This window comes from Zosterops lateralis (assembly GCF_965231275.1).
Source record: "Zosterops lateralis genome assembly, chromosome: Z".
Classification (NCBI taxonomy): Eukaryota; Metazoa; Chordata; class Aves; order Passeriformes; family Zosteropidae; genus Zosterops; species Zosterops lateralis.
The window spans coordinates 41530959-41675137 of record NC_139800.1 but is presented as its reverse complement, the minus strand read 5'-3'; the positions used below and the strand labels follow the sequence as shown (position 1 = coordinate 41675137).

The following is a 144179-nucleotide window of genomic DNA, read 5'->3' as shown; positions in this document are numbered from 1 at the left end:
GTGAGCTATTAGTACACAAAACTTACATTTAGGACTGCCAACGATTCTTGAAAGTCACTACAGTTTGCATGGGTTTAATCATGACTTTTATTTTTCTCAGAATTACTTGAATTTTCAAGGACTAAGACTTTCAGCCACTTAATCTCAGTATTAACATCTCTTCCTAACTGCTGAACCACGAAGGTTTTGAGACTTGAGATTCTTTCAGAGCACCATAATCTGGCCATTTAACAAAGGTATGTCCAGCCCAGTACCTCTTGCCTTACTGACATTTGTCATCTAAAGAATCACAGTTTGAAGAAAATGATTGAATCATACTTTATGTGGTAGAGGCAGAGTTATGGAGATATAAATGATTCACGAGTTCTTCAAATTCTTTCAAATAGCAGCTGCCATTTTGTGTGCTATTTCACACCCAGAACATAAGGGAAAAATTTACTACTCTAGTGTTCTTTGCAATAGTTCATTCTTATCCTTGAAGCCATATTGAGGTAAAACACATTGCAAATGAAAAGACTGACACCTAATCTCTTGATCCTGATTGTGCCACAAGCCTAGAGCATCCCTTTAGGCAGTTGTTCAATATATGTTCCACATTTCTTTTAGTCAGACTACAATCCTTGAAAGTATGGTCCACATCTTGCCATTGGGTTGGAAAAGAAAACACGCCATATCAATATATGATAATAATACACTTACAAGAAAAAAATGGTTGCAATACGAAGCATCACAATTGAAATAATTCTTTCATTCTCCCTTAAAAAAAGGTAAGAAATAATGTTTTACCCACTTTTTCTCCTAGAACAATGCCATATGGTGCCTAGCCTGGAGCAAGGAAGAAAAATTCCTTTGCTTTCTTCATGTCAGTAGCAGTTGGTCTCCTGTGGAGATATGGAGATGGTCTGAAATCATACCTTCCATTAAAGCTGCTAGCTTTTCAATTCTCTGAGGGTTTCTAGGCAAGATTGTCTGTATGTGCTGCTCTATACTATCTCTCACAATACAGACCAGGCTGCCATTACCAGAGAGGGAGTGGCTGCAGAAAACTGTGGCCTGGATGAGGGAAGGGAGGAGATGACTGTGGAGCAAAATAGCTCCTCCAACAGACTGGCCAGCAAAGGAAGAAAGCTCTGCAACCTCTGGTCAGGTAGAAAGAAAAAACAGGAGTGTATTACTTCAGACTCTGTACTTTAATGAGGCACAAATTTCTCTTTCACAGTGTATTCACTTTGCTGGAATTCAGAAAAGAACAAAATGAAATTACTTAGAAGTCAGGTAAGTAGAAGTGAAAAGGTTGGCCCTCTGAGCATGGTGCAAGCTTCTTTACAGCTGCCCAGAGGATACTTAAGCCTGCTTGAACAGTATTGGAGGGAGTTTGTCTCTATTCATTCTGTGTGTGTAAGATCTGACAGACCCTAAGGCATCAGAGACCCTCTGAGAACTTTTAACACAACACAGATATTTACCAGCAGCTGTCAAAGTTCAAATCAGCTGCAGTGGAGGGGCTGATCCCTTGTCACTTCTCCATGGAGCAGATAAATCATTGACTGGACAAGTCTGTTCTTGCTGTGGCTGGCAGACCAGGGGGCTTCCACCAGCAACTCACCATCTAAACCAATGAAAGCAGAAGGGGAGGCCTGGTGTCAGTGTCACTCCTGCCATATGCAGCTATCAGGAAAATCCTCTTGCCATAGAGAATAACTTCTACAGGAACCAAGGAACAAGAATAGAGCACAGAGCCCTCTCTTTCTACTTTGCAGCAAGAAAATAATTTATAAGTGTTGGGTTCACACAGCATGGCTATGGCTGACTAGAAAATCCATCTCTAAGAAAATATTTACTACCCATACTCATCCTCATTAGTTTCCAGTTATAGAGAAGGCAATGGGGTCCAGATATTATTGTGTGCATTTTGAAACTGGGGTGGGTTTTTGTAGTTTTTTTGTTTGAAACAGTAGTACTATGCCACATCTATGCCAAAAGCTTCAAAATAGGTCTGGAGGAGTGAGAAAGACTTAAAAGGGGTCAAAATCTGGGAAACAAAAAGAAGGAAACTCCTCACAACAGTATTGTAGTCTTAGTCAAAACTACAGAGAATGATAAGGCCTACATCTACAGTACTCTATCTGAGTACTACAGGTCACCTTTGATTTCTAAGATGGTGTCCATGGATTTTGGTATGCTCTCATTTCAAAGCATTTTTCAATTTAAAAAAAAAATTGCCTGTTTTTAATTAATGGTAAATAGCAGCTGTAAGATTTGTTCAAGGTCACAGAGCAAATGAATTTCGGAAGCTGGAAATAAAATAAACTAGTATGACCTTGAGTATCCTTCCCTCATCACTGGTTCACGCAGCTTTCCCTTAGGAGACAATGACTCTCACTGTCTCTTCAGCCAGGGGAGAGACTCTACATATGAAGGAATTCTATACATATTTATTATATGTATCTATCTGTAATATCTATATGCATATACATATACATATATATATATATATATATATATATATATTTACACAAACATAATGGAAACAGTCTTCTGTTTTCATTCCACTTCAGCCATGGCTTTTAAACCTGAGAGTGTCATACATAATGCAGAACATACAGCGTGATGAGCTTACTGCTTTCTGTAAAAACTCCCCAAGAAAGAAAAACAACAATTTATTGCTATAAGTAAGGGTCATGACACAGCTTTTTTTTTATATTCACACTATATTTTTTAAGAGCTTGCAGAGCATAGATCACAAAAATAACAAATCTCCTTGAAAAATGTGGAGGCTTCATCTTGCAGGCCATTTATCTTGTTAAGGTACTCTAATTAATCACACTAATCACAATCAACTGTTGATTTTAACTGTTATGTGTAATCCATCTGATCCATATTTCACAGGCTAGCAATGAAATTTGGATGGCTCATCATATTGCATTTACTGCTGCAAGCTCTAAGCAGAGAAGTGATCCTTGGTACACAAAACACATCAAAGAATTGTCCTCTTCCAAATTTTTAATTTTTTAAGGAATTCTCCTGCACTTTCCATGATCAGGCATTCTGGAGTGCACTCCTGGATGCTAACCCTACTGAATGGATGTTCTCATCAAAAAAGCCCTAAAAAGCACCTTTACCATGGTTAGTATTGCTGGGCTTTCTTTTCCCCAGGAGCCTGATGCCAGCTCCCACCCTTCATTAGTCAAGTCCTGATTTCTCTGTAGAGGAATTGCTATGTTACAGTTCACCAGATAAGGCATTCACTAGCTAGAGAACAGAAGCAGACTATACTCATGGTTCAAGTAATGCCCCAACAAATGGTAGAAACTCATAGTGGCCAAGCCACCAAAATGAAACACCTGGCACCATGTTGCAGAAGACTATTCCTCTGATGACCAAGCATTTCCTTTTTTGCTGTCAATACAACAAGCCATTGAAAATTGCTTTCTAATTTGATCTAATAGGCACTGTCTGTTGTGCTCTACCCACTTTTGCCTAGTGGTGTGCTCTGGCTTACCATTTAAATGTTGCAGTTGCCACCTTTTTCATCCGACACCCAGTAGAAAGGGAATATGCTAACTTGTAGAATTCCAGCTCCCAGACACTGACATGTCTTCTGCACTATTCCAGAGGTAACCACTTATCAGTTACGAATGGCAAAGAGCATCACAAATACATCTTGTAGCACAGACAAACCCACCTGCTGTAGGGAGAGGAAGTGGAAACTGGGGAAAAGAAATGGGAAGGAAGCATCAGTGATGCTTTAGGAGCTGTCATAGTAAATAAGAAACAGGCAGGACTGGGGTTTGGTAAGAAACACACTTGTCTCCCTTGTCATGATAGGAAAACTGTGAGTTATGACACTAGCACAAGGCTTTAATCTTTTGGTATGTTGCTTTTGAAGGATAATGGCACAATTTGTAGGGATCATTGCACAAGCAACAATCAGCAGCTTATCACTGCAGGCTGAATGATCTGTTGTACAGATCTTTGGGGTTTTTTGCTGCAAATGTGCCGAAGAAACAAAACTCCTATCATGTTCTCTCATTCTGTACATTTTCCCTTTTAAACCCTCAGAGAAATACTGATATAATTAAAATGAACAAAAATAAAATTCAGAGACTTCAGAAATGTAGAACTATAACAATGTACAGCATTTGCAGACCTATCAAATGCATTTGTCTTTTTGATACATATATCTGTTTTTAAATCATAATTTTCAGACTACTTCCCAGGTTTTCTGTTTAAAGAAAAGAAGAAAGTGCATATTTAGATTCCTCTGCTGAAATCCATGAAAGATAAAATGAAAATGTCCATTTCTATCAGCTGAATGCAAGTAAGAGTGACTTCTGACACTTTTATCTGGATTTCTTTCCCAGCAACCAAGAGGTTAATAATCACAGGATCCAATTTTTTTTAAAAAATCACTTGACTCCAACTGCCTTGTTTTCAAAGTGCATTTTGGGTTAATTTCAAAAAGTTCTCTTTCAAAGCATACCCATAATTTCTAGAAAAAAAGACAGTGGTTTAAAAAATCATTCAACAAAACCACAGTGTCACTATTTGGACTGCCCAGTTGCCTTGTTTAAATATTTTTACAGTAGTATGACTTGCCAAATCTAGCTGAGAGGCTCTCATAATCATGTACGTCATGGTCCATATTTTTATGACACAGGCAATACAATCTAGATTTATTAAAACAGAGTCCTCCATGTGCAAAACAAAATCTATTCCTAATATATCACGCATCACAAATCTGTGAACCAGGGTCCCAAAAACTAGAGTACATGCTCTTGTGGAAACAATATGCTTTAATCCCCAAACATGCCCTTTACAGTTAAAGTTTCAAGTCTAAAGTTGCAGTACAAGTTTCAAGAATGCAAGGACATTTAGTTGTTTTAGAGACATGGATGACTTCATGTGGACAAAGAAAGCTTTGAAATGTACTTCTTATTCCTTCCCATCAAGCTTATTCCAAATGCAAGATGTGAGAGTCAGGATGGCACTTGTGCCAAAGCTGGCCTGCTGCTGCACAGCTGTGTGCCATGCAACACAGTTAAGCTCAGCCCAGTTGCCAGGCCTCTGCCTGCTTCAATTTGGCTGTATCCCATCGGTTTAACTGCTGAGAGATTGTTTAGCTTGTTCAGTTAGATTTAACTGCTATGTTTTTAAGGCTGTACCTAGACAAAACATGAAACTAATAAGCAGCTGAGGAGCTGCACTTCAGTGGCAAAAAATAACCCTTGCATTTTTTTAAATACATGTACCATTAAAAAACCCCAACAAAACAAACAAACAAACCCCCAAAGTGCAAAACAAACAAACAAACAAAACAACAAAACAAAAACAAAACAAAAAACACACCACAAAACCCTCCAAACAAACAAACAAACAAACAAACAAACAAAAAAACACCACTAAACAAAGCAGGGGAAAGGAGAAAAAATGTCTCTGTAAATGTGTTCATTCTCTGTTACCATAAAGGAGAATTAAGCTAACAAATTATCTATAGATAAAGCAAGATAGGAGATGAATGGCAATTGTAACATGAACTGTGTGGATGTTTATGACCCTCTTCTAATCACTTTACACCATTCAGGTAGAAGAAGAGACTCTGGACGAGTCTAGAAGGATGTTCAGACAATGGAAACCACAAAGCTGCCTAAAGAGTCCACAGTGTATTTATTGCTCATAGTAGGCAGAAGTAATCCTTTTCCATCACAAATCTCCAGCAGCAACTGAATGCTCCAGAGAGCATCACCACTGCAGCACACGAATAATCACACCAGCCAAAAATGCTCTGGATGAACATGATCTACAGTGGTGGGAGGAATGCAGAAAAGGCATCTGTGGGAACATTTTCGAGACACCAAGAGTTTGAATTTTCTGATCCCTGAAATACAAAATTGAAAATGTATCTCAGAGAAAAATAAAATAGTCCAATTTTAGTATTTTCTCTGCTTTGGACAGGTGGTTTTGGCTATTAAAAAAGATATAACTCAATTAGAGTAATGAGAATGCCGCAACTCAAACTGGAATATCCTTGACATTAGGAATTTAAACTTGCAGCATGCATTTTTTGAGTAAAGAAAAGTAACTGTGTAAGCTTCACCAGTTGCAATTCTGAAAACTTACCAGTGTCTACAGTTACCTTTCGAAAGAGCTGTGTCAAAACAGAAGGCCTGAAGCCAGGAAGCTCTTATACCTAGCCCTGGACATGACACACTCTCACTTGGGTAATTCACATAGACTGAATCCAGACAGATATTAAAGGCCTCCTGTGAGACACAGAGTTGTAGCACTGGCAGGGATTTCTGCTGACATGTTTCTTCTGAAATACCATTTATCTTTCCTGCTGCTGTTGTGAAGAGAGAATGATGTGGAGGAGTTGGATGTTGCAATATTGTGCTTGCACTGCTGACAGGCCAGATGGCAACACAACTGGTATCACCGGGATGGACAGTGTTGCTAGTTTGTCCTGCCTGCCTGTAAAGGCAAAAAGAACCAAAACCAGCTATAAAACCTACACTTTTTAAACAGACAGGTACAGGGGGAAGGGGTAGGGCATGACTGACTCACCTTGAGTTTGAAACAGCAAACACAGAGTTTGTTCCTGATATATACGAAGAGCAGGTTATTGAAAATAGTAAGCTATTGAAACATGAGGTTGGTTTACAGGAAAACTTTGGCACTGATGATTTGCCAAATCACTGAAGAGTAATTTCCCTCTTCTTCCTCACAACATTTTTACCCCGACAGATCCCCTTCAGTAACAATTACACAAAAACACAACTCCAGTTCATCTGCTTGATAATTGTATTGTTTAAGGATAGCCATCCAGCACTAATGTCTGAAGCTGCTTTCCTGTTATAAATCTATATAGAAAGTAAATTACAGTATTTCAAAGGAGCACAGGTTCAGAGCTCACACAACGACAGATAATTTTGGAGCTTACAGTGCCGTTGTCAGCGAACAGTCTCCCATTTATTAGTATTTCCTTTGCCAGCAAATGATAGAGCAGTTATTGAAGGTTAATAACCACAATGTTAAATAGATCCATGTATACAAGAACAAGGCAGCAAACTGAGTGTGGATCGGTCAGCAGAGGGGGCAATGTGCAGGCTGACAAAGCTCTGGAGTGTTCTGCTACTGAAGGATGGAAAACAGGGATGACATTGCCCTCTCGTGGGAAACCGCTGAAGTGGAAAGCGCAACGCTGCAGCCCGCCGATGCCGGCAAGTTCTGTTAGTCCTGCGAGCCTCATTACAGCAGGCACTTCAACCTCCTGGTATTTTTGTTCCGTATGCTCAGATAATTCAGAGTTGAGAATGTGTGACATACTACAGGACTGTTATAAATGCAAAGGCAAATTTCAGGTTAATAAATGACAATTTATTAACAACAGAATATCGAGCACCTGAAAAAGAGAAAAACCACAAAAATAGGAAATTGTCAGCGCGCGCTGGGTGGATAGAGGTCCGCACCGTTGTACAAGACGCCCTAGTCCACGCTGGTGCAGCTTTCAGTCCACCGTTTTATAGGATTTTTCTGCCCTTAGGCAGTCCAGGTGTCCAAGGTGGGTTGAATAGTCCGGATTTCTTTTCGATGGCCCTCCCGGACCTCATCAAGTCTAGTTGTCTCATTCCGGGAAGGCTCCTTTCTTATGTCAATTCCAAGAGTCTGTCTTATGTTGATTTCATTCCGCTTGTGGCACCAGAAGGTTGGTGAAATTGGCATCGTCGTCAGGAAGGAATTTCTCCTTGCCTTGGCGAGGAAGTGATTCTTATCAGGGTTGGCCAGTGTCTTTGTCTAAGTTGATGATCTTCGTCCTGTCTTTGCAACTGAGATTAGCAGGCTGAGAGAGAATGGTTACCCTTCTACTGGATTTTACAATTTTACTTTAGCTTTATTTCATTATACATCGAATTATTATTTTATACGCGAATTTTTACCCTATTTTTATCACAAGGACCAGTATTAAATCTTTACTAAAAAATTCAGTGTGTTCGCTAGGGATGTAACTGTGAGGCTATGGCTCAGAAGCATCCCTTTAAAAACCAGATATCTGAGGTCAGGATTCTCTTTACCGAATGAACAGAGTGAGAAGTACCACTTTTTAATGTTTTAACCTAGGAGCCATGACACAGAGCTGTGCCACTGAGAATCGAATCCTGCTAAGACTGCTTTGCTTTAAAAATATCCCCTCTGTTCTGTTACCAAGTTCAGCTCATATCTCCTAAAAGAATAACTCATACTTTACAGAGTGGTGGGATGGAGGTGATTTGGGGTTAATTTCAGAAGACTTATAAGTTATTATATACTGTATTGAAAATCATGTTATAGAGTAGGTTACTGTCCAGCCATGATAGCTGTGGACATTAAAAATGAGCTGTCCTGAGGAGTTACATTTTATAAAGAAAGCTGATTTTGATTTTTCCCAGATGTCTTCAGACAACCTTGTAAAAGACGAACTATTCAACTGGTAAACTCAAGATTAAAGAGAGTGAGCAAAAGCAAGAAGGAGGAGACAGGCTGAGGACAGGAAGGCTGAGGACAACCTAGCTCGGTTTTGCCTTAAGGAAAGCAGTGTTACTACTGGTGCCCAGATATGTTTCTGAAGTCCTCATGGTTGCATTGATGAAAATGCAGGACAATCTTAGCATATCTTTATGAAGGAGGTACACAGGCCTACAGGTGGATCACTGCTAACAGCATATACAGGATTGTTGTAGTAAGCATGTCTGCCAGAATATTAACCATTAATAAACATTCTCTTCTCAACAAAAGAAAAATATTCCCAGCACTTGTCATGCACTGTGGGCAGCAGCTGTTAAGAACCACAGCAAAACTACAGAGGAATAAATTAAACTAGATGTGTTCTGGTTTTAGAATAGCTTGTTTTTCTCCTATTCTCCATATATATGCATACATGTATGTATGCATGCATGTATAAAAGTGGGTAGGAACTGCAGGGACTAAGTAAAATCTTACTCTCTTGAAGTATTTGTTCAAATTGTCTCAATTTCAAGTTATTTGGGATGGAGGACACATGACAAGAGAACAAGCTATTATACCAAGTTCATACACCCAATAGTGCTTTGAAGATTCAACTGGCTGTTGTAAAGGTGAGACGGACAATAAGAGGAGTTCTAACTGACCAGTGCGCACAGAAAGAAACTACTCAGATTGCTTGTCTTTCAGGATAACACAACAGAAAAGAAGGCAAGCACTTTTTTTTTTTTTTTTTTTTTTTTTTTTCTTTTTTTAGCTAACTTTACTGTGTTGGATATTTCATCAATAAAATGTTTAAAGAGAAAAAAAAATAGTAGCAATGTATTTCTAGATAAAGCCAACTGGGTTAAAGTTTCGAGCTAGAGGAAATGTTTCAGGTCCACTTCCACTCAATTTCCAGAGCCCAGCTGGAGAAAAGAGGTTGTGCTGCAGTGGGCAAAGCACTGTCTGTGTTTGGTGGTGCTAACCCCACCCCATGGCACAGTGCAGCACCTAGCCCCACTCCCACCCCTGCACTGGGCGCTGCTCAAGGCCCAGAACAGATCACAGAGCCAAAACAGAGCTGCCCCACAAGCTCCCGCTCAGTGTCTCCTCTGGGTCCATGCACAACATGGCAAACAGCCAGAAAAATACCTTCTGTGTGCTCAGTGGCTGTTACCTGGTGCAGCAATTATCTTGTGGTTCCTTCTGATATGTCTTCTGGTGACAGAACAAGGCTCCAGGATCAAAAAAGCAATGACGGTAGCACCTGGCCTCCTGGTTTCAACAGGTGTTTTGTAAAGTCTCTGACCCACAAACCTTAGAATGCCTAGTTGTCTAAGTGAATAGAGCTGTTCCGGTGTAACCCAGTGTAACCCCATCCCTCGTGCAACCTCATGTAACATGCAGCCCCCAGACCCTTCTGCTCCAGTCCTGGCTTGTCCTGAGACTCCCAGTGTATCCCACCTCAGAATTATATGGCTGCAAGAAAAAATCCTATTTCTCCCACTCTGGATGATCCCAATCCTTTCATGTGTCTCCCTAAATTCCTCATCCTAACCTGACCATCTTCCCTTGTGCCCAGCCTAAGGTCTCTGTCCAGAACCCAGTTGCTGCCTGCTCAGCTTCACCTGCTCTGCTGGCACAGGTACTGCTGCCCTCCCTCCCACACAACTACTCTTGCTTTCTTTCTTTCACAGGAGTTAAAAACCACAGACATGAATTGCTTTTACCAAAAATCTGTCTGGACAAGACACTGAGAGCAGGAGAGGTGAATATGTCCTGGAAAAATGGATGCAGTAGCCACAGCATAAAAGGATTTAAGTATGCCTTTAAGACAACCAGCCAGTATACCCCCATCTCTTTAAATGAGCTTAGAAGGTACCTGCAGTGACTAGTCATCCTTTCTGGGTCCTAAATTACATCTGGTGTCATGTGTGCTATGGAACTTCACTATATTTCTTGGAGTACATGTTCTTTTCCTATACTACAACTACATAAGTTTTCTTGGAGTAAATAAAGTTTTCTTGGAGTAAATATTTTCTCTACTTTTTCTTTTTTAGGATATACATACATCTGTTGGTGTTAACATTTAGCACAACTTGTTATGATGTCATTTTTCATTGATGCTTCCCTTAAGAGAAACATAAAAATGCATGAAGGCTCAAACTTACTTAGCAATTAAAGCTACAGGCCTTCTGGCTATATTTTTTCATGTTCACAGGAAAATGTGGTTCTTTCCAAGTATTTCAGACCAAGAGAGTATAACTTCTCATAGTCTCTTACAATCAACTTCTCTAACTGAAAACACTGTAAAGGCAGTACAGTTTTGTGAATTATCTGTAGACTCATTACCACAATAGTGCAACGAGTCCCTAGTTTGGTAATCACTGCTTAAGAATCAAACCACACCACAATTCGTGTTCAGGTCCTGGCATTGCTACAAAATTCACAGAAAACTTTTCCAGACACTTTAATTATGTCTTGTTTTCTCTCTTGGTAAATTTAATATAGATCATATCAGCTGCTTCCCAGGACTATTGGGATGACTGGTGTTTTGACAATGGTGAAATCTGGGTGGATGTGACCAGAGAGGCACAGAGTGCTGTTATTAGATTTTGCCATCAAATAAACACTTTCAGAGTAAGATATCAGCAGAATTTAGGGAAAGAAGATTAGGAAATTCAAAAAACAGCCAATAACCAAAGAACAAAGAATGCTCGTCATCTTTTGTTAAACTAAGGGTTTAAAAACATTACCTGGCTTAAAAGTTGCAGAAAACAGGCAGATTGATCTACAAGAGAAAAAAGTCAAAACAAACAGTTATGTAGAAGAAAATAATTCCGCCTTTAGCTGCTTCCTTGCCTTCCAGCTGGGTAATGACATAATCTGTCAAAATGTTTTAAAAAGCATAATGCCTTAACCATTTTTTGATTGTGAAATTTTAAGCATCTCCTTGACTAGTTTACAGGTCTTCTGATTCTAATATTTGGAAGGAACGGCTTGTTTTACAAAACTAAATTAAAATATTGATTTCTTCATTGTTTCTCATAACACATCATTTTTCCAAGTGGGCAAATCCTATTGTTTAATTGGGAAATGAATCTTAAAAATCTGACCTCAAGTCTGCTATTTTTCTTGAGCTTATTAGTTTTTAGTTGTGAATATATTTGCTGGTTTCATACTAAAAACAATTCCCTTCCTTTATTTTTGCAGTTATGAATCCTAAGAGAAAAAGCATTCTTCTTCTTATCATTGCTACTTCCATCAATTTCCTTTTGCTGTTATTTTAGTCTATAGCAACACAGTTCAAGATTTCCACTTGGTGCAAAATATTCCAAGAATATTGCTGTTCCACACTTGCAATATTCAATTAAAAGAATCCTAATTTCTGAGCATGTGGATAAAAATGCTGATACTAGTACATTTTACATGGGAAATAACATCTACTTTGGTACATTTTAAGACCCATTTTAAAATGCATTTTCTTCTTAAAAAACTGGTTAATGCTAATGTAAATTGTAGAAATGTTGTCCAAGAGAAACCGGGCATAAGCTGAGAAAATTGTGTCCCTGGAGATCGATGTAATGATTGTGGTGAGATTGGTGCCAGGGAGAAATATAAATTTCTCTGCTGCACTGAAAATCTTTCTTCAATTATTTAAATCTCCCTTAAATCCCATTTTTAGAACTAATTTTAATTTAAATGGGCAATGGACTTTGTTGTAGCATAAGGGAGAATTTCTCTTCAAGAACCTGTTTGGTCCCATTTGGACATTTGTACATTGCAGGGATTGTATAAATGTGATTTAGTTTTTTTCTGGATACAATCATCTGCCTGAGACAGTGGTGATGAACAAACTTCCAGAATAGCCTCTGCAGTTTCAGATGTGCCTGTAACTAATAGTGTGTTATCTCACTCTCTGAAGTAGAAAGAAAAGAGAGGAGTGAATAAAAAATATTAAATTAATTTTAAGTAGAAGCACTGATATACCTTTGCCTTGGTTTTACACACAGAAACATATTTCCTGCTATGATAAACTAGAAGGATGAGAAACCTTAAGTATTCATTATAGGATCAGACATTTACCTAGTAGGGCATCATGTAAATGACATGTTGAATAAATATTTTTCATCCAGAGACATGAATTAAAGACTGACAACTCTTGAGTTTATTTTAGAGCTCCATGCAACCTCATGGTATGTAGGACAATATTTCTTTTAAGAAGTGGTATTTTATTCTGGATAATCACCATTGGGGAAAAAAAAGTCTTTGTGTTTCAAGGCTGTTAAAAACCTAGCGACTTAGTTTTTGTACCTTTTTCAAATTTCAGAAAGCCATAATAAGGAACAATCTGTGTGAGTCCGTAAGTCCATATTCTCTTTTCAATAAAACAGACTATTAGGTAAGACTTTCATTTTTCAAGACAAGCTCAAAGACAGAGGATTCTTAGTGTGGTGTGTGTCAGGAATAAAACCAGTAAGAGTGAAACTTTGCTAAAAAAACCTGATAGAGTCATAAATGAGTCATGAAACCAGCATGGGAGAAAGATGACCAGGTTTGTTTTTCTTTTCTTTTTTTTTTTTTTTAAACTCTTGTATTTGTTAACTGCTGTCCCATCCTGGCTAACTGATTTGAACTAGAAATGCTTACCTATCTGATCAACATGCCTCTTTGCTTTCTTAGTTTTCAATTATTTATGGCCAATTATCAATTGTTTCATGTTTACTTTCGAGGTCTTATAACAGCAATTTAAGTCTAAAAGTAGAATACTGTTGGAGAACTTAGTTTTTGTTTGCTTTAAGGTGATCTCCTTCTGTAGAGGCTGCTTGGTATCCAGTGATATAAATCACAGTTCTGCCAATTTAAATCAGATACTTACGCAGATCTTGAATTTTTAACTTAATTTTCCATCCTAACATTGTAACAAAGTTCCACATTGTAACTCACTGGTCTAACTTTATATGTTCATTTTTTAAAAGAGAATCCATTTTTCTTTTAACATGCACTGTAACTCACAGTGAGTACAAGTAAAAGTCTGATAGATTTTCTCTTACTAATGCATGAAACTTTGGGAGATAGTGTACTTCAGCATAAAATACTAAGTAGAAGAGTGATATATATGGATGATGAAAATTGGAGAAACAAGTGGAAAAATAAAGGTTTTATTCCAAAAACCTGCAGGTGATTACTAGGCCAGGAGTAACTCCTGCATTAACTGACCCTGTGTTTAGTGAGCTGCTGAGATTAAAATGGCCATTCCATTAGCCCTCCGGAACCGACAATCTCTTCTTTACATAAAACATTTAAGTGTTCAGAGAGGAATCTGAGCATCTTACAGCAGCTGAACAGGTAAGGTTTCCTAACACAGCCTTAGCACAGAGTAAGGAGAGGGAGGATGTAAGAGTAATGTAAAGAAAGGACGTAAATATGGAAAGGATGTAACAAATACAGTTTACAATCTTTTTCCTTCTTTTTCCTCCTTGCCTTCCCTAGAAAAGGACTAAGCCTGTCTCTTTGTTACCATTTGATGAAGATTAAAGTTTGGATTCTGTTGCTCGATCTTTGCTTTTCTGTTCCATACAGAAAGCACAGCCAATACAGAGGGGTATGTCTGGTCCCTCCACTCTTCACCCCTGCTTGTAATTTGAGCTGTTCTTGGCCTTTGGTCTACAGCAACAATACCAGCCCGAAGGGCAGCTTAATAGCAACTCCAGGTCAATACATGTTCCCCCTTTCCTCTCTCCCTCCTAGTCAGGAGCAGCTGCAGATGGCTGTGCCTCTTGCTAACTTGCATAACTCTCAAACACCCACTCCCTTACTATTTTAAGTAGAACAGATCCACCCATGTTCCACTTCAATAATCACCTGAGCTCTATCCAGCACTGTCATATTTCACTGGGGAATGTTTTTTCCCCCAGGACCCCTGCAGTCTGTAACCATGTAGTTTGACCCTTCCTTCCTTTCTTGACCTCATTGGCTGAGGTCCAGCTATCTTTTCCTGAGCAGAAGACTAGAAAAGGCCCTGTTCTTCCTTGTTCGTACTCTTTCTCCCCTTGGAACCCTTTGAGGATAAACATCTTGGATTAACCCCGGAGGAAGAGCCTCTTTTGGAATCTTTTGTCTTGTCCCTGAGATATTCCTCCAAAGCCTCTCAAGGAACTGAGCTAGCCAAGGAGCCCCAGGAGGTTGTGAGGGGATATTTCACAGCACAGTAATTACACCACACATCTGAAAGACAGAAGAATGCTTCTGGAAGCCAAGCAATATTGGATTACATTAATGAAGCGCAGCTGGAGTGCAGCAATAAATCGTTTGTCAATAGGTACGGTTTGTCAACAAATACAGTTGAAAATAAACTGGCATAACCAGACCACACTTGATGGTCCCATCAAGTTCTCTTCTTTAAGTTCCTGCAGATGAAACAAGTACTTTCTAACACAGCTTCTAGAGCCTTCTATCTAACTGCAGATTTTGTTTTAGCATCTGATCACTAGACAAGAATGTTCTAGGTTGAGATTGAAAATTAATACCTCAAACTAATGTCTTCTTTTAAAGGTCAAGTGCATCATGACTTTTTAAAACACATTGTCCTTGTTTAGGGCAAATTTGGGAGGAAACCTCCAAATGGGGTTCCTCTGGGGAGAAAATCCTAACGCCCCCTCCCCCCAGCCTGTCCAGGAAAGGAACTTCCTTGGAGAAAAGTGGAAAAAACTATTTATTTTACAAACAAACTGCCCACAAACATAAGGAATGAATAATATGAAACAATAAAACCTCTTGCCGCTCCAAAGAGAGATGGCAAAACTGAGAGAAGTCCTTGCTGTGGGTTAGCTCAGCTCCCGCCGTCTCTTATCAGTCCCAGTCCCTCTGGTGCTGGAAAATGCCGAGGTCCAGGCCCCAGTGTGCCACAGGTGTGAGATCCCGGTCCTCTCTGGGTTTTTCAGTCCAGAGCAGGTTTAAATAGTTCCAAGAAAAAACAAACAAACAAACAAACAAACAAAAAAAAAAAAACCACCAAAAAAACCAAAACAAAACCAAAACCAAAAAAAAAAAAAAAAAAAAAAAAAAAAAAAAAAAAAAAAAAGCAACAAACAAAAAAAACCACACAAACCCACAACAGTCCAGGAAGCTTCTTTGCCTCAGCTAGCTAAATGAACTAAAAGCAAGAAAAACCTCTCTCTGGCTGCTGTCCATGCATCTGACAAACACACCATCCCAAGGAAGAAGAAAAAAATTGCAGACGAGTGAACACAGTTTTTCAAAACAAACTGCACACTTCTTCTTTCCCTGCTTTGCTCTCATAACCAGTCTTAAAGGTACAGAACACAACATACAGCACACACAGAAGATGATTGGGGATACAAGCATCATAGTCACCCTGGGAAACACATCTGATAAGCAGATTATGAACCACAGCTCAATTTGTGAGCAAGAAACATTCTGCATGGACTCACAGAGTTAAGTTCATGTGGTCAGAAATTTTCCAGCTTAAAGTACAACAGAAAATAAATCACTAAAAAGTGGGCTAGGCTATTGCACTTTTGTGCGTTCTTACACAAAATACCTGCCATACTGCAAACACAGTCTACTTCACAGATTCTGGTCAGGCAGGAGGTTATTTCAACAACTATAGGACAAAAAGGAGAAAGAAGTTCATTCCTCTATCAGTACAAACCATGACACAACACAACACTAGTAGCATTTACATACATCTACAGCAGATAAAAACTGCTCCATCAAGGGGATTGATACATCAGGGCAGCAGTATCTGTATAGAAGGGAATGGTGTTTCAGCAGATGTACCCACCTTTTCCTGATAACCCAGAAACTGCATGTCAACTCACAAACCTCTGTCCAGCTTCTCCATCTCTCACTTGTGATGCTGCTGTGTTCTTGATCCAATTTTGACCATGCCAAGGCCTGCTTCCAAATGCTAGTCAGAAAGTAGTTTAGTTTTGGACATTGCTAGAAGATTCAGACAAAGTTGGTACTTACTTTCTCAACATAAGCAGAAATTCAAAAGTTTGAAGTTTTGTAATTTATTATCATCTAATTGGAGGGTCTGGAGGGGGATTTGTTTTGGTCAATCTTGTTCATTTTTAAAGAAAGTCATGCTATCTTGAATATAGGATGCAAGTAGAAACAAATACAGTAGAATTTTACTGTCACAACCCCACACTTGTTCCAACCAAGTCCCACCAACTTCAAACTTCTTTCATGCATTAGAACTACTTCAGCCTCAAGCAGTTAGTTCTTTCTTCTTTTCACATGTGGGATACTTCTGCCTTGGTCTCTGCAGCTGAAATCTCCCTCTTGCACCATGCACAGTAAAATCCTCCATATACTCAAATTCTTGTGTGGCCTTAAATGTGCAATTGTTTGAATTTCTCTTGGAGGAGGAGATAAAGTATGAACTTCAAATATAAATGGAGATCCTATTAATGTGAATACTCTTCTAGTGATAGGTGTTAATTTAGGTATCAGTAAAAGCAGCACTTTTCATAAGCACAACTAGCTGCAGTACTTAATATGGATCCAGGGAACAGAGTATGTTCTTTTCAGCATCGATAAGCAAAGCCAGCATTCAATCCATTCCCCTTGCCTGCCCTTCATTCTCTGCTCTCTTCACCAGATAGGACTATATGTGATAGCAGCTTTATGAAATTCTAGAGAGGAAGTATCTAGACGTAGATTATGGAATTTTGTTTTGGTGATGCCAACAAGATAGAATTGCATTCCAATATATGTAGAGTGCACTAGGTCAAAAAATGTGTATGTATTGGCATTTTATGAGCATACCTGGAGCTTCAAAGCACCCTTCGAACATCTCAATCTTCAGAGATGGCATTCAATGGGGGTATTATATATTATACAGGGAGAATATATAATAAGGACAGAGAGACAGTCACTTGCACAATTAAAAAGAGATTATAAGCCCCAATGTACCATTTGAGGCTGGCAATATTGCCAATAATTTCCAAGTAAGAAATAAGCATAACCAGTAGATGGCTGTATTAATGAAAAATTACTGAAACATCCTCTTCTATGCTTAAGCAGGCATGCTATCTGTTGAAGAGAACTTAGGACTTTGACAGTCCTGCTAGAAACCTGAGTGCCTTTCAAAACCAAACTGAAGCTGCTACCAAAGAAAAGCATCTCAGTAAATGGTCTTATTCTGGGACAAATCCCAACTTATTTGAGTAAAATAACCCCTTTGAAAACAATTTTTATCCAAGCATAACAATATTGGTAAATTTTATGTTTGCATGGGAAATGTGCCCTCACGTTGTACTTGGGAAAACAGTAATCTCTGAAAAATAAGTCCTCTGATGTCCTGTGCATGTACTTAAGGTTATTTGTGCAAGAAAGGCTGGGCAGGTTTGGCTACTGTCTATGCAAAGTGGTTGTTGATTGTTCTAAGAATCTATTGATTTGTCAGTGTCCTACAAATCCAAGTAGGCAGAGTTACTGGAACAGCTAGTACAAACATTTCCAGGACAGTGCTTGTATTTATTTACAACCTGCCTACAAATTTTGTTTATCTGTTTGAATTGTTAGGGCTCCCATCTCAGTTCCTGCCCAGAGAGGAATCTACATAAGATCATCCTTGTGCCAAGTTACTTCAACTTCTCTTTGAAGTATTTTTTTGGGACAGTACCACTATGCCTAAATGCATTTTTTTCTTGGATAGAAATAGCACTTTCCATAACAACTTCTTCACCTGACAGTGACAGCATTAATACAGGAGAGTCATGAGACTGATCACTGAACTTCATTGACTAGAGAAATTTAAATGACATTGAGGAGGTAGAAGGCTTAAGAGTGTTTCTGTTTGCCTTTGGTTATTTATATGTCCATCTTCACAGAAACTGACAGAAAAAAAAATTAGGGTTGCCCTTTTATGACTATTGCCTGCAGGGAGAAGACATAACAGTTAATCTCATATCATTGTCTGGTCTTAACAAAAAACTCAGCTGTAGAAAAGGCAAAACCAGGCTTTTTTTAAAAAAAATTAAGAATTTTTTTCTTAAAAAAATTAAATGAAAAGCAAATTTCATTTAATTTGCTTTTCAGAAATTAAATGAAAAGCAAAAAAAAGCCCTGTCATGTATGTACCAACTGCTACATGTGTTCTGCAGAACATGTTTTTGCAGTCTAGATTTAACTCATACTTTGGGAAGAGCTAGTGATTTTTTATATGTACTCTCAGCTGAGAAAAAAAGTGAAAGATTAAGTTAGTATTAAAAACTCATATCAAGATATCATTAAAGCATTTCAAGAAATTTCCAAGTACCTACTTTAGGTTTTTTTCTTCAGCCCAAAATCTCATAATTGAAGAGTTTAGCTGAATAAACAGGGACTAAAGACCTCACCCACCCCCCGACCCCCACCCCCAGTTTTTAAATACATCATAATACTATTAAAGTTTGATAACAGCAGCTCTGGAAGAGGAAGAAGGACCATTTTTTGGGTAGCAGGGGGATGGAAAAAAAGGAATTAAAGGTTGACAAAGAGATAGATGTTCATTGGGTTTTTTATGTTTATTTCACATCTGAATCTGCCACCAGTCTGCTTTGCCTCTTCCTAAAATAAAAGAGTAACAGAAGAGCCTGCAGCATTCACCTACAGCAAGTCACTACAAGATTCAGGCTATTGATCAATTAAAGAAGTTTCAAATTACAATCCTTGCCATTTTTTATAGTAAAGTAATTCTCCATAAAGTGTATAACAAATTCAACACCATTGGTTCTTGTGCAATCTTAGCATATATTGATCCATAAATATTTCGCTAATAATGGACAATATCTTGTCCAGTGGAATTAGGAGAATCATCCTCCTCTTAACTTTACTCGCTTTTTAGTTGATTCCTTTAAGAAAGTGCAGCATCAATCAGTATCACTATGCTACTGTCTATGGCTGTATTTAAAAACTGAAGTTTTCTTCCCCACTCCACTGAAAAAGTACTTGTAATCATTAACATTCAAGGTGACTGCAACTAAATATAGAGGGTAGAAAGTCATCAGTGAACTGAAAAATAATTTAAGAAAGTTAAAGGGACAATTCTGTACATTCTAAAATGAGTACACTATAAAGTTCTATTTCTAAAGAACACACATTCCAGGTAATAATAAGCCTTACAGCTAAGCCACTAAGATTTGCTTCTCTAATTTCACAAGGCATTGCTAATAAGAAAATGTCTGCCACTACTCTGTACTTCATCTACGTCAAACATGGATTATTTTAACACTGACAAGGAAAACAATTAAACAAATTTCTGATATTCCAAACACTAATGTGCAAAACCAACACTCCTTGACTGAAGTCACACCAAGCTTTTTGTACAGTATATATCTTTGTTTCATCATTATGAATTCCTAGGTGAATTTTACTTGGAACCTGTGTCACTCAATTGGTGTAAATTATCCAAAGGGCCTAAGTCCATCTCTGCAATAAAATACTCAGTTCTTTCATATACGTGCATATAGACAAACAATGAACCAAGATATCTTGGCTGAAGTAATGCATGGATGGCTCATTCATTGCATGGATGTCTAGGCTGGGACCCCAACCATGAAGAGACAGCAAATCAAGCTGTACTTTAGATACAACATGAGCATTCACCAGAGAGACCTGGTATAATTTTTGATGTTTGCTTCTACATATTTTGACATAAGAAAAGATGGAAAAGAGTTTCTTAACCTGACCTGATGTTAACTTGGGAGCTAACATCATAGAAGCTTGTGTTGGAAAGGACCTTAAAGATCATCTGGTTCCAATCCTGCCTTTAGCTTATAGGGCCAAGGTTTAAAATCCAGGGGTAAGGAAAACTGAGCAGAACTATAAATCCCATAAAATTAAAATAAAGTAGAAGAATATTTCTTCAGTACTGACAAACAAATGTGTTCTATTTAAAAGTCATTAGATTTTCTGATTATTCTTGTTAAGGCAGATAAGGATATACATGAGACATATTTCATAAATGGTAATTTATTAAAGCAAAGAGTCTCATTTTCTAAATAAAATGTGCTAATCACCTAAAAAAAAAAGTCATCAATAAATAGGTTTTTTTCATTTATATTTACTGTGCTGACTGCAAAATAAGTGTTTGCACAGATTTCTATTATTATTGTCTAAACAGCCTGTTCTTTTGAAGTTCTTCAGTATTATTTGGAATGTTGTGGTTCATACTAAATACCATAGATAGAACAATACAAATATAACAATAATTGCATTTTATGACACTGGAATAACTGTTCTTCAAGTCAAATCCAAAATTTGTTTACAAGCAAACATAAATAAATAAGCCTTACCCTTCTCATTCTGAACAAAGCAAGAGTCTTTTCAGAGCTCTACCAAGTTTTCCACAATGCCTTTTCTTGCATTTATTTGTCAACATTTTAGCTAGAAAAATTCTGAAAGATATCTGCACACTCAAGCCAGTTCCGGAAACAGGATAGCCCTTTGTCTCTGATCTGTTTTCTTCCCTTGTCAGTAATGACTTCTCCAGTTTGTTTCACAATCACCAGTTTAGGAATTGCTGTTATGTTGTATTTCTTCTTCAGATCACTAAAGGAAAAGAATTAAAAATAAAACACACCATTAGGAGCATTTTAAGAAAACTTGTAGTCTCTTATGAAGGCTACTCTGGCCAGGGCACATGGGAGAGCAGAAGTGATGAGTGCCTGGGCTTCTTCAGAGTTTGAGTCAGAGCACTGGGTAGTGTACAGAGATGAACAAAGGCTGCAGTTGGAAGCCTACACAGTGAAATGTAGCTCTGAGAGTTCAGAGAGCTGCGGCATTCTTCCTGTAAAATGCTCATCACTGCTGCTTGCAGTTTCCACAGGAGCAGAGGCTCTTGGAGATGTAAAAGATGTCTATAGAATCAAAGTTTGACATACTCTTCCACCCTGTTTCTACTAGCCCAAACCAGATCTCATTCTGGGCCTTTTTTACAGAACAGGAGAAGGATCTCACTTAGATTAGCATTTGATATCCATTCCCCTACAAATACACTCAAGTGTCCCATAGTGCTACTTCCTGCAATCACCATTAAAGTGTGATCATAATCTTTTTGTGTAACTGAAAGAGACTGAAGATATTCCTTAAACTGCCTCCGTGAAACAGGCCTTCTACATACAGAAAAGTGAGCAGTCAAAATATTTGGAATAAGAGCCACCCATCTATGTTGCCGAAGAAAAAAAATTCACCCCCTCTAGAAGAACCAGAGGACACACGCAAAACAGGCAATAACAGAATAGCCAAATTCCAAAACACGAATGACTCCCTCAAAACATACTTAAAATACTAAATGGAAATATGCGGCCTGAGCACCATCACCACCAGCAAGAACATTTGCTGTATGAGCTTCAAATGCCTAAGAAATTTGAGTAGGAAAAAAAATGTAGACATGGTTAAAAAATACTTGACACTAATATAGAGACATTCTTGTTGACTTTCTGGGAGGAAAAAAAAGTACTGAAAAATAAGACTTAAGTGAAATAGTGACCCAGATAAGGCATTCCTGAAATGTGCCTTCTCTTCTGTACTTTTTCTTAAGAGAAGAAAAATTAGCAGGTGAAGGACACTGCTTTGCCTTTATGTTGGCTGAACAACAATGCAGGAAATACCACGGAAGCAGCAATAATAGGCATGGACCAGGTTTGCTGTCTCAGCCAATTGTGGCATACAAACAATCAAACAATCCCCACAGACCTTTCATAAATCTGCTAAAACAGGAGAAAAAAACACATCCCAAAGCAAGTGTGCTTAGAAGCCATGTAAAACTACTATCATCTCATACCACCTGAAGGACAAACAAGATGGGTGGAAGACACTTTTTATTGTTTCAGTGGATGATAAACACAAGTGTAGCAGTCAGAGACAGAGCACAAGGAGACTGACAGTAATTTGGTATGGAGACTGGAATATTACACTTCACTTTTCTAAGGGAATGCATATACCCAGCCCAGCATGGCATGTTGTTCAGACAGCCTTAGGGTTGAAGGTTGCTTGTATCAAACCAGACTGAAGTGTGCGCAGATTTTGCCTACATTTGTGTGCAACTTGCAAGATGCGTGGACCTGAAGAAGGTTCAGAAAGAGTTCTGCAGACAATGCTTCTTATTCATTGTGTACATAGGTATCTGTGCTTACAAAAATGGCTTCTTAAAACTAATTAAGATCATTCTCTCTGATAGGGACTTAAAATCCCACGACTCACCTGCACAAATCACATATGTGCCATGGGACTAACTCGAAAGACAACTCATGGCATCATTAAATAGAAATAAAAACCCATGACACTAAGATTGAAACAAACTGGAAGTCATAGCCATTGTTAGATCTTTTGATTCTTATGAGAAGGTTGGATGAAAGTTTCTGAGAACAGAGATTTTGTATTTCTACATAACTTCTACTGCCATTAGCTGGGAGCTAATTTGCTTTATAGCAGCTTGCATGATGCATACCAAAACAAGCACTGATAACACACCAGTGTTTTAGCTATTGCTGAGCAGTGCTTGCAGGGCCTTTTCTGTTCCTTGTGCTACCATGCCAATGAGTAGGCTGGTGGTGCACAAGAATCTGTGAGGAGGCACAGCTGGGACAGCTGATCTCAAATGACCACAGGATGTTCCATACCATGTAACACTATGATCAGCTGTAAAAGCTGAAGAAAAAAGGGCAAAGTAACCGACATTCAGTGCCAGGATATTTAGCTTCCCATGCAATCATTACAGGATGAGGTCTCTCTGTGCTGGAAACAGTTAAATATCTGTCAAGGAATGGGAAGTAGTGAAGGAATTCTGTATCTTGCTTTGCCTGTGTATTTTTGCTTTTGCTTTATATATTAAACTGTCTTTATTTCAACCCCTAAGTGTTCTCAGTTTCACCCTTCACATGCTCTCTCCCATCCCATGGGGACAGGGACTGACCCAGCAGCTCTCTGGGGCCTGACTGCCTACCCAGGCTGTGTCACAATACAAGTGAGTTCATTTAAATAAGGATTTAAGTTCTGTATGCAAGAGGATTCTCCAGATGTAGAAAACACAGAGCAGATATAATATAATCTTGGCAACACAAATGGTGAATTTTATACAGATGTGGAATGTGATACCTGACAACACTTGAATTATAACAGCTTTCACTTGGAAGTGCTGTCACATGAAAGTGATGGGCATCTTGTTCATCTTGTAGCTGCTTCATACTTGTAGCAGTATGCCCTGTAATACACAGCTGCATTTTCTTTTAGCTGTGGTATTTCTGCATTGTTAAATCTTAGTCATAAGCATGCATGGCACATGCTTGGGATTCAATTTTAAAGTGACTGCTGAGATTTTGCAATAGCAGTCTAAAAAGTCTAAGAACTAAGCAATTGCTCTTAACTTCTCAGATACTTCACATTATATTGTACCTCTGTTTTTTAAACCTCATCCTCCCCAGTATTTCTGCAGATGCCAATCCACCCTCATATGTAAAGCTTCCTAATATGAAACATACATGCAACCTTTTTATTTTCCTTTTATGGGCATTCTCTATGATTCTAATTTTTACTGAGCCGTACAGGCCAACTCAGTAAATACCTGCCTACCTGGAAGCCTGCAAGAAGCACTGTAGCTGCCAGGCACTCTCACAAAAAATGATGCCTTTCACCACAGGGTTCAGTACAAACACAGCAGTATGTCTTCGTGTACCATTATCAAAACATCAGTCCTATTTAACAGCATTTGTTGTTGACATGTTCTGTCCTACACCTGCTTTTCCTCTCTACTACCCTCTTTCCATTACAAGTGCTCACTTCCTACCAGACTGTCTTCACATCCCACTTGAAGAATAAAAATTCTGTGCCTCAGGCAACAAAAAAAAATTACATTAACCTCCAGACAGTAAAAGCATCAGGAGCAATATTTCCTATTAGTCATGCCACATACCACATGAAGTAGTAAAGGTGCAGTCCCACTTCTGGGAAATAAGACTGACAGTATGGAAGAGTCTGGAGATCCTGCTTTGAATTCAGTATTTTGCTTCTCTGAAGGTAGGCTTGACACTGCAGTGTTAGGGTTCACACACTACAAGTGGGATACATGCTGGCTATTTCCTAAAATTCGTCACCAAGAAACTCCATGCTTCTGTTGCTGACAAGTATTTTAGATGGCATACTTAAAACTGGCTCTCTTGTGTCTAGAAGAGACATCGGTCTATGCTGCCATTATGTATCCTAAACACTGAAGCAACCAGCTAGGATATTTTAACCTCACAGAAGATACTAAATGCCTTCTTTACACAGTAAAAAAAAAAAAAAAAAAACACAAAAAACAAAAAACAAAAAACAAAAAACAAACAAACAAACAAACAAAAAAACCCCAATTCAATTAGTTGCAATAGAACTTTAAAAATATTAATAAATTTTAAAATAGTATTAATATTGTCTTTTCCAGTTTTTAAAATTATATTCTTAATTAGAACTAGTATCTAGCCAGAATTATAGTTTGGTGTAGTGAATACAGATCTGCTGTAAGTCTACAACGATTCACCAATATCCCTGACACCAAACTAACAGTTAATCAACCTAAGCATCTTGAACCACTCCACACAGTCCTTTATTGTTACATGTAAGAAACACAGCTTCAAAAACCTTGCTTGTTCATATCCCTCTGCACTTTGTTCTTCAGTAAGCCACAGTGATTTCACAGTCATCTGGCAGGACAAGCCACGCTTCTCTACAGAACTGTGAAGGACATTACAGGATGCCACAGAAAAGCCAATTAAACTATCTCTTTGCCTCCACTCTGCATGACTTCAGCAACAGCAGTCAGAAATAGACCTCTAATCCACAGAGGATGAAGCTGTAAGCACATTCCCATGGGCCATGCTGAACAGTTTGCTGGGTGCAGGGACTTCAAGTGCTACATTTCCATCAGGAAATCTGCCTGCATTCTATTATGATTAGAAGATATCAAATACAATTACTGCCTGGGAAGATTGTAGAGAACTATGGAAAAAAAAATATTTAAGCCAGTGGGAACTGTCATTTAAAAGGCCTAACATCAATTTGCAGTTGGCATCCAGGAAAAAGCCAAGAAAGGATGAAATTGTTCCCAGCTTCAAGTCACTTGCTCTTGAGTTTGTCAAACTCCACTGAAAAAAACCCAAGATCAGCAAACATGTTCAGCGTTGAGTAAGTAGCTGGGGTGTTACATACCAGGTAGCACACTGGGATGGATCTAGAATTAAAAGGAAAGCTAGAAGTTACTAGAAGCACTAGAAAAGAGTTCTTTATTAAAAGAATTATTTTGGCTGCAAGTTTTATTACCTAATCTACATTTAAAAGTCATATTATCTTCTTGGCTTTCATATCACCTGGAAAAAAATATCCACAATCTATTCATTTAAAGAGTAGGGGAGGGAAATCCCTTTACCAGTATTTATATGTATTTCGAGTCTCCGGTTACAGGCGTTTCAGTAACCCTGACCATCCTACTCGTGCTCCTGTAATCCCAGTCTATACTTATGGGAGCTAAATCAGATTTCGGAAAGCCATCCAAATAAGCCTCCATCCTTGACCTAGGTCATCAAAACACTTCTTCATCTTCAGAAGGTATCATCCTTCACCCTGTTACTTACACATAGTCATGTCCCTCCTTTTTGCTGCTTCCATGAGCAAGCTGCCTACAGGAAGGTGGCTTTGGAACCTGAGCGGCACAGGAATTCACACCGCGGTTACCAGGGGCAGCGCGCCACCGCTGAACTCCAGCTGATACTGTATCTGTCTGAAATCCTTCGCTTTGCTCTGATCCGCTTCAAGTAGTTCAGTTACAAGTTTTGCGGCTTCTTCCTTTGCCTTTTCCCCAGAGCATTAACCTCGACAATGCAGACCAACCTTCACAACAACTACCGCCGTGCTGAAAAGCAATCCCTTCATCCTCACCTGCCGCTCAGTTCTTTTTACCTCATCTCTAACACATGGGGTCTTTACTAACTCTCGCTTAAAGATGGTTTAGTTCCCAAACGCGGTGCGAGCCCCGGGCCGGGCTAAGGGCAGGTGACAAGCGGCCCCGGTGACAGGCGGCCCCGGTGACAGGCAGCCCCGGTGACAGGCGGCCCCGGTGACAGGCGGCCCCGGTGACAGGCGGCCCCGGTGACAGGCGGCCCCGGCTGCGGCAGCCGCGCCCCGGGGAGGGGTGTGCCCGGCCGGGAGGCACCGCGGCCCGGGCTCCAGGGACTCCAGCTAACGGGGCAGAGCTGGAGGTCCCGGGGAGCCTCCACACCAGGGACTTCCTTCCCTGCCAGGGCTGTCCAAGCCCCCGCCGCCCTCTCCCGGGGCAGGGCCGGCGCGCCGGGCGGTACTCACTGCTTGTAGGGGTCCTGGAAGGGCAGCGCCAGCCAGTCCCCGTGCATGGCGCGCATGTAGCCCACCATCTCCTCGGCGCTGTGGTCGGAGGAGATGAAGACGACCTCGAAGGGGGCGGGGGACTCGCTCTCCTCCAGCAGCTCGGTGTAGAAGTCGCAGAGGACGGGAGTGAAGTCGCGGCACGGCGAGCACCAGCCGGCGGAGAAGTACAAGCCCACCACCTTGTTCTGCAGGGCCTCCTCGGGGTCCACGCTGCGGCCATCCCTGCCGACCAGGAGCCGCCCGCTGAACACATCCACCATGCCGGCACGGCCGACCGGGACACCCGCCCCTGCCCCGGCACACCCCGGCACACCCCGCCTGCCCGGGACACCCGCCCCTTTATCGCGCCCGCCACCGCCCGGGCCCGCCCAGCGCGGCCCCTTCCTCTCCCTGCTCCCCTGAGCGCCGAGCCCGGGGAGGTCGTGCAGCTCAAAGCTTTCTGAAGACGTCGAGCTTCCGATAAATGTAAACAGTAATCGCGTGCCCCGTGCTCCTTCAGCTCGCCATTGAGCTCGCCGCCTTCTCCTCTGAAGGTCTCATTGCAAGGGTTGGTCAATTTTGGCAATAAACTTTTTATAATCAGACGTCCGGCACGTTTTTTTGGTTGCATGGAGAATTGTCTGGATTCTGGGCTGTCTGTTCTCTGTCCCAGTAGATAAGAGGAATTCTCATTTTATTCCAGTGCACTTAACACGTGTTTGGATTGAATAATGTATTTTTCCTCCTGACATTGAGTTAGAAATTAATAAAAGTTGTATTACAAATATGCAATCTTTTTTCTGCCTAAAGCTACCTGCAAAAACGGAAATGAAAGGTGATTTGCTGGCAGGGGTATTAAATTACAGTTTAATTAAAGGATCACGACAGGGTGATAATCAAACCTGGTACATTTTCTTCTTTCCATGAATTGCGCAAAACCAAATTAAAAGAGAATTTATCTTTTAAAAAAATTATCAGTATCCCCCAAAATAAATTCTAGTTTTTATAATGGATACTTCAAGTGTCGGATGAAGGTGGCTTAAAAATATTTCACATTGAAACTGTGTGTATAAGTGCATTCTAGGCTTTTACTCTTCAGTTGTTCCCCTGTTTTAATCTGCAGCCTCTCAAAAATCTGTCAATTTTTCTTACAGAAAACATAAAATTATGACAAATATATGTTAGGATTCAAGTATTGAACACTAGTATGGAATGGATGTTAATCATGACGAGTCCTTGGTTGAATAAATTGCAACCAATTTTATAGTGGAATTAATTTCTACAATTTCTACATCTGATCATCTTCTGACCATATAGTATGAACAGTGAGAATAGTGATACTTCAAGTCAAGAATTCCAGTTTGCATTTGTATAAGAATAAACTGAGCACAAGTATCCTTCCCCACATACATTTCCTTTTGAGGTCTTTTTGAAACGTGTTTTTCTTCCATTGACTTGACAAAAAAAAAAAAGTTTATCTAAATTCCGTCGTGGGAGAAAAAGAAGAAGGTGTCATTTTAAATATTTGAACATGTGAGAGAAAGTTCAAAGATGAACCTCAGAAGTAACACAGCAATCTTGGGGTTTTTTAGTAGGCTCATCAGAACGGGTTGTTGGGTCACTTTGGTTTGGGAAATGCATACCTGCCATTTCTCTTACCCCTTTTGCCTTTTATCATGGAGACATATACTGCTAATTAAAAGACTGTTTGTTTCTTGTGCAAAAGTTCACACATGTAAAAGAAAATAGTTCAGTCATCACTATTTTTGAAGAGATCCTTTTACATTAATCTTTACAGAGCAGGCCTTTTTATTTATTTCCAAGTATATCTGGAGTAATATGTTACTACAATTCTACTAAATATTCTACTGGAAAACCAAACAGAAGTGTTTAAAAAGTGGCTTTTATTCAAATACTGTGTTTTTCCATTTTTCATGGAGAGCTAAGCTACATTGTTTTCAAACCCAGGTACTCATCTGCTTTCAGAACAGAAGTGACGTTTAAAACAACGTAGTCCTCCCATCTATCCCATCTCCTATCAATCCTTTCTCCAAATTTTGAGTGTCGTTTTGTGCAGTTCCCCAATTATTTCTCCTGATGTCAAAAGTAGAAGACAAAAGGAGCTGTGAAGGTTGCCTGTTCTTAAAATAGAAAAGGTGAGAAATTAGTCTCACCTGAGTCTTTGATTTGCCCTACTCTTTGCCTTTGTGAGAGCATTGTGGAACAGGATGGAGCCATAGCATTTGGAGCCTGTAGAATCACCAAAAAATTTGAAAAAGGTTTCCATACAGGTCCAGTCTACCATAGGTGCATTCTCGATATTCTTACCAATTTCTCCTTCTATTGGTGGTGAAAGTGTATTTTCTCTGGTATTATGAGTGGAAGCAAAGATCCAAGGAACTTCCAGCTGTTCTGTCTGCACAGGTTAGGAAGCTAGTTAGCCAGAAACAGGGCTGTGCCATGAGAAAAGAACATACTGAGATTGTCTTTGAGACCTCTATGCACGGAGAAAAAAGTTCATAACTACATACGTCTCCACAGGGAGAAGAGCAGGATGTACATGACAGTGACATTAAAATTATTGAAGCTGTTTGAGGAGCAGCTACTAGGCATGAGGAACCAGATACCTTCCCTCAGGAAGCTTAAGGTGATTGACTCTGTAAAGATATCAAAGATCCACTGAAAATGCTGTATTACCATGGAAAATGCATCTGCCTTTTATTTGACTACAGAGACATTTCTCCCTAACAGTAGTATGGACCAATAGGAAATGCCTCATTTTACGATTCGTACCTAAGAGACTAAGACCTGTTTCTGTTAGAAATGTCTTGTAAGACTGTTCTTGTTAGAGATATTAACATTTTGGTAATTTATTCCATCCCCTAATCTCCACTTGGACTGAAAATAATGGAGCTTCTTTACACAGAACCTGTGGTCCTGTCTCAATGTAGTATGTTAGCTCTGATGTGACACTATAAAAAAATTTGTACACAAGGCTCCTCCAGTGGAAGTCTCTGGGGAATTCCAGAAATTAAATAAAAACTTCCTACCACAAAAAATTGCATTTATGATTTTGCTAGAAAAGAGCTTTTAATTACTGAATTTACTACTTTAAGGTAATAGTATTTAGTTCTGTTTTCAATCTAAGCCCAAGACTTTTAGTTTATTTGTGCTCACATTGCAAAGATGATCCTACTTTCCTTGTGAGTTTTGCTTCAATTTAACACTGAAGTTAATTACATATCTAGATTTTGACACACAATTGAGAATTAAAAAAAAAAAAAAAAAAAAAAAAAAAAAAAAAGAGTGTGGATCATTAAGTCATGCTTTTAATGAAATAGGGCAGCATGCTGAGAAAGAGCTGAGAAGAGAGAAGAAATGAGCTGGAAAATGTTCAGACTTGCTGACTCCTAAATAATCTAAGAAAATACAATATGTGCTCAAAGCAAAGTAATTCCATACACCTATGGTGGCAGAATTAATGTCTTTATAAGCTACACACAAGATAAAGTGTGAGAAGGTTCTGAAAGCCTGTCTTGGACTTAAAGGAAAATTGCTCCTTCATGTACCTTCTTCATAGCCAGCACTGGTCTGAGTAGTAAAGAATTTTATCCAATAAACAGTTACAATAAAGAGTCTCCTAAAACTTGTATGATGTGCATGATGTTGGATTTTTAAGTGAAAAGGTATAGAACACCAAGTTTCAATCTGCTTTTAATTCTTAAGCATTCTGTAGGACATGCATACATGAAATGCATAGCTGAAATGCATCAACACAGTTGATGTTGCCAGGCTGCATTATCCACCCTGTGAGAAGCCATAAGGCAAAAGCTGACTAAATTAACTCAAAGGAGAGTGTGGCCGGAATAAGGGCTTGTTGGCTCTGTGTTCAATCAATCATTAGCACATCATCTGCTTAATTATACCCTAATAAAAACATGTAAGTGACAAAACTAATCAGGATAAACTCTAGTTGGGCAATACTGTATGTAGTGCAGTCCCTGAAGAAGTCATATTACTAACTGGCCTTAGCGAATCCTATTATGTGTGAATACTAGCCAGAGGGAAAATCAGACCTCAAAGGAGACCAGAACACACAGACTAAAGGACATGCATCCGTGGATTGAAGAGTTAAATTTGTAGCAATCATTGATCAAATTTTATAAAAGATAGCTGGGTTTTTTTAAATTCACTTTCATAATACATAAAAATGTGTTTTACAGAAGAGAGTTATAATCTGAGTTATTGGTGAGAAAGCAGGCAAAATTACTTACCACAGTATATACAGTGAAAAAAAGGATTAGTAAGTTTCTTGGTCTCAACACATTAATCAATGAGCTGGAGAAAGGGGCCAGTGCACAAAGAATTACTGAGCCAAAAAATTAAATTTTACCATACACAACCTGCCAATTATTGCATATTCATAGCATTCCTTAGAGCTGACACATTTGGAACACCTTTTCTTCAGCTGGGTTCAGGGTTGTTATGACAGTCAGCAGTGATACAGATATTTAATGAATGTTCCTTTGTGATTGTTCTTGGAGCTGCTTGCCCTACATAACCTGCAAACAAAAGAATTAACCCTATCTTTTCTCAAGTCGGAAAATTAACCAAATAAGTAGTATACTTTTTTTAAAAAATAACTATTTTATAAATTTTCTTTAAACTCTTTAGTGCCTATTGCAGTAGATATCAAGGGTTACATGTTAGGGAATCTTACTTTTCCTCCATAAGAGATACTGGGATGTAGCTTAGCATTCTTAGCACAAAGACATCTACCATCATCAGGACTCAATGAGCGATTTCTACGGTGCAAAAAGTCTGTTATAGGAAGTGCAGTAACTACAGGGACATTCTTTCCATTTTACAGATTTTGAAATTAGCAAAAGGGTATTAACTTCTCCTTGCAGTACAAAAAGCCTGATTCAATGATCCTTTACATCTAACTTTATCCTGAGTAGTGTATCTCAAATTACCAAGTGCTAGATACTCTAAATATCAGTGCTGTAACATTTCTGACTTCCAAACAGGTACACCAGGGAAACAACGCAGTGTCATCTAATACAGCAGCAGCTGCATGGCAACAAGGAACAACATTTGCACCTGAAGAAATGGAAAAATACTGTGGTAAAATTCCACTCTAGTTCATTTGAGTTCAGACACACTTTTCACTTTACTCTAGACTTTTGGCAATTTAGTGTAACAAAGCAGACATTTAGGGTTGTGAGTTTGGTTTCTTTTTGCCTGAAGAGACCTCTGACTAAATGCTTTCCATTCAAGGTCAGAGTCACCCAACACTAGATCCTGCATTTATGTGCCTTATAAGAAGTGTAAAGCTGCTTTTGAGTCTTCCTGCCAAATCCAGCTCAATCCTCTACAGCTGCTAGTGACCACCACCTAATTCTACGTTTTTGTCAGAGCTTTTGGTTCAAGAAAAAGGTTAGATTGTCACAAGCACTCTGCTATGAGGAAGGACTCCAGAATTTTTAACAGCAATGCCAGTTGCTTTAAGTAATTTGATAGCTGCATACAAAAGTAATTTGCATCTGCACAACCTCTTCTGTCGAAACTTGAATAGAGTGTTCAGCTGTGGAAGGACAGCCTGCATCTACTCCCGCCCACCTTGTTAGCAGCCTCTCTTCTAGCTAGATTGACTGACAGATTTCATTAAGCCATGTATTTCAGGTGATCTTGTATTAGCAAAGAAAGGACCGAGTCCTAGGGAAGCCAATGTAAGTTTTACAGTGCTGAAACTAGAATACTTTTCTGCCAGAAACCAAGCTGCTAATGCAGCTATGCTTCAGCTGCTAGCAGGGTTCCTAATAAGAGTTTTGGCAGAGCACACTGACCTCACTGCAGTGACTCTTCTCACGGATTTGCTCCTAAGAGTTTTCTGTCTAGCATGCTCCTTTTCATAAGAAAACTCTGGTTTTGCTGTTTGAATTACGGGAATGTTCTTTTAAGGGCGGGATTCACAGTCATTTATATTGTACGTATTTTATCTAGCCACTGTAAAATCCCAAATACCTTCCCCTTGCAAAGACATACCCAGAATATATAACATTCTCTAGCTTGTAGTATCCTGTGCTCTGATTTTAAAATCATTAGAAGCACAGAAATAATTGAGAAAGCAATATCACTAAATAGGCTGAAAACTCCACTACAAACCACCCCCCACTCCCCAAAGTAGCCTAAGAAGGTAAGACCTGTTCCTTTGGTTGACCATGAGTTAAAAAACTGACTGTATTTTAGAGCTTTGAAATTACAATTAACTTCAGAGAATGACAGATGTCAAAGACTCAGGTTTCACATGCTAGCTTCTCTGCCTCATGGACATTGACTTTCACATAATTTTCATGGGCATCCCTGCCCATGGTGGGGCTTTGGAACTAGATGAACTTACAGTCTCTAAGTCATTTTATGATTCTATCATTTTCAGTTACATAGAATATCATCTTGGGCAAGGAAAAGAGAAATCATACATAAGGTTGTTGAATAGAATAAATCCTTATGCTATTGTGGTGGGTTAACCTTGCATGACTGTCAGAACCCCACTCAGTTGCTCTCTCAGTCCCCCTCCTCAACAGAACTGGTGGAGAAAAATGTTGAGAAAGTTAATCAGTTGAGATGAAGACACAAACATTGTTTACTAAGGACCATTGAAGGTAGGACAGACTTAACCATAGGAAAAGTAATTTTTTGCAAATTAAAAATAGGAGTAGGATCATAATGAAGAAAGACCAAGCCAAAAATTACTTCCTCCCATCCCTCTTTTTCCCAAGCTCAACTTCACTCCTAAATTTTCTACTTGCTCCTCCTGCCCAGCTGGTGCAGGGAACTGGAAAACAGGGGTTGTGATCTGATCATAACACTCCATCTCTATGGCTCCTTCATGTAATCACAAAAGTGTTAGAGTTGGAAGGGATATCATCCAGTCAAAAGCCCCTGCCAAGGCCAGTCACTTAGACCAGGTGAGGCAGGAATGCATCTGTGTCAGTTCAGAATGTCTCCAGAAAGGGAGACTCCATGACATTCCTGGGCACCCTGTGCCAGTGCTCTGTCATTCTTGACACAGAGTTCTTCCTCATGTTGAACTGGAACTTCTTCAGTTTTAGTTGATGGCCGTTGCTCCTCGTTCCTCCTCACACTTTCTCACTTTTCCCCCTGCTCTGGTTTGGGTCCATTCCGTGGGCTGCAGTCCTTCAGGAACAGATTGCACAGTATTGGGTCCCTATTGGGCAGCATTTTCTCTCAGAAAAACTGCTCCAGTGTGGAATTCTTTCCACAGTGCCGTGAGTACTGCCTGGAGTCAGCTTCAGGGCAGACTTTCCCCAGACCACATCTTCCTTTAGGGCACGTCCATCTGCTGCAGCACGAGGTCCTCCAGGGACTACAGTGTGAATCTCTGCTCTTCAGTTGTAATTTGCAGGCTGTGGGGGCACAGCTGCCTCATCACTGACTTGTCAGAAACTGAAATACTATAGTTTATGACTTAAACATCTTCATGAAGGACTTTTGCCTTTTATAGCAGAACTCTATTACCAAAGCTGCAGAGAAGACCACCACACCCTGAATGGGGCCCTGGAAGAAGCCCTTCTCAATGACGAAGACAAGATAAAGTAACAAGTCAGGGCTGGGGGAGAAGAATAAATTCACAGAGCACACCTTCAGAGTGGAGACCGCAGGCCCAGGGCTGTCACTGCCAGGCCCACACAGGCCCTGACACCAAAGGGTGGGGGGAGAGGGGCTGTGGGTGTGTGGGGAAAAGCCTCTGGTGAGAGCAGTGAACGCCCATCCTCTGCTGTGCAGGGCTCAGCTGTGGGGCCCTTTGTCCTGGCAGAAGCCGCATCCACATGAAGGACACAGGGGTGTCATGGCCCGTCAAAGGTTCCCCCAGAGGGGTCCCCAGACCCTGCACCAGAGCACTGCAGCACGAGGCTACAGATCACAGTGTTGCAAGGGACAGCATCAAACTGGGTCCCTGCAAGGGAGGCACATGGGTGTTCCCACCTGCCCAAAATGTATATTCATCCACTGGATTCTATAGTTTTCTGTGTGGCATGGTGGCAACTGCAGCTGCAGGGGACCCTCAAGAAGACCAGATGGAGGGGAGCAATAAAATGTCGCTGGGGCCCCTGGAAGGGTGATGTTTCTCCCTAACCCCTGTCACGCTCTCCCTGTCCGTCCTTCCGTCCTTCCTTCCCTTCCTTCCTCCCTCCCCCTCTTTTACTATTAAATAGATTTTTTTGGCACCAATATCTAAACTCATTTGGTTTTAATTACATTTTTGGGTGTATTTTGAACCTTCAAAGTTCTTTCTGTTTTATGCACAGAGACTTAATTTCCTTTGCCCTTCTGGGTTTAAACTGAACTGTAACAGGGCTGCAGGAGAATCTCTGCTCCAATGACTGGAGTATCTTCTTCCCTTTATTTTGCCCTGACCTTGGTGTCTGCAGGGCTGTTGTTCTCACATAATCTCACTTTTCTCTCACAGCTGTTTTGCAGCATTTTGCATTCCTTCTCTAATATGCTTTCCAGAGGCAACACTTGGCTCATGTGTTCACCTGTGTCCTGTAGTGGGACTGTTCAGGCTGGCTGCATCCTACACAAGGGCAGTGCCAGCTGTTCTGTCACAGAGGCCACCCCTACAACTTCCCTACTGCCAACACTTGACATATACCCAACACCCCTGTTTTAAACTCTTGCATCCCAGTAACTTTATCCCTAAACATTTTCTATGGTTGAAACAATTCAGAAGAGGAATTATTTGAACACAATCATCTTCATATTCAAAAACTGTAAGGATGCTAACTCTGAAAAAATTACTGCTCCAGGAATATTTCTGGGGTTAGGCCAAAGAAACAGATCACTGTGAACAGGACATGGTGAAGAAAGTTGGATCCAGGATGCAAGGACCTTAATGCTGTACATGTCACCTACTGGAGATCTGTGGTCTCCACAAATAGAGAGTTAGGTATTAGAGCCTCAAAGCATAAGTCTTCCAATACCACATTTCATTCTGCATCTCCAAGTGGCTGTGGAAGAACTCTTCCTGTAAAATGGCCCTGGATCTTAAATAGAAGTAACAGACTTGGGGTCAGACAGGAGTCCCCCAGTACCAGAGCATCAAGACAGAGCCTTCCTTATGTTGCTAATTCCATGGCAAAGAGAGTGTGGGTCAGGACCAACCTTAATCTGGTCCAGTCAATTAAAGATTAGTGTTTCAGAACTGAGTATTTACACACTTACAGCTCTAGTCCAAAGGCCAGTAAAAAGCAGGTTCAGTTGCTGCCATACCTTGCAGGAGCCTTCCACCTCAGTGCCATCCCAAAAGGCAGTTCAGGGTTTCAGTCAGTTGGCCAGGTCACTTTTTCTCTCCATAGCATGATTTTCTCTGGTGCTTACTCTGCACCTTTACTCTACCTTTCAAGAGTACTGACTAATCCCAGCAAAAAAATTCCAAAACGAACTTTGAAATTGCATTTGTTATTTCCAAAATGTTTTTAGTGATATAATCAGGTAGTTTACAGAAAAGCAGATGTCTGAAGAATTCAAATTCCTGCCTCTGGCAGCACACTGTGTAAGTTTTTTTATTAATTAACTCAAAAGGACACAGCTGTAAGCATCACTTATCTTTGCAATCTTGAGTGAAAAAAAAAGCTTATATTCCACAAAGAAGCATCTCAAAACAAAACATAACATGAGGTCCATCACAGGCTTTCTGTAGTAAGGTTTTTACCACTCTTCAGATACTTTCTTTGTTCAACACACAAGTGTATTCTTAAAAAAACGTGAACAAATTCAGATCTCTATTTCATGCTTTATATTATCTGGAGGAGTATGATTAGGTAACAGTTAGCAGTAATTTTAGGTATTTGTAATCTGCTGGAGTGGTATTCATTGAACTAAAAATTCAGAATTTGGAGAATATATGTTGTTACTTTGGGCAATTTACCTGTATAATTTGATTGTATTTTGAATAGGACAATTTTTGTGTGTTAAACTAAATCTGTGGGAGCCAAAATGCTAAGAATCCTCTCCTATGTACATTGTTAGTCTTGTAACATCAAGTGAAAAGCCAAGGATAATATTTGGTTTTACAGCATGAGAAAGCTGTATGTAAATAATCGTTCTTTTCTCCTCTCCCCAGTAAAACTTAATACATTGGATTTCTCATATATTATAAGCATCCTCTTGTTTAATATTCCTTCTAGTTTTTTATAATGAAATCTTATTCTCAGTTCCCATATCAGTAGATCATGGGTCCTTCTATTGTTTGTATTTTTCCCCCCTACTGTCAGAAGTTCTGAATCAGAGTAGTTAGCTTTTCTGCCTTGCTTTTTCAGAAAACTGCACTGTAACTCCTTTTTTAATTTTTTGTCTAATAGCTACTGAGGAGACTATAGACTGAGCTGCACTAGCAATAATAGAAGAGAATTTCATGTCAGGCAGAATGACATCCTTAAGACATAAACCTGAATGAAATGAAAAATGCTGCAGAATTTTGAGGATTCCCAGCAAGACAGTTTCAAATTTCCATAATGAAATATGTGGTATAAAAAACTTGCTTGTAGAAATTGCTGCTGCCATTCTTCCAACACTTTAAGCATAACCTTTGAATCACTTTATCTTCTCTAGTGCTTCTGCTGTTAGTGCCAATTTATTTTGTTCTTACAGATTAAAAGGTTAATGTTTTGTAATTCATTAAATTAATGAATATTTAAGTTAGACATCTGCCTCTGCAAGCTGAAAATAGCTACGAGTTAGTGAACAGTGTTGCAAAATCAAATAAATTAATGACAGCTTTTATCAGCTGGTAAAGGTCTTTAGGAAGATAATTTGATCAGTCATTCCCCCATCCATTTCAAAGCTGAATATACCATGTGTAGCTAGTTAGTGCCAAAGGACTAAAATGCATCAGCCCGAAATTCGGATGCCTGCTGCCCTGACCCTGAGCAATGTTCCATAAAAGGAGAAAAATAAGACCATTCTCTCCTCAGTGGCCATTTACAGGGATTCACATTGATCAACATGAATGTGTTAAAAGTAGTATAAAGCTGTGTTGATTTTTTTTTTTAATTAAAAAAATCCCTCTCATCTGTCAGATCTGGGTGGAACATCCTTAGGTGGTAACAAGATTATGCAAATCACAGTAAATCTGAAGATGTCTATGTTCATTACTAAGGTCAGCTTTGAACAGATCAGTCTATAGATCTGAGGAACAATGGCATCAAAATTCTCAAAAAGGGGTTCCTGCAAGGGAGGTGCAGTAAAAATCAGACTCCATTGAATATAAACAAATTTAAGGATTAATTGCATAGGGATAGGTGGAACCTGTGTCAAAACAGAGGTTTTTAAACTGTGAGGTTGCAAAACCATTCCCACAAGTTGCATACAAGTGAAGTTAAATCATAACTAATTTCAGAAGAAAAATGTGCAGAGATCTGTAATCTCTGCATCTATGTAGAATAGGGAAGTGACACCACTTCACTTACACTGCTGAGACCTCAGCTGCTTTCTGTTGTACATACACAGGTTAACATTGTGCATGTGCAGCTCTGCACCCTTTCTGGAAACCAGGAAATTCACAAGGCAGTGGGAAGAACAGAGCCTGAAAAATATGCTTAGTAGCTTGGTGACTTCCTTGGGCTGCAAATTCTAGATATTATATATATATATATATATAATTAATTAAAAAAAAAAAAGTCTAAATAAGTAACTCATTGAGCAAAAAGGAACATGTTTTTTTTCCTTCCTGAAAATATAACTTGTCCATATGGACAAGGAGGAACCTGACAGATGTGAAAATACAATACAATAACATTAAAGCAATAGCTCTGAGTAGGACCCCTACCACCCTCTTAAATCCGAGGGACATTACTGTCTACAAAGCACTGACATTAAAGCTGCTTGTAAATGAGCTTCTAAGTAATCAGCTCTCAAGGGCGAGTTCGTTACTGCAGTGATAAACAAAAAGAACCAAACTGAGGTTGGTTTATCAGTGGTAATACGGAACAGGTTCAGGCATTAGTCACAAGGTGTTAGTTTATCTATTTGTAACTACAATTTAACAGTCTGCTAAGAGAGATAAACACCCACTTTTTGTAGCTGATGCTCTTGCTACAGCAAAGTCTTAGACTCTTCCTAATCGCAGATGTACACAATATAAATCTTCACTGGGAGCAGTGTCAAAGGCAACAGAATACAATATGAAGAGTCTTGGGTATGCATGCTGACATACTTCATGTTCTTCAGTACAGGACTAAATGAACTTGGTGCCAAACCCATGCCAATGTGCTTTAGAATCACTGAATCATTTAGGTTAGAAGAGCTCTTTCAGATAATTTAAGATCTTTTCAGATCATGTTAACACTACAAAGTCCACCACTATACCACATCCTTTAAGTGCCATACACCCTTTATTATCAGAAAAGAGGTAGTAATAAAGAAAATCTGTTCAACATGGAAAGCCTGCCTTAGTAATTTAACCACGTAAAGCCTTCACAACAACTTACAGAACTTTAGAAAATCCACAGTATGGTGATGTTATCTTCTCTGTTCATCACCTCCAATTTATATCAACTTTGTTTTTTATCACCAGTAAAATACACTTACTTAAATTTAAAATTGTTTTAATTCAAAGCAAAGGAATGTATCCCCAAAACACTGCCAAATGCTTCTGCAGTTCCCCCCAACCAAGATATATGGTGTGCTCTGAAAATAAAGACTATTTCACAGACCTGCACAGCCCCTGGGAGTTTTCTGTGTTTAGTTAAATACAATTTAACAGTATGCTTTTCCTTAGGCAAATTCCATCTTATCAGCACTTATACTTATTTAGAAAAAAGAATAAAGATTTGGCTTTACAAGCAAACGTATTTTATAGGGCAAGTATTGTACCAGCATACATGGCTCAACATTAAAATAATAAATCCTTTCAATCAGAAAAAATAAGAAACTGCTCCTTCATAATCTGAAATCACATCACGACCTTTTGCTTGTGAGAACAAAGTTTACAGGCGTAAGTTGCACATAAAGGGTTTATTTTAAATGTTTTAAGGATAGAGTTACATCATAATTATAAAAATTACTTACAGAATTAAGTAACAATTTAAAGTGTTTATACTAAATGCAGAGAACAGGGAACTGTCTACATTGTTCAAAATAAAATAAAAATAAAGAAACCAAGCTCTAAAGATGAATTCATTACCTAATTTAAAAATGTGAACACGAAGACCTCTGAACTATACACATACCAAGAACCATCCAAATTGCACTAATGATGTAAAATACAAAAAGCACAGCATTTTCAAGGAACCAGAAACTGTTTTTACCATAATTCTTTTTCCTGACACAACTAGTAAATTCTCTCTGGAGATAAAGCTCCTATGTTTAAACAAATCCATTTAAAGAATGCTTCTACCTATTCCAACAAAATGGGTTTTCCCCATCTCTACTCCAACGTAGTTCAGGGTTTGGCACTCAAAAGAAAGAAGAATGTAGTGTTCTGCTATTCAACTGAAATTTTATTTTTTCTTTAACAGAATACATGGTCCCTTCAAATGCTGTATAACACATACAACTGGGAAATTACCTTCCGTTGGCACTATGCTCGTCTCACCGGTGCATTTAATCCTACTAACAACCATTAAAACAGCACAATAAGCAAATTCACAAAAAACTGAACACAAAATAAAAACAGAACAAAACAAAAACCTAAACATTTTAACATGCAACTTTAGTTTGTTACATTGAATGTTCTAACCCTCTAAGCATGCAAAAAAGGATGGTCTGCATTTAAGTTGTTTTTTTGTGTTTTTTTCCCTTTTAAGTTTTACATGGCAGCCTGACATCACACACACACACACACAATATACAACAATACTACAGCAGGTAAATGTGAAAGTGAATAACTTTTATACAAAGATCCATGGCTTGTGCCATCACAAGCCCTATGTGATTTTGGAAAGTAATGTTGAACCCCTATAACAAGGAACCAACATTTAGTTACCAGGGTAACGCAAGCACTGCATGCAGATCTGAAACATGAGCCTAAAACAAAGCCCAAAGCAGATGGGCAGGGAGTAGAATTAGTCTCAAGCCTCAAAACTGTGGTTTAAGCTATTAAAAAAAAGAAGAAAAAAAAGAAAATACCCACGCAACAGACAACGGGGACATTGAAAAACAACTGTGAAATTTACAGTTTATAGATTATACTCTAATTGTCAGAATACATAGTGTATTCAACAGACTTGCAGAAAACCCACAAATGCAAGCCTAATGCTAAAAGTGTTCCAGTAGACCTAAACCTCAGATATTTCAAAACAAACCTCTTATTCCTCAGATATATAGCCCCAAGTTCAGTGTACTAGGTTATTAATGTATCTCGTGTGTAATTAATACACTCACTCATTCCTGTGCCACAATATGGACTTGGGCTCATGGAGCCAGGCTCAGCTTTGAGATTTACATGCAGGACTCTTAAGAGTCAATAGAAAACACAACAGATCTGCAGGATGAAAACACTGTGTTGCAAATCTGCTCACTTTGTTCAAACACAAGAAACATTTACGACTCAGGTACTTACTGCATAAGGACTGCATCGAGAAGCTATTCACTGAAAGACAATAGCCTGCCTTTGGTTGCCCATGATGAAATACTGGACATAATGCAATATAGTAGCAATGGACAAAAAAATTAAGGTATCATATTTATACGGAGAGTATTTATTACCATTCAACAGCATAATGAGGCACAAGCCTTAAGGCTAAAATATTAAATCAGGCAAAAAAAAGGACAGAAAGGGGCTTAAACCACTGAGTCTTCAATATCGAGAATACCCACAACAGAGGTTATCTGCACCTCTGTCCTCTGATTAACAGCACCTCTCCTGCATTCTTCCACAAATGGCACACGGTTGGATATCAGGGTATTTGTTCCTTCCATCAACAGTGTTAACTGTCTTCACATTCTGTACTTCTGTGAAGCAGTTCTTTGAAACTTGCAGAACTCTGCCTTATTGTAACATGACAACCTTGTTGCTGTGCTGGATTGTTGTTCCAATTCCATTATTTTTAAAAGCTGCCACACTTAAGGAACCCTAATTTTCATTTACAACTATCTTGCAAGATTATAACCATGAAAAGATTTTGCAGTTGTGGGCTGCTATTTACATCCACAATCTAATGCAGATGACTGAACCACTGAGACTGCCTATAGCTTCCATTAGATAGTACACCACTGGCATGCAGAACTCTAGTGTTCATAGAATGAAGTTCATGTTAACAGCATACCTCAAAGCAAGTACAACATACACCACGAAAGGCAATAACAGGTTTCAACTGTAGGTTTGTCCAGACACTCCTGATGTGGAAAAGCCAGAAAAAGAATAAACTTGGAAGATGCCTTCTTGGACCAAAATGATTAAAAGCAAACCAACACAAAGGAATGCAACAGACTGAGCAGAAGGCAACAAATGCTTCTCCTTCTCTAAAGTTACATCTTCACTGTAAAAAGACAACCCCTCCCACTCCCCTGGCATGAGATTGTGTTTACCATATAAAATGTTAACTACTGTTAGGCTTCTAAGTCCACACACAAACATTTAGGTTGCTAGGTTTTGATATTAAAAGAGACTACTGATGCCAATGTGTAGTCTAAAGTCTTCTGAAGTAGCATATATACTGTTAAAGTTGTGGCACCAAGCACTTGGGTTTTGCTAAGAAGTGTGTATAACAAAGAAAGAAGTACAACATTTAGGATTGAAGGCAGCCTTGTTGCATGTATTTTACTGGTTCCTACAACATGTAAATATGGGCCATTAACCTGCAAATTCTAATTAAGTGGTTATACAGATTAAATGTATTTTATATTTAAAGCCTTTTCACTGAAAGGTGTGTAATCCAAATACTTGGTATCCTACTGCCCTGTGACTACCAAAAAATGCACAAGCATTTCCACACACTGCAAGATCTTAAAAAGCTAAATTTGAAATAAAGTGTAGAAACACAGCAGATTGATATTACTTGGGTTAGGCACTCCTTGACACTGCACAAACTATTTAAACCCTTCAGAAAAATCATCTCTGTCCCAACCCTGAAAACAAGGACTGCCAATATCCAAGAAATTAAATTCAATGTTATAAAAGAAGGCATATCAAAATATCAAACTACACTTGCATGTGGCAGTTGAACAAGTGAGTGCAAGATTGAAGAAAAAGTCAAAATCTATGAAAAAATTTAGATTAATGATTACAATACTAGATCAACTTTACACAGCTTGAATTTGCAGCTGTTCTTTGCTTTTAACTCCCTCCTGCCCAAACATACTGACTTCCTTCAAGAAAAGGAGTTGTCTTACACAAAAAGTGTCATGTTTGTTTTACTCAGAACAAAACAGTTTTGCTGGCAGAGATTGTGGGTTCGCAGGGACATTTAAGCTTTCGTTAAACTGGAAAGCAGTCAAGTCTTTGTGTCTACAAATTTTACATTTAAGAGTTCCACAAATTTGGCAAAAGTTCATGATGACGTCTAAGATGTCTTCACCAAATCATAGACATAAATATGGAAATCATCATCAAACTTGATGAAATAGACAGATGGTTTGGCTTCAACTTGATGAATGACCATGCCAGTCCTTTTCGAGCCATCTTCTTTGGCATATTCCACTTGTTTGCCTACCAGGCTGTCCACAACTTCACCTGGTTCCCGTTCTGCAGGAGGTGAATCATCTGTAACATAAACCAAGTATGCTTTAGTGGACATTAATAAAATTTTGCAGTATGGAAGACAACTGCAGTGTCTTCTTTAAAATGCATACAAAACAATTTAAAGTTGCAAACATTAATTAATTTCCTTCAGACAAGCAACTAATAATTTCTATGCTTGTAGAAAGTAGTTGCAGAAAAAAATTTTCAAGCAATACTGTCTTCAGTTTTATTAAGACAAAAATAGCACTTTGATTGGTAAGAGAAGTAAATCTTTGACAGGAAGGTATATGCACAAGTGGTAGAAAATGGCTGTAGATAACTGAGTTTAAGCCATGAGCAGAAAAAGGCATTGGACCTCCTTAGCAGAAAGGTAGTCTAACTTCTCTCTTCCCACACACATCATTATTCAAAGGTTCACTGTGTGCATTCAACTGCAACAAAAACATCTCTTCTGAAATGGTAATAGGTGTAAACTCCTTATTAAAAGAGGCTTTTGACTCCGTATTTGAATACTATTTTTGGTAAGGTCTGATTGTACTACTTTCCTCTGGTAAAACCTAACCAGACAATCCCTATGCTAAATCTGGTTAACAAAAGGTGTGATTTGTAACAAACATGATAAAGGGTAAAAAGTACTGCATGGAGAACTGGAAGCTAACCACATCTGCTTTCTCAGCTCCTCTTCTTTGATTCCTAGTTCAGATAAACTAGTAGTTTGTATTCTGCTGAAAATTTTTTTAAAGCAATTGTAATATCTGATGTGGCTTTTATTTTGGAAATCAAAAGCTTTTAAATTAGTAATTTTGTTACAAGTTTGTATTAATAATCCCTTACAGTTTCTACCCATTTCATTTTCAGTTTTGAGAGCTCTTACAGGAGGAAAAAAAAACAACAGGGAATCACACAGAATGTGCAGTTTTGAAGAGACCTTCAATATCATCGAGCCCAACACAGCCCTAACACTTCAACTAGATCATGGCATCAAGTACCACATCTAGTCTCTTTTTAAACACATCCAGGGATGGTGACTCCACCACCTCCCCAGGCAGACAATTCCAGTATTTAATCACTCTTTCCATGAAAAACTTCTTCCTAATATCCATATATATTTATATATATTTTTTTATATATATCCATATATTTCTCTTGACACAGCTTAAGGTTGTGTCCTCTCGTTCTGTCAGTTGCTGCCTGGAAAAAGAGACCAACCCCCAGCTGTCTATAACTACCCTTCAGAAAGTTACAGAGAGTGATAAGGTCACCTCTGAGCCTCCTTTTCTCCAGGCTAAACAACCCCAGCTCCCTCAGCCATTCCTCACAGGGTTTGTGTTCCAAGCCCCTCACCAGCCTTGTTGTCTCCTCTGGATGTGCTCAAGTGTCTCAATGTCCTTCCTAAACTGAGGGCCCAGAGCTGGACACAGCACTCAAGGTGTGGCCTCACCAGTGCCCAGGACAGGGGAAGAATGACCTCCCTAGTGTGTCCTGCTGGGCACACCATTCCTGATCCAGGCCAGGATGCTGTTGGCCTCCTTGGCCACCAGGGCCACTGCTGGCTCCTGTTCAGCTGCTGTCACCAGAACCCCCAGGTCCCTTTCTGCCTGGGCACTGTCCACCCACTCTGACCCCAGCCTACAACGCTGCAGGGGCTTGTTGTAGCCAAAATGCAGGGCTCAGTACTTGCACTTATTAAACTCCATCTTATTAAACTTCATGAATAGATTGGCTTCCATTTACACTTAAAAATTCTTCTACAAACAGAAGTTTATTTTTTGTGTTTCAGTTCCTCTATAAATGCATTGTCATGCATATTTATTAACATCTTAGTATCAGTTTTATATATAAAGTCTTTCCTGGCAAGTTCAGAGACACAAGTTCAACTCCTACATTTTCACTTAGAAGTATAGGCAGAGTTTTAGTATCAGATCCAGCAATAAATTTTCACGTTACAAAAAGAAAAAAGGTTAAAACAAATGATCTATAATTTGGTCTTCTCAAAGAATCTGTATTTGAAAAGGGACATATCCTAGAAATTTTATTTATAGTATTATGGCAAGTTCTAACAAATTTACCGAAATATTTGAAAATACTCTAAAATCTGATTTGAAAAATCCAAAATACTAACATCAAATTGTTGACTCAGGGACATGATTCTAAGTATCTGGAAAGCATTCACATTCAGGGAAAGAAGAAAATACTTAAAAGTGTTTAGATAATCAGTTAGCAATAATCTTTTTTGTGAGCACAGGGGGTAAAGTGCACTAAAAGCAATTAAAATAGAAAGTAAGCATATAAGCTTTCCCTACTCTCAACATGGAACAAAGTAAAGCAGATTTAGAATACATTCCTAGGCTATTTTGGTGGTTAATACAAAGGACAAGTTATTTTAACATTTAAGTCTGAAAAAGCTTCCTTTATTTCTTTAAGAAGAATGTAACTTTTTTTCCATTAATATCTATACTTCATTCTTTAAAAGCATTAGAGATTTTGCTTCATTAACACACAGGTTATGCAAATAAGTGCCACTTTTTTATTCTGCCAGCAGATCATTACTGGTGGTCCATCTGAAAGAAGATGATCTCAAACTCAACAAATTACTAATTGGAAAACTGCAGTGATTGATTATATAGTGCTTTGCATATGTATTAGTTACAATGCATTTTCTTTAAATCCCAGATGCTTCTGTCAGAAAGGGTTTTGTTACACAGGAGAAGTAACCCAAAAGTATTTGTTATAATCTCTTTTTTCGTACTGACTATCTAAATCTCTAGAACAATAATGATTCTGTGAAAATCCTTCTAAATTAATAGTAGTCCTGAAGAAGATGACTTCTCATTCAAAATGAGAGGAAAAATACTAAGAGGAAATCTTTTTCTTAGTAATGTGTTACAAAATGTGAGAGAAAATCAATTTTCAAAAAATAAGTACTTCTTTCCCACAAGCAGCTACTCAAGAAGTTTTTCACACAGAGGACACATAGCACAGTGAAATTGATCTTACTATATTGGTTTGACCCAAAATACTCATTCCCACAAGAACTGCTTCAGACACACAAATCAAGAGCCAACTCCACAAGACGTGATACTTCTACAAGAAAACAGCAGTAGAAGACTTTCCACTAAAAAAACCAAAACCTAGTCTTCCACAGTAGTACATCCATATTTTCAGCAGAATGAAGAATAATTATGAAAAACTATTTCCCTGCATTTGTCACTGCTCAGAAAAGTTAAATATTTCAGCGGTTAACACTGCTGTACTTTGTTGTACTACTACTTCACAGATGTTCTTTGTTGTACTACCACATATTATCTGTGATACTCAAAAAAAAAATTAAACGGAATAACAAATACGAGGCTTGTTTGCCATCTCTCTTGTCCATAAATAAAGGCACAGCAAAATGTTTAATACAAAAAGCTGCCAGAAGAAAGCAGTAACTGAGTTACTTACTTGAATCAGGCATAATGCGAAGGTCACCTTCTTTATAATCATCTAAGAGCTGGTACATGTACAAGACGGGATCTTTCTCGTAGGTAATATAAAACCACGTGTTCATAATAGGAGCTCGAGCCAAAACCATCCCCCTCCATTCATCTTTTGAGCCATCTTCTGTCTCAAACATATGTTCCACAGCTTTACCAATCATTGTGTCAGCCAGGTGGGCATCACTAATTCGAGACGAAGCTGAAATGACAGCATTTCAGAAATTCATTCAAAAGCAGAGATATGTATCTTCACAAAAAATAATCTTTATGACGATTAATGCATGAATCTGATTGGCAGGTAGTAAATTCATACACAAAACAAAGTGTCCATTCCAGAGAGTTTAGTGCTGCAGAACTGAGACCTTCAGGATGTTGTCGAAATAACAATGAATTATTGTACTCCCTGTGATTAAATGATCATAATGCAAACTTAATGAGGGATCAATCAAGCAGCAAAGAACTCTGAACTTTAACCAGACACTAGACAAAGACAGGCACAAACAAAAGGCCTATCTCAGAGCAGTTCTATGATGTTATTAATTCAACTTTGGGGTTTGGTTCCTCCTAACGCCACCCTACAGACTGCTTCCAATTCCTTTGCAGTTAGAAGAAGCAACATCTTTTACTATTTACCAACTAGTGTTTACTTGAGTAGAATGAACTTGGTGGATTGAAAAACCTGCAGTTTAACAATTTGTTGCTAATTCCAAAAACCAAAATGCACTATTACTAATCAGGTTCATTAGTTTAGAGAATGTCTTCCTGCCATTACTGTAAGTACATGGCGGTGGCGGTAGTACAAGAAAAAAATGTAACCTTATTACTGTTAGACACACAAAATAGACAACATGGTCTAGATGGCTTAGAGTTGAAATTCTAACAGAAGTATCAATATGAATCTAAAAACATTGTAAGTATGTACATAGCATGTACTACCTAAAGACAGAAGACAGCAACTGAACTCACTAGCATAATCAACATTTTGTGGAATAGAAAAAAACCTAAAGCATTTAGATTACCTGTCATGAGACAAAAATGAAACTGACCAGTAACATTTAAATGGTCACAGCTTATCTTGGGGGAAGTCTGGAGGGATTAGTGGAAAATGTTTAGTGATAAATGTCAGCCAGTATGTATATTTATTTAGGAGAAAAACCCCAAACATTTACCAACTCTGTCCGGAAGAACTTCAAGTGCTGAAACTCTTTCATCTTTGTGAAGTTCTAGTCCATACACGCAATCAAATCCATCATACTTTATGAGATAGAGTGAGGGATTTACAGGAACTTGATCGAGAACTGTGCCCTTCCATTGTGTTACAGGTCCACTCCCTTCTTTCCATCCGTGCTGTATCCTGCAGCCTACAATATTTCTTCGTGGCTGAGAAATAGGTTTGCTTGGTCCCACATTGTTTCTATGTTTTCTGTACACAGATACAAACATTAATATTAAACAAGTACATACATATATAAAATTCTACTTCAGAAAACAGCTGTATGCTTTTACATGACAATATATTTTACAGCTTAGCATACTTTATTCTAATTAGGGCATAAAGCTTATCACGCTTTATTGGAAAAAACAAAAACATACTTAGTGACACATTTCTCATGTGCTGTATAAGGTCAGTTTCCTAACAATAAATTCTAAATCTAGTTTGCTTAACTCAAAGTAACTGTTCTATCATTTGCTACACTGAATGTCTAAAGTGAAACTCACCTGATTACATCTCAAAGCACAAGGTTAGCTGGCAGTATTACAACTTTACAACCTTGTTGTTCTCTGCAGAACAGTGAGCAACTCCTTCCCAGGAGGAAGAAGTCAGTGCAAGCATTATGTGGCTGACTGAAATTTTTTCAAAATGCTTGTTTACATAAAACAGACTTGTTTTCACCTAAGGAAAATTTAGGCTCCTTCATTTATAGGTAATTTTGACTCCAAGTAGTTTTAAAGACACATGACACCAACAACACTTCGTATTTAGTATGAAAAATGAAAAATTGCATGTAATGTAAATGGCCATAGAAGGGATACTCCTTTATGTGGAAAACAGATCAAGTAACTTTTTTGTCCTTCTGTATTTTCATGGAATTGGCATGGAAATTCCCTCTGGTAAGTAACAGCTGCTATTCTGATGAACTGCAATGTAAGCCATTTGACAGTTCCAAACCACTGAAAGTGTTATATAAGTTTTGTTTTATTCAGCTGTTAAAAACACATATTGACAATTCTGAACACAAGTGGAAGAAACTAAGGAGCATTATGACAATATACAAAATTCTCCTGGATGTCAACTTGTCATAAAATAAGTTTTTGGGCTACTACTTGTAGCACACATCATTTCAATGGCAGTAATATATGCACACAACAGCTTAAAAGTAATATCTAAATGATGATCAGTTGCAGAAGGCAATATTCTTCCTTAGATTTGAGATAGTGATCAAAGAAAAAGGTCTCCAGGAATGATGAATACTCTCACAGAAGTCCCTATATAATCCAAAAAATACAGATAACAATCACACCACTGAAATCTTGGAAGCAGTATTTCAGACTAATACACTCACAATATGATACTGGAATGTTTAATGCTGTATCATAACTGTAATCATAACTGTCATCATAATGCTGTATCATATGTAATCATAACAAGATACACAAGTAACTGCAGTACTTGTCCCACCTCCAGACTTTAATTCACCATGAAGATCTTAGCAAGTGTGCTTTCAAATTTCACTTTTGTTACCATTTGAGGTTTTCAAAGATCAGATTGCATTTTTGGATTTCTAGCTTCGATAGCACAGATATCTGGAACAGGCTGGAATTCCTCCAGAGAGACTCTCCCACAGAGGTGGTTCTAATTTTATGCAAAAACCTGAATGCATTTTCAAATTCTAGTTCTGCTCAAGTATATGCATATGTTTCTAATTTTATGAAGTGTCAGTAATAGCTTACTTTTACAAAATAAGATCAGAGATCTGGTTCTCAGTGCAATAAAATTGAGTTTGTTCTGTATTCAATTCATTTAATTAGTGCTAATGGAACACTGCTTCATTCTGAAGCGAATAAAAACAACTAGAAATAAAAGAAGTTTAAACTGACATTGCTCTGTCTAGTTTAAGCAGTTTATGTTGCTCAACATCTCATCTTTGAAAAAGATCATAATGCTATTGATATTCAACCTCCCAGTCAACTTTACTTTGTGCCTACAAAGCACTTTTATACTTAATTTGGAACAGTAAGGCAGAAAGTTTTACACTCATTCTAAAAAAAGATGGAACAAGACACCATAACTGAGTTCAAACAGGTAACTACGTTTAAAAGGCCTCATAGAGCAAAGAGCATTAGGAATTTGATTACAACTCAAGTACCCTCTAGGTGTACTACTTGCAGTTCAGATTTTTGTTTGGAGGTTGCATTACTGAATGGCTGCTCATTTCTTGTTTCTTATTCATGTTATAAGAAATTAGATATTCAAAGTAGTATATTACCAAGGAAAACCTATGTCTTGCATCTGAATATGGTAAGAAAGCAAGCAAAAGTTTCTAACTATTAAAAATTAAGTCATGAATGTACTTCCATGTGATACAACCAAGTAACCCAACTCTCCTTTCCTCAACAGTGTAGCATTTTTGTAATCAAGTAACACAAATAACCTTCTATGATGCTCTGTCCAGAAGGTTCACAGTTTTTCCTTCTCTTTCATTAAAATAATCTTTAAAATTTCCACATACATTTGCTCTTGAATATTTGAAAACAATTAGACATGTAAGACATGAAGCCAGGAAAAACAAAAAATAACAAGTCCTGGAAATAATTCTTGACACATCAGACACATCCTCATTGTAAACGGCCCTTTGATTCCCAAAAGTTTCTGATCCTCTTCGTTATCTTGCAGGCTGCAAACTGTTAAGTAATACCTAATGCAATAAAGTTTCATTATCAAAACTAGATACTTTGGAAACATTCTGAGGACTACACAGCCAGAAAGAATCTGCCCAGATGTTAAAGCTGTGTTTATATGGTCCTTGCATAAACTTTAATTTGGCTACTGCTACCTGGGAAAGAAACATACTGCAGAACTGAAGAGAACTGGTAACAGAAAAATCAGCCATTACTGGAGAGTTGTGCTTAAAACACGAACTAGCATTTAGAAAAACAGGAATGGCAATGCCCAGTAACCTATAAAGTTACTCATTTAGGTTTTGTTGTTGTTGACTGTTTTTTATCCTGATTATGTCATCTCAGAAAAACACCACAAGGAATAAAAAAAACAAACTGAAGCCAGAAGGACGAAAGAAAACCACAGCTCTCAGATGTGCAGAACATGCACAACTGTGAAAAACTGGAATGAAAAGTATAAAACACTCTAGAAGCAGTACAGCAGCAGTAGTCAGTATGCTTTCAAATCTTTCATGGTATAAGCCATAGAAGTTATTGAAAAGAGGATACAAAACTTAATACAACTGTGATCTTATTAATGTCTACAACTAATAACAGAATGGCAATCAGAGAATTGTTATTAACTACTTTTCACAATATTCAGATTATGAGGCACATTAATTAAGACAAGTTTTAAAGTACATTTTGTACTCCCTCAAAAGTAAAAAAAACATTCAGTTGCGAGTTTCAGCTATAGATGCTGCAGAAGCCAAGAGTATGTTATATTAAAGTGGCATCAAAATTTCAAAATGTTTAAGTTCTGTTGTAGTTAAATTATAACCTACACCTCAAAATCTCTGAACTGCTGACTACAAGAAATCTGGAGAGCCTATGTAGAAAGGGTTGTTTCATACATGTGCGAGATCTTGCACTATTCTTATACACTAAGGGTGGAAAGAATGACATCTGTGAGTTTACTGATTGATCTGATGTCAGTGAGGTCAGCTTCATATTGGCAGAGATCATCACTACGCACAGACAGAGCACTTGGAAGAACTGTCCTATAACCATGGGAACCATCAAGAGGCTCAACAGTGAACTACCATTTAAAGAGTTCAGAAGGCTCATCCACACTGCTCATTCTATCACAACCTCAATTACTGAGTCATGCCTTGTTCCTTCCTCTGCCACAAACCTTCTGGAAATAAACCTTTAAAATCTCAATGGCCTTTGAGTGCCAGTAGGCTTCTTTTTCCTTAAATGAGGAGGTAATTTAATAAATAGCTAAATCAGTGAAAAAGTATACATTACTAACTCACGGTCTATCATATTGGCTCAGAATAGTATTAGCATACAGTATTACATCATATTCATATCCTACTCATTTATGGTAAACTCTAAATATAAACAATATTCTACTACTCTACTTCATTCTCAGACAAGTCAGTAAGCAGCACACAAGAAGTCATCTTGGCTTGGTAAAAAAAACCCTTAACTACATAACAAACAATTGAACTAGGCTAAATTAACACAAAACTAAGCTGGATGCTTTAAGTTGAATATCTCAAAATTATGTCACTTAGGAACAAAACTTCTTATGTCCCACAAAAGCCTTTATGCTAAGCAATTTACAGCCTATTTAGTTATTTAAATAAGTGTATATTAACACAACAATAAGACAAATCTAGCCACCCTCAAGTACAAAAGGCAACCCACCTCTGTTAGTCTTCCCATCATACACTCCTTTCTCTGAGCGGTTGAAAAAGAACAAGAGAAATTAAATTTTAACCAACTCTACCTGTCCCTAGACAAATAAATGTTTCTCTTTGCCTTCTATGAAGATAGACAAGAATGGATAATGATGAGCTGGTGGAAGGCATCAGAGTAGTTTAACATCAGGTGTTGTCTCTAAGAAACAGTTAACACTGTTAAAAGTGATTAACTGCGGAAAATAGGCCTGCCAAACAAACTGCTTGTGACTGATACACATTATATGACTTTACACTTACAAAGAGCTAGTAACATTTTAAGTTTCCCACTTACCCAGCTTAGATTTTTCTCGCCAGATATAGCCAGATATAGCATCTTGCTGCATGACACCAAGACCAATTATATCCAGAAGGTTACCTCTACTTTCACATAGGTACTCACCAGTGTTCAGCTCCTACCATTTAGAATGTTGAATATGGAAAAATACATGCCATGAAAGTGTAGCAAAAGCAGGTATCCTTCCTTCACATACTAATAGCAGCTTCCTTACAGAAGTATTTCAGTGCATTCTTTATTTTAAAAAAATGAAAAATCTTATCCAACACTACATTTATAGTACGTACATGATTAGATCTATCTCAGATTCCTTCTCAAATAGGTTCTTAGTAAGCATGATTTGCAGGTTTTTTTAACCTGGTGACTGCATAAACTCTGTGTCAGAGAACAGACACCTACAACAGACGTGGCTAAATTCAGGCTTGAAAATCCTTCTCTACAGATTCCAGACAGAATTTCAAAATTGTATTCATGAAATATAATGTTAACAGTCAAAACTTTTATCTGTGGGGCTTTCTTTCCTACTACCCTCCTGAAAGAACTAAAAGTCTGACTCTATGCACATATATAGACTGAGTATTATTCCATGATTTTCAAGAACAGAGTGGAACAATGCAGATTTCTAGAACAATACTTCCAGTTACTGAGAGCTATTCTTTAGTAAATATATTAACAACTTACTTGTGGGATGTTCTTTTCTTCATCATGCTGGCAGACACTCCTGCATGACCTACAATATAAAAGATGTTGAAATTACTGGAAATTTATTTTAAAACTTACATAAAAGCCTTCATATTGGATGTCAAAATGTAAAGAATTCAAACACTTTATGTTATGACTGATCAGTGTCCTTCTAAAATGGGAAAAGGCTCTAGACAGACATTGGCTATGTGCACAAGAGACTGTGGTGGGCTGATCTTGGTGGGATGTCAGGTACCCACCATCTCTTCTCTCAGCTGGAGAAGGGAGAGAAAATAAGGTTCCTGATTTAAGAGAGGGACAGAGAGGCATCACTCACCAACTGCCATCACAGGCAAACCAGGCTTGACTCAGGGAATATTAATTTATTACCAAGCAAGTCAGAGTAAGATAATGAGAAATTAACCCAAAAATTTTAAATGCCTTGCTCTCAGCTCTCCCTTCTTCCTGGGCCTAACTTCACTCTCGATTTTTTTCTACCTCCTCTCTCCCACGTAGCACAAGGTGACAGGGAATGAATGTGCAGTCAGTTCATCACATGTTGTCTCTGCTGCTTCTTTCTTTCTCCTCAGGGTTAGGGTTAGTTCTCCTTTCTCAGGGGAAGGACTCTTCTCACTCCCCACTGCAGTTTGTCTCCCACAGGAGACCAGTCCTCCAAACTTTGACAATGTGAATCTGTCTCAGGGGCTACAGTTCTTCACAAACAGCTCCAGCATGGATCTCTTCCACAGTGTGCCATTCCTCTGGTACAAGCCGCTCTGCAGTGGGCCTCCCACAGGGTCACAAGTCCTGTCAGCATACATGCTCCAGCATGTAGGCTCACAGATTCCTTCAGTCACATCCACCTGCCCCAGCACAGGGCCTCCCATGCACTGCAGGGCCTCAGCTGCTTCACCGCGACCTTCACCACAGGCTGCATGGGACCCTCTGCTCCAGTGCCTGGAGCACCTCCTGCCTCTCCTTCTGCACTGACCTTGGTGGCTGCAGGGCTGCTATGCTCACATGGTTTCATTTCTCTCCTGCAATTGCTGTAGTGCATGATCTTCCCCCTCTTCTTAAATACAGTATCCCAGTGGCACCACCACCATCACTGATGGGCTCAGCTTACGCCAGTGGCAGGTCCATCTTGGAGCTGGCTGGTATTGGCTCTCTTGGACACAAGAGAAGCTTCTGGCTGCTTCTGACAGACGCTACCCTTGCACCCACCCTCCTGGTACCTGGTCACGCAAACCCAATGCAGAAGCTCAGTGATGAACATAAGGAGTGACTTACAGCAACTATTAAAATGAAAGTTGAACTGAACACAACAGGGACAATACTTACAATAGTCAATCAGCAACAGCAGTGAATCAACAGGCTGTTTTAAGCTTTCATCCTTGAGTTAATAACAGGAGATGCCAATACGCATCATCCCGAGTTAGCCAGACCACCACTACCTATGCCTAACAAAAGACATAAAAAACTAAAATTTTTACAGACAGAGGAATGCTGCACTCAGCACAGTGATAATTTGGGATGAATGTGAAAAATGGAAAACTTTTAAGATGAAACGAGGAAAGGGGAAATCAGGCTTCTGCTGGTTGTTAGAACGCTACTTATGAGCAGCCATGAAGAATTCAGCAGAGGATATATGCAAGAACAAATGACAGAAAAACACTTCCAAAAGAATGCTGTATAAAAAAGGTCATATGCACGCATAGAAAAATAAAAATTAGTTTGTAGATCTGCAGCCTCAGATCACAGCAAGTGATCACTTGGATAGGAATCATTTACTAGGGTTGACTGAAATAGCCCCATGTTAAAGTGATGGCTGATGGTGACTACATGGCCAGAAGACATCTGGTTTGATCATGATTCTCTCTGTCTTCCTCGCTATACTGCTTTTGGAATATATACATATTAAATGGTATGGAATTAAAATTTCTTCACAGTAGCTTGGTTTGGGCTGTTTTGGATTTTTGCTTCTTGTTTGTCATATCTAAAACAATCTAGTCACAGTGCTGGGCTGAACCATGTGTAACTCTAATTCCTCATGTTTATGTACAAACATGCCTAGAATTTTAACTAGGAACGCTTAAATTAACACTTACAGAGAAATGCTTTAATTTCTCTATAGGCCTAAACAAACCAATTATTTTAAATTTACACTATGTCCATGTTCCAAGCATATCTGGAATTATATACATATTGAAGAGAATCACACAGGAGTCAACCACTGACAATACCAATAATCTTCACAGTCTTCGTAAGTATTTTACTATTTTCAATTTTTGTATGAAACATTTAAGTGGGCATATAAAAAGTTACAGAAACAGCAGAATTAATATAATTAATTAATATTAAAATAATCTTACGTTTAGTATATTCAAGCTTGCATCAGATCATCAGGAATCTGCATTTCCAACAGTAATGATATCTGAAATGTTCTTAATTTTTAAAAATTAGGCCTTATCTGTCAATTACTGCAGTAAAGATCCTACCTGCAATTTTTGACTGCTACAAAACCAAATAATTAAACTGAGTATTTGTAAAAGCTTAGCTGGAAAAACAAAAACAGCACCACAAAAAGTTTGATTAGAAACCTGCAAAACTTTAGACTTTTTTACAACCTGTAAAAAAAGATTTCTAAGCATAATTTCAGTTACCTCTATATGAGGTGGCTGTGTTCTACTAATATATATTATAAAACATATTTTATTAAAAATATGGTGGTGTTTTATTAAAAGAAAAACAATTTCTTAAAATCCAAGAACTGTTCTTACAAAATAGAGAAACTTCATCACCAGAAGATGAATATATGTATTTTACATTTCCAGCTAATGAGAGAAAAGTAAGATTTTGGCTAAAGTAGCTCAAGTAAAAACACAACAAAGTAACAGAATGGTGCAGCACAAGAACTTGCTTTCTGTCCACCTCTCAAAGACTCTGGTACCTGTGAGTAAGAAGGGAAGTAGGAAGCATTTATCTTCCAAAGTCAAGAACAGAAACTGACAAAGTAGGAAGATTTACTATAGCATTTGCAGTAAGTACAGAGAAGTTACGCCAACCTCTGGGAATGGGATTTTGCTGTTTATCAACTTCTCATTTTGGGATCTTCCAATTTTTGATAAGATTTAATTTGTTCACTGATGTAATGAGCTCTGTACCAAAGACAACACAGACAACTAAGTACTACTCATCATCTTAAGTCAGGCAGTATCATAAGAGAGCTCCCAGTTTAATACATGAAGTAACGATATTTGGATGTTTAATAAAAAAATTAACAGCAAGTATTAGAAGATCCTAAGTTAAACACACCCTTGTACCAATCAGATGCTGATATGCCACAATATGCCATCCTAATCTGCACAATCTGAGTTCAGATAGGTCTCAAAGAGATGTAAACTCCTTTTAAGGATGTATCAAGTTACAGTATTGAACTACTTTGGCTACACAACCGTAAAAACTGCAACAAGAGTCTCTGTCCTTTACAACAGCTCTGGACATGGAGATAGAACAGCATAGAATCCTTATGTTTAACTTATTCTAGTAAGAAGATCAAAATCAGCATTATCTGCCGCCTGAATCTTTCTTGGCCCATAAGAATGAACAACAGCTGGACATGACCCAGCCATGGGCACTCCCAGCCCAGAAAGCCAAACGTGTCCTGGGCTGCAACCAGAGCAGTGTGGGCAGCAGGGGAGGGAGGGGATTCTGCCCCTCTGCTCTGCTCTGCTCTGGTGAGACCTCAGCTGGAACCCTGCACCCAGCTCTGGGGTCCCAGCACTGAACAGACCTGCTGGAATGAGGTCACCAGAAAGCTGTGAAGATGACTGGAGGTCTAGAGCACCTCCCACATGAAGAAAGGTGAGAGTTGGGATTGTTTAGCCAGGAGAAGAGAAAGCTCTAAGAACTTATTGCAGCCTTCCAGTATGTGAAGGGAGCCTATAAGAAAGACAGGGACAGACTTTTTAGCAGGACCTGTTATGATAGGACACAGGGTAATGATTTTAAAAATGGAGAAGATTAGATATAAGAAAGAAACTTTTTTAATTGAGTGTGGTGAAATACTAGCACAGGTTGTGCAGAGGTGGTGATTGCCCCATCCCTGGAAGCGTCCAAGTCTAGGCTGTATGGGAAACAAAGCATCTGAACTAGTTGAAGATGTCCCCACTAATCGCAGGAGCTGGACAAGATGACCTTTAAAAGGTCCCTTTCATTTCAAACTACTTTACTCTTTTTATGACTAAGAGCACAGAAACATATCTTTTGTAACAGAAAGTGACCACAACCTCTAGTTTCCCAACAAGAGCAACAGAATTAAGTACTCAATTGTCAGACGGTATTTGTCATACTGGTCATGCTTGTGTTTTCTGAGACATATTAATTCTGCTCCTTACAGTAAATCCCTAAAATTCAACAGCAAAACTAGAAATAATGTCTCTGAATATTTCTACTTTATTCCAGTAAAAGATAAAGGGTATGACAAGACTAAAAAAAAAAAATCTTTCAGGATGTTGGCTTCAAGGGAACTTGAAATATACATGTAATTTCAGCTAGGGCTATAGGAGAATAAGAAGGATGGGAGAAAGCTACTGGCAATGTTTAACTATTGTGATGAGTTTGTACCCTCCATGAAAATCACACAGGTTCTTCAGAACACAGCAACCATATTTTACTTCTTTGAATATCTCCTATGTTTACAACAAGCAGCAAAATCCAGATTTTTTTTTTTTTAAGTTGTATTCCAGAATCATCTGTGGGAACAACACTGATTTCACTTTGTATCTGGAGACTATTTCAGAATTACTTTTGAGGACCTAAGAAACACTTCAGTCTGCTGATTCACACCTAGTATTGCTAAACCTCAACTTCAAAGATTTTGAAGAAGGGTCATCTTTTAATTGAAGCAGGTCAGAAGTACAGACATGAATTCTAACTGCAGAAAAGATTTCACTGCAATTCTAAGCAATTCACATCCATGATCTCTTAGTTCATAAACTTTAACATTTGCTTTTATGGGTAAAAAACTACATATGCTTGTATATGAGTCAACAATTATATGCTCATGTATGTGTTAAAAGTTTTCTTCACTAAGAGAGTACATTTGTGTTTTCAAACCATCCAGTAAAAGCTTTACAATTGCTCCTGACCATGATGCAATTTGGTAGGATTCTGTATCTCTGGGAGAACACTGCCAAGAAAGACTCCAGAGAACCATGCCTTCCACTTATACAGCATTAAACAGGTGATCATTAGATTTAAAAGGGTCAATTGTGTTAACACAGGGTAATCACATCTTATTTTACAATTAATTATACTGTAATTTTATTCTTTTTTTTTTAAGGCTGTATTTCTCCTATATCTGGGACAGCAATACACTGATTAGATAGGCAGGCAGGCACACTGCCAAGAGTTCTTGTCTGATTTATGGAAACTGTATCATGGAAAGCAACTCTGTACTTTGACAAACTCCTAGAGTCTGTAGCCATGTGCTTTACTGTTGTGTAAAAATTAAACACCTACCTTTTTTTCTCTACCTTCAATCTTACCCTTTGTTTCTCAAAAAGGAACTATGTACCAGGTATGTTTCCCAGAGAGATAGATTTGAAATGCCTAGATATATCACATGTACCTCCTCCTTTACACCTACTTTACAATACATTTACTTCCTGAGCAGACAGACAGGACAGCTGAATATTAGCTTTGTCAAAGATGGTACCAACCTGTAGTTTCACTGATTGATAAGCCTCTACAACAGGATGAAATCAAAGTCAGTTGAAACATGTTTTGTTAATGTATTAATTTTGTCCTATATGAATACCTGACACTACCACTTGCTTATCTCTAACTCCAGACTGTTTTCCGCAACCTGCACGTGATCCTAAAGTCTCCCAGAATCCAGCAATTTTTATTATTTTACATGATTAACATATCAAATACAAAATACATAGACTATTTCTACTATTTTGCTGTATCTTTTTCTTTTATTAATTTTTCCTCCTGATTAAGACTATATTACTGCTTTATTATCCAATCCCAGATGACAGCAATTTTATAGGCAAGACTTAAAATCCTAATTTTTACTTAAAATACAGCTATTCTGAAATACTATGTGCTGTTCATAAAGTTTCTTGGGAAGTGGAAACCACCTTTAAAAACAGAAGGCAATAAATAAGATATTTGTATCATAATTTTGTAAAGCTTGGCAAATCTAATTTAGAAGTTAATTCTTAAAGTACAACTTTTTTCTTCTTTTACAGCTGCTCTAGGGAATCGCCCAGACTCTCTCCCAGGTAACTTTAGGTTACCTGGTTCAGGCCTATGATAGGAAAGGGGACTTTTTACTAGATCAAGTTGTTTAACAACCCTTTGAACATAACTTTAAACATTTCCAATTGAGAAGTCACATTTGGGTAACCTGTTCCTGTGTTTCTCCATATTCATCATAAAAAATTTCCTAACTGTACTCTCTGTTTAGAACAACTACCCCATGTACTGTCACTGAAGGCTTTGGCAAATAGCCTTTCTCTGTCTTCCTCGCAAGTCCCACTTAAAAACGAAACGGTTGCACTCCCTAGAGCCTCCTCCTCTCCCAGCTGAACAACCACAACTCTCAGCCTTTTCTTGTGAGAGGAGCTCCAGCCCTTTGGTCACTCCTGGCCATCCTCTGGACCTACTCTCTTTCAGTTTGAAGCCATTTCCCCTTGTCCTGTCATTACATGAGTTTGTAAATAGCTCCTCTTCAGCTTTCTTTTAAGTCCCCTGCAGGTACCAGCAGGCCACAATTAGGTCACCCTGGAGCTTTCTCTCTCCAGGCTGAACAACCACAACTCTTGAAACCTGTCTTTCTAGGACAGGCGCTCCAGGTCTCAAATTATATTCATGGCTCTCTGCTGGACTCACTTTAACTAGTCCACATCACCCTTACATCAAGGGCCTCAGAACTGGATGTAGTGCTCCAGGTGGTGTCTTACTGGAGTGAACTAGAGAGGCAATAAGACCTCCCCTCGGCTTGCTGGTGATGGTGCTTTTGATGCAGCCCAGGATGTGAGAGGCCATTGAAGCTGTGAGCATACCCTGATGGGTCATGTTGAGCTTCTCATTTGCCAACACCGCTGAGTCCTTCTTGTTGAGGCTGCCCTCACTCCATTGTCTGTCCAAGATGTATTTGTGCTTGGAATTGTCCCAATGCAGATGCAAGTGCCTGGCACCTGGGTTTGTTCAACATCACAAGGCATGCAACGGTCCACCTCCATCCTGTCCACGTTTCTCTGGATGGCATTCCCTCCCCCCAGCATACTGCAACACACAGCTTAGTGTCATCAGCAAATCTGCTGAGGGTGCACCCAATCCCACCACCCCGACCACTGAAAAAGATGTTAAACAATGCTGCTCCCAATACTGACACCTGAGGAGCTCCTCTCATCGCTGTCTCTATCTGGTCACTGAACTAAGTGCTCAAGACTTTGCACTGGATCTCTCCTTTGAAACCTGCAGCTGTTACTTAAAAGATAACTGTACTACTTTTGGAATCAGTACATCTTTGATATAAGTGACAGCAAATCTTAACACGGTCTCAGGTAAAATGCACATTTTAAAGTTTCCAAAGGGTTACTGAGAAATCCTCCAGTATTACAGTTTCAGTTTTCAATTAATCAAATCTGCATTTGGAAGCACCCAAATGGTCTATTGCTTAGGCATTTTAAAACTTAACTGAGCTTTCCCAATTACACTTGTCAGTTGGTTTCCTGAGAATTTCATAAAAGCTACAATTCACAATTCCCCACACAAGTCACTGATTTATAACTTTCGACACAATGCAAAATACGTAGGTCGTATCTGTACTGCTGAATTTATGTTTGCCTTTTCAAGCTGTGACTTCTGGAATGAAAGTACATTTTCTTTTAAAACATGAATGATGACATTTAAAATCATTAACATATTTAAAGTCAACGAAGTAAGAACACTTTTTATCCATTAAAAGCAAAGAAAACCATCCAGAAAGAATACCTCACCTGCATCAGCTCTGGACCGCTGACCTGGTGATTTTCCAAATGGGGTCTTCATTCATCTGTGTTTAAGTGAGCAGCAAAGCTGCTGGACTAGGGTGAAAATCCAGTTCTTTCCAACTTCCAGGATATCTCCTTTTTAGTTTTAGGATAGGACAACCACTTATTAATCCACCATTCAATCAAGAACTTGTCCTTCCTCTAATGCAGAAGATGCAATTTCAATTACAGTACTCTGAAAAATAAAACAGGTGAAGTGTAAGTAGCTTGATTTTAAATCAAAAATATTCTATCTTAACCAAGTCTCATTTTAATGCTTTTTTTCATATGCAATTCTGTTATTCTGAAAATTTTCAGTGACACAGGACATAAGCAGCCAAACAAACACAAGGGCTGCTACTTTTATCTCCTAGTTACAGTAAAGTTCCACATCACTAAGTCAGTTACATAGAGAGAGGAAAGCTTCTTAAAACTCACTGAGCTTAACACAGCGAAGTATGGCTGTTAACTTAGAAGAAACTGCACTACCTTTTTAACCAAGTTAAAGCACCAAACAACTCTTTCCATTGGTTAGAAATAACATGCTCCCACTCACACAGCAGAGTAACTTTGCTTCACAAAAATTTAAAAGTCAGGTAAAGAAATGCAACACAAGAGGTTTTAAAAACACTTATTTCAATGACTGCACATGCTAGCAATTTACTGAGTAGGTCGATAGTTCATAGATCTGATGATTCATAGTTCTGTTTAAATTTCTGGCAACTCTCTCTACCTAAGATCATCAAATTCCTAAAGCATTTAGTGATCACGTTCCTCTAGATAAGGGAGGTAACTGAGGACAACTTTTTAATATACTTTTCAGTATTTAATTACAGAAATTTTTTACCATGTGAAAAAAATCAAAGCTCACTTATTTCAGAGTAACATTTTTGGGCCAGAAAACATTTATGCATAAGAATTCACTACTTCAGTGCTGCCCACAAACACGGCAAGGGAGATCAGATAATTTCCTTAAGAAATGCCACTGCTAATCTGTGAGAGACAGGTCTGTCTAATCTGTGAGTCAGTACTATCTTCCCTCTTTTACTTCAGTTTTGGAAACTGTTGTCAATTTTCATACAGGGCTTAAAACTATATAAATGTCCCTAACTAGTGGTTCAGAAAAGGAATAAAATGTATATTAAGCTTAAGCCTTACTGAATAAGGGAACATACGGGTGACACACTTTGAGGTATGGCAAAACAATGTTACACAGAAAAACTCATTTACATCGAACGCTTGACATTTCTTTCAAGAATTGTACCCATTAACTTCTTGGAACAATAAAGCAGCAAAAAGAAATACATCTAGGAAAAATTGCTAGGGAGTAATCTGCAGTTTTCAGAAAGAACTAACTTAAGATATTCACAGTCCGGAATTCATAAGAACTTGTGAGATTAAAACATTACTTACAGAAATTTCCTAGGTTTTCCACATTCCATCTCATCCAGAAATCTACTAGTGTATACCCAACAATGCCAAGTGATACCATAGTAACAGTATTCAACAATATTCTAATAGGAAGCAATTAGCTTGCTTAACTACTTTACTGAAAACATAGCATAAGAATTATGTTTTTCTACTGAACTCAGACATATTCTCCTATGGATTAAAACACATCAATATAGAAGCATCACAGATTATGAAAAACTAACTCTAAATTTGTTGCACTGCTGTGATATATTACCATACTCAGTCCTACAGCTACTGCATAAACATACAAGTCATCAACTATTTTCCTCCAGAAAAGGTATTAGTTGAGAAATTACTGTAACCTTATTATATCTTCCGATCTAAACCCCGCCACAAAACCAAAAAAAACCCCTCCAAAACATAAACCAAATCACTAAAACCACCTCCACAAATTCACAAAATGTGTTCTTCGGATTTAGAAAATAATAAACCCTTCTATAGTAAGTTGTTGAACTGTTATTCAAGGGAGTTATTTTGTAACATGTGTATTATACACTTCTCCCTCACAAGATTTCCAATTCATAGTAAAAATATAAAGTACTAGATATTTTGATTGCACTGCTTCTGAAATTATGTGTAGAAAAATAACTAAAACACTACAAAAGAGATGGCTTTCTATCACTTAAGTTTTTTTTGTAATAGAGTATCGCCAATCATTACTATGCCCCATGCAATCATGCTTTGGAGATAGAAATTTTATTCCTAACCCTTTTAAAGTGACGATTCATTTGTAAGCACTTTATTAAGTGCTTTATTATGCTCTCTGAACCCATGGATGGGCTTAAGGCTACCGAAGTTAAAACTAGATCCAGCTGTTTAAATTGATTTTCTAAAAACTAAGCCAGCAACTGTTACCAGTTCAAAGCCTTACTGAAGATGAAACTGGTGCTTTCTTAACACTAGCATTTCAATTTCAATTTCACTTTCATAGTGACAGTTCTGAAGATATCAACAAGGAGGTCTTGTAAATGAAAAGCTAGACTTGCCAATACATCAAGCAATGTAATCAATTTATTAATTTGTTTGATAGAAGGGTGAGCAAGTGACAGTGCTGGGTGCGAGGGGGTCCCCGCCCCAAGCAACGCAGCAATTCAGCTGTCAAATGGTGGTCTCATACCATTCTAGGCACTTCACTTTCCGAAATTTTCAGTTATTTTTTACTTGCTTTTCTTCATAATCTGCAGTTGAGGTTTTTAAAGATCTGTTGGGGAGGTGGTCCAAGATGGTCTTCTGATGTCTCTCCAGCCTCCCATGCTTCTTTTAAAGTATCTTTTCCACTAGCATTATTTTTGGTTACACAGTATGCTTAAGCAAGCATATATATTCTTTAGTCAGGACACATTTTGCAAGCCTTCTCTCAGTCATTGCACAACTTAAAGCTAGCAGGGCCCCAACACCTGTTGGGGCCCCTCTCTCAGTTTTTACAAACCCCAAAGTCAACATGTTTCAAAATGTCTTTGTAGAGCCTCACAGCTTATGATGGTCTTACCTCCCCTCGTCAAGCGATTATAAATTCTTCCATACTCTAAAAAAGAACCTGTACAAAGGATAGTCTGAAACTTTTACTACAAGGTAGTTTAAAGCTTATATTATTTTCCTGCAAACCATTACAATTTTTTTGTTAAAACAAACTGTTAGCTAAAAGCCTACTGTTGTATAGTTGCCTTGTTAAACTCCACTTCCAGGCCTTACTTAGCTGATGATTTTTTTTTTTAACTCTTATTTATAATAATCCCATGGTCGCTGTCCACATTGCCTGCAGACACACATACGTAGGTGAGTGCTATCTGATTTCTCATAGAGGCATAAAACCTGATTTCTGAAACAAACTGATGCAGTTTAAGAACACTTTGAATTTTTAAGAATATGTATGTCTTATTTAATTAAAAATGCACCAAACCTTGTAAAACTTAGGGATCTCAAATTTGATAAATGACAAAATATCAGACTTAATGCCAACATATAAGCATGTTCATCTCCTAATATGAAAAATCATCAAGAAAAGAAAATTAACTCAGAAAATGAGAACTTTTACTCTAAGTCTCAATAATGATTCACATAAAGGTAGGAAACACAAAACCAAAACACACTTCTGATTCCACTCAGTTGCAATAAGCTGTTCCATTAAGAAAGAGTAGATACTCCTTGTCTGACTGTATGTAAGATGACCTGTGAAACAATCAACTTTTTAGAGTCATTCTGTTGAGAGTGGCAGATACAGTAAATCCAACATAAGCAGAGATTTTTTGGATACAAAGTGACACAACCAAACCAAGTTAGACTAGACTTTACAGACTATCAGTAACTATCTGAAGTGCCACTCACTGCCTACTTGCAGACACCCACTTCCCCAACACCCACAGGTCACGATCACTGCAGCTGCAGATATCACTTAAAAGAGACACTGTTTAGACTTGTGAGGGGCTACTCACCAGCCCAGGTGTGTTGCTCATCTGTTTTTAAAAGCCTTTCTACACAACAGCATACTTCAGGAAAAAATGTGGAAATTAGAGGACTACTTTGTCTGACAGTAGTCTAACTATTGAGGACTGTTTCAGAGTGTTAGATTAAGTGTTAGATTAAAAACACTAGCATTGCAAATTGTTAATCATACTAGTTCTGTTTGAGAATAGTGGAATCATACTATCAAAATAGGCAGAAAGATATGACATAAAAAAACAAAGTTATGAAATATTTTTTGTAGTATAAAGGAAAATGACAGAAAAACCGATATGCACTGAGTTCAGTTTTCACTGTGAAATATCTTAACCCTCTCTATAAACGTAGTTGTTTACAAACATTAAAATGTTTTCATGAGCTTTTAACTCCACAAAAGTAAGGGTAACCAACTAAAATAATTCTCTAGCTTAAATTTTAGTTAACATTCATGTCTGTATTTCCATAAAATTGCTCACATTTCACCACAACACACAGCACAGTGTTCTTTACAGCATTTGTGTGAAAGCTTCATGGCTCTACTATCCACTGAAGAGGGATGTTAGCTGCACAAAACCAGCGATAATTAATGCTGACACCCAGCTCACAATTTTAAGTGCCTCACTCCTAACCAGGATATTTAAATTTTACTATTATGAACACAGAACGAAGAATTTGCCGAGGAAATGCTTCAGGGGTAGAGAAGTTTGGAAGGAGAGGAGAGATAATAGCATGTATTGCTTGTATTCAGATGATACAGTTTCTGATCAAAGTGGCAGGCTCGCACCTCCTCAAGTCTGTTCCGGCTGTCAGAGCCACCACGGATGAGGCTTTCTGGCACCACCTGGTGGGCATCAGCATTTTTACTTCGCTATCTAAAATACCTATCTGTACGTAACCCACTGAGAGCTTCCACTGCTAGCCGATCAGGGGAGGACCAGCACTTCGCAAGAATGCTCTGGGGAAGGAGTCTTCCTAAACTGCATCGACTAAATTCCTTGGTAAGTGTGATTTCCATCCATCAGCTCAGAGCTATGGTGTGTGTTTCAGATGTAGTAGTATAGTTTTTTCCAGCACTAACAAGTTGGATGAAGCATGTTATTCAGTATGTTAGCCTGAACTAACTAATCCTTATTATATGAACAGAAAGAATCATTCTATGCAAGTCTTCTGCACATGCCTTCCCAAAGGCAATCTTAGTGTTAAAGTATCTCTCTAAATAATGGGGAGAATAAAAATACGCCAATTTTAGTTTGTTACTGTTGGGGTTTTTATTTCATTCTCTAATAAAAAAACCCCCAAACACTTCCCTGTGGTGCAAGAACTCAGCAACTCAAATTCCAAATTCTTGAAATATCTTACCTGCTTAACCAGCATATTAGTTATTAGGAACATCTTTTATTCTATACTAGCATTTTGTGTAGGTAATAAGATCTGATGTCTGAGAAGGAAGTACAGTTACAGTACATGAAATCTGAAGATAAAAGAGATTTGCAGTGACAACCATGGAAATAACACATTTCAGAAACATATTTAAGAACTGAAAGACCCCAAGTACAACTACCTCTCCACTATGATGGCCTCTGCAGTTCTACCTGTACCCAGACAAATGCTGTCTATAATTGTATGGCAACAAGCAGCTCTGGTGCGCAACTCTGTGTCCATACATACAAACACACACATAGGTTGCTGCACAGGTACTGGCCGTGTGGGGCTTTGACCTGGTCTAGGGAAAGAAATCCCTGCCAATGGCAGGGCAGTTAGACTAGATGTTCTTTAGAGGCCCCTTCCAACACAAACTGCTCTCATGACATATATAAACTTACAAAACTCTTAAGTTAACTCCACCTTGCAATGCCATAGTAATCAAACTGCAGATTATTCAGCAGAAGACTAGAAGAATCTGAAATTCATGCAGTATCTTTTGTTGACAAGATGTCTTTGAGGTTCAAGAGACAGAACACTGCAATTTCTAATTATTTACTAAAGTATTTTAGCATAAATGAATGAGTAAGTTACTTGCCATAACGAAAACCAATATAAAAAAGTCTGCTATTAAGTTCTTGTGGTTGTAGGGAGGGGAAAGTTCAGAACTGCGTATGCACGGCATATATTGCTATTCTGAACAGGGGCATGCATCTACATCAACACTGCAGGGCATGTGGGGGTGCCCTTGAGTACTCACCTTTTCTTGGGGGAAAGAGGAGGTGAGTACCCTGCAGAAATGACACCACTTGTTTACCTCTACCTCAGAGAGGTTGCTGGAGTGGACCTTGTGCTCTCTTGCTGCTCTTCATCCATTCCTGTCCCTCGGGGGAGTGTGGCTCTGGGTGGCAATACAGCTGAGCCCAGCAGTGTGGTTAAAAGCCACAGTCCTGCTGGGAACTGAGCCCTAACAGAATGTAAAGGGCAAAAGCAGCGGTGCTGGGGTGGGAAACAGCCATAGGGAACAAAGCAGTGGCACAGCACAATGTGAATGATCTTGCTTTTAGGGGTCTGTCATTGTTTTCCATTGTCTCAGGCCCGCAGGACAGGGAGAGAGAACTGTGGGGTGTGCCTGCCATCTTGTCTTTGCCTGGGAAAAACACATGGCACTGCAAGGAGTGTCTGCCGTCTTGTCTTTGTCCCAGCTGTCAGAGAGAACTACATGGAGGTGGTGAACATCTATTTTTGTGTATAATGCACCTTCTTTTCTTGTATACTTTTGTTATTAATACTGCTGCTATTATTGTGCATTTCTTATTCCACTGCTGTTCTCTTTCACTAAATTGTGATCTCAACCCATAGTCTCTACCTTTGTCAGGAAGAAGGGGAGAGTTTAATTTGTGGCTGGTGTCAAACCACTCCATTCACTGGTGCCCATTGTGAGCAACAAAAGGGTAGAGATAACTTTTATCTAAGAAGCTGTGTATTACGTACAGAATTCCCTAGTTACAGGTGCCCTATTTGTTCATGGAGGTGTGATATTTAACTCTGTATATATTCCCATACATGGTCCCCATGATGCTGTTTTTTCAGAGTAGGAAGAAAGATCAGGATTGCCTTGCTGCTGTACTGTGTGGTAACATTTTATGACGTGGTAACACCAATGGAAATGAAGGTCACTTGGGATGTGTGTTCAGTGCTGTTCACCTGTTCTGGCCTCGGCTACTACCTCTGAGGATTCATTAATAACAGTACCTAGCCTGCAGCGGGGCCAGAGGACAGCAATTTTTCTCAGCCTTTCACTCCTTTTTCTTCCTTTGGGCCTGCTACAACAGATTTTGAGTATCTTGAATTCTATTTGGATGTTAAAGAAAGTGTATTCTAATTGCAATGTCTGCCAAATTTCTTCAGTGCAGCCTTGAATACGTGAAATTTAGAAAAAGTGAAGTCTACACAATGTTTCAAGTCAGGATAGAGGCATCTAGGGAAGCTGGTAAGAGAACTGTCCTGGAGCTGAAGAGTCATGAGTAGCATGGGATGGCAGAGAAAATGAGCAAGCTTTTAAAGCAGTATGCTGCTCTAGTGGTTTGGAAGTTCACTCCTGAAAAATAAAGGACCTTGATAAAGTGATAAAATATTTGAAAGAAAAATGCTGTGACAGCTGCAGAGAGGCCCGAAGTTATCCAACTTGCTGGGCCGTGGCTACTACTTATCAGACACTGGTTGTCACTACACAGAACTTGCAGGGGGAGGAGAGGAAAGCAGAGCAGTAAGGCTGCTCAAACTGCAGCTGAACCAGAGGAACAACCCATGCCAGTAGCAGCTGCACCTGTTCAGAAGAAAAAATTCAAGATCAATTCACATGGTGAAGGATGAAGAAGAAACAAGACCCTCAAAACCAGAGGAAGAGACAGGGCCAGACAAAATCACCTGATCCCTCATCCATGGGTGAGCTTTGAGATACACAAAAAGATTACAGCTACCAGCCCTGGTGAGCCCTCCTGACCTGGCTGCTTGATGCTGAGATAGAGAAGTATCTTTGCACAAATGACCATTTAGTGCACCAACACAAGTGGAGCACCAACTGAGGCAAAGTATCCAGTACCTCAGAGAATTAGTTGAGCTGGAGGCAACCTGTAGAGGTTCAAATAATGAGCAATCCCCTATAAATACAGATGACATCCAACATGCACAAAACATGTGGTGAAGTTCCTACAGAGCATGCCAGTGTCACAGGCCAACTCACTGGAAGTGAAATCATAGAAGAAAGGAGGAAAAAAGGTGAACAATTTGGCTACCAAACTCCAGCTCTATGAAGAAACTATATACACCCCAATACAGGACTGCATCTCACCTGCAAAATGACTGTCCAAGGACTTACAACAATTCAATGGAGAAATTAAAGACCACCAACAATTTAAAAAAGACTACCAAAAGTTTAAGGAGGAAACGTCCCATGCCCTGCCAGTACAGATGAGAGTTTCTGCCATTATGCAGCAGGTGCTCCCCAGCAAGAGAGAGGGTACACACCACAAGGTAATCTGTGGTTCTTCTACTGGCATAACCACCAAGAATATGTGAGGAAGTGGGATGGAAAATTCACTTCTGCTCTAGCAGCACCTGTGTTGAGAGGAAGAATAACCACCATGTGAAACTCTTTGATAATAAATGATGCTCCAGTTTTCCCTGGCCAAGTCCTTAGAGAGATTAAAAAGGCTAATGTTATTTCTGATCCTCCTGAAGGGACCTCCAGGTCTTATTTACAAGAAGTAACAAGTACCATGGCCAGACTGAGATGCCCTGCCTCTAAACAGGAGGGGTAAAGCAATAATTAGGTCTACAGGAATGTGGATCTGATGGCCTGGCACATAAGACCCATAAGAATATAAGGCTTTAGTTAGCCACAACACATCACGTACCCTGATGCCATCAAGCCATGTAGGGCAATCCATCTCTATTTCAGGGGTGACAGAGGGATCCCAACAGGTGACTCTACTGAAAGCTGAAGTGAGCATGACTGGAAATGAATGGTAAAAACATTCCCCCAGGAGACTGTGGCTCTGGGGGCCAAGCACAGCAAAGTCCAGAGGAGCTGAGTGCAAATGTCAAAAGTAGTGTCACTAGTTCAAGAAGCAGCCATCAAGAATGATGCAGTGGTGCAATGTGACATAGACGGTCTTGCTTTTGAGGGTTTGTCTGTCATTGTTTTCTATTGTCTTGGGGACAGGGAGAGCCAGCTCTGAGGAGCACATGCAACCTTGTCTTTGTCTGGGAAAAGCACATGGCATTGAGTGCAGGAACAGCTGGCATCTTATCTTTATCCTGGTGGCCAGGCAAAGCTAAGTCATGGTGGTGAACACCTGTTTTTGAGTGTAAACCCTTCTCGTTTTCCATACTTTTGTTATCAACATTGCTGCTATTACTATGTGTTTCTTATTCCATTCCTATTTGCTTTCAGTAATTGTCATCTCAACCCATAGCATCTGCCTTTGTCCTTCCTCTCTTACTAGAAGGGCAGGGAGAAAAGATGTGGCTTATTTGGAGTATAATTATCAGCTGGTGTTAAACCACCACAGTTACGAAGACAAGAGTGAAACCAGGAAACTTGACATAACTAAAAAAAAACCTAAAAAAAATATTTTTAACATTATTGTACAGCAATAACTATCACCAGCAATTAAGTTGAAGAATTATCCCAAAGGTTCAGAATTAGATAGGTAGGTTTAAAAAAGATACTATTCTTTCAGAAGGCTGCTCAGGCAACAGCTTGAAAAAGTTTCATTAAACCTATCATCTTTTAGTACATGTCCTTACCATAGCTTTCTTAAAGTTAGAAACAGTGATCAAGGTGAAAGGTGGATTTATTTTGATTCAGTTTAATTTCATTAATTTGAAACACTAATATAGTCTTACAAGATCACATGTAGATGGCAACCTGCGAATACTGCATTCAAAAATTCTTGCACACATGAAAAATAAAGATGAATGGAAAGAACAGCCAGAGAGAAATCCTAAAAGTGTAATTTCCATTGTTTCCCATCCAGGCTTGTTTTCTCTTTTCTGAATTAGCAAAATGTATCTGTTAGAGAATCCAGTATTAATTAGTGCTTTACTTCCATTACATTTCCTTCATGTCATATCATTAAAGCAGCCTGTCCCACTTAATGCAAATCAGCATTTAAGATATGGAATGGGTTTAATTTGAAATAAACTCTGACAGTGTGTATTTGAGCTATTTGTGAAGGCAGCAATAAAAACTTCATTAGAACTGGTACTATAAAACAGTACTTTAAACCAAGTTTAGTTATCTTTTTTAATTTCAGAGACTTAATTAACACCTTTATAGGATGTGAGAATTACCTTGCAAGACTAATTTCCAGAACTCCCTCACTGCAGTTCTATATTGCAATAAACGAACTAGTGAAGAGGTCAAGAGGGCACAGGATTCTGTCCCCATGTTAGAATGCAGTTAGTTCTCATTTCAAAAAGCAAGTATTATAGGCTAAATGATAAAAAGATGCTGCTTTCTCCAAGCTTATAAATATTTTTTAGTGTCTACATTGCTTTATGCGTACATATATTTGTATCCACATGCATTTGTAATATCCCCCATCATTGTGGAAGATTCAAGGAACTAAAAATAGGTGTCTTCTTGTCTGCATTAGAGAGCACCCATCTGTCAACAGCATGAAAACCCAAAAAACCCAAGGATATAGGACCTTTCACTGTCTACTGGGAAACATCCAAAACACAAGAGTAATCATGTTAGACCCTACCATGCAAGACAACTGCTTAAAATTACAGGAAGAACACATTATATCACATTTGATAGCAGGAGTGGCTGTTCCTTGAAAAGCCCTGGATTCCTGGGAGAAAAATCAATTTCAGAATTCTAAGCACTATGCAAAGAAGGATAGGGTGTTTTGTCTTAAAATACTAACATATAAGTATGTATTGTCACTTAAAGTGAGTAAAATCCATATGTGTCTGTGAAACGTGAGACTTCTTATGGGAAAACAAATGGGGGACAGAACAGAGAGCACAATGGAACTTAATGATATTCTGGCTTTGGTAGGATACAGGCCACTGGGATAAGCAACCACAGATATGAGAAGAATTGGCTAAGTACAGCATACACAGATATCAAGGTTTTTTAAACTACGTAGGTTTTTTTAAGGCTGCCAAGTAACGCAAACAATAGGCTGATTCTGTAACTGGAAATTCTTGCTTAAAGATGTGTCTTAGAGCTGTAACTGCTTAGAGCTGCAATAGTATATAAAACTGAACAGTCAAATAAACAACTTCAACCTCTTTTTGCTTAGACTTCAACCCTTTTTGCCTGAACTTTAATGACTTCAACTCCAACTTCTTTTTTCTCAGGACTTTGATTTCTCTTTGCTTGGGTGTCTTACTTAGACTACTTTTTGCATCCCTCTTTTGAAGTCTCATCTCTCAGTCACGCAGCAACTTCTCAAATGTTTTCCAGACCAAGATAAGAGTAAATAGACCTAACTAGTGCCACATCACTAAAATTGATTATTGAAGTTCAGCTTTAGAGTCAAGTTCCAGACAGCAAGAAGTACTTTAGGTACTAGTTTAGGTATCTAGAATCCAATGCCTACTCTTCTGAAATGTACCAAGGGGTCACTTTTTAAAGTGTGTTTAAATCCTACTGCAAACAAAGGATTATTTCAGACTTCCTGGGTACTAACTACAAGTTAAGATTATGTCATCTTGATTCTCATCTGACTGGCTTGATATTTTATGCTGCCCCTCAGGATATAGTAGAAATACTCTATCCAAGAGGAATATGGAATTCTGGCCCCAAGAGTACTACTATTTTCACCTGCCATTTGGGTACTCCTTGGAAAGAACATCTGGCTTGCTTCCTTTGTGGATCCTTTTGCATGGAAGGTAACACTTTCACCATAATTGAACACAACTCAAAATAGTAAGTATGTATGATCACAAATTAAGTACATTTTAGCTTCAGGGTTACAAAGGCCCAGACTGTACCAGCCTAGGGGTTTCTTTGTTGGTTTTGGTTTTCTGTTGTTCTTGTTTTGTTGGTTTTGGGTTTTTTTGTTGCTGGGGTTTTTTTGGCGGGGGGTGGGTGGGTGGTGTTTAATAATGTGGAAGGGAAAAAAAGCCCTTTCTACAAATTGCCTAAAGAATACTAGCAAAGAAAACCAGAGCTCAAAGCCTGATCCATTAGAGACCTGGAATTATCAGTTCCTTGCATGCACGTAAGATTTGCAACATAACCTATAAAAAGCTCAGTTATTAACCTGTCATTATCTGTCAATGTACTTGAAGAAATCACTGGGAGGAAACTTTAATATGCAGTTACTATAAGGAAATCTACTCTAGAAATTCACATAACTGTGAGGTCAATGCACAGAAATTCTTCTCATAAAAAAATTTCTTTTTGAGGGCTCTGGTAGCTCAAACCCAGCTGGAAATTAAGCTCCAAACTGCCACTTCCCTTCCCCCAAATGCTCCAGCAAAAAAGGGACAAAAAGGCAGAGATTATGGATTGACACAACAATTCATGAGAAGAACAACAATGAGCTAAGGAACACAAACAGTAGTAGCAGCAATACTAATAACAACAGTGTATATATAAAAGAGGGTGATCACATGCAAAAAATGCTTATAGAAGTCCAACTGACCCAGTGTAACCCAATTAACTGTGTTCAGTGGTACACAGATTCCTAAAACACAGGAGAATACTGCAGACATTACTATAGCCATCAGCATTTTCCCCAAGCCAGAGACAATGGAAAACAATAGCAGACAAATTGTCTTGGGCCCCCCAGTTTAGGAAGGATGCTGAGACACTTGAATGTGTCCAAAGGAGGCAAGGAGGCTGGTGAGGGGCTTGGAACACAAACCCTGTGAGGAACAGCTGAGGGAGCTGTGGTTGTTTAGCCTGGAGAAAAGGAGACTCAGGGGTGACCTTATCACTCTCTAGAACTGCCTGAAAGGTGGCTGTAGCCCGCTCAGGGTTGGTCTCTTCTCCCAGGCAACAACTGACAGAACAACAGGACACAGTCTTAAGCAGCATCAACGGAAGTTTAGGTCAGACATTATAAAAAAATTCTTCACAGAAAGAGTGACTGGGCATTGGAATCATCTCTCCAGGGAGGTGGTGGAGTCACTGTCCCAGGAAATGCTTAAAAAAAACCCTGGATGTGGCACTCTGTGCCATGGTTTAGTTGATAAGGAGGTGTTAGGTCATAAATTGGACTTGATAATCTCAAAAAGTCTTTTCCAACCCAGTTCATTCTCTGATCTTGTCTGCACTCATGCTCCTTCCCCAGGCCTAAGACAAAATCAATGATGTACAAATCCTCCAGCTGGACTGCCCAACACTACTCTGTTGGATGCTTTGCTCTCCTGGAAAACCAGAACAAATTAATGGCAGTTCTGCATCGTGTTCCCTTTCTCTCCAATTTAAAGCCACGCCCTTTAGTCATGATATGGTTAGTATAAAATAACCTGGCCCTGCCCACACAGATGGAGCTCCAGGCTCCATCTTCCTCCTGGCAACTGTGATGAAATTAACTCTGTCCTAGCCAATATTAGGACAAGTGTGAAATTAAGATCATAGAATAATGATGAAGAATTAAAGAATAGAGGTTTAAATGTGCCTTAACTGTTAACGAGGGAGTGAGGGAGAATACAGAGGAGTACAGCCCAAACTTGGAGTGATCTTTCTTTGACTGGTGATATGTATATGAGCAGTTGCTTCCCATACACTTTGCCACAGTGGGAACTTTTGTCCTAATGCATTGACCAGGATATGCTAACCAGATCTCACCTCTGCCAGGCCTAGAATTAGCATCTTCCTATTACAAGTTCTTCCCTTCTGTCCATGACCTCAAGTTTCCACTGTGATGACTTATTTTACAGGCAAGTACCTTCCGTGGCCTTGACAGTTTGAGACAGGAATCTGTGTTAAGTCCTTACACCCACCCCATGGCTCAAATACTATCCTCCAGGAACTTTGTTCCTCAGCTCACAGGCTGGCCACAAGGGTGATGTATATGAAGCAATAGTAGGAGAACAGACAGAAGCAGTAACACGAGCAATCATACAGTGTACAATAGCTATCCCAATCATTAAAAATGCAAATCCAATGGCAAGCATCAACTCAAGTCTCATTAGCCATTTCTCCTACCCCCTGAGTCCCAAGGACAAAAGTACTGACATTATCCAGGAATTGGGGCTAACTCCTAAAAAGACTGTTGTGGGCTTGGAGTGATTGATAGCTGTTTCTTTAATTCTGGCTTGGGCTTCTTCAGTTGATGCCACTGCATTGTGGACAGTGATACAACATTCAGTTTTATTAGGATTTAATATTTCACATACCCCTTATTCTTTTAATAATAACAACATATCTACTAAAACCTTTTTTGACACTTTTTTGGACTTGCAAGTTAAGGTCTCTGAACACATACCTGATCCAATTATTCAAGATGTACCTTCAACATAAAAAGTTCTCCTTCAAAATACAAAAAAGCTTTCATGCAAAAGGTTCTCAAGCAAACTCATCAATCCATTGGCCCACATTCTATTTCTCCATAGACTACAGCTCTGGAGAGGCAGAGGGAGGAAGACAGAGAGAGGGATCCAGTAATGTCCCATGGGCCCTTCTTCACCCTGGGCTTGGTGGTAGGCACCTCCAAGTCATTTTTCCAGGGGTACCAGCTATACAGTTCAAGTTGCACGTATCCATGGGAGCATACCCCCTTAACTTGGAGAGATCTGTTTGACTGATGGTAACTGTACGAGCAGTTGCTTCCTTTCACACACTTCGCTACAGTATGAATCTTTGTCTGGGTGCATTAGCCAGGAGGCACTCACTAACCAGATTTCACCTCCTCCAGGCCTAGAATTAGCATCCTTCTGCTGCGACTTCCTCCCTTTTCCGCTATCTAAAGTTGCTGCTATGCAAGCTTATCTTACAGCAACTTCCTTCTGAGGCCTGGACAGGCAACTGTGCTCTTTAAGTCTTTATCTGTGGGTTATATCAGAACCACTCTGTACACTAAAACTTACCTAAAATCATGACTTCAGTTCCTTTTAAAAAAGCAAGGGCTGTTAAATGGAAGTAGAAACTCAAACGCATGTTTTTGATCAAGTAACACATAAAGAGCCTTGCTTCACAACATGTATGTTAAAACTAAGAGACAGTTTTCCCCTGATCTTATTTCAGCACACTCTGTGCTAAGAACACTGTAAATAAAACACAGCCCACGATCAAACATCAGATCTGAAACAGGAACTGCTGTTGCCCAAGCTGTTGAAACTCTAAGATAGCAATGTTTTGATTTTAGATTTCTTATTTCAGAACAATAAAAAAATTGCTCAAAGAATACAAAAACTGAACACAAAACAAACTAGCAGTGTACAATACACCGCATCCTGAAAATAATCTAAAATACCTGAACCTTATCTAAAGATTACATTTGAGTAAAATACAGTCAGAGATCAAATACCTATGAACAGCAAAGCTTTGCCTATAGACCCTATTTGATAAGTTAAATCAATTAAAGCTTCTAAATTACATTTTTAAAGACTTTTTTAAAATTTTTAAAATTACATTTTAAAGACTTTTAATTACATTTTTAAAGGAATTTTTTCTGTTTCTCCAAATAATGTAAATCAGTATTAGCATCTTTTCTAGAAGGATTTTTAAATTTGCTGTGAGGCACCGCTATTCAAGAGTTCAACAACTATTAAAGGCAAAGTTGAGCAACCTTTACACTTGTCTCATTCTAATTGCATAGCTTTCTCTATAAAAGCACAATTCATTACTTCCATGTTCATTAGAGCTCTGCTTTTCTCACATCTCTCAACATTTTAAGTACATGCATAATGACCATTTAAGAGATGAGGCAAGTCGCAACAGGCACACAACAGCAGTGGCTAGTGACACCACATGTGCACATTCAAATGCTTCTGTCGAGGGTATCAGGTTAACAGGTCTGTGCCACTGGCAGCACCTACTGGGCTGCCCACGTTTACCATACACTGGTTACTCTTCTAGACTGGTAGGGTCTCTCTACCTCTCAAAACCACTTGTCACTCTATAGTTTCTAAAGCTATCTGCCACTCTGAAATACTGAACTAAAGTAAGCCAAGAATTCTCTCACTTATTTTAAAATACCACACTTCTCAAGCACTGCCTTACACTCTTTCTGCTTTATCCCTCTCCCTGACTTCAGACTTTGGTCTTTCTTGCATTTAAGTCATTCTACCATTGCTTCACAGAAAAAGTCCTTCAGTCATTTGACCACGACCAGTTCAATCAGTTGCTCAACTTTTTACATAGTTCCTCATACCAATAATTTTGGGATTGCTGCAGCATTTTTTTCTGTCATAGGCTGTTTGCAGAACCAACCAAAACTAACATTACACACTTCTCTGTGGTTTCTGGTTTCTACTGAGGGCTACTTGTCACAAATAAACTTATACACATTAGCTCTGAAAAACTGTATTTCAGTCAACATCAGAACCACTAGCATAAAGAATATCATTGAACACAAAGCAGAAGTCTCAGTGTCTTCAACAGTGTAACAAGTAAAACTATAAATTACAGTTGCAATCTTATCCAGCCCACAAATGCTGGACAGAAAACATGGGGATTTATGAAGCTCTGTTGCAGTGGGTCTTTGGTTAAGTATGCATAAACAACAACTGTTCAATGCTTATTCCTTTCAAACTGAAGTGATTCATTAGCAGTTCACTAATTTTTTCCACTTAAAAAAACCCTATGTGCTTAACAAAGACATACTCTTTATATTCATCAATTTCTTATCTTTGATACAAAGTTTGACATACTTAAACAAGAATATAGTTTCTTTCTGCGGAAAAAAAAAAAATCACTGTTTTTCCTAACTATATCATAAAGAAACTTAAGTTTTGATTGAAGTTTCATTATATATTTTCTTTAAATATTTTTGAAGCATACATCCAGAGTAAGAAGTACTAATGACAAGCACAAGCAGTCAAAAGGAACTGCAAATAAGCAGTACCACAAAATTCTTAAATGCCTTCTTAGAAACACTCCCCAAATACACTCATCTTACTAATTCAAAATGCAGTAAAAGGAAGCCATTTTAATCCCTCAATTTACACCATTTTCTGACCAGCTACACACTGCTCTTTTCACCATTTTGTTAGTAGACTGATGTTTCACTGTGGAGTCTTAGAACCAATGATCCCTTTCTGCCTTTCACCCAAGAATGCCTGATTTATAATTAATTAGGCCATCCAAATTAATGAAAGGGCTATAGCAAATATTCAGTTCATCAGCTAGTAATGAAAAAAACCCACAGAATCATTCAGGTCAGAAAATACCTCCAAAATTAAGTGTCCTTTGACGGAACACCATCTTGTTTGCCAACTGGACCGCAGCACTAAGTGCTACATCCAGTAATTTCTTTCATACTTCCCTGGGCAGCCTGTAACTCTATTTTCAAAAGTATTTCTAGCTCTTCGTCCACAAACACTTATGATAGTGAAGCACTGAATCAAACATGTTTGTCAGAAAATTGGTATCTGACAAGTCATGTCATACATCATCTTCAGTTATATATTCAAAAGTTTTAATTAGCTGACAGCAGGGCACACCTATGCCCATACATTGGAACTTCCTAAAGTCTAAAAGAGAAAATGTTTTTTAAATATTATTTGAAGTATTACTTAAGCTCTTCTGTTGTTTTTGTACTTTATAAGAGAACACTATTTTCCATTACAGTACATAAAACTCAACAAATTCCACACTTGATCTTATATTACTAGTCACAACTTTCAGAACAAAAGAGACAGTACAGAACTATTATGCAAATTTCCTTGAGTTTAAAGTAAATAATTTTACCAAAATCTGGAAATCAATTGAAATTAATGTTAAGAGGCCAAGTCCTACTTCAGTAGGCCTAAGTTCACCAGCCTTTCTTCCTTGATGAGTTAACATGGCGAATACACCTACCTGGCATCAGAAACAGTAATTAAATCTTTCTTTTGCTTTGCTTGTTTGCATGGCTTTTGCTTTCCCTATAAAATTGCCTTCCTCCCAACCCATGAGTTTTCTGGCTTTTACCCTTCCAATTCTCTCGTGACCCTGCTGGTGTGGGAGTGAGCAAGTGGCTGCATAGGCCTTGATTGCCAGCTGGGTTTAACCATAACACAAGCCTTACCACTCTGTTCTACTAACATGCAGGTAGTCCTGTGACCTAATACAGGAAAACAATCCTGGCCCTCAAAGCATGATGAATTTATCACACCATAATGAATTTCATAATGTCCAGCTCTCTTCAACATCTGCATTGATGACTTAAGAAAAATATACTGGCTTTTCTGGGTAACAGTAGAAGATCATTTTCATTTCAACAGCAGACAATAACCAAAGGCAACTCATGACTGACAAATCTGGTGGCCTTCTACAGTGTTGGTGGATGAAGGGAGAGTGACTAATGTCATCTACCTGGATTTCTGCGAAGTATTAAATACTGTTCTGTACAACACCCTTGCCTCTAGAGACATGATTTGACAACTTAACAAATAAGAAATTGGTTGGAGAGTTGCACTCGAAAAGGTTGTGGTCTACAGCTCAATACCCAAGTGGAGAGCAGTGATGAGTGGTGTCCTCAGGAGTCAGTGTGATCTGAATTGTTTGTCATCTTTGTCAGCAACAGAGACAGTGGGATCAAATGCACTCTCATCAAATATGCTGAAGAGACCAGGCTGTGTGGGGCAGTCCACATGCTGGAGGGAAGTGCTGCCATCCAGAGGGACGTGGACAGGCTTAAGAGGTGGGTCTGTGGAAAACTCATGAAGCTCAAGAGAGCCAAGTGCAAGGTGCTGTACTTGGGTTGATGCAATCTCAAGCACAAATACAGACATTGAGCAGACAATTAGTTGAAGAGTAGCCACAGAGAGAAAGACTTGGGGGTGTTGGTGGATGAGCAGACCAACGTGACTCAGTAATGCATGTCTGCAGTCCAGAAAATCAATCATACCCTGGGCTGCATCAAAAGTAGTGTGACCAAAAAGTCCGGGAAGGTGATATTGTCCCTCTAGTCCACTCTCACAAGACCACACCTGCAATACTGCATCCGGATCTCTGGCCCCCAGCAGAGACGAGAAGACAAACATGACTTGTTGGACTAAGTCCAGAGGAGGGCGACTAAGCTGCAAGGTCAGGCTTAAGAGAGTTGGGGTTGTCTTGCCTGGAAAAGAGGAGGTTTTGGGGCAACTTTACTGTGGCCTTCCAGTACTGAAGAGGACTTACAAGAAAGCTGGAGAAAGACTTTTTACCATGGCAAATAGCAACAGGACATGAGGGAGCGACTTCAAAGTAAGAGAGAGTAGGTTTAGATCAGGTATTAGGAAGAAATTCCTTACTGTGCAGGTGGTGAAGCACTAGAACAGGCTGCTCAGAAAACTTGTGGATGCTCTACCTTTCCAAGTGTTCAAGGCCATGCTGTATGATGCTTTCAGTATCTTAGTTTAGTGGAAAGTGTCTATGCCCATGGCAGAAGAGTTGGAACATGACGATCTTTAAGGTCCCTTCAAATTTTATGATTTTTAAGATCCATATAGCCTTATACCACAAAAAACCTGCTATGCCAAAAAAGACCCCTAATCAAATCCCCTCTAAACTAACTAACCTGAATTCAAGGTTTTATCCTCAGCCCAGTTCTCTTCAACATCTTCATTAAAGACTTGGACACATGACTCAAACGGGTACTAAATAAGTCTGACAAGGACACTAAATGAGAGGAGATGTTGACTCCCTCAAGGACTGAGAGATACCTTGACAAATTAGAGATGAGTGATCACCAACCCTATGACGTTTAACAAGGGCAAGAGCTGACTCCTGCACCTGGGACAACCCTGGACGAGGCTACAGGCTGAGGAACAAGAGGTTTCAAGAGCAGCACTATAGAAAGGGACCTGGAGGCCCTGGTCAAAACAAAGTTGAGTATCAGCCAGCAGTGCCCTGGCAGCCAGGAAGGCCAACCCTGCCCTGCCCTGCCCTGGGGTGCATCAGGCACAGCATTGCCAATGAGGAAAGGAAGGGGACTGTCCCACTCTGCTCTGCACTGGTTCAGCCTCACCTTGAGTGCTGTGTGAAGTTTTGGGTGCCACAGTATGAAAAAAAATATTTTAAGTTGTTAGAGAACATCCGAAAGAGAGCCACAAGGATGGTAAAGGATCTGGAGGGGAAGCCTTATGACAAGTGGCTGAGGTCATTTGGTCTGTTCAGCCTCAAGGAGACTAAGGGGAGACCTCATTGAAGTCTACAGCTTCCTCATGAGGGGAAGCAGAGGGAAAACAGAGGGGAAGCTCTTCACTTTCACAACCAGTGACAGACTCTGAGCAAACAGCATGAAGCTCAGTCAGGGGAGGCTTAGGATGGTTTTCAGGAAAAGGTTTTCCACTCAGAGGGTGGTTGGGCACTACAACAGGCTCTCCAGGGAAGGGGTCTGTCTAGTGAAAGTGTAAGAGCTTCCCTTCCTGTACCATGCCATGCATAATAAAATATAACCTTAGAGAATCAGGCCTTAAAAGTCCTCAAAATTATAATCTCTTTCTTTTGTTTATTTGATGGTAGATTAAATTTAATGTAGCCAAAGCAAATTTTCCAAGTCTTGTATTTCTATTTACCATTTATCTACACTTTCTATTTTTACTTTTAAAATACACTGCTTAAAATTATTCTCTGTAAGCATGCTTTCATTTTATCTTTAAAATTTTTAATGGAACTTCAATGAAAACTAACTCAAGGACATACTAAGCATGGTTTATCAGAACTCAGGAGATCACACAGCAGGTCATTACCTATAAGCACCTTATACATCTCAAGAAACTCATCTTCCTAATAAAAACTACCTCTGAGTACAGACCTACAATTTATTATTTATATTTAAAGCTCCCATAAGTATAAGCTAAATTAAAACATGTTTTCACCTAAGAAGTTAAGCTGACAGATGAAAACAGTATCTTTTCTGACACAATTCTCTCACAATACTTCACTGTATTTAAGAAAAAAAAAAAAAAAAACTGCTACGATATTAAGAGTTTTGTTTTCAATTACAAATCCTTATGGAGGAAATTTTTTTTTTTTCGAAACAATGAAATGATGATGAAGTAACAACAAATTTCCAGACAACCTAGTATATGCAAGCACCTATAAAATCACCACATTTTACAAGCATACTCAATACCTGCATCGTCAACACAGAAAAATTAATGCAATGACCTTCAACAACAATTTCTCCATTTTGCCTTCATAAATACTAGTAGCTGTGGTAGAGTGGACACTGCTCAACCCTCAGGCAATCAGCAATAAATGTGCCTTGTTACTTCTACTAAGCAAAACAATCCAAGATGGGGGACAATTCATTACAGTTTTAAAAATCTGGTTCCTAAAAAGCACTAAAAGATGATCAGTTCTACTGAGCTTACATTATCATCAAATAAAGTGAGAATTCCCCTTTAAATAATTACAAATTAATTTTTATCATTCCGACCCACTAGTGGCAGATACCTCTGCTGGGAAAATCATCCTGTAAACAATCAGATATACTATGCTTCAGTAAAACTTGGACTATTTAATTGTCCACAGCACAACCTTTCAACTTGCATCCTTATTTAGCTATCAGGAATAGAAGTTATTAGAGTGAAAGCAACATAAAAACCAACACAAAAATTTGCTAGTAGAACATAACCAGCAAATTTCTAACAAATTCTCTGAATTCAGGAACTTGCTTAGCATCTTATATGTACATGATACACAGAGCAATTTTTGTAACAGCATCAGAAGTGCAGATGTACATCATCATGTTATCATTCCCCTATCCTACCAAATAAACAAACCCAAAGACTAGCTGGTCTTTCTACTTGTGGAATTTAAAAAATGCACAAAGGACAAAGGAATTCACTTCACTTTCTACAGAAGAAAGGTGTACTTCAATCACACTTTATCTATTTTTCAATCTATTTTTTCCATTAAAAAGGCAATAATGAAACTAATGGAACATCCAGCCCCGTATTGTTGTGTGGGAATTTCCCCATCTCTGTCCAGAGGTTTCAAAAGTTCTCAACCTTCCCATAAAGAACTGACAGTTGCAGCTGCAAGACAGTTGGCCCAGCTCAACAGTTCACAGATGAAGGCTTCTTCCATTGTCCAGGCCTTTGAATCAATTGGAAAGAGATTAGGAACCTCCAATCAAAACTTTCTTAATTTTATTTACATGTTATATGGTTTTATATGGTCCTGAAATTCTTCAGAGAAAGAAAAGATGACAGAAAACATCTATACAATGCCATTACTAAAGACATCATACGTCAGTGGTTATGAAGTTATATCCTAAAACCACTAATTTTTAAATGCCAAACCTCAACTCATACAGGTTGATTATAAGTAAGAAGCAGTGGTAACACTACATAGTAACTAAGCCAGACATCAGCTGTTGATTGCAATTAAAAATAGGCACAAGATTTTGCCGGAAAAGGAATTGCTAGTTGTCAACATGTACAGCTAAAAAAAATCCAACCCACTGAAAAAAAAAGGTGATAAATTAAAATAAAGAAAAATGAGACTAATGAGGTAAAAGAAAGTAGAAAATTACATACACACACCATATCCAGAATGCAGAAACAAAATGAAAAAAGCTCAATTAACTCCAGTTTTTAAATTTACTCTTACACTAAATTCAATTATGTTTCTGAAATTCACATGAACTTTCAAGGCAAACTGCAGGATTGCCACTTTAAGCATTCATAAATAAATAGCCTAGGAAACAAAGGAAGGTGAAATTCTCCAGAAATTAATTTCAGAAAACCTTGAAGGCTTAGTATGGCTTCTTACAAGTTATCAACAGTGAAGCTGTGCAAAAGTAGAGCATTTTACTAAAATTAAACTGATTGAAAGGTAATAGTTTCTTATTTGATCTGCTTCCCACATAGGCAATATTACAATTAGATTAAATATTCAGCTAAGGACTCACTGACATTTTGACATACATTTGCCCTTTGAAGAATTCCTTGCTCTCTCTTGGTTCAAAAAGTAAATTGCAAAAATTGAACGAAAAATGCAAAAAAAATTTTCTTAAATCGGATATTAAAAACACACATTTTGGCTTTTCTACTGAATAAGGATGAAGCTACTGAGGGGGTTAGAAAACTGACTCATGCCAAATGAGCTTACAAGAGCTTCCTAAAAAAAAACCAAAAAAAACCAAAAAAAAAACCTCAACAAATGAAATATACTTGTCAACTTGCAAGTTTCACACTAAATCATGTAGTGGTTTTTAAATAAATAAGTTTCTAGTCTATTTTCTTTCTAATGGCTAAGAACAAATGTATGTTTTCCTATACATATAGATGGCAGAGCAAAACTAATTTTGAAAACAAAAAAATTTTCCTAGTACTGCAACATTATGCACACCTAGAACAATAAAGACACACATACTGCATTTTAAAAGACTTTTCTTATAGCTCTTGTCTACTCTTCTCTCAAGCAGCATGGCCAAGCACAATCTCCTTTATGACTGAATGATTTGCCTATGCCAAGAAAAGACGGAGTTCAAGTGTTATTCTGTCCTTCTACTTTGGAATCATCATTACCTACCAAAGTTTAGCCAAACAGCTTTAAAAACAGTGACAATACTTAAAATACACTTAGTAAAATTAAGATATTTCTTTTCACTATATTGCTTCAGTTCTTCCTATGACTTTGCACAATATACTAAGACTCTGTAGTACAACTGCTTTTTAAAGCATCATCTCACAGGCAATACAAAAATACTTGCTGCTTTAACCTCATGTTATGTTCTAACCCACAGCCTGATCATTTGGTACTTACATGGTGCTCCACACTTAAAGTAATCTTACAAAGTAAAGCTTTTTTTAAAAAATGTGAAGAAGAGATCTAGTACTTACTCAAAGCCACGATAACTCCCCTGCATCACTTTCTTCAAAGGTAAATTTTAACCCACTCCTAATTGTTCGTTCTACTGCAAATAACTTTACAATTAATCACACAGCAAGAACCTGCACAGACAGCACAGCAAGTTGTCACAGGCTTGTGCAATCACCCCGAACCAGCACACTTTTGCATCATGGCAAATATGAACCAAGTTAGCTTCTCAGTTGATCACAGAGCTGGAACACATCTCTACAAGGTCAGGTTGAGAGGTGGAGTTGTTCCACTTGGAAAAGAGCAGCTTTTCAGTACCTGAAGATGACCTACAAGAAGGCTGGAGAAAGACTTTACCAAGGCAAGTAGCTACAGGACATGGGGGAGTGGTTTCAAAATAAGAGAGCATAGGTTTAGATCAGGCGTTACAAAGAAATTCTTGACTGTGCAGATGTTGAGGCACTGGAGCAGCTGCTCAGAGTAGCTGCGGATGCCTCCTCTCTCGACGTGTTCGAAGTCTGGCTGAATGAGCCTTTGAGCATCCTGGTCTAGGGGAAAGTGTACCTACCTGTCTATGACAAGGGACTCAGAACTAGGTGATCTTTCAGGTCCATTCCAAACCAAGCCACTTCATGGTTTGAGAACTTTCCTTTCTGGTAGGTAACTATCCTACCCTCCCGCAAATAAAAAAAAACCAAAAACCCATGCACGAAAGTAACAGCTACCCAGGACATGACAGCAGCACTGCACAATCACTGGGTTGGCTATCACTCTATGGTAAATTCAAGTGAACTTTCAGTTTTACGATACAATAATTTTGTTCTCAGTCATGCTTTTATCAACAGAAGTGACCCAAATAATTTATTATAACTCTAAGCAAGTTTACTCAATTTGGTTTGGAAATATTTACAACAGGTCTCTGGAAATTGGGGAGGAAAATGTCCATTTAAAAAGAGTAGGGCACTTCTGTTCTCTGTTCGTGTCTCCTCAAGGAGTATGCTTTGGTCAGCCTTTGTCAGAAGACTAGGTTTAATTTTTATTGTGCTAATCAGAGAGCGATCCAAAGCCTAAAGGAGCACACCAACATTCTGGAAGAGCAAGCCTAGGGCAAACATAAGTACCCTTGCAGTTAGAATGCAAATGGAGTGGTAGGGTACTGCACTTATAAGTTAGTCAGGTTGAGTAATCATGGCGCATCAAACTCTTGCTTGAGAAGGCTGGAAGATCTTTCCAAGTGTCATTTTAAGTGCATAACAACCACTTCTCAAAAATCCAGGCTAGCAGTGCTGCTACACACACCTTCAAACACAGAGGGAACATACGCAGCATATAGTTTTTAGGGGCAGGGAGATGATCTCCATTAGATGGACCACTTGCAAGCTTTCTCATCTGTGCATCATAAGTACCAAATTATTCTTTGTGTTTTTGAGCACCTTGAGAAGATGCTACTGCAAAACTAAATTAAACCTAGGAATAATACAAAAAATTCCTAAACTAATGTAAGAATTTGTGACACAAATACTTGCAAATAAAATACTTGTGCAACACGGCAACCACCTACCAACTCTTAATGCAAACAAAGCACATAAACATTCAAAATTCTTATAAGGACAAGCTATTATTCACAGCATTGACTATAAAATCAAAATTTACCCCACTCAAAGTAATCAGTGAGGATATTACCTGTAAGTAGTAATTCAGCCCTCACAAAGAAAAAAACAAGTAGGACCAAAAAATACTAAAAAGAGATAACATTAGAAAATAGTTATCTACATTAGCTTTCAATACAACCAAAAGTACAACAAGATTTGCCACAAGATCATTTATTCATAGATTTGAGACTCATGTATCCAAATTTCTCCCATCACAGTAGCTACAACCATAACAGACAGTTTTTAATAAATCAGATATTATCTTGGGTTTCCACTGGACACAAACACTGATTGTCCCTATTCTAATAAAAACATAGCTCCCCTTCTTAAATCAGCTAACAGCAGGAAGAATTAAGAGTGAATATACTGATAAACTTTGGCTCTTCTAGTCAGAGGAAAATGGATAATTTTTTTAGAAATTACTGCAATGAAGGAGCAAACAATACCACTTTTGCAAAATGAAGCATGATCACCTTGATGGATACTAAACTCATATTCCAAACATAGGAAAAATTCTCACTACACACCTGGTTTTAAGAAAAGCTTATAGACATAGTTAGACAATTCAAACCAGTAGCATTTTTCATCCTATCTTTGCAATGACTGGGGGGAAAAAACCCAGAAAAAACACTGAGCAGTCCTAAACTGAGTTTGTCTTATCTACTTCCTTCACATTCATCCATTTTAGCTTATATTAAATCAGTTCTCAAATGCATTCATGTAACTGTCCACAGTGGAATCACAAACCAGTTAAATGAAAGCACTCACTGTTAAGAATGGCAGACTCTTGCCGGGGCTACTAACAAAAAATGAGATGTTAGTTTTTCCATATTCACTCATTGTCTAAAAATCTTGGCCTAAAGAGATCACCACATTTAAATAGTAAATCGCTGCAATAGATGTCAAAGTTGCAATCTGCATAACAGCAAGTTACTGAAAACAAAATTCAGCATTGTATTATTATATGAGCTCTAATTGCAGCTAACACACTCAGTTCTCTAAGTCTGAAAAGTCAGTGAAAGAACAAAAACTGTTCCTTTAAAAAAGGATAAATTAGCTGTAGAAAATTTATATCAGATACTTGCAACATTAATTTAAATACTGCAGTCAGCACTGGATTCATCATCAAAGACAACTGTACCTTATTAAACCACCAATGATACATTCTTATCTAAGCTGAGAACCATCAGCATTGACATAACATGTTATCTTCTTTCCTTGTGTACAGTCCTTCCACACCTTTGGTGAAAAAACACAGCACACCCTGCCTAAGTGCGTCTGTGTGAGCAATTGTTGGTAAAGAGCAAGACACAGAGAGAAAAGTTCAACTGTCAAACCAGTGACTCCCCTTAAGAGCTGTGGAGACATCAGAACACACCAATCCTCATACCACTAGTATATGTTAAAAAGAACATTAGAAAAATGCACAAAATATTAGTTCTGATTTTACTACAGTATCTGCATACTCATGAAACTAATAAGTAGATCTGAAGTATTTAAGCAGATGACAACTATTTCAAGTTACTCTGGGAAGTTATTTACTGGACTGTGAAAAAAATGAACTTTAAGACAATATCTGCATGTTTTTGAGTACAGCCGTCTTAAAACACAACGTCATTCTCTAGTTGCAGAAGGGTAACAAAACGACGTCAAACATTCCAAAAGACCAATCACCTTGGAATTACTTGTTCTCTACCACTCTGTGTCTGACCCACAGTAAACCTGCTTTCCTTTTCTTAATTTGGTGACAAGCTGTATTCAAAATGCTGCTCTGAAACTACTGCACTGTGCATGCAGCACAAATAGAAATGAAATTAAATGTAAATAAGTGATGATAGAATTTGGAGGTAGAACTTCCAGCAGCAGCAACAGGTAAATGTAGGTTTTTTTTTTTTTTTTTTTTTTTTTTTTTTTTTTTTTTTTTTTTTTGTTGGTGTTTTGTTTTTTATAATTGCATTTTCTCTCTGGAAAGTTTTATATCTGATCTGAACTAGATTCCCCTATAAACATTTAAGTGTATCTCCTGAGATTCTGCATCGACCTGGATATTGGTAGTAACAACAATCCTCTCAAAACCATACACATCTCTCTTCTCTTTTGAAAATGCACATGCTTATTTGAAGGGAGGACTAAATTGTCTTGTGGTCCTTGAAACAAAGTTGAGTCTACTCAGCTGGGCAGCAGAACAGGGGAAATACAGAAACTGAAGAAGAGAAAAAGTGATGTGTCTTCCAGCAAACAGGATCTCAGGAAGCAGGATATTCTTCCCCATAAAATCAGGTGAGGCTTTCTAGAAGTCTGTGCTGGAGATAATCAAAGCACACACTACAACAACCAGACTTCTGCCTTTTTTTGCTTATGCCAGTGAATTATTAAAAAAAATATGGATATTGATCTAAACCAATATCCAACTATGACAGACAAAGACTCTCTAACAGTTTAAAGTTAGAAAGTGTATGTTTATTACGACGCCGGGCAGCGGGGATGGCTCCCAAATACACACCGCAATTTACAGATGATCACAGGGTCTTTTACGTACAGCACTATGGAATACACAAACCACAAATGCATATTCATAACTCTGGCACATCCCATTCCCCGCTTCGTATGGTAATTAGCCCAAAAAGCCATTAAGCATGAGTAGTTTGTTCTTTGAAATGGGTCGGTGGTCTTTTTTATAGGGTGGGGTCTCAAAATGATGAAGAAAGATGAGTCTTCCTCAACTCTGACTTTTTAACCTTTAGTGTTACGTGACAGCTGAATCCTGTTTTTCCAGGACTGTTTGATTTATGATTGTATTGTATTCATGGAGTCTATTGATTATTCAGGATGTAAAAGCCTAGTCTGACAGGTTCCATGATTTATCAGTTCCTTCAATCCGGCTTCTGTTAACAAAAGGGAAGCTTAACTACCTTACCTCAGCAATATTTATTTTAAATAAAGTTCTTAATTCTTCTAAATCAATGCTTCACCAGTGCCATATTGTGCCACCCCCAGCCAAACAAACTCTCCTAGAAATGTGATTAGAGGCTTAGGTACAACCAAAACCTGAGATGTTTATTCACACCATCACTTTTCCTTCTCAGTTAAATTAAGAGCAAAAGAAAAAAACTGCTTTAAACAAATCCATGCAAATTCAGTTCTTCAAGCCTCTAGCCTAAAACTATCTCTAATGCAATGTCTATTTCACTGCTGGTTAGACACCAAGGTTACAGCATTTGAAAATGCACTTTTCATTCACTGTTAATACAGCCACAGAGTGGCACGAAGTAACATTAACCTGTCTGATCTCTTTCCATACAAGCCACAGGTGTAAGCACTGTAAACACAGTGCTGGGGCTTAAGAATCTTCCTCTGGATTCTTTCTCTCAGGGAATCTTCTCCCATATGTGTTGCTAGGAGACAGTAACGACCGGGTACTTAGGAGAGACAAGAGAAGTGGCCACAGCTCAGGGGAGGGGTACAGCTGGCTACTCTCCCTGGGGTTTCTCTGGGAAGGGCAGAGATGCCTCGAGAATTGTGCTGCAAAAAGAAAGGGCTGGGGCAGCTACGAAGTCTCTTGCACTCAGCTCTGGAGGACAGCAGAGCTGCTGCTTGGGGAAAGGAAGTCACCGACGTTGCTGGAGCCCAGCCCAGTCCTGCTTCCTCTGCCGTGGGCTGAGCCTCTGCTCCTGAAAGCAGCCACTGAACTGGGACATTATTAACACCTCCCTCACTAAAAAAGGGACTTTTCACCATCTGCTGGGCTGCCTCAGGAGAAAACGCCAGGATCCCAAGCCCTTTCCCCTCCCAGGCAGCCTTTTCCCTGCCTTGCTCAAAGCCAGGCTGCCCCTTCCCCACCCCCACAGTGTTGGGGTTTTTTCTGGCCACTGCTCTGAGTTTTCACTACACTGTAGCCCTGTGCACGCTGCCTGGCACAACACCCTGTGGTTCCAGCTACAGCTGTGAGGTTTCTGATACATATCATCCACCATTCTGGGACTTGCTCATTTCTCCTTCCCAGCTTGCTGCTCTGAGGTCCCCGCTACAGCTCCTTTTGCCGTCCAGAGGGGACACCAGGATGGGCTGCTCCTGGAGGTTTGTAAAGGAAACCCCTATTCCATCCCTCCCGCCAGTGCATCCCGCACTGTCCCCGGGGAGAGTGGGCTGGGCCCGCGCCACAGCGCCCCCTGCCGGCGCGGGGGAACCACCGCACCCGCCCCGCCCACCGGGGCCACCAGCGCCCCCTGCCGGCTGCGCCCGGAACCGTCCAGCGGGGAAAGCGCTGGAACAGCGGGAAGAGACTTCATTGGGATTTCTGCTCTTGTTCGTCATCGCTGCCACTGCTGTTGTTTGTTTGCCTTGTTACACACGCTAGTAAAGAACTGTTACTCCATTTCTCATATATTTGCCTGAAAGCCTCTTAATTTCAAAATGACAACAATTTGGAGGGAAGGGCATCATAATTTGCATTCCAAGGGAGGCTCCTGCCTTCTCTAGCAAGACACCTATCTTTCAAACCAAGACACATAGGTAAAACAGAAGGCTGAACCGAGTAAAATTCCCCCCAAATCGAACAGACAGGAATGTCTGCTTGCCCTCTAATCTTCTGTCTAGCATCTAAAGTATGTACGCTTTACTGACAAAACGGAGGTGCAGAAACAGAGATGTAATTCACCTGAGATGTACTCCTGCACTCTAGGAACTGAACACTTTCGTGCGTATTCACTCCTCCCTTCAGCAGTAGGGAGAGATGACCCAGAGGCCAGCTGCTCTGCCTATTAACATAAAGCTGTAAGAATATTCACCAGGCTGTCTGAACACCTGCATATCCCTTAACCCTAAAAGCCCTCAAGAACAGATTTCTGTGAAGTCACAGGAAAGTCAGAATCTACTGTTAAGCTGCTTCTGAAGGTATGATTGTCAGACTACAGATTTTGGCCTACCATATGTCATGAAATCTCAGCATCACAATACCTCATTTGTAGTTCTACTGACACCTAAACAACCAATTATTAGGTTTGTAGGTTGCTTTTCACCAACAAGACAAAGAACTTCTAAAGGGGATTTCTGAAGAAAAAGGTAATTACATCCATTCAACAAAGCTTTCTGCAACTGGAACGTTTTGAGAAAGGAGTAAATTGATCTCTAACTTGTTTGCTCCCATTCTAGCGTCACTGTGATGGTTTAGCTCATTATCTATAACATACATGGTTAATAAACATGACAGGCAAGCTATCATCCAGCATCAGTCAACTCTTTCCCAAGGAAAATTTTATGAGTTACACAAACTCCATATTTGAAGCATTATTTTTACTAGTTTTTATTATTCCTAAAAAAACTGAAGAAAGAAGGTCTAATCTACACCCACTTTTGAGTGCACAATTTAAACTAGAAGAAAGTTACAGATATTCTGCAGAATATATAGGAATACTTCCCAGTCTATGGCACGTACTTAACCTTTGCTTACTAAAAGAACCCTAAGCACAACTCTGGACTTCAGCAAACTCTGGACTTCAGTGTTTGTCATGGTCTCTAGAAAAGTTTATCAAAAAAACTTTACAGAATTTTTGCTGGCGAACGAATCTAGAACATGTTTTTTCTTGTGCTATACAGATCACAAAACACAATTAAATCTAGACGGTGAAAACTTCCCCCATTTAAAAATTTCATCTGAAATCACAAGATAATATACCAGACTTAAGCTGCCTTGGTTCCACATAACTAGCAATGACTTCCATGTAGGAAAGATAAACACTACCTTAGGAAAAACTTCAAACAGTTCTGAAACAATTACTTGATTTTAATAAATCAAATAGACCAAAAGTCTGACATCTAATGACTCTTTCTGTCTTTACCCACCTAGGGTAAGAAATCATAATCTAGCAAAGTTCTTTTACATTTAGATTGGATTCAAAGAAGTACATGGAAAAAGAAGTTGGGCAGTTGACTTTTGCTTGTTTTGTTGTTGTTTATGGGTTTTTTTGAAGTCTATTGACTATTTTGAAGCTGGTGACACTTTACGGACTTTAGCACAACGGCATAATCCACCTAGAACAGCTTACTATACTACAAAGTAATAACTAATTGATACAGCTCCATTTTGTTCAAAATACTATATGAAACAGAAGGTCTTAAGTTCAGTACCTATTCTGTGTAAGTCAATTATTTACTAAATCACTGAAATCCACGGAACTGATTTTGAAATAAGCACCTACACTCAACGTATTTGTAGGTGCAGAACTACAATTGGAATTGGAATATTCCACAATAACATTAAAAAATCACACCAAAAAAACCAAAAAAACTCCAAAAAAAAAAAAAAAAAACTCCAAAAAAAAAAAAAAAAAAAAAAAAAAAAAGCAAACAAACCCCAAACCCAATCAAGCTAATCAAATTTTAGGCATTTTTAAGTCTTATCAAAGAGTATAAATTCATCAAAGCATTTAAAAAACTTCTCAACCAAGGTAGAATTACTGCAAAAATTAAAGTATGATTAGGTATCAGTTACAACTAAAAGACACCACAGGTAATCATTACTATTTCTATACATTCCATTTTGTGAAACCAAAGTAGTGAAGTTTCCAAGTCAGTCATTCAAGACCTCATATAACATAGATTTTTTAGCAGTTTCACAACATATATTACAGGAAAAAAAATAAAAAAACATAACCTGGATTTGTAGAACCAACCTCCACAACCTGAAAGCCAAATCCATTCACCTCCTGAATTCTGTATGTCTTTAGCAAATTCACATTTTACTCCATAACAGAATATCAACTTCAGCCACCACACGGTGAAAAGCAGTTAGTTCAAATTAAATTATTTCACCATTTTTTGAAATGGATCAGTAATGAGGTCCCTTTGTCTCTGGAACCAACTGTTCACAGCTAAATACCACCAGTTACCTGCACTGTTTTAAGGATCTCAGCATATTCATGACATATTCACGTCAGAGATGTAGACGGAAGCAAGTTCTATGTATTCATAAAGAGAAGTCAAATTCCCCATTCTTTTAAGGTAATGATGACATCTAGATAGCACCTGGACAGCAACTGGGATACATCTTGACATACAGGAGATACTCAAACGGAGAACTAGTGTCAAGAAAGATCAGCATGCAACCTTACATCATAAAGTAACTGACCACTAAAGAGCAGTAAGAGAAGGAACACAAGAAAAACAACAAATAAAAAAATTCTTTCACACCTTCTGTGAGAAACAAGCTATCTAACCACACAACAGGAAACAACTCTCTCTAAGAGTTTTCTCTCTTTTGGTTCAGCTTCAATGAACAGCTTTCTAAGATGGTTTTGTTATATGTATACGTGTTGCCTAATTATCCAATTAAAAAAAAAAAGGTAGCAGCAATTTTAATTTTGGCAGCTTAAAATTTACAATAATTTTGCTAATAGTAAATAATACACTGGTTCCAATAATAACAATAATTCATAAGCAAATATAGACCGCAGGGTATGGAGCAGGACTTTGAATCCTGCCTCACTTACAAACGAGATGACCCAAATTAACCCTTTCATACTGTGTATCATCATCCATCTCCTCCTATTTTGATTTGTAAAATCTACATCACTACCCTCATCACTGTCTTTACTACACATGCTCCACCATCACTTTTTCGGGGGTCTCATCACCTTTGAGGGTCATCAGAGTAAGGCTTCTCATCTTCCTCACGTGTCCTTTTAGCAACCTTTCTAATCATACATGTGTATTAAGCTTGTATTGTATAAGTGAATACTATGTTTGAACATTAAGGCAATAAATTTCATATAATTAACAATTTTCCTGGAGTTCCCCCAAATTCTCCTGTCTCCCAGATAAATTTAGCTAGTCTTATCTTAGTTGTTTCTGTTTTCTACTCTTTACTGAACATCTGCAGAAGGAGGGGGAACCCTCGTCCCCCTCCTCCTTGGCATTGCATTTTTAACTACTATTTTATTATTTTAAAATACTGACTACTGTTTCAATTTTGTCAGCACAAATCATACCTATTTACCACAGTTTTCTTTATAAACCAGTTTGTTGAATTGCTTTTTGTCACCCATGGAAACATGTTCTCATGCCATACTATCAAGAAATCAAGTTTGATCTTTCTATTACCTGCTGAAAAAAAAGGAAAGGAGACAAGAAAACCAAAATGGAACAATGAGAAGTTTGCAGCAAAAGGCTTCATTGTTTGGAAAGGAAAAAAAAAAAGGTTAAAAAATGCTGGTTTGCTTCAGTAAATAGAATCCTTCTAAAAATATTTCATTTGTCAAACATTAAGCGACTCACATACTACATTAACACACAGCTCTTGCATCAGCTAAAGGTATACAGATCTGAACATGTCAAAGAGTGCAGCCTGGCAACAGATAGAAGGGAAAGATACTGGGTAACAAGAGGATGAAAGAATACTCAGACTGCGAAAATATAAAGTACTGATAAGAATATGCTAAACGTTTATTACCTTTAGGCCTATATGCTACTTGGTAATTTCATCAATATTTAGAACTACACTGAGTCACAATTTACTTGATTAAAGATCTATTGAAAAGCACTCCTGGTTTTAAAAAATTATTAACTCCTAACTTCTTCCAGCAAGCTGATCATTGAGATGGCATTTCTGGCAGTCTTATTTTTCCTCAGTCTTATCTGCCAAAGAGATTTTGAAAACAAAGTTTTACTACTTTCAGGTTTTTATTTTGTTTGAATACATGGCTCACAATGGCAAGGACACAGGAGTGTCTTCAGTAAGTGAAGATACAGAGATTTGGCAAGTTCTTCAACTACATCTGCTCCTTCTGGGATACAAAGGCCCACAATCCTGATTTTTGACTAAATCAACACAACCAAGACAGAAAGAAAAATCTTCTGTGTCACAGAAAAGAATACAATGACAAGCTAAAGCAAAGATCCTATAGACAAGAAATTTCACCAAGATGATGAAATAGAGATAAATTTTACAGAATAAAATTTAGCTCTAGCAACAAAACTGCAATGTAACAGAGTTAAATGTGACTACTTTTAAGGAATCTATTACTTAAAGACATGTTGTAGATGGCTTATTCTTATTTTGTTTATTTTGATCTTCAGCCTAAGAAGTGGTTTAAGTATCTGAGAGCCTGCTGAGGGAAGAGCTGCACACTTCAACACATTTCACATTTTTAGTAGGTGAGCATAATTTCAAAATGCGGTAGTAATCACATTAAAGGACAAATTAACTACAAGTGGTAAGACTATTCCAATTTAGGCAATATTGCTTTCAGACTGAAAAAAAAAAAAAGTAACTGCCTGCTGCAGGAATCTACTGATGTATAAGGCTAGACTTTTGCTTTGACTTTTCCATCTAGAAGTAACACAGTTGCCTCAGAAGCCATGACGTAGACACGCATTCCAAAATGATATTTCAACTTGGATGACTTCTTTTAAGTTTTATGTTATTGTAAATTCTTTCTATATATTATTTTCTCCATAATCAATGTTTGCTAATCAATGCTTATTAATGGGGATGGAAAAAGCAGCAGAAAGACGTATGCATATAGAATATTTAATTAGCATATTTCTATCCCAGTAAAACCTGCAAGGTTACGCCATTCCAATGCTTTTCCACTAGAAGCTTCTACAGCAAAGCAGACAAAAGACAACATAGCTAGGAGGTTTGTTACTTAAGAGCAGTCCTCAGAAACTATGGCTATCCGTGTGCACAAAGACCATGTCTCTAAGTACGATCCTTGAAAAATTAAACACTTACTTCAAATTACAGTAACATGTCTAGAAAGCAAATATAAAGTATCATGTCTTCACATCTTCGGCATTCACCCTTATTTTACAAGCTAGAAATAAAACCATTTAATGGCACACCACTTTAGATATGTTTGAACTACCTTCAAGTGTTTTGGTTTTACGTCACCAACAGCAAAAAAATAAGCCATATTTATCAAAGCCAGAAGAGGGTGCTCTGAATAACTGAGGTGGAGGATACTGAACTAAGCATTTGCCTTACACTAGTAAAGAGGTCAAAAGCATGCTGTCTTGTTTTCATTTGGGAGCTCACTTAACATGCCTTTTTCACAACCAACCAACCAAACGAACAAGCAACACCTGCAAAAAAAAAAAAAAAAAAAAAAAACACCCAAAAAACTGAAAGCACTCCTTTTAGAAAAAAGGAAATGCTTCAGTTTGAACTATTGTCATCACAAGGGCAAATTAATCTGTGACAGCTAGCAACATGAAGACCTGACAAGTATAAATCCTGGTTCTGTATTCCATGTTTTGCAAGCTGTTTAAAATACTAAAAAGGAGATACAGAAAATACAAAAAAGCCAAAACGCCCGGGTTTTACCTACACAATGCTTATCCTGACATAACTAGTACAGCTCTTTTTAATGTGATTGTCCAGTTGACCTCTTATACCGAATTATGTCCTGAAATGAAAGAAAAGGCCCTAGTTCATTCTGCCAAGTGTAATACAGTATTCCATCTCTGCCAGCACTTTGGTGCATCAACCTCCCCCCACCCAACACGAGAAAAAGATACGCACATTCCAATCAAGCCTCTCTCAGCGGGGCTCACCCAGTTCCCCCCTCCTTCCCTCCCTTCCTCCCTCGCCCCAGGCCTTGCCAGGTTCCCAAATCACCTCTGATTTTAGGTTTCATGTTGTTGTTAACAGCAAAACGAAAGGAGAAAGCTTCCAAAGCGAGGATTCTTACCCTTGAAATCCCGCCATGCGCGCAAATAAGGAGGGTGAATTGGTTTTCCTCTTTTTCTTTTTTTTTTTTTTTTTTTTTTTTTTTTTGGGGGGGGGGGAGGGTGGAGGTTCTTTTTTTCTTTCTTTCTTTCTTTTTTTTTTTTTTTTGGTTTTTGTTGGTTTGGGGTTTTTTTTGATGGGCGATGAAGGGGGAGGGGGAAGAAACAAAAGCCTATACGGAGGAGCGGCTAAGCAGCAGAGACTGAGGGAGAAGGCGGAGACCCTGGCGGAGGAGCAGGGCGAGCGTCAGCCATGTTGTGTGTGTGTGTGTTGGTCCAGTATTTACAAACCTGCAGCTGCAGCAGCGCTTGGAGCCTGGGAGAGAGAGGGGAACGCGGGGAGGGAGAGGGAAGGGAGGAGGGGAAAGCGGCACAGCAGACAAAGGACGGCAGCAGCGCAGAGCGAGCGGGGAGCGCACATCCCGCGCCGGCGCTGCCTCCCGCGGCCCCGGCTCCCCCGCCGCCCTCACGCCCCCCTAGTCCCGCTTTCCCGCCTCCACCTCCCCCGGGAAAGGCTTATCCGCCAGCGGCCCCTCGGCGGGCCCCAGCCCGCACACAATAGCTCCGCAGCGGGGAAAGGGGGAGGGCACCGCTCCACTGTAGATGGATGCGGCGCGGGGCCGTACCGGGGGAGGGCGGCAGAGCCCCGGAGCCCGGAAGGGCGGGGGGGTTGCCAAGCAGCCGGGGAGCTTGCGGGGGAAGAGAGAGCAGAGACGACACCTCCAGAACGGAGCCCCCGCGGCCCCGATGCCGCCCGCGGCTTCCGGGTGGGGAGGGCGGGGGATCGGCGAAGTGGAGCCCCGAGGGAGGCGAGGCGCGGCCGGGCCGGGCGCGCCGCTCCCCCCACAGCGACTCCCTCCGGCTCTGCCCGGTACTGGGCCAGGCCAGGCCAAGGGCGGCGCGACGGGCTGCGCTCCCCCCGTCCCCTCCCTCGCCCCGGTCGCTCACCTGCCGGCGGGCCGGGCGCCCGGGGGTGCCAGGGCTGCCGCTCAGCCCCTCCCGGCCGGGCCGCTCAGCTCCTCTGCGGCGGCGGCAGCAGCGGCGGCGGGCACGGCCGCTCTCCTCGTCTCGCTTGTCCCCCTCCGCCGCCGCTGCTGCCTCCAGCTCGCCTCTGCCACATTTGGATCCCCCTCTCCCTACGCGAGCTCCGCTGCCAGGATAGAGGCCTCCTCACCTTCCTGCCAAATAGTGAGCCGCCCGCATCGCGCCGTTCAAAACACAGGGCCGGGGCCCGCCCTCCTCCCCCGTGCTGCCCCCCCTGCCGGAGCGCAGGCGCACTGCGCCGCCCCGACTGCGGCGGGCGCGGGAGAGCCCCACCCGCTCCGTCACGGGCCGGCGGCGCGGCCTCTCTGCTCCCGGGGCACGGCGTGTCCCCGGCGTGTCCCCAGCGTGTCCCCGGCCTGCCCCGGGTCACCCTCAGCCCTCCGTGTGTGCGGGGAGTCACCGAACCAGCTCTGAATGTCCTGTGCTGGGAGGGACCCACGAGGATCGTCGAATCCAGCTCCCAGCCCCGCACAGGACGTCCCCAGGCCTCATGTGCCTCAGAACCTTGTCCAGGCGCTCTTTGAATTCTGCCCGGTTTGCTATTGAAGAAGGTCGAGAGTGTAGTGCAGATGCCAGAAGGCCGACTAGCACTTCACCTTAACAGGGAAGGCATTTGTAAAGAATACAAACAAACAACTGCATTTTATGTGAAATTATCTTCTCATTTCAAGAGAGGCAACATTACTGGGAGAAAGAAGCAGCAGTTCCTTTAAAACTTACAAGAGTTCCCTGAAAACATGTTGATCTGTGTAATAAGAAGATGAAAAAAGGTGGGGAAATCTTCAAAAATCAGTGCTGAACAAAACCAGTAGTTACAAATTCTTACCCTCTCTTGAAGGGCTGCCCTACCTGCCCCGGGAGGCTGAGACTGAACTTGAGGGAGCAGCAGTGGAAAACCTGCAAGTAACCAAGACTTGTTCAGCCATTGACAGACCATAAGTAGGGGTAGTCTTTTCAACTGTTAGCATTAGATGCCAGGACATCTAGGAGAAAAGTTTCTTAGTCCAAAAGAGGAGTATTTTCTAATTTATGAAGTGTGCATGATCTAGATGGAGTGGGACATAAGGAGGAAATTTGGTAAGCTATACCAGAAATTTTCAGATAAAACTGTGTCTAAGGCATTAATTAGAGGGGAAAAAATAAAATCATATGGAAATGTATTGATGAAAATATGATACAGTGTCATCAAATCCCAGTCTGTCACTTTGGTAAATCATTAATGCACAGACCTCTAAGATTCACCCATACTATCATACTGACAGCAAAATGGGGAACATCAGTAAGATTGTTACTTTCTGACAAATTTGTTTAATAGTGGAAGCAGGTCTGCCATTAGAATAGCTGATCTGCCATAACAAATCAAACTGGTACCTTTTTCTGAAGCAAGGCTTGGCAAGAAATTAAGTGAGCTTGGTGAAGGGAAGATTTGGTTCAAAGAATGGGCATTCGGGATTTCTTAGTTCAACAATAGCAAGTACATAGGGTAGTATCCAAATTTGTAAGTCATAAGTCATTTGTATGTGAGAAATAAAACCTTAAAATACGTGTTCTTGGCTAAAGTTGTGATCGTTAGAAGTTACTATTCCAAGTGTACTAGGTTAAAGACTTGTTCATTTGTATCCCTTTACCCCCCCCCCCCCATCCTTTATCGTTACTGTTCCAAGTTTACTTGTTAAATATTGTTGAATAAGTTCATTTGTGTATCTTTACCCCTATCCCTCATCCCCCACTCCCTACCAGCATCCATTTTGTAACTGTATCCTTCCCATGGGACACTGCCTCTGCTGCTCCTGGCAGACCCCTAATGGCGAGGACACCAGCTGACATGCAAATCAGAGAACTCCAATGGGCCACAGTGCCCAGAGGAAGTGGAGTGGACACCTAAAAACCCCTAGAGCCAGTTTGAGCCATTGCCCAGACTGGCTCCAAACCACACCAGTGAGCAGGGAAAACATCAGATTACTTGCTGGGGCTCCTTGGCTCGTCGCCATGAGTTAAACAGAACTCAACCAGCATGATACCCCTGGACTAAGAGCCTCTGGAGCAGCAGAGGTCTTCCTGGTGACTCTGGCGAGGTGAGAAGACCCAGGTCTGCCGTATCGGGATGCCGAGAGACAGAACTGACTGCCTCCTCCTCCTCCTTGTTGTCTTGGGAGCACCGGTGGTGTGCACCAGGCCCAATCCCCCGGCTGTTCTTTTAATAAAAGCTGAAATCACTCTGGGGCTAGTCTCCTGGCCTATTTATAACACTCACAGATCACATAATTCATGAATTCCATGCCTGTGACAGAAAATAAAATACAAGTATGTGAAGGTACAGACATACATATCTTTGCTTAAAATTCTTATTGGCAGAAGAGGAGAAGAATCACATTCTTAGTTTTTCCATTGTTGTTTTCACAGCTCTTAATTTCTTCAAAGAAACTGTGTCCCCAGTAATACCTATGATAGAAGAGTCCTGAGATTCTGAGAGATTATTCATTTGCAATTTAAAGAAAGAAATTTCTGAGAGAAAGAGAGTGAGAAACAATGAAGGTGAGGACAAAGATTGGTAAAGATGAGGATACAGGTTAATAATGCTGTATCATCTAAGTTGGGTTGTAAAATCCTTAACCAGCTTTGCATAAAGCTGAGATATTACAAGAGAGTTGTTGACATAATCAATCATTGCTTAAATTTTCCTGTAATTAAAATAGACCTAGAGTCATAGAATGGTGTGGCTTGGAAGGGACCTTCAAAAGTCATGCAGTCCAATGCCCCTGCAATGGGCAGGGACCTCTTCAACTAGATCAGGTTGCTCAGAGCAGCATGCAATCTGACCTTGAGTGTTTCCAGGGATCAGGAATCTATCACCTCTCTGGACAACCTGTGCCAGTGTTTTACCACCTCATTGTAAAGAATTGCTTCCTAAATCCCCATTCATTTAGTGCATAATCATTGCCCCTTGTTCCGCTGTTACAGATACTGCTAAAAGGTTTGTCCCTGTCTTTCTTAGAACTTTTGCTTAATACTGAAAGTCCCCAGTATGGCCTCCCTAGCTCCTTCTCTTCCTCAGGCTTCCCTAGCACCTTCTCTTCCTCAGGCTGAGACGTCCAAAATCTTTCAGCCTTGCTTCATAGAAGAGGTTCTTCGTCCCTTTGATCATTTCTGTGTCCCTCCTCTGGATTCACCTCAACAGATCAATGTCTTTCCTGTGCTGGGACCCCAGAGCTGGGTGCTGGATTCCAGCTGGGGTCTCACCAGAGCAGAGCAGAGCAGAGAACAGAAGGGCAGAATCCCTTCCCTCCCCTGCTGCTCTGGATGCAGCCCAGGACACATTTGGCTTTCTGGGCTGGATCATGTCCAGCCTCTCACCCACCAATATCCCCAAGTCCTTCTCCCTGGGGCTGCTCTCCATCTGTTCATTCCCCAGCCTGGATTGATATTAAGGGTTGCCCCAACCCAGGTGTAGCATCTGGAACTTGGTAATGTTAAACCTCATTATATTCACATGGGCCCACTTGTTGAGCTTGTTCAGGTCCTTAAGGATGGTTTCTTATCCCTTAATTGTGTCAGTTGCACCATTCAGCTTCACGTTGTTTGCAAATAATGCTGAGGGTGCACTTGATCTCACTGTCTGTGACACTGATGAAGACACTAAATAGGACTTGTCCCTCTGCAGGTCCTTGAGGGTCACAAGTTGTAACCAATCTCCCATCTGGACACTGATCTGCTGAACACTATTCTCTGGATGTGAGCACCCAACCAATTCTGCATCTACTGAACAGTCCACCCATCAAATCATGCAGACTGTTCAGAGACAATACCAAGACCTGAATATATGGTGTGGGGCATATTCCACCATGGAAGGATATTAAGTAACAGCTTTGCAGTGGTGCCTGAAGTGTTATTTTTCTAAAAGGATTAATGGTACTAGAATGTATTTGTTCTTTTGAGCTTCATTGACTGTATGTAGGAGGATGCTCTGCCCAAGTGGGGTTAAAGCAGGTCAAACCTTATCCTATTTGTAAAAGTTATCAGTGATAGATAGATAAGGGGTTTATACTGCTTTTGGTTTAGAAGAATGCTGAAACCAGCCTGAGTCTTTAATCCCAAAACTAAGCGTTCTAAGGATGTGAAAAACAGTGTTCTGACAGCAATTGACATTGTTGAAGAGGCTGCAGACAAAGATCCTGATAAAGAAACCAGCAAGTGATTACACTGTAATCGATTTGAAGGTGCTGAGCTAAAGGCTGATGAGCTGACACAGCTGGCCTAGAAACACTCAGTGACTTTATATTGTGAAAGCCCAGTCCCTCTTCCTACAGCAGGGACTTGAAACACACTCCTTCTAGGAATGCATGTGGAAATTCCTCCCTTGAGTGATGATGGCCCTCAGGGTTACTATGCCCATGGTCATTGGTATGTATAAGTAAGAGCAATCTGCATTTAATAATTATTAAGCTAGCTTCAAAATTATCGATTTAACAAATAGTAGTTACAGTTCTGACTGAAGTCTTTTAGTGTAATCACTATCATCAATTAAAATAACTGATTTATTTTCTTCATATAAATGTATTTGTTTTGCCATCCTCAATCCTCAATCTTTATATGACAGTCATATAGATGTTCAGTCACACCTATGCAGTCCTTTAGATATCATTGTGGATTAATTCTGTGACTAGGATTGGATCCAGCCACACCTAGACTTCTCTCTGAGAAGGAGTTCAGAAAGCAAGGGGGTCTTTTCTAAACCATCTGTCAGAGTGGGAAAATCTCTCTGTTAAACTTGGTCTGAAGCTTCCATTCAGACCACAGCGTACAAGAATCAATTTCGGACTTCCTACACTTTGTCAGTTCAGATGTTTCTAAGTACCCAGAAAGCCAGACCAAAACATCCAATGCCAATAACTCTAGTTACCATGCCCACCCAGAAGCCTTCACATTGTACCACAGGGCTTGTTTCTCAGTTCACAGGCCACGGAACATAAATGGGATGTAGCTGCTTTTTGGATGAAATAATGTTTGAGTCCGTTGAGGTCTTGTTCCTGAAGTCACCAGACCACATGTGAAGTCAACAAAGTAATTTCTGCTGTCTCAGGAGCAAGAATTGCTTTCAGTACTACACACACTGCTTACATTGTAATTTTGTTATGCTGTTGGAGGGGGGAGAAGCAATTTAAAAGGAAAACTGTAACTGCTGTTAATCCTGAGCTGTGTCAAGGTGGTTGTAGTTGCTTTCTTTTCTTGGGAACAATGGGAGAGCTACTACCTTGGAAAACTCTCATAGAAAAGGATCCTTACTGCTACCAACCCATTCCTTTCTCCACCATCTGAGGTGTCATGATGCCCTGAGGCATAGGAGATCACTTGATTGAGAAGCTCTTGAAACTGACAGCCCATCAAGGCCATTTGTTCTGTCTTTTGAAGTGCTAAGAGCTCTTGCCTGACTGTGGGCAGGGCAGTGCAGATTGAATTGTGTAACCCTTGCAGCTTTAGATCTGACTTTCTGCTTCAACTAGGCTGAAACTGTAGATTCCTTGGCCCAAGCTTGGAGCTCTTGAGTCCATTCAGGTTTTCTGAGGAAGTGTTGATGGCCATGTCTGTACAGAGAAGCCCAAGATTGTGTGGCTACTTGACAACTAATTAGCATTAGCTAGGCAAAGTGTTTGTCACCAATAGAGGCCCTCCGATGCTGACAAAAGCAAACCCAAATACTGCATTTTGTACTAAATAATCTTCCTTATGGAAGACACACAACAGTATTTCTTCAAATGCAGGAGGAATAGTTCCTTCAGAAGTACTCCTTTAAAATTGTCTCCTTCTTGTTATCTATGAACCAAGGAAACAAAAAAGAGGATAGGGGAACATTTCAAAATTCCCTGCTAAAAAAAAGCACAGATTGCAAGTTCTTTACACAGTCCTGGTGGCCTTGGTGAACTGTTGTTTGTGCTCCTAGCGTTTTGGTTCCATTAGGCTGGAAAGCCGTCCATTGGAGCTTGGCATGTATAACATGACATAATGTGACTTTTTTTGCTACAACATAAGATAAAGAAACTTTAATCCCTAGATACCCATAAAACGCTAATAGTTTGGCTTTCTTAAGAGTACCTTAAGAGTTATGAAGAGTCCAATTTGAGGCCATCATATTGCAAACTCAAAAAGCAGCTTAATCCAGTTATTGGTACTATAAAGTGTTGTACAAAAACTTCTTTAAATTTTTTAATGCTCTAAATGCTGCTTAGTTTCTCTGGGAACAGAATGGCTGAAAATTCCCACAAGCTTTGGATGCTATTGGGATGTGCTGGGTAGGAACCAGGTTCCCTCCAGTTCCAGAAACATTTTCTTTTCCAACATTCTCCTAGCCTATGAGGAATCACCTTTAAGTCCTGAAGAAACAAATTGACTAATGACTTGATGATAGAATCAAGAACTCTTGGAATCCAAGTGGGAAAACCTTTGCATGTTGTGAATTTGAAGGAGAAATGACATCTTGCTGAGCCTGATTTTCAATCCATATCTAAATACTGGGATCAGTCAGCCTGTTCTTCTAATTTTCTTTAGGGGACTTAAGGGGACTTAATTGCTGTATTAAAGGGTAGCTTTAATTGACTCTCTTCTAAATCTGTCTGTTCCAAGCAAGTTGTTATAGAGCTGATACAGAAGTTATTTAAAATTAAAGGAAACAGAGGCCTCCTAGTGTGTGTACTGAATGACATAGTTGCAACATATGTGTAATATCACATCTACAGGAACCAAATACTCATCTTCTAACAATTTAAGTAAAACAACAATAAAGTTCAAATATTGGTGCTTTTTATTAAAACTGGTGGGTTTTTAAAATTAATCTGTGTATATATCAGAACATGGTGAATAAACTCAGCCTAAAGAGATTCTCCAGTTACTAGAAAACTGAAGCTCAGGATCTATCAGAGGTTTCTATCATGTGCTAACAGAGAGAGTGACTTCTGATCAATGTGTTTTATTTCTAGGACTGACTTATAATGAATCTGCTTAGAACTGAAACACATATAAAAAGTGAAAAACAAGAAATATTTAAAATAAACTAAATCAGAACTTCAGTTTGAAGCAAAATCCAAAAACTAACTGAAATTTTCAAGGTTTGATAGGGAAGTTTTGTAGCTAAATTAATCGTTTTTCTTATAGCTTAGTTTCAATTCATGATTGCATTTTTCTTGCTATTAACAAAAGTCTTAATTTTTACTGGTATATCGTCTTGGTTTCAAAAGACAGGTGTCTGCCAGGGAGAGCCGGAGTCTCCATTGGAATGGAGAATGTAACCCCTCCTCCTCCTTCTGAATTATCATAATTTTGAAATTTAGGGGCTTTCAAGCAAAGATATGGGAAGAAAAATAAAAGTTCTTTACTAGGAATATTAAAACTAAAAATGTAGTAGTACAAAAAAGCAAACAAACAAAAAAAAAAGAAAAAACACTGACAGAGTTAGAAATACAACCTGACACCCTGTTGGTCAGGGTGTTGGGAGCAGTCCAATCTATTCCTCCTGGAGTGACAGATGTGGTTCTGTTGGAGCAGAGATGATCATGTAGAAGGATTCACTGAACTCTGAAGGTCCACTGATGGTGAGATGGGTCCAGTCTTCCTCTGGGAATCCAGTGGAAATACAGGCTGTCCTGGTGTTCTGAATCACAGGTTTTATGCAGGTAAGAATGTTTGGCTTCTCTCGCTGGGTGGAGCATCTCACAATGCGATGATGTAATGTTTTCAGTCATGCAGTGAGCTTAGTGGCCCATTAACATAAGATATCCCCCTGTAGGGAGGATGGGTCATGGAAGAGATAAAGAAGACTGCCCCACCTGGTGTTAACAGCTGGCCCATTAACAGAAAACACTGCCCCCTCCCCCCTGGAGTTATGAGGAATGGGTCATAGAAGAGATAAAGAAAAACACCTCCCCAGCTGGTTTCACAGATGGCAATAGAATACGTACTTTTGGTTACATCCTGCATTGCAACCCAAGACATTATTAGTTCCATCGCTTTTATAAGTGAATGATCTATTACTAATTACCAAGGAATGATAAACTACTGAAGGGGAAAGATGTAATAAATGTGCTCAGAGAGAAGAATCACGGATATTAACCCAACATTCTTTTAAAACAGATAAATATTTCTGTGACATGAGATGAGACCCTGCTTCACAGACTTGCTTTGGTCACAGCAAGTGAGCACACAAATGGATCATACTACTATTGCAGAAATTTAAATCCTTCTCCTCCCACTGTCGTATCTTCCCTCCTCACCTTAACACACCTATATTCAGAATAAGTAGATGTCAGCCTTTTGCAGGACAAAGCATAGCATGTTTTTCTATATAATTTCCATATAGGTAGAAGAAATAAATCCCCGTGACAGAAAAGGAAGATACTTACTCCAAAATACACCTTTTCTTCACTATTTCCATTATATGGGCTTTGAAACATGAAAAGTTTGATGAACAACTACTTTGAAAATATATGACAATCATTTCCATTCTGTTAATTTTTGTTTTAAAGAAGGTACGCAAGCACTTGAGATACATGTAGTCTCTGTGTAATGTTCTTTAAAGCTTTCCAGGGGAATCAAACAATAATATTGAAAAAGTATACAGCAGGAAGAAAAAGAAAGAAAGCCACTTTGACAAATCTTGGAAGAAAAGGCATGTCATCCCAACTTATTAGTGGCTTTCAAGGAAGATAGGAAGACTGTTCTTTCAAAGAGCTAGTACTGAAAGGAGAAGAAAAATTATGAAATACTGATCTATTTTTAAGAAAGGCAAATGTATTTCTATGCAGGATAGAAAATACAATGTAAATAATCTTGTGTGATTTTCCTCCCAGTAGTGTTGGATTAATTAGGACTTAAAAGGTATTTTCAAGTAGCATTATGAACATAAGATCTCAATTTTTTGTAGTATTTACATGTACTTTGTATTTATTACTTTTATTTGTTCATTCCCTTTTTATGTGTACTATCTTAATTACTTTTTTTAAAATTTATTATTATTATTTTTTGCTTTAATTATCGCCATGTCACTTCCAGGTCAGATGTGTTTGCTAATTCTTATGCATGGGTTGTATAAAAATGAAAGTAGACTTTACTCTGTTCTGTATTGATACTGAAGATGGAGTCTGTATAAAACTTGGTAGGATGAATGTTTTAGTGATATCAGCTGTGATGGTCTAGGGATACAAATTATTCTGTTTTTTATAGTGATACTTATCCAGTAAGCTTTGAGTAGGATGATGAACATGAAAAGAAATAACAACCTGTGTATTACTCAGTGCACTTAAACTCAGACATGACACATCCGCCTTCATAAAACCTACAACCATCTAAAACATATGCTTGCATAAAAGCCTCAATTACTTTATACTCAACTGCACTTGCAACAGGACTTGAAAAGAAATTAACAAAGTAAGAGTAATACAAGGAAAAAGTAGTTCACAAGGCTCAGCATGGTAAGAAAAATTCAAGGAAAACCTATGTAGGATTAGTACAATATGAAGTGGTAACTCAAACAGTTATTTTATGCCACTCTTCTATGAAAATTCCATAAGAATTCATAAAATATATTTAAAGCAGGAACTTCATTTCCCCATGGCCCTGTGAGACTCACTGGGGTCAGGCTTCCTGGAGACCATACAGCAAATGGAACTGAATTGCACCAGAACAATGGATAGAAGATCTACCCACAGAACTTTGCAGTTATTACAATAGGTACCTTCCAGCAGGGAAATATCAAAATATAATAATTTGGTATATGTGCTTAGCCAAATGTGATCCGCTCCATTGCATTCGTCATGTGTCTTCATGGAAACAATGTACTGTTGTGCTGAACAAGCACTGCTCATCAGCACTGAACCAGCTGATAAAGGATGGAGACATGCATTTAGTATTAGTAGTATTTTCACAAAATAACTGTCCTTTTTGTCTTAATATTTTTCTCCTGGAGAGAATAAAAAAATTACCTTCTAAACCACACTTGGGAACAAATATTCATACAAGGAGACTAAAAGTTCCTAACTGTATTTAATAAAAAAATTGGATTTCGACATAGTATCATAGAATTATTTTGGTTGGAAAAGACCCCTAGGATCAGTTCTAGCCACTTAGCACAGCCAAGTCCACCATTAACTATGTCTCTCTGTGTTACACCTACATATCTTCTAAATGCATCTAGTGATTAGTGACTCTACCACTTCCAGAGCCTGACAACCCTTTTAGTGAAGAAATTGTTCCTAATATGTTTCTCTCTATATATGTAATCTAAAATTTCACTCCAAATACTCCCTACTAGCACTTACTTTCTTCTATCACTTGCTATTTTTTGCTAGACTCTTGGTGCAGAGCATCGTTTTTTTTCTCTAATATTTTTTGTATAATTCAGTTAAATTTAGTATAAATGTTCTTAGCATGATATGTGAATTTTTTTTTTTTGATTACTCAAAAGATCTTAATCTGATTTGATTTCTCCCACAATTTTCTCTTGCACTGGTAGATGCAGCAAAAGAAATTTGTATTTGAGCACCTGTTAGTAGTACCATGAATGAACATTCTTGTGGCCACAAGTGCCTAGATAAAAATTCTTAAAGATTTCCTGTGGTTCTTGTGCCAGACTTAACCAAACTATGGCATATACTGATTGTTAATATAATGAAATTTTGTAGTCTACAGTCTAAAAATAATTGTTCTCAATCTGTTTATATTTAATAATATTATTGGAGAAGTCGGCCTGAGCATTCTTCCATTTTCTGGAGCTAACGTGTAGCAGTCAGACTGTATGTATTTCTAGTACACAGTTAATAGGAGAAGTAAGATAATTTTGTAAATCTTGTGAAGATTTAATGGAGCTTATTAATTTATAGATCTTCTCAGCACCTTCATTTTAAATATTTTCCTTCCTTCTTAACTCAAAAAGAAACCATCAAAACATAACATGTGGGTTAATTCCAGAACGCAGATAGTTAATGATCACCAAAATCTCAAAGTGATAGTATTTAGTGATCATTATAATTGCAGAACAGTTTTTGTTTTATTTTTTGTTTGTTTGTTTTGTTTGTTTGCTTGTTTGTTTTCCTGTGGCTTACCTGTGCCTTTTAAACGTCTTGAATATTTCCATGTACTGTATACATTAAAAATGAAAATTCACATGAACATCTCACAAGTAAGTAGATCTCTCCAAAATGCATTTCCTCTCAGCATATTCCACAAATATGAATTTTTGGAATATGCTGAGCAGTGACTTACAAGATTTCACTGTGTTGTTTCAGATCCAACATATGAATTTGTGATCTGGGAACATATCTCTTGATACCAGAGTTGATTAGTTTACTGTTTATACTATTTTCTACATCCTACTGAATCTATAATACAGATGGTTACAAAGCAATCCATTGTGCTTCAAACAAACACAAAGCATTGTCATTCAAATATTTAATTGTGGAAAACATATTCTTGTCTAACCAGAGTTAGATTTTCACCTTATTTTTTTAAGGTTCTGTTTTAGCTCTCATTCACAGTGATAAAAATAGATACAATATGAAATCATACAATCATTGAAAAAATAAATAATATGCCACAGAAATTAAATCGATATTAAAAAGTGCAAGAAAGTTACTTCAAACTGTTCTGGCTTGAAGTGTTAATTAATAGAGTGCATCTGAAATAAGCTAGCCAGCTTACCAGCAAAGATCCTGCAGAAAGAAAATTGTTCAAAAAATACTGAAGTAAAGTTTTCCTGGTTTTGATCTGGAGTGGATTTCCGTTCATTAAGAAAGAAAAACAAATTATAAGCTCCTGTTGTTTAGGAGGAATTCATCCTAACAGCTCTTGCTATTAGAATGTTCAGAGTTAACTCCCAAAAAAGCTTATCATTCAATGAAGTCTTAACTGCTTGCAGAAATCATCAATTTTTGCAACAGAACAGTATCTGAATATCTTGAGGATTAAGACGTGAATGTTATGTACTGTAGCAGGATTGAGGAAGGAGATCCTTGAAACTTGTTTAGCTGTGTTTCCAGAGAATCCAAAGATACCATTTTTGTTCACATAGGGAGAAAATAAATCTTTGTTACTTGTGCAGGTAACCTATGAATCAGAGAAAACAAATAACATGGATTGTCCAATAGCAGCATCAACATGCATCCTGTCCAGGAGATGGGGGTGCAAGCTGGGGATTTAGATTGCAGCTACATCTGTGTCAGTAGTGGGGCTGAAGTGATTGCTACCTCTGTCTTCGTGCTCACTGACAGACAACACAGACACTACAGAGAATGGAAATTTTCTGTTTCCCTTGCAGGTAAAGCTAAAGAGAGCTTAAAGACTAACTGGCAAAATAGATAAAAGGAATTAAAAAGTCGACACACAGGTGCTAAACATAGTTGTAACCAGTGGATAAACAGATCTTGAGGAATATAGTGGTTTTTCTGACCTTGCCCTTTGCATCATCATCTGAATCCAGTAAAGACACTTGGCAGCACACTAAGTGGCACCTGATGCCTGACAGATGACACAGCTCACGGACACACACTTCTTGAGTGCACTTGTGAGTGCATGAATATGACGGTGTGGGTGAATTGATTTTATTGTAAAATAAACAAACAGTTTCTTGTTATAAGGTCTCATCTTGACCTTTGCTCCCAGGGTTGCAATATTATTTCAAATATACAGATCTATGTAGGAAAGGGAATGTTGAAAAAGGAAAGAATATAAGAGGAAATGAGACTGCAAATAAATAAACTGAAGGCTCTTATGAGAACGTCTGTTACTTCACTTGGTTGGAACACAGGTCCCTTAAGGCTCCTCCATTAAGTCTGAATTGCAGTGAAAGTGTAGATGAAACACAAATGCATGTTCTAGCATGATCATTAATTAAACTTGTCTAACCAACAGTGATATTGTATAAAATGGGGGTGCTGAATGAACATGAAAGGGATGTTGAGGTTAAAGCCTCTCATTTCACCAGAGACAGAGGCAGATCCCATAATCTATCTCTAAGATACCTATTTATTTAGATAAGGCCTGTGATGAGCTGTCAGATTATTTATGCTAGTGTATGCCATTGCAGTGTAATCACCTTCTTGAAAATTTTTTTTGGCTGTTCATAATGGAATGGAAAAATGGAAGAACAGTTACATATTGAAGAGTCACTTTTGGCAGGTGAGGTAAATTCAACATGATTTACAGGGAACCTGTTGTTTTCCTTCACAAGCGGGGTCTTTTTTTGCTGTATGTATATGCTTTGTTTATGTGATATCTAAACTTGTGCTTGTAAGCAGTTTCTTCAAGGTGATTGGGTGTGTTGTAGTTTTAACCACCCAAACACTTCTCAGAGGTACACAGCAAAAGGACAAGAGACAGCAGTTATAAATTAGAGCAATGAAAATTTTGACTCATTATAAACAACTTGTTTTTGGTGAAGGGATCAGACCCTAGAATGAGCTGCCCAGAAACTGTGGAATTTCCATCTTCAGAGATTTTCAGAACTGGACAAGTCCCTGAGCAGCCCTGTCAAAGTCTGAAGTTAGCTCTGCTTTGAGTACTTCAGAGGTCCCTTCCCACATAATTTTGTCTATTAATATGTTAAGAATTCCTCTACTATCCTTTTGAGAAAATTCTAGTTATTTAATGTTTCCATTCTGCTTCAGGGCTGAGCATCTTTCTTTGTGGAGGCAATTCTGAGCTTTCTCAAACAGCTTCGAAAACTGCTCATTTAAATGCTTGACACAGAAACATTATGTTCCTATGAATAAGAAATTCAGGAAAGCGTCACCCTACAATTTTCTAATAAAGTCAAAACAGTAGTAATATTAAGAAAGAAAAAGATGTAAAAAGACAGGAAAACAGATATTGTTCAGATATATTTCATATAATTAAACTGGTGCCTCCCATAAATTCAAATAAGATGTAACTTTTGCTCTGTAGACATCTATTTCTTTCTTCTGCATCCTTTTAGGAAAGTGTTCACACCAGCAGACTCTAGGAGCAAGCAGCAGGAGGCATTAAACTATAGGCAACCACATTAGTTGAAGAGAAAATATGTCTTCATTTCTGTACCAACTCATTAATTGTAAGTGTGGGAACCAGTTTCATCCTTGTGCTCTGAGATGCATGAAACCAAGGGCTTGGGTTCACCTCAACTGATCAAGGAGCATGAGGTACAGAGGAAAATAAGAAGTAATGCAAGTAATTATACAGACATTTTTAAAGGTATAGTGCTAATGCAGTTAATTTGCATATGTTAAGTAATTATTTTCTTACTGGTACCATATAATTTCAAGTTACTGCACAAGCTTATTGAAGACACAACATCTAAATTAGAGTTTGTAATTATTTGTGAATTTCATCCAGAACCTGTATTAACACTTACAGAATATGAAGAATTATGTTTTATTCAGATCCTTGACTTCAAAAGCGTTATAATCCTGTGATAAACAGGTTTTAGTAAATGCACAAAGTCAGACAATTCTCTTGCAGGCCTGAATAATTTCAGATTTTCGTTATGTACCTGTTGCCATCAGTGCAGAAAGGTTTGAATGTTTTTAAGTGCTAGATGCTGTAGCACTATTCTATAGTTCTAGATGCTGTAGCTTTGTTTATTTGTGTGTTGTTTTCTTTTCCTGCTATTACCAGATTACTCTTGGGAAAATGAAAAGGAAATCCATTGTGACTTGCACTAAGTGGATTTATCCATAATGTAAGAAGCTGAAGTTATTTGGCAAATATTAATTCAAGATTTGTTTTAAGAAAGCATGGATAATGGGCAGGTTTAAAACGTTATTGAAGTGATTTCAGGTGAAAAATTTCAAAAATCTTGTCTCTGTCCAATTCAAATTCATATTATCCGATGATCAAGGGTGGGTTCACTACCATTAATCTAATTATGAGATACTATGAAATTTGTTGATTGTTCATTTCCCAGTTAGAGAGTCACATTATGAATATTGTATATTTGTGCATCAGAAAAAAAAAATTAGAATTTCTTTCTTTATAATATCTTAAGCTAACTTTAAAAAATATTTGCAATTTTTAACTGTTTCTTGGACATAGAGAGAGATGAGACCTGTAGCAGTTTAAGAAAGCTACTCTACATGAACAAGATTTTACCAGAAACATTTTTTGAGGACTTTTGAGGAACAGTGTGTAAATAAAGATTCATTAACAGCCAAGAAAACATATGAAAGTCACATATAACAGCAACAGACAGTCTCTTGCTGCATACAATATGAAATAAATATATAAATTCAATACTGAAAAATGTGCTATTGGGGTTGGGAATTTATCTTGGAATCTCTTCCAGTCTGAATTATTCTATAATTCTGTGACTGTCAGTCAGCCTATTGGGGAGGTAATTTCACTGGGTATACTTAAATTGCAATAATACATTTTAGAGAAAACTTGGGGCACTTGCAGATGAATACCTCTGAAGAATATAGTTTAATGACAGAGAAATTTCATCCCAATATCTTTTATCTGCATATTATTTACATACAAGTACCTAATCTTTAATATGTATGTGAACATTATTAATAGCAAATTAATAATCTGTGTGAGGTAAAGTTTTTTTTTTATTTATTTTTTGCTTTTAAGCTATCTTCTGACTCCTGCTTTCAGAAAATCATAGCTTTTTTCTCAGATATTCTCTGAGTGTCTTCTGGTCCTCTTACTTCCAGATAGCCTAGAAAAGACAAACTATGGCTATACAATATAAAGCTGAACTTCTCAGCACATTGGAAATAGATATATTATCTAGCATGAACAGATACATTTATTAGTATATAATATTTGTATCATAGCTATGTAATTTACATGTATGTAACTAATATATTAATACACATGCAATAAGCTCAGGTGACAGTAGGTAGTCTATGCATTCTAGAAGTTACACTTGTAGCAGGAGAGGTTCAAAAAGATGGAGTGATGGGTCCTGCCCTTGGGTCACAACAACTGCAGGCAGTGATACTGGCTGGGGTCAGAGTGGCTGGAATCAGGTCAGTGGAAAAGGCCCTGGGGGTGCTGGTTGACAGCCCTGAACATAAACCAACTGTGGCCAAGAAGGCCAAGGGCATCCTGGCCTGTACCAGCAGCAGTGTGCCCAGCAGGACCAGGGCAGTGATTGTCCCCCTGAACTTGGCACTGTTGAGGCCATGCCTTGAATCTTGTGTTCGGTTCTGGGCCCCTCAATCCAGGAAAAACACTGAGGTGCTGGAATGTGTCCAGGGAAGGGCAATGGACCTGGTGAAGGGTCTGGAGCACAAGTCCTCTGAGGGCAGCTGAGGGAGCTGGGGTGTTTATGCTGAAGTAAAGGAGGCTCAAGGGTGATTCTGCTCTCTGAAAGGAGGGTGTAGTTAAGTGAGGTTGGTCTCTTCTGCCAGGTAACAAGTAACAAAACAGGAGGAAATGGTTTCAAGCTGTGCCAGGGGATGTTTAGATTGGATATTAGGAAAAATTTCTTTGTTGAAAGAGTTATCGAGCACTGGTACAGGCTGCTCAGGAAAATGGTTGAGTCACAATCTCTGGAGGTAATTTAAAAGACAGGTAGATGTGGCAGTGAAAGACGTGCTTTTGTTAGTGTCACACTGATGGTTGAAATCAATGATCTTAAAGATCTTTTCCAACCTAAATGATTCTATAATTCTAAATTATAGATGAGAGATTGTATCTTTGGTAACAGCTTTAAAAACAAAATCTTCAAATACACCTCTATCTCCTAAACTTACCTGAATTTACATATAATTTGTAATCTATACTAGGTAGTAAATAGGATACTTCATGAATTAATATAGTATCCAATCCCTTCCCATTGAAGCAGAATCAAAGCTTCATCTTGCAATTTTTTTTTAATAAGTATTAAAAATTGTTGGCATGAGACAGCATCATTATTTGTGTTGCATAAGAGTACTCACTGCAAACACATCCTTATAATCTCATTGTTTCCCAGAGCAAATTGAGGCAGAAGTGTCTGGCCAGATTTACTGGATTTTCACCCCAGTGGTAAGATGTACTAATTCCATGGCTTACACACTGAACCTTTACACCCTTTTCAAACTAATGTAAGTTTTTTATCAATGTGTCTTTTAATAATTAATAATTTTCAATCTACAAACTGAGTAATGTGGCCAACAAATTCATATGTTGCAAGAAAGTAATCTTAACCCTGGAACAGAAGTAAGATTCTCTTATAGTTGTATTAATGAAAACAATTGTGTCAGTTCACGGTTATTTTTTGCACCTCTTTTTTAAAAGTAAAATAAATGTAGAGAGAACTGTAGAGTCTTGCACTGTTGTTGAATTATGGAGAGTTAATTGCTTGAATTAATCATTAAGACTCAAGTAAGGAACAGCCTATCTATAATGTGGAGAGATCTGAGAAGTTTAGTTTATTTGAAAAACAAGGTCTCAATACTGCTACTTGATTCCATTTTTGTATTCAGCAGTTATTTGATGATAACATGATAAAGACCAGTTACAGTTTCAGTAAATTATTCAGTAAATATGCAGTGAGAAGGACTGGAGAAGTGTTTGGATTCAACTCATACTTCATTTTCTTAGGAAGTGTCTAAAGGTGTGGAAAATGCTTACACAATGATGAAAGTTTATGACCAGTGAAATCGCCCAACTTTTACACTTAGATATCGGTAAACTCAATAAATCTGACAGGTCTACAGGCTGTCACTTTGCTAGGCAGTCAAAAATTATTCTGAACTTGAAAGAAGATAAAAAAACAAGTGGGAAATATCCTATTCACATCTTTCATTCTCAGAAGATGCTTCAAGACTGGTTCAAATTAAGCCGAAGCAATGCTCTTGCCAACTGGTCCTGCCTTTTTTTACCCTTTTGATTTGCACTGATTAGTCTGTGTTGGGTCTAGTGACAGTGAAGTTGTGTGGTGAGTGAGAGCTGACTTTTCACTGAAAACATATCTGTACAAAATACAAAATGGGATTTTTTATTTGGATCAGCATACTGGGAAGGGTGGGGATGAGATAAGAAAAATAAATGATTGGACTGCTCCTTCTGACAGCAGCTGTGTATCTGGTTCATTTCACTCAAAACTGCCTGAAAAGAAGGAAAAGAAGATCTTTTCAGTCAATATTTTGAATAAATATACATTCACCAATGTGTCTTTTATTACAGTATGCTGTATTTAAGGAAAAAAGTCATACTTGTATCCCAGAGCAAATATTTGTAAGAGCCTGTAGTGCTGCAAAAAACCATGTAAGTGACTTGACCTAATTAAGATTGGTCCATACTGGGGTAAGAAGCCTAAGAGATGACTCAAGATGGTGAAAAATGAGACTTGTTTTTCTTTGATTGGATTAGCCTGTTTATCTGTAAAGAATTGTAAATTAGGTCTTAGACATTTAACCTAATTGTGAAGACTGATAGGCACAATTTGCAAATATTTGCTCCAAGACATAGTCATCTCTACTTAGGTGCAAGTACATCTGTTTTGGAAATAATGGACCATCTTATTGTGGAGCTCACTAGCGCTTTTCAATGTCATACATAGTAAGATCGAAAACTGTATCTAAAATATAGTTGCTTTGGACAAGATTCTAAAAAATTACACATTTCTGAAAACAAAAATACCTTTGATGTTTCCTACTGTTGCACTAGGAAAAACATAATATAAAGGAAAAGTACACAATTTAAAAATATTTATTTACTTGGGTATTTGACTTACCTAGTGCATCAATCCAGCATGATCTAATCTAATCTAAATGCTATTACAATTTTGTAATTATACTTAAGTCAACATACACATATTTCAAAAACAGTAAACTGAAAACCCACATACCAAATTACCTGGTCTCACATTAAGGGCACGAGAATTCAGCAGAAAATGAGACCCCTTGTGTTCCAGCTGGCTTTCAGAAATCAGATGGCCTGGATGTGGCCTGATTATAAACAGTTTAGCTAGCACTGTAGGTCCTGTCGAGTTCAAAAGAAGAATTTGAAGCATAGGTGCAGTTTACCAGTCCATCATTATAGGTCTGGTTGCACTCAAAAAGTGATGTGCACAATCCAGATTCACAGTAATGAGGTTTATTGAAGCAATAGAAGGGCATGTTCAGTGATAAATGCACTAAAAATACTGAGTGTTAATGTGTGTCATCAGAAACTATTGTAAGAGATATTCTAATAGTGGGGCATGTATGCATATATATATAATTATGTATATATATATTAATATTCTCGCATGTGCTACAATGCAGGAGAGGAGAAAGAGCAGAGAAATACCCTATCAATAGATGCTGAGCAGGCAGAGGTATTTTTCTCCTGCAGTGATGTTTTCCTTCTCCAGAGGTTTGTCCCTTTCTTCATGTGTTGTCCTCATTGCAGCCTTTTCTGCCCTGAAGCCCACCTTTTGTACTATAAATTTTGGCCCATCCCAAGGGGATGGAACAATCACATGTTATGGGATTTGATGGCTTTGGTCATACTTGCATTGCACAACACATGGTCTTCATTTGCATCCCAAAGAATGCTTAAGTTAATCTGTAATGGGGCTTAATGAGAGTCTCAGTTATTTTTAGTCAGGACTTATAGTTGACAGAAGAGGTAGAGAATAAACACTTTGGTCCCCCTCCACATCCTGAGACTGCAGTAAAGGCTGCCTGACCTTCTTCAGAGTGTCTTTTGCTCATCTCATTTTTATTTTATTTTTTTTTTTCCTGGTGAAGAGAGTGTAACAATTGGCTGGTACAGGGGTACAGTATTTTTCTGTGCCTCATTGAAGCAACATTAGGAGGTAGTCTCCACTCCAGACATCATTCTGTTGAAGCTTTGCTTGAGCCATATGCAAGATAAACAAATGGCCCAGCTCGTGTTTTCCTCAACCATCCTCATCAATTCTTCGCCTGTCTTAAAAAAAAAACTGTACATTTTTGACTGTTTACCACACCTGGGAACAGATTTTATAACCACACCAGAAATCTATCAAGATAGCAGGAATTTCATTTACTGAAGAACTCATGTTTATACATTGTCTGTTCAAAATAATTAGTGCTAAAAGTGAATTATTCAAAAACTTGCGAATAAATTCAGTTATATTGAATTACTACCATTCTACTTTGAAACCTGTCAGGACTGCTTCTGGTGTGTAATTACTTTAATGACCCAGAAAATAAATACCAGTTCAGGTGATGTGATAAGTGAAGTATCAAATATCTTTCTCCTTTATCCTAATGGAACTGTGCTGTATTCAGAATGGTACAATATTTTTTTTGTACTAATTAGCATTACGAGTTACAAATACAATGCATTTATACTTTTCCAAGTACTGCAGAAAAAGGATAAATGGGATCAAGTGGTAACACATTGTAATTTGTCTTGTATGACTGCCAGAGGCCCTCTCTGCTGCTCCCTCATTCCTCCTCAACAAGACAGCAGAAGGACATAAGATGGAAAAGTTCATTGTCTGAGATAAAGGCAGTTTAACCAGAAAAGAAAAAGCTGCACGTGGAAATGGAGCAAAAAAGAGGAATTATTCTCTACTTCCCATTGTCAGGCAGATGTCGGCCCATTGGCTTGGAAGCTAGGCCTCAACTTATATAGGGCTGCTCCAAAAGACTAGCAACATAACACCTCTGCTTCTTCTTTTCCACAGTTTTATGGCTGAGTGATACGGGGTATGTTTTCCATCAAGACCACTCAAAAGACTGTTGCCTCTTGAAATTCTTGCCCTGCTGCAGCCTACCCTTCTTTGGTGGTAGTTGAAGGCTGTTGGAGAGACAACCTTGACGCTGTTCAAGCACTTCTAAGCAGCAGACAAAACCAGTGTGTTTTCAACACTGGTCTAACCACAAATGCAAAGCTTAGCACTGTAAAGGCTGCTCCAAGAAAAACAGCTCCATCTCAGCCAGACATTGTACATACATACTCTTCCTTTCTCTTCTGTCTTATATTTTAAGTATCTATATAGATGAAATTTGATTTGAAATATTTTATTCAGTGTATATAATTTTGTGTAGTATATTTGAGAAATTATGTGTTTTGAATAAACACTATTTACAGATGTGCAAACTTTTGGAGTTACTGAGAAATGTGTGACGTCAAAAGTAAGATGAAAAGCCCAGCTTTATCAAATAAGTTACATTCAGAAGTATAGGCCACCCAGAAGTCTCAGCTTCACAGTCTCCCTTCCAGCTGCAGGGACAATTTGTCTCAAATAAGACTATTTGCCATGTGATTTTATTCTGCATAGGATATGTTTGTGTCAGCAAGTTACTTACGTATCAGTATTGAGAAATGAACTTTGCAGTAAAATTTGAATTTATTAAAAGGACTGACAGAAAAAATTATAAACAAATGTTATAATTTCTAGTGTCAGACAATAAGATGTCCATGAAACCCTAACTGATTCTGTGAACACAGTATTCTGTTAGTCAAGCCTAAACCTTGTCATTCTTTTCCTCCACTGTTATGGCAGACTTCCCCTCCTACATTATTATAATGTATTCACCTTTCCATGAAAGTGGTTACCTACCTCTGAAGATTAATTTACAAAATTCAGCTATTTATATTGCACATTCTGTGCCACCTTCTGCTTTTCCTGTCAGAGTCAAATATGTTGTAAACCAAAGTTTTGCTTTATTCCATTTCCACCACTTGAGAAACAAGGTACAAAATCTAGCAAAAGCTATGAACATAGCTAAGTGCAGCTTAGAGTGATGGACACATTTGTGTTTTAATGCTTGAGTAGATATATGAATGCAATTTCCTGCTTGAATGGTCTTACATAGGGCTGACAGGGAAGAAACAGTGTCACTGTGGAAGAAACAAATGAGAAATCAAGACGTAATTTACTTATATTGCAACAGATAAGGTATTATTTGAGGAGTATTAAAAAACTTGGATGTAGGTAAGCCCTGAAATAACTTAAGTGGATGGTGGAATCACATAAACAGCGAAGAAGATTACAAAAGAAAAATGTGTCTGCCAAAAACAAGCTAGGTACAGCATAATGTTTTTTCCCAGAGTTTCTACAGTTCAGTGAAAAACATTTGGAAAAATAGAGAAAAAAAATTAATGTTGTAACACAACACAATAGTGATGCAAGTGATTTAGACTGCCAACAAACTGTTACTGCAGTGTATTTTAGACCGTTCTGAAATGGTATGAATGAAGTAGTAAAGGGTAGCTCCAGGGAGACCAGGATGATTTCCACTTTAGGTGGTTGTCAAGCAGATTTCCACTGTTAGCCATTGAAGAGAACTTTTGTGAGCCTCCCTGTTACTGAAATTTTCAGAGGCTTTTGTTTGTCTAACTCTTTGACTGCCTTCACCATGATTCACTCAAAAATATCTACAGGTGTTACAGCTTGACAACAAAAGTATTGATGAGAACTTCATGGTGAAGCTTTTTGAGCGAGCTTTATTTTACATAACTGAAATAATTGCCCTTATTAGGAATGGATACAATAGTGGACCTGAATGCCACATAAAATTGGATTTTATGTGTATTTATATTAATATTTATTTATTTATTTATTTATTTATTTATTTATGTATATCTATGCTGGAAAGACAGGTACCTGTTTTAAAAAGAGGAAGGCCTAGTATAGAAATGAAATCCTTGTAAGTTTTCGCATAAACATCAGAAAACAGAAGAAAACCTCAATATACAACTTCCATTATAAACTGGAAGCAACGTTTACCACTTGAAGCCAGATTTGTTGTGTAAAAGCATACAGCAAAAGGATCAAACTATCAATCGTTCATTCAAATATTAGTGTATAGTCATTAAATCTGGAAATCCATCAGAGACACAAGGAGATGCAGATTCATATATGTATATGCTGATCTGAATTACCTGCTCTTTCATCCAATGACATCTTTCTCTTTTAAAAATGTTTAGAATCTTAAAATAGTCCTGTCTCACGGGTCCTACTACTGCTCTGCCTTTTCTGTGGTATATACATGCTGTTGAGCAGAATAACTATATCAATGCCTTTGTGATGACTCTTCTTTGTCTCTAGTTACAGCCTTGCCCATTCTTTTATGTGAGAAGAGTTTGAGTGTACCTTGTCACTAACTCCAAAGTGATCAAAGTATGTCTAGGCATTGTGGAGAAATTGAAAAGACCTAACAAGAAGAAGCATCCTTACAAATGAAAGTAAGACACAAGATTTAGGTGGAAGTTGCTGAGGACATTTTGCATTAAATATGTTGAAAGTAGTAGACACACATTTCACATTGTTGTGAGAAATCAAAAGAGGTTTCAGATGCTTTTGAATATCAATCAGAGGAGCACAAAGGACAACTGCTGCTCATGTCTTCTATTTTAAACCTGGCAAAATAATATTCCGATTTTTTTCTGTAAGCAGGTACTCACAGCAGCATGCTAGTTAATTCAAATACAAGCTTTCACAAAAGTCTATAGCATGAAAACAACACAGGAAAAAAGATACAATGTAATACTATTAAAATGAAAAGCAGTCAACCAGATTTACTGAATAAAATCCTGGATCCATGTCAGACTTGGGAGTTTTGCCAAAAATTTTAATGAGTTGAAATTTTCACTATTTGCATTCTATAATAGAAGAGAAAGGGAAATAAGATTAAATATAAAGAAAGAAGGGAAAGAAAACTCATACACATGTTCAGCTTACATGTAAATTCACATGGCTATGGATTTAATGTATAATGATAACTATTATTATTTATCAACATAATTTTAAAACTGTAATAAGGTGTAGATTGATATCTATTTTATCCTATTTTATACCTGTATTTATGGGGTAAAACCAAGACGAACTTGGGTTGATGACTTTCTGTGGCAGTGGTTTGTTTCAAGTGTGATTGAACAAGGATTAATATTGAAAGGAAGTGTAGCAAGAATTCCAGTAATGACCCTTTGAATTCAAGAATGCTGTTGGTAAGGAATACCTGTGCATATATTAATAGAATATGATAATGAGTAATTTTTGTCTAAGTGGATGGATATTTGTGCTTGAGTATGCTTCTATCAAGCCCTGGAAAATTACTTATTTAAATAATCTGCACATTTTAAGACATTTTCTCAATGTGAATGGAGTGCCTTTGTCCCTGTACATGATTCACAAATGGCTACTACTTTATCAGCTGCAGGATGATGACGGCATGAGCAGAACACACGAATTTTCTTCCTAGCTATACTGTTCCTTCTCCAAGAGTTTATTTTTTAATCTTCTATTGTTTGACAGTATGCTGTATCCTTCAACATAAAGACTTCAGAGAAAGAGCGATTTATCTGTATTCATGACTATTCAGAGGTCCTTAAAAAGTGTTGTTTTGTCTTTGGCAAAGAAAAAGAAAATAATTTAGCTTCCTAGAACCCCAGAAGTTCCTAATGAGCTAGGAAGTGTTAGGAAATAAAGGCGGCCCCATCCACTGGCTTGTCAGGACAGGAGACTAAAGAGATGGAAGCCACAGTATCGATATGTGAGGCCTGTAAAAGAGGAAAGGGAAGTGCCAGCTCCGGTTTGGCCAATTTCCTGAGCAGTGTAGTGGCAACATAGACCCCTAAGCAGAGGCACTAAAATGAGAACGTGTTGTTGCAAGTGACTTACTTGCTTTCTCCTTGTTAAACACTCATGAGCTGATAAAGCATGATTTCCCCTCGGCAGAGCTAGACAGTATTCTCATATTACCCTTTGCCTTTGTTTGGACCTTTTAGCAATCATTTCAGGTGCTGGATTAGTAATGGATGGCAGCTTAATATTCCACCAATTTAAGTATGATTCCCACTCCTTTCTTTCCCACTCCTTTCATTCCACTTCTTTCTTTCCAATGTCACAGACGTAGTTCCTATCACTGAAGTAGACTTCCCAAAGCTTTACAATGGCGTCTGCGTTTTACTTACAATATTGGGAGCATTCAAACGTAGATTACTGGTGAGACACCCAGTAAACTGAAGATCCCCCTGCTCTGACTCATGCTCCTTCCTGAATGTGCTGTGGAGAGACACCTGAGATCAGCAGATTACCCTCATTCTACTTGGTGTCTACAGCAGCACGCAGCTCTGTGCCTGGGGTGACTTGATGCACATCACTGCTTGCTGGTGACTTGGTTCGTGTGCGATATTTTGCTTCTAAACCAATTCTCCCACCTGAAGGACAACTAGCACACTTCTTCCAGGAGAGAACCATTATGATTCTTTATTGTTAGACTGGATTTTTGCTCCCTTGAGCACCAGCACAGCTGGAAACAAAACAACAACAACAAAACAAACAAATTAACAAACTAACAAGAATAGTTGAGGAAAATAAAACCTTGGGGGAAAAAAGGAAAGGAACCCTTGAGTTTCCTAAGTGGAGCATACATACACAACATGTTCATGATCTCATAAAAATGAATGAGTATCTTTTAAAAAAGTTATCATATTCTAGAAATCATTACATTAAATATGGGCAATAAGTCATTAGCATGTAAGGAACTGTCCAAACTCAGGAGAAGTCTGTTTAAATATTTCTTTTGTCTTCTGGCTACATTTATAAGAAAGTCTTAGTAGTACAAATGAGCAGTACTCATTTGTTACCTGGAAAATTATTTCACATGTTCCATGTTTTAGTTACATGGAAAACCTGAAGAGAAGTAAAAATTGCATATAAAACAAGCCTGATCCTTAATTCAGAAAGTTTATTAGTGTATTGAATAAATACATAGATGTATTAATTTTTAATTTTCAATTTACATATTTTTCTTATCTCTTGCATTTTTAAAGTATCTGCGGCTTCTACAAGTTAAGGAAAACAGCAGTGTTTGCAAAGTAGCCCAGAGACAACTTTGCATGATAAAAAAGTACATGATTTTTGTGAGACATGAGATTATCACATTGATAAAGCTCAAATACTGGAATTGGGTGCAGGAGAAAAAGCAGAATAAAACTGAGAGACAAAGTTGTTCCAGTAACTTACTGTTCTGACTTGGTGGGTACAGAAATATTTAGAGGAGAATACTGTAAGGAAAAGCAAGCGTGTAGTGTTAGTTATCAACACACCTCTGTGGAACAGCCTCTTTCCACATAGAAGCAGTAAAGGCTGCGTCTCGTTACAGCAACATACAGTAGGAAAAATTGCAATCTTGAAAGGTAAAGTTACAAGCGGCTATAATGGCAACAGGCACCCAACAGACTTGAGGAGCAAATCTAATAGAAAAGTGCTCTCATTAGGCAGAGGCAAAGTTACTTCCACAACAATTATTTCTCCACTTCCTACATGTCTTCAGTGTGCAAATTTGATGACTCTTAGAAATGAGTCATGCAAATACAAGGAAACAGAGCATCACTTTTGCAAGAGCATGAAAGATTTAGCAACAAATGCCTTTGCAGGAGCGCTGCAGTCTTATGAACAAAAGAAACCTCTGGGAGGAGGAAGAGTGAGAATTCATGGGGACAGTACTGACTCTCACAGCTGCAGCTGTGCCTCTTTTGTCTTGGAGGTGAAGGTGTAATGAGATACAGTGGCTGTCAGATGGTACAGAAAAGTTTATGCAAGAGCCACTGTTTTAACGGGACATATAATTAAATACTGGAACAAATATGACACAACACACATCTGAAGACCTCATAGCTCATTTCAAGATTAGATGCAGGACTCACTATGTGAAGCCTGTGGCTTGCTTTATTCAGTAAGTCAGCCTAATTGCTTATAAATTAATTCTGATCTTTTAAGTGGGTGTATTGTTGCTCTTTGGTACATAAAAAAACAAAACCAAAAGCAAAACAAACAAACCAAACAAAAAACAACCAACTGAAAAAGAAAATCTAAAAAAGCTGGGAAATAAAACAGAGTCATAGAGGAGTCTGCAGAAAAATGTTTGCTAAAAATATGTGAATCAAGGAGCTGAATCCTGTCTGTGTGCACACTGCCTCTCTGGCACACCTTGGTGAGCCTCAGAAAGAGAACAGTAACCAAGTGGAGACCACCAGGGAAGGTGGGATTCCACACATAGTGCATCGTTCCTGTACCCCCCAGTGGTTTGTTTGGTTGGTTTGTTTGAGGTTGGTTGATTCATGAGCTGTATTGAACTTTACATCTCGACCACAGCTGAGATGGCTTTCTGTCACCATGACACAGGAAAGAGGATTTCATGGACAAGATACTGGCCACTCTAGTTTGGAAATGTTTCCAGAAATAATACATTTAAATTAGAGGAAATACAGAAATTTTGGCTCTAAACAGAAAATTTAAATCAGATTCTGGAAAACTGAGATTTCGATTGAAACAAGATTCCAGTTAAGTTATTGCCATGAACCCAAAAATATAATTTTGGGGTTTTCAAACTGCATACCTCCCCTTTGTAGTAACTCCTTATCCCAAATCGACAAAATCTCTTGGGAAAGAGTGATCAAGTAGGATGATCTGGAGAATTTTTATTTTAAGATGGGAATGCCTGAGAAAAGGAAGGTTAAAGACTTCTGGAGAGGATGGTTTGTTTCATGATCATTTTCTGCAGGGGGATGGGGAGAGATGACAGGCAGACATAATCCCACTTAATTCCTGAGAATTCTTCCCTGATTAGTCACACTCCAGTCCAGGTCTCCTGCTTTTCCATTCGTGAAACAAAGGGAGATCATGACTGTTATCTGAAAAGTGATAGCAGTGTATGCTCTTGAGCAAATTCACATATATTCCTTCTCTTTATCTTCTAATTCATGGATGAAATGTGACTGTAAAGAACAGTGTGAACCGAAGTTAAAAAACCTAAATACAGCTGAAAACTACTGATACATAAGTAATACTTGAGTATTATAGCAGTTTGTGATACAGTTCAAGGATTAAAGAGAATTTCAAAATTATATATGACAAAATTTCACACTTAAATTCACAAAATTAAACCAATCTAACATCTTCTGCTAGTACCAAGTCCGGTAACACCATAGTCAATCGGAGAATCCTCATTTAAGTTATTAGCATCATTTTAGCAATCTAAGTTAAACAAAACAAAATTTTCTGCTCCTTCAAATTTGCTTAATTAATCCTGTGAGAACTAAATTAGTTTTTATGTTGACTGTGTTAAGGCCTCTTGTTAAGTGGCAGAATTATAAGCTCATTATATGTCTCAGTGTTCATAAGAAATACAGAAATAAGTCTTCCAAGTACAGTTCTCTGTATCTACTTCAAAAATACTTATTTTTGTAAAAACATTAGAACCTCATCATCTTTTACATCCTATGCTTCAACATTTTTCTCTTAACTTTTTTTAAAAAGGGAAAGGTTTAACCTATTTTTCTTCCAAAAATGAAAGTCAGCTTAAAATTAAAAACAAAAAAAAGAAAAACTCAAAAACGCAAAACAAAAAAACCCCACCATTTTTTTACTGCTTAGAAGAAGTGCATCTGATGGATGCATATGTAGATTTTATTTGCAACTGCAAATAATCAGATGCTCTGACTTAAGTTTCTCTCCTTGTCATAACAGAAGGAAAGCTGGATCATTGAGATTCTTTTTCTTTATCATGGTAGAGTCTTATCTGGGCCAAGGACTACTAATAAACTGTTTCTGCTGTTTTCAATTATTGCTTTCACAAATTTTTTAGAAAATTAGTTTTTAAAATTTAAATAATAATTTAGTTTGAATAAGCCAGCAGGTCCAAAATTTGTCTGGGATAACAAGATAGACAAATGGGCTTGTAAAAAACATACAGACTAAATGATAAGTGTAGTTTCCATAGATAATCATTAAAAAATCACCTCAGGTGATGCCTTTTTTTTCCTATGGAAAAAAAAAAGTTTCAGCTGCAAAAAAACATAATTTCTTTGAGAAATATTCTTCTGAGAAAAGGAATCAGACAGTTCTTGCTGTAACCTTCAGACTTGGTGTGGGGACAAAATTGACAAGAGAAATGAGTTGATACATAATATTTGAATGGTGTGAAATTATAATTACTCATTTGCGTTCAAACGTGTTTCTTAGCATTGGAGTTCTTCTTTGACAAACAATGGATCTTTGGCTGAGAAACAGATTACTTGATAAAATTAATGCTACTCTCACCTCTCAGTACAAAAGATTTGTCACTTGCATTTTTTTGCCTGTTATCACCTGGAGCAGCTTTCTCAGTCTTTTTGTAACAAGCTCTTGATGTGTAGGTAGAAACATAAAAACATGTTTAAATGTGGCAGTGTGGTTTATCAGACTGGTGTCGTTTCTGAAACGGTACTGATTGCAACAGTGGCCAAACATGAGGCCAAATTTAAGGGGGCTTAAAGTGGCAAGAGTCGAGGCGCATCCTTGTTTTTCAAAACTGATGCTGAATTTAGAAAGAAGTGTTAGTCCTCCAGGGTTTAAATTTGAACAACCTGTGATAAATTTATGGAACCCTAGAATCACAGAGACTCTCAATTTAGAATGGACTCATAGCTCATTAAGTCCGACTCTCTGCTCCATACAGGATGACCCAACTAGATAATAAATGCAGCTTTGTCCATTACCTCATGCTCTACTGCTGCTCACCAGGCAGGGGAGATCAGCACATCCCCTGCACTGACTACCTCAAGGAAGCTGTAGGGCGATGGAATCACCCCTCAGCCATCTCTTCTCCAGGCTAATTAAACCAAGTGACTTCAGGTGCTCCTTGTAAATCTTGCCCTTGAGACCTTCCCACCACCTTGGTAACTCTGCACTCCTTAATAGCTTAATTCTCATATTGTGGCAGCCAAACCAGCCCCCAGCACTCGAGGTGAGGGCGCTCCAGCTCAGAGCAGAGCAGGACAATCCCCTCCCTTGCCCAGCTGGTGATGCTGTGCCTGATGCACTCCAGGACAAGGTTGGTTCTCCTGGCTGACAGGGCACTGCTGACTCACGTTTGATTTGCCATCAGCCCAACAGCCCCCACCCCCACCTCCTTCTGCAGGGCTACCCTCCAGGGTCCCCTAATTTGTATGTATAAACAAGATTACCTTGCCCCAGGAGGAGAATCTGGCGCTAGCTCCTGTTAAATTTCAAATGGTTGGTGATTGCCCAGCTCTCCAGATCTCTCTGTACAGCCTCTCTGCCCTGGAAGGAATCCATGGCTCCTCTATTTTAGTATCACTGGCAAACTTGCACATATGTATATACATTTGCCTTCTGCATCCAAATTATTTATAAAACCACTGAAAACCACTGACCCTATTATTCAGCCTTTTAGAACCCCACTGCTGACTGAGCACCAGCCCTGGTGTAACCCCATTTACCAAAATTGTGTGAATTTGGCCTGTCAGGCATTTGTTCACCTGGTATATTGAGGATTTGCCTATTTATCTCGCAGTTTATGATGTTAGATGTCAACCATAATGGCCTCTGCAGGGAAGTGGTCACAGCACCAGCCTGACATAGTTCGAGAGCGTTTGGGTAATACTGTCAGACACACGGTGTTGTTGGAAATAATATAACTTTTAAAGTTTTTAATGTAACTTTCGTCAGGGGTTTGTTCGCCTTTGCCCGGGAGGAGGGGACTTGAAGTTTCTCTTCAAAAGACTTTTCACCAAGCCTGGGCCAGGTCTGACGAGTTTAAAATAAACAGATTGAGAGTAGCCAGAAGATTGTCAGGTGACAAGCGAACATTAGCGAGCATTATCCCCTGGAGCAATCACCTGATCCGGGAAAAGACTGATAAGAGAACCAAAGAATGAGGACCAAATTAGCATGGAAGTGGAAGGCATCAATAACCAAGAGGAGACTGAATACTAAGAATTGTGTAATTTGGAACAATGAATGAAAATTTGTTTGGGTTTTGTATGTATAAATGTGTGAAAAATCAGGTAACAGAACCCTGTGTGATGCAATGATTTTCTGCAAAACCCGGGCATGTCTGGATGAAATAATTTCTATTGTACATCTTGGCCAGAATAACATCCTGGCCAGAATAAAGAAATGCTTAAATTCTCTAACACCGAAAAGATGTTGGAGAGTTTCTGTTTTTCTGACTGTTTTGGTGACAGTGTGACTCTTGGGGCCGTCCTGTGCAGGGCCAGGATTTGGACTTGATGATCCTTGTGTGTCCCTTCAACTACTGTAGACTGTATACAATAATTTGGGTAAAATATATTGATTTTAAATGTCTAGATGCTATGCAGTTACATTGAATTTTTTTTCCCCTTAAGAAGTCATGAATATCCCTCTGGTGATTGCTATTGCAAGGGTTATTATTCTCATTATTACCAGAGAAATTAAGAAACATGCTACTACTTTTATGTAGGGAATTAGAAGTCCCTAGCTATTGATAGTTTTTGAGAACTTTCCTGAAATAACTTTTTGGCATCTGATGGTTTCAGTGGCTGAAGCCGGAAAGAGTTGATCTGTATTGGGTTTTCACAGCAAGGTGCTGGCAGCAGGGAGATTTCAGGAGTGGTTTTTGTGAGAAAACAGCAGGACCTGCCCAGGTATTGGACAGAGCAAGCACCAGCTGGCACCAAAACAGACGGACAGCTGCCCGAAGTTGAGACAGTCAGCAGCACTGGTGGTTGGCAGCTCTGTAACAGCATGACATGCTTATAGAGTTAAAAATGATACACAGCAGCTCAGAGAGAGAAGATTGAGAAAAACATGGGACTCGGCTGACACTTAAAGCATAGGACTGTGGTGGTGCAGGTTCTCCCCCTGCAGCTCACTGAGAAGCATTCCGGAGCAGATATTCCTGCCGAAGACCTTGGGGGACAGCTGCCATGGTTTGACTTTGCCAGCAGCTTATGCAGGTGCTTTCTCACTTCCCCCTCCCCAACACCACTCTTTATGGCATGTAGGGGAGAATCAGGAGAATACTAAAACTTGTGAGTCCAGATAGAAACGGTTTAATAATTGAAACAAAGTAAAATTTAATTATGCCCAGACTGTCCCCCAGAAGCAATTAGCACCTCCAGCTACACCCCGCATATACTGGGCATGGTGCTCTATAGTATGGAATATCCCTTTCACCAGTCTTTGACCCACCTTGGAGAAGTTTGTGAAGGACTGTACTCCATGGAAGGAACCTCTTTTTGTAGCAAGAAAAGAGCATGATGAGAAAGAAGTGCCAGAGACAAATCATAATGAGGAGACCACAGCCCCTGTTCCCCATCCTCTACATGGCTTTTTTTTTTTTTTTTTTTTTTTTTTTTTTTTTTTTTTTTTTTTTTTTTTTGTGTCTGTGTGTAGGAGTTGAGTCAGGAATGAGGAAAATGAGATGAACCCCCAAAGAAGAGGAAGGTGGGGGTAAGGGAGTCGTAGTCTTGTTTGCATTTCTTGTTACTGTACTCTTAATTGGCAATACATTAAATTAAGTTTCCACAAGCTGATTCAGTTTTGGTCTTGCTGGTAATTGGTAACTGATCTTCCTGCTCTTATCTCAAGTTTCTTGATATTTTTTTCACATGTCCTGTTGAGCAGGGGGAATGACAGAGTTGGATGGGAGGCTGGAAGTCAAGGTCAGCCTATGACATTGTCTCACATAGCCTTATTCTGTTTTTCTCACCAGTGGAACCACAGTGCTTCCAGCATGATAAGAAATCATGCTGGAATGCAGGTTATACAAGTTTTCTGTAAGAGAAGTAACCTAGCTATGAGTGCACTCATTTGCTGAGAAGAAAATACTTTGTAGCTACAAATTAATTTTTAAAAGCTTGTACTACCATGAAAGTAGCTATTGCAACACACAATTCTAGTAAAAAGATGCCGTTGTACTTGCCTTTAACTGCAGTTAATTGAGGTTAGCTCCAACTATTGAGACATACTGCTAATTGACATGGTACTATTAACACCATTAGTTACAAGATTTAAAATACCAAACCTCCCCTTCTCCCTGCCTTCCTAGTTAATTCTTCTGATATGAAATCCCACTTTTTCAGAGTGATCAGATGCTTAAAATCCTCTTGTATGGCTGCCCTGGAAGCAGAAATCTTAGAAAAAACAGTGAGAAAGGAGGTGAAGCATAGGTGTGTGTTTGTTAATTTCTGAATCATCAGTCAGACAAAACCTACAAAACATGGAAGAAGATATGATCAATGTGACTCTACAGACCTGAAGCAAAACTTAATGGTCACCAGGCCAGATTTAAGAGGAGCCCTACACATCAGCTAGCCTCCAGTTTTCATCTACCATTATGCGTTGTCTGAGGGAACAATAATAGTAATAATAATAATAATAATTTAAACCACACCACCTTACAAAGGATAGTTGAACTTTAAAATTATATGTAGCATAAACAAGTGTCTGAAAATCACAGTCATCTGAAACTTTTCTGGTGTGAACCTATGATAACTTCTAAAATTGCTGTGGTCTGACTCATACTTGGGAGGGCAGCCTTCTGGCCTGCTCAGTCCAAAAATGAATATACTTTTACGGACACAAAGAGCAATATTTTGTTAAAAATCCATGTTTGTAGAAAAAACTGAACCCTGTAATAATGTTTTCTATAGTCTTATCTCACCACTTACACTGTTTTTACAGAGCAATTTGTTTAAAATGATAAGCAGTTCTTTAAATAGCTGGTTAGTTACTATAGTGTTAGGATTATATTTTACTGTTTTGTAATCGGTTGCTGACAAGACATTTCAACTTGTTTTACTATCTCTGAGTAAGGTATAACCCTTTTCCTATAAGGAACTAAATAATTTACTTTTCCTGCAGCAAGATAACATTTACAATCTTCATTTAAATATCTATTATTTGTTTTCTTTGAACTGTAGTCCTCTTCTGTGTTTTGTTTCTGCCTTGTTGAACACGACACAATCTGAGGACAGATAAAATCTGAATTCCAAAGGCAGCTAGCCAGCAGCAAGAGACAGTTTTGGAGATTTGATCTTCCTGTTCCCAGTTTACTTTGTTCTATCATTGCCCAGGAAACTCCTTGCTATCCTGTGCTGATATCCATTACTTAAAAAGTTCAGGAACTCCTTTCTGCTTGCAACAAAGTGAAAGTGAATGGAGTTTTTTCCATTTAGAAAATGGAGAGAGATAGAAAAGTGTCGTTTTGGTTGCAACAAACTGCAAAGTGTAAAGAACTTCGTGAACATTTTCCTTGAAAAGGGTGCCTTTTACTTTAAGAATTTGTAAGCACTTTATCTGTCTTATTTAAGGATACTCATACCGTTTTTGCTCATTATTCCTACTGACCAGATGGTGGGGGTATCAGAAACAAGCTTTTAATTCTCAAAGGGAAGCTGTTACATTGCAATTATGCACTTCATAGAAGACGGAATACAGATACAGTCTCCTTAAATCCTTGTGATCCTCAGACTATAAGGTATAGTTTAAATCTCTACTATGCCCAACAGAGAAGATTTTTGTTCTATTTCTGCATATCTACCATGATTAAGAATATAATGTAATACAAAATATATAACATTATAATATATAACATTATATATATTATATTATATTATATTATATTATATTATATTATATTATATTATATTGTATTATATTATCGTGCAAATAAATACTAGCTTAAAATACACATATTAAAAACCTAAAAGAACAATCAAAATGTTTACTTCATAAACAGGACTTCCCCCTTCATGACAGATAACAAACACATAACATAATAAATAACTTCCCCATTGCAGACATTGGAAACTGTCTACTAAAATATATTTTTAATTAATAGGGGTACACCACACACCATTTATTTTCAAGGCCAGATTTAAAACAGTAGCGAATTGTCTTGACACCTGGTGATATAAAGCAATCTATTTATATCCAAAAAGGGAAACATAGCTTGATGCAGAGAAACAAATTATTGAAATGCTTGTCCTTTTCAATTTGAGTGTGAAAAATTAAGGGGCCCTGAAACAGGATACTACTTATTCTTCACAAAAGAAACAGAATTTATTCACCTGTTACCAAAATATTGCAACATAATTTATATCTGGACCCTTCTGTATGAAGCTATAATTATGTCCTTAGCCTTTCCAAAATCTCTGCATTGCAGACAATTGCTATGATTTTATTTTTATGATGATTCAGCTCAAATACCCACCTATTCTGTTGTATATGAGACACATTCTTATCCTAACCCTGCAACACAAAATCATAGAACTAACATACAAGAAACAACCAACAGTCACAGATTTCACAGGGCAGATGAGCATTTTTCCCCTTCTGCTTTTTAAAGCTCACAGAGGGCAGAGATGAATTTTCAAGGATCTGATGAGAAATATTGAGTGAAAAGGAAAAATGTGCTAAATATGGTGATGTGGAAATTTAATTCAAATATTGTTCCTTAGTGGAAAAGCAGCCATCTGAGGAACCTGTTGAGATTAAAATCCTGTTTACCATATTTGAAACTAGACTTCCACCATGCTCTTCTAGCTGGGTTTTTGTACTAGCACATAGGAGCTCGGTTGTTCATTTAGCTCTGGGTTGTTGCTGTGATCTTGGTCACATGAGGAGGATTACACTGTTCACATTCCTTTAAACTCTTGCATAATACAAAGCAGTTGCTGAACAGGCTGCTGAAAACTCTGTTGTTCTTCTTCTAGCCTCTCCTCAGCATGGAGAATCTCCTCCTGCAGGGAAACTGGTTGTGAAGTCTTAGATGGAGCAGTCAGATGGAGCAATTACTTGTAACTCACTACCCAGTCATCCTCCATTCTATCCTTACAAGTTCTATAGAGCTGTCGCTCTGGTAAGCTGAAGTGCATGCAGAATGCACTGCAACAAACCCAAAGAAAAAGCCACAAAAATACCCAGAGATAAACTTCACAAAATAAACCTACACAGTCAAGTAGCAGAGTTCTAATGTTGAGCATGTCCTGTGCAAAGAAGCACAAAAGAATGGATAATGCATTTCTGGTTTTCAGGGGAGCAGTCTTTTATCATGTGATATGTTTGCAAGACAGAAAATGTTTACCTCAGGGTGATTGCCAAGACTGACAGTGGTTTTACCAGGAGCTGAGAAGATTGCAATTTTTTCTTTCCCTACTAGTGCTGCCCAGTATTCCAGGCCACATACTATAATAAAAGGACAATCAATGTACAGGCAGCTCTTCTTCTGTCCAGCCCCACTCAGCCCCACAGGTACACTCAGCCTTGCCAAGACAGATCCCTTCCTCACCCTCAGAAGCAGAGGAGGCAACACCATGAAGAGATAGCTGGGGTTACAAGATGGGAGCAATCCTGTCACCTGTCAGAAAGTACAGGCACATCTCAGGTCATGTGACTGAAACACAGACAGGTGGCTACTTCTCCACTACTGTCTCCTATGGGAGAGTCCTCATTTCCCAATGTTGAAAGATTGAGTGAAGGAGGTAGGGAAGAATTCAAGAGAGTAGGCATGTGGTTGTTTGTCCCATACACCAGTTTTATAATTCAGGACACAGCAGCTGACCTAGAGACTTGTTGTTTATGCTGGAATATGAGTTTGTAACATGTGATTCTCCTTGCCATCTAAGGTGTCAGCCATTGTATTTTGTTCATGTTTTCTGTTGAATCATAGATCCAGTACATCAGTCACATCTGAAGAAACTCATAAAGAAAATAACATATTCATGGATCAGCATGATGTCCTGGTCATGGGATCTGTACTGTCTCAGTTTAAGTTCTTGTGTGTAAACCCACTGCCAAAGAGAGGATGCTCCTTCAGCATGAACTTGACTCTCAGGAAGCTTTTTTCTTTCATCAGATACCTCTCATGCCAAAACCCAAGAGGCTGAAGAAAGGTTTGCAGAAATCTGCAGGTGGGTAGTGTAGCATCTGAGACCCATCAGGAAGTGGTGAGGGGCAGGAGGGGTGATGGCACTGCCAACCCCCTCCTACAGCCCAAGTTCTGCTTCTGTCTGAAAAAAGGACCCTAAGCCATGTTTTCATTTGCTGATCTTGTGAGAAGGGGAAGCACCCAAGTCTCATCTTGAAGTGCATCTCCTTGTTATAACTGCAGAAGGCTATGTCTGCCTTTACTGTGATAAAAGAAAGGTGTCTTAGTAATGATAAGGAAGCTTCACTTCACATGGACTAATAATGATATTTTCAATAAAGGCAATTAATAAAGCAATAGAAGAAAAATGGGTTTGTTATCTTCCTACAAAACAAACTTTTTTTTGGTTCAGTTCTTAATGTGAGAGTTTCATAATAATAAATTTGGGCTCAAGTAGAGCTGTGGTGAAAAAAATGTGCTTAGTATTTATGCAACTGTTCCATTCCTCCGTGTCCACAAAACATAACTAAGAGGTTGAATAAAAACCCAAGTATAATATTTGAAAACAATTAAAACTGCTGCTCAGAACAAGCAGTCAGTAAATTGTTCTAACAGTTCCCTGGAGTATTTAGATAATAGAGGCTGTGTATCATGTTGGTATGCAATATTCAAGAAAAAAAGAAAATTGTTTTGCAGTAAGAACTGTGTTCAAAACACATATGAAAAGGATTCAAGTGGAATGTGCAATTACACCCACAGCCATACAACCTCATTTGGAAAAAGTTTACCCTTAGTTTATGGATCTCTCTCTCTCTTTTCTTTCCTTGTCATTCTCCAACCTGGCTTTGAGCCAGGCTTTGTTTTGGGTTTTTTTTTCTTTCTCAGGATCCTGTGCAGTTCATGTTTTAAAAAGAAAAGATTGCAAAAATGAATAAACAGCCTAGTATCTATTTAGTTTAATAGGTCTGTCCATGATTTAGCAGATGAAAACATAATCCAGTGTCTAAGAGGAATCACTTTTTTGATAAAATTTCTTGGAAGCAGATTCCCATTCCAATTCTCTACATTGTATTTCACTTACTTTTCTGTTTAGTAGGCAACAAGAAACACTGCAAAGTGTAGGCACTTACGTTTTGAACTTTTCATCCTAAATATCCCAGTCCACATTCATTTGGCTCTTTTTGCTTGTGTGATGTATGGTAATCAGTGAATATTTGTACCTGAAGGGTTGAACTTATGAGTTAAATCTAAAACCTCTTTCTTGTGTACCTGACCTGAACATCTTTCAATATCCCAAGGAAGAGACATAACCACATATGAGATCATTGGCAAGGGATTCCCAGAACAGATCCAAAGGAAGCCTGAAGCTGCACAAGTAAGATTATTTTTGTAAATTTGGTCTGAAGAATGGAAATCCAGCATTGATGAGTGTATAGCTAATGGCTTAACAATTTGCTTGAAAGAAGTTGTTTGCAAATTAATAGAAAAATTGCCAATGAGGATTAAAAAACCCCCAAACTAGCAAGTAGGATATGGGAAAAATGGTTAGAAATTATACAGCAATGTATGAGTACAAAACAACCCACAAGAAGGGTATATGGCCATGGAAATGATACCATTGTACTTGCTGAGGTTAAGTTAATGAACCATACAGACAGAATCTCTGAATGATATCATATCACATCACAGGTATATGATTATTGATGTTGTACTAGGTTTAAAAAGACTAAGTTTTAAAAATATTAATTTTAATATTGATTGAAATCTCTGCATCAGAGCTGTTTGCATCCTTTGCTGAAGTCCATATTTACCCTGAAAGTTACTCAATTTGCTATTCTTAAGTAGCTTTTTATTAGGGAGATATGAATAGAGTATTACAAGGATTTGTTTGCAGTTCTTAATTTTTTTTTTCTGACCACTGAGAGGCAGTTTGGAATCTTAAAAGTGTGTCAAGCAATGAATCATCAAGCAATTATAGAAAAATGGCATCTTAGAAAATGTATGTAACTTGCTACATTCACTAAGACACACCTCCCAGCTGAAAAGGTCAGGAACAGATAAAAGAATCAACTAAATGTAAGCAGCAAAGAACTTAAGTAAAACTAGATTAAATTTCTAATTGGATATCATCTTCTGGTAGTAAAAAGAGCTTTGAGCCTGCCCACATAACCAGGTCCCCTCCCTGCTTATTCTTATAAATCTTATAGACTTAATACAGCTAAGAAGAGCTAAGCCAAATTTGACTGTAATTCATGTACAAATACAATTAAATCTTTGGATATTTATTGTGACCCTCTAGCAGCTAGTGGAAGATCATTTTTTTTTCCTCTTCTTACAAACTCTGTATGCATTCTTATTTGGCATTTATTGGTGGAGTCATCCAGGCAAAAGTATGAGGGCCCATCCTTTACTTGACTGTGGTTTGTCTCCTTAAAAGAAGAACAGAGAAGAATAGAGACGAAACATGTTAAGAACACTAGAAAAGAAGTTAAACAACTGAGCTCAAAATAATGAGGGAAAAAGTACTGGCTTTTAAGTTTACATGTCCTGTGGACAATGTTCTATACAAAAGCTTGGTTGATTCTAACTGCTGATATTTGATTCCAGCTATTGTTGGAATAAGTGAATGAGCGATGGTGAAACATTGAATGTATCTGGTAACATATTATTAGAACCAAGGCAATTAGGAAAGGACAAATTTAGAATAAATAAATTTTAAGCTTCTTCAATAAACAGCAAGAGATAATCTATTCTCAAGAGCTGTAACAACCCATTTGAACAACATTTATAAAACATTACTAAGCCTTTAACAGGAAATATCTCCAGCTCTGGCTCAAGAACTATTTGCATAAGGAATATGTGTTTTATGAACTCATTTTACAATGATTTTTTCTTCCATATTCCTGCTCAATTCACACAATTATTTTATATTGAATACTTACCTGTAATTCATCTGAAAACTCTTCCAAAAAGGGCTGAATCTGTTAATTCATTTCAGTTGCTGTTCAGTAAATATTTCAAGCTGATGTAAGCCAGCCCCAGTCAGAAGAATCCGTCCCACTCACAGTTACCCACGACTTGCACCCGCTCCCTTGTTCTGGCGCAATTGTCTGTGTGACTACAAGGCTAGCTAAATAAATAGCTTGTGCAGGTCAAAAATAACAGTTTTACTCATTTTTTCCCATCACTTAGTTCCACAATTGACTTTCACTGCATGGCTGAACAAATACTTGTGCAGGAGCAATAAGTAGGTCTCCTTCTTCTGGCGTTGCGAAACAGCTGTGGCCATTCAAGCTTTAACAGTTTGCTCTGATCACTCTACTGAAGGTTTCCCAGTCTACACATATTCAAAGCAGAGGTTACAAAAACAGAAAAGTAATGTGTTTGTGCTGTTAATAAGATGTCTGTGCTCCTACCCAACTGACTATCATGATCAGTTTAAGACAAGCCTCCACAGTTTGCACAGAAGCCTATGTTCTTCCCTCTATGGAGGGATTTAATTTCTAGTTAAGGGGTGGAGTAGTCATGGACAAGTAGGATGTTTTTAGCTTCTATGTCTTTTTATCAATGCTTTAGATGCAGGAAAACAGAAGTAAGAATGGAAAGACCCTAGTGAAAACCTTGTAGAAAACAGCTATTACACAATAGCTGTTCTGAGGTGGTTTTGAACATAGATGGGCCATAGAACATGGTAACAAAGACAAAACCCCAATATGTTAAAGGAATTAAAAGGGATCCCAGAAAAGGAAAGGAGAAGAAAGACCTGCTGAAATGTAGTGCAGGGACTCTGTACAGTGGGTTTGGAGCCACAAACAATTGTATCTGAAATTTACAGCTGTGGTGAGGCAAGTTAAAAAAAAAAAATCATCCTAACTGATACTGTAAAAAGAGAAGCAGCTATTGAGATCAGGAATATTGACAGGCTATTTTTTATGTTAAAGTGAAATTTAAAAAAGTTCTGTGTGGTTAGACCCAAGCAAAATCTTCAAGTCTTCTCCAAGAGTGCACAATGAAAGGAAAAGACCAAAGAGAAGTAAAGAATTGGGAAATCATGCCCCTAGGATGAGAAAACCTTGCCACATGTTGCTGATATTCTTGTTGAAGAAAATAACTCCTTTCACTGTAAGCACCTCTGCATGTCTTTATAACAACATGAAAACCATTACAATCCCACTGCCACTAATAAAAAACATAATGTAGAAGAGATGAAAAATGAAAGAGACATCATAAGGGACAATAAAATTCTGGGTGCATTAGTCTTATTCAAAACACAGGAGTGTACAGTGAATTAGTTACTGCCTTAATATTTTTAATGAATGCACAGGCAGTCTGTAGGAAAGCCATCTAGATCACTAAGATTTGCAAGATTTTTGGGCGAGAGAACTATTTTTCTGACCATGTTATTAGTTCAATATCAATAACAAGCAGCAGCTCAACTCCGAGCTCAGAAAGAAAGAGGTGATTATACAGAAAGAACCTTGCTTTTTAAGGTTATCTTCACAAAGGTTTTTTCTTCCCCTGCTCCCACACCCAAATTTAAGTCAGCTCAGTGCTGAATGAACGAGTTGCTGCAGGAGACAAAAGATGTCAGGCAAAAACATTGTAATATTATATGGAAGGCCAGGTTTACTAAAAAGAAGGTTACATTTAACTATCTATAGTACTGCAATGAAAAAACAGTATAAAGCATTGTTTAACGCATTGTTTGAATACCTGGGGTTGGCCCAGAGAGAACATAAATGAGAAAATTGCTATGATATACTGAAAAATTGAACAGTGAAAACCGAGAAGGTAATTTAGGCAAAACTCAAATTCACATGCACAGTGTCTATCTATCATAGCAGCAGAAAAGATGAAGTTCTCAGAACATGAAATGGCAAGTGAGTGATCTCTATTTATTTAAGAGATAAGGAAATTCATAAACACTTTAGTTGTTAACATGAAATAAATATTTGTGGGATTTCTTTCAGTACCACCTAGTCTTTGGAAAAAAGTTGATTCTACTCAAGGCCCACAGTGTAATAGCACTTAAAACCTACTTTCAAAACTTTTAGTGGTAGAGGAACAGCATTTTTAGAAGGCTACAGAATCAATGATTTATATAAATAAATATACATATGTATATTATTTAAGAAATATCAAAAGTACGAAAGACAGAGAGCTAACTCTGCTACCTCCAAGTTGCTACCACAGAATAAAAATCTGGTGAAGAGAGGTTGTATATTGCAGAAAGAAACCCAGAAGTTTAATTTTTCAAAACATCAGGTTGCCATGGAACTGGGTAACCAAGGGACAAAACAGCTGGCTAAGTTATGTAGTGACATATTACAATGCTTGTTTGGGTTAGAAATAACCCTCAGCACTCTGTGGGAAAGTGTTGCTACATTTTCAGTCTTGTCTTTTGCAGTGATAAATTCAAATGCAGAGCAAGGGATCATTTCACCCTATTCAGCAAAAGGTGTGGCACAGAGCAGGTGTTCACATCCTGAGGAAAAATCAAAGAAAACAAATTCCGACACAATAGAAATGAGAAAAAGTTCTCAAAGGAGTTTGCTAATGCAAATTTTTCTGTAAAAGGGTATATGTATGTCCAAATTTCAGCTGATTTATTCCTATTCCTTCCTGGGTACTGACTATTTCTTCTTGAAGACTGGTGACAGATTCTTATATGCCACCTCAAGACTCTGGATCAAGAGGCAAGTTGTAAATTTGTCATTGAATTATAATTAGTTTTCTTGAAATAAAAACTTACACAGTATCCATGTGCAATTTATTATTTATTAGTTTGTTTATTCATTTATTTATTTCAGCTGGGAAAATGAGGAGTGCAGTCCATGTAAGCTTAATTCTCAACCGAATTTATTAATTCTTTGCCTATCATATTTCTTTTTTTATCCCAGAGGGGTAGTTTCCATGTATAAGAGTTGAGGAGAAAAACTGCATCCAGATGTCTGTTGCCCAAGGAACTTCCTTCACGTAGCCCTTGTTTAAAAACATCATTTTCAGTTTGTGAGGTAATGCAGAAAACACACTGGAGGCTCATAAATATACAGAATCATACCACGAAGGTCATTCCATCATAAAGGGAGCATGGTAAGTAGAGAAAGGAATGTGTGGCCATGCAATTCACATGGTAGCATATGATGGTACCTCCGGGATTCTCATATCCCAAAATTCTTCTTCAGCCAATGACCAGGAGGGGGAATGTAGACATGAGTCTCACACACCCTGGGAGATTCCTGTTCACCTCCATATGGTAATGAGCCAAAGAGTAAATACTGCCTGTGAATATGGAACCATTATTCATTATATTAGCCTTGCTCGGAAACCTACCTCCTGCTCTTTCCTCAGTAATTTTCAGGCTTTGTTTTCCTATTGAAAAGTAATACCAGGTTGAAACAGTTCAGATTTTCTTCCTAAAAATTCTAAGAAATCAAAAAAACCCAGAATACTTCTTCTTTTGAACTTTTTTAAGTCCTAATGCAAATATGCTAATGTTTCTAATTTTCTATAACAAAAGACATGTTCTCATTTGAAGTGGATATCTATTTTCAGAAACTTGACATGGGGTATCAGTGTTTCTGGTGGGTGCACTTGCAGGATGGAGCAACATAAAATAGCATATGACATCTGAACCATGCTCAGCTTACAGCCTGTTCTAAGTTTTTGAGAATGCAGTAACCTTAACACAATTATTTTCTTTCAAAGAAAGTGGGCAAGTAAGGTGCAATAGTAACACAACTCTTCGTAATACCAAGGGTGTACCTTTAGAAGAATCAGGCAGCATAGCCTGAGCTGGTTATAAAAGTGTAATTCAAGATGAATATTGGAGAGCATGATGATACATAGCACATCCTCATCTGATGCATTTATTCATTCTTAACAAATTTAGAAAAGTGTGTTTAGTTGCATATTAGTATAATGTGATATATAGAGGTGAATTTTCCAAAATAGGAACTCAGATGTCTCAGAGACTTTCTAGACACCTATTAAGGAGACTTCTCACTCTGACCATTCATGAGACTCTGGCAGTCACGTTCCCACCACAAGAGAGTGTCACTGCTGGGACTGAAACCCCTTCACAGCAGGTGACACAGTGGGACAAAAGGCTCCAGTGACACACTGAGAACCTTGCTTGAGTCCTTGCTCCCCTCACTTTCATAGTTAGAGGAGGTATCCAGGGCAGAGTCTAAGATGTCTCATTCCACAGAACAATTTATTCACAGTGCAGTAACACAGAAACAGCCTGAGCTGCTGCCTCTGAGGAGGATCCTGAGCATAGGAACCTCTGGGCTTTTATACCCAGTCCAAGTGAGCTCAGACCTCAGTCTTCCTCCTGAGTCCTCAGCTCCTTCTGTGTCTCCCATTGTCCATTCACCTGGTTGTCGGTACCAGTCATCCTGCCCTTTGTTATCTAAAATGTTGTCACTTCACTGCTCCCCTTTCCCCTGGCTGACCAACACCAGACTTTGTGCCCTTTGTTGTGCAAAGCATCAGCAATTCAAGGCCTCTTGTCCAAGTTCCCACCCAGAGCTCAATCAGCATCTCAATCTACATCTCAATCTGCATCTTGCAAACCAAGCTATCTGCACTAGATGTGTTCCTCAAGACATCTTTCCAAAGTTCTTTTGTTCTGTGGTTTCAGGCACCTCAGAGTCTCCTGACACCACATCAACCAAAACTGCTAGGATTAATTTCTAAAACCATTGCTCATACTGAAGTTTGGATGCAGAGAGAAGCCTGTCAAATAAAGCAAATTCCACAAGGTAGAAAATATAAGTAAATTTTGACAGGAGAAAACCCCCATGGAATAAGTTGTCTGGAGAGGCCATACCTACAGGAACAAAGAAGATGCTTGGATGCCAGGCAACCATCTTTGGACAGAGTGAAGCACATTCTTCCACTTGTATTTTCCAGCACTGTTTAGCAAAAGTTGTGATGTGGTAGAGCATATAGCACCCCAGCTCAGTTCCTCAGTCTGAGGAACATCCCTTCTACTGTAGAAGCAATGACATTATCTTCCTTCATGATATAAAGATCCTTGAGATGAGTCAGACTAAATCCTTCCTTTATCAGGACTTCTAGGGAATTCTTTCAGCACTTTGTCAACCTCTGTCAACAGCAGCTTTGACTAGAACTGGCCAGATTTGCCTATGTAGAAAACCATTAGTAAACAGCTTGAGCCACCACAGAAGAGGAGAAATAATTTAATTACTATGAGCTTCTCCTTATCTCTACTATGATAGGTCAATATCAATGCAAATTTTCTTGTCAAAAGGGTTTAGATAACCCATTTTTACCTTTTGGTGACAAGTGGAGGTAGGTTTGACTGCAGCACTGACTTATGTTGGTCATTATTCCGCAATAGTCACTCACCTCAGAACCTGTACCTTATTCAAATCAGTTTCAAGTTTTTTCACTCCATCTCACTGCATAGGCACTTTACTTTTTCTGTTCCCAAAAGAGGATTATTGTAACATGGATTTTCCTTGTTTATTCCCTTTTCCAGTGTCTCAAGTAGAACAGGCATCTACTACTGGTCCTGGAGGCAGAGTTGCAATTCTGCTCAAGTTCAGACTCAAATTATCAGCAGTCTTCCCTAAAGGGGATAACTCTTTGTTTGAATTGTTAATAGTAATAAAATAATGCATCCATTCTACTAATACCTCATAGAGAATTTTTTAGTAATTTCAGGTCATGTAGGATGAATTAATTTCTTTACTGA

At 38.6% G+C, this 144179-nt stretch overlaps 2 protein-coding genes across 6 annotated transcripts; both read right to left on the bottom strand.

The window, feature by feature from the left end:
- Positions 1–20876: 20876 nt before the first annotated feature.
- NXNL2 (nucleoredoxin like 2) lies at positions 20877–27128 on the bottom strand (the record flags this gene model as incomplete). Its single annotated transcript, XM_083884284.1, has 2 exons — positions 20877–21045; positions 26827–27128. The coding sequence occupies 2 exons, from the start codon at positions 27126–27128 to the stop codon at positions 20877–20879; spliced, it is 471 nt and encodes a 156-aa protein (XP_083740410.1).
- Positions 27129–39869: 12741 nt separating this feature from the next.
- SPIN1 (spindlin 1) lies at positions 39870–99094 on the bottom strand. Of its 5 annotated transcripts, XM_083884548.1 has the most exons (7): positions 97093–97107; positions 95096–95207; positions 61656–61884; positions 53641–53689; positions 48204–48457; positions 47000–47233; positions 39870–43576 (listed from the first exon to the last, which is right to left on the bottom strand). In XM_083884548.1, the coding sequence occupies exons 3-7, from the start codon at positions 61705–61707 to the stop codon at positions 43377–43379; spliced, it is 789 nt and encodes a 262-aa protein (XP_083740674.1). In that variant the 5' UTR covers positions 61708–61884; positions 95096–95207; positions 97093–97107; the 3' UTR covers positions 39870–43376. The 5 variants fall into 5 exon arrangements, with proteins under 5 accessions (XP_083740674.1, XP_083740672.1, XP_083740673.1 ...); XM_083884546.1 differs by lacking the exons at positions 95096–95207; positions 97093–97107 and adding an exon at positions 99010–99094; XM_083884547.1 differs by lacking the exons at positions 95096–95207; positions 97093–97107 and adding an exon at positions 98784–98805.
- Between the last annotated feature and the right edge of the window lie 45085 nt (positions 99095–144179).

Bases quoted from the DNA above. Each gene is read 5' to 3' on its own strand.
- SPIN1 (XM_083884546.1), bottom strand. From the start codon at position 61,707: ATGAAGACCCCATTTGGAAAATCACCAGGTCAGCGGTCCAGAGCTGAT. The intron at 47,234-48,203 runs GTAAATGTTTGG...CTGTCATTTCAG, and splicing joins AGTTCTTCCGGACAGAGTTG to CTTCGTCTCGAATTAGTGAT. The intron at 43,577-46,999 runs GTAAGTAACTCA...TTTATGTTACAG, and splicing joins TCGCATTATGCCTGATTCAA to ATGATTCACCTCCTGCAGAA.